The sequence below is a fragment of the Motacilla alba genome, chromosome 7, assembly GCF_015832195.1.
Source record: "Motacilla alba alba isolate MOTALB_02 chromosome 7, Motacilla_alba_V1.0_pri, whole genome shotgun sequence".
NCBI lineage: Eukaryota > Metazoa > Chordata > Aves > Passeriformes > Motacillidae > Motacilla > Motacilla alba.
The window spans coordinates 26434201-26566871 of record NC_052022.1 but is presented as its reverse complement, the minus strand read 5'-3'; the positions used below and the strand labels follow the sequence as shown (position 1 = coordinate 26566871).

The window sequence follows — 132671 nt, the reverse complement described above, 5'->3', positions numbered from 1 at the left end:
TGCTGTGGCAGGGGAGGCTGCTTCCTCCCCACGTCCAGCCTGCCCGTGCCCACCTGGAACAGCAGGACAAGGTAAAAACCTTCCCCTTAGTACAATTCTCCGTGGCTTTGCTCGGTTCAGAGCAAGGAGGTATGGGAAAGGAGGTGCCAAGTTGGGTGAGGCATGCCAAGAGAGAGCTCCTGTGCCCAGAGCCAGGTGTCCCACATGCAGTGCATCAGGGGAGGGGGTGTTTGAACCTTTGTGCCAGTGTCAGGCGCTTTCCTGTGAGACCCCTGTGCTGCCCCTTGTGCTCCTCAGATCAACTGAGGCTTCTCAAGCAGGACTGACGTGGGGCCAAACCCACCCATGGTCTCCCCAGGAGGCAGTTTCAGCTATGGGAGGCATCGGTGCAGGCAGCTCTTGCTCCTGCCTGACAGCACATCCGTGCAAATACTGATACCCATCCATTAGAAGCAGGGGGTATAGTGCTTCTAGACTGTAGTGGTTAAATAAAACAACCAAAGATGTGGAAATAATTTCCAGCGTGTTCTGGACATGTGAAGCTGTCACAGGTATCCACAGTGTAAAAATAGAAATTCAAGTCCTAGGATCTGTACTGTAGCATCCTTTAAAAATGTCATCAAAAACAAATCAAAAGAAGGCAGCTTTGTCTAGACGCTTGTTTCCTAACACCAAATGCCAGGAGTTATTGCGCCTGTACCTTTTTGGAGACTTTCTGGCTGGGGAATGTTCTCTTTGCAGAGGAAATCCTTTTAACTTTCAGCAGTTCAAGACTCTAATTGGGTGAAATAATAGCTTGGCACTCCCCCAAGCAATATGATTTTTATCTTTTTTTGTTGTCTGCAAAAGCCTGACTTGTCCAATCCTATGAGTCACGGAGGGAATGTGGATGTCAGACTGCCCTTGTATGCAGGGATGGGCTCCTGGTGAGACTGGCATGGGGTCCTTGGTCAGTGACCAGTGGGGATCTGAAACATCCTCTACAGAACTGCCCCTTTCTGGCCTCACCTGGGCTGAGGATGTGGTGTTGATGATGTGCACGTTTTTAGGCATCTTCATTCCCATTGAGTTATTCCAAGGGGGTTTTTTGTTGGCTACTGCTCTGGTTTCTTCAGGTGACTCACAATAATTATGGATTCGTGCTTTTTCTTTGCCAAACACTAACTATTCATTAGCTTCAGCTAGCATGTTTAGATGTTTCCAGCTGAGACTTAGATTTTGATGGTTTATTTAGCCCAGAAATAAGCCTGATAGAATAAACACTGGAGCTTTGAACCTCTCAGGCTTTTGTTTCTGTACGGTGGATTAAACAAACTGAGGTACTTAGCACAAGTCTCTTTTCCTTGTTCTGGAAAAAGAAATGACCTCAGGGCACAAAGCAGCAGCTGTGGCTTTCACTGTAAGTACCCTGCCATTCCCTGGGGTCCCTGGGGCTGTGCAACTGCCCACGGTCCTCTGGCACAGCTGTGGACCCTCTGGCCCAGTCCTGTGCTCCAGGTCCAGCGCATGCCAGGAACCACAGCTCAGCCACTTGTGAGGACAAGGTGCTGGTTTGACTTGGAGATGCATCAAGCCAAAAAGTGCAGCAGGAAGCTGTGTGGATTATCTTGGGTCTTGTCTCGGGTCTTGTCTGGCTCACAGAGTTTATCACCAGTCAGTTGAATTCCAACAGGACTGAGCCGGTCCCAACCCCACAGCAGCTCCTCCCTGTGCTCTCAGCAGGGCTTCTGTGGGGCTGCAGGTGCTGGTTTTAGCCTCCAGACTGCAGAGAACCAAAACCACATGTTGTGCAGTGCTGTTTCCCACCTAAACATGTAAAACTCAGCTGCCCCTGGCCTCCCTGCCCTCACACCATCCTCACTGTCCAGCTGGAGACTCCATCCTCCTGTAGTTGTGGATTGGAGCAACAGAGAAAGGGCCATAAGTAAGTGGAGATGTGCAAACCAGGAAACTATGCTGAATAAAATACCTGTGGGACAGGTGAGTGCAAAAGGCTGGGCTGCACAGGATTAGCTTGAGCTAAACTGGAACTAGGATTTCACCTTGAATCCTTGCCTTGCTTGAAGCAAGATGTTCAAGCAGTAAAACCATCATCTATAAGGAAGGGGTGGGCCTCCATGGACCCTCTGTAAAGGTCCTTGTTCTCTTTGTACATCTACAGCACAGACCGAATGCAGAGCCTCACCCATGGATGCAATAGGAGGCTAAATCTGGAAAAACAACCAGGCATCCCAAACAAGCAAACATGACACGAGAGCCTGAGCGCTGTGCTTGGTTTGTGAGCAGCAGGGGCTGCAGGGCTGGCTCTGCTGTTCTTGCTGTACTTCACCTGTCACCTCTCCTGTGGGAGCAGCGTTTGATCATCCTCCTCCAAATCGTGCCAACAAATGCTTCTCCCGCTGCCTCTGAAATACTTACTAGGTGAGTAGCCCCGCAGCTTGTTTGCTAGGTAGGTTTTGTCACTGTGAGCAAAGCAGCCCCTGCTACAGGTGGCCTCACAGCCAGTGTCCCAGCTGCTTGTTCAGGACAGTTTGCAGGCAACGTGTGGTGTGGGTGGACTGTACCAGCTCCTGCCAAGGTCCCTGGCACCCTGCCCCAGCCCTGGCTGCCCCGGGAGGCGCAGAACACGCAAGTGAGTGGGGCGAGGGGGGTTCCTAATGCAGGACATGTGCTGTGCAAGTTTATGTCAGTCTTACCGTGCCCTTCACTTTGCCTTGGGGTATTTTTTTCCTTCTCCTTTTGCCATCTTTGCAGCTTGTTTTCCTTCCTGCATCTGCAAGGCTGCCTTCAACAAAGCCCTGGCAGACAATCTTATCTCGAAGCACAAGCAGTCCTGCTCCTTTCACCAGGGTACGTGCCTGCTCAAACACTTGGCTGGAGCAAGGCCCGGCTGGGGAGCACGGCCCCACACGCAGCCCTGCCTCGGGCACTGCCAGCTCTGGCCCCTGGCAGGGAGGGCAGGAGAGGGGCAGCTGCAGGGGCTGGGCCCTGCACAGGCACTCGGAGAGGCTGGCTCTGCCCGTGCTGTTTCTGAAGTGGAATGCTATTAATTAAATGGGCAGGAGAAATGACTGAGTCTATTTTTTCGCCCTTGGCTTATTCACTTAATTTGAAAGGCTTCCCCCTCCACCCTGAGTTTGCAGGTTTGATATTTTGGTGATCAAAATAGATCTGCTCTGGAGCATCTGTGGGAAAGAGCCTCACACTTACTTTGGGAGAGAAGGCAGGGGAAGGCAGAATTGAGAACAGTCCTTGCTCATGCCTTGCAGCAGATGCTCCTGATAACTAGTGCATCTATGAAACTATGAAAGAAAGTGCAGATACAACAAAATTAATTAAAGAAAAAGAGCTGTTCCTTTTGCCTGACCACGCCTTGCAAACCAGGAAATACTTCCTCTAATGTAGAAACAGGAAGACTGTGCTGTCCTGGCCAGGGTAGTCTGCAAGTCTCAGGTAATTTGCTTTGTTTATGTTGTTGGGGCAGGATGGTGAAGTCAGTGGAGCTACAAGTGAAAGCCTTCATTCCCCAAAGGTTTGTAAAATCTTATTATCTCTTGAAAAATCAGTAGAAAACTGAGTTGCTGGGTGCAGCATTTCATCTGGATCCAACTCTTACTGTGGCCAGTGGCGACCATTCTGTTTGCTTTGAAAGGCACTGGTAAAGGGCCTCAGTCTTACAGGCAAACGCTCAAGACACTTGTTCTGGAGTGAGGGTCAGAGCCCTTGTTCAGAAACCAGGCATCTGTTGTATCAGACTGTTCACCTTTTGTTTCCAAAGTTCAGCTGATGTGCATCATTTTGCCAATAAAAGAGGCTGAGAAGAGCACTTTTATCAAATGCTGTGCCTAAAGCACAAAGCAGGACTTGTCAACATTCCTTTGTACTAAATATCTTCTGATATGCTAGGCTGAGATTTAGTTTTCCTTTGTTGCTGTCTCCAGCCCTTTCTGACTGGCATTTCCTGGAGGCTCCTAACAGCTTCCAGCAACAGGCAGTGAGAGCAGGCACATCTCCTGCTGATCCTGGTGAGGGTTTTGCACAAGGCTCGATTGGATGCCAGTGGTGGTGGATGATCCTCCAACGCCCCGTGGTGCTGCCATGAGTCACAAGTGCAGGTACTGCAGGCACTGGAGCCTGTGACAATGTAACAACACAGTCCAAGTGTACCTGTGCAATCTCTGAAGGTGCAATCTGGGGTATAATCTAAAAGTAACTCCAGGCGTTAAGAAACAAGACTTGTTGTGTCCCACACCATATCATCAATTAAAAAAAAAAAGTGTTTTTTCAGGTAGCAGCCTCCGGGGTTTGGCTGACTCCCGGTACACACATTTGTAGGACCAGTTTATTTTCCTTTGTTTTAGCAGAATGGTTAGAAACTTAGGCTGATAATAGCTGAAATGCTGATTTATTCACATGAGTCTCCAAGCTGTCAGAAATACCAGCTAGCATGAGAGTTGAATAAATCACTGGAGCTCACAACTCTGACAGTTGAACAACTGCTGTTTGCTGAGGTCAAAGCTGCAAAAAAGAGCTTCAAGTGCATTTTTAACCTGAAAAAAAATTTCTGGATGTAGAATAACAGAATCTGTGCTTTCTCTGATTTCTTAATCAAATTTGCTCAACATGCAACTTAAACATCTGGGCTTCCTTTGGCTGTCAGCTGTTGATTGCTATCCCCTCATGATGCTCTGACCTTCAGAAATTGCTGCAATGAACTGTTTTGCCTACCCACAGTCAAGTTTCATGCCTGCAAAAGATGCAGGTCTTTCTTCTCTATTTTTGATTCACATCTCTTGTTTCTGGTCCCTGTGCTGTCAGCTCAATGGCAAAAACCACAGGAAATCCTGCCCTGTGAGGGCAAGCCCCTTGAAACAGCGAGTCCTGCCCTCATCTTCCCCTAATGAATGAATTCAGATGGAGAGAGACAGGGGCCCACAGTGACCCTCGTGGGAGCCTGTACCACCACCCCTGCTCTCTGCTAGGGAAGGGTTTGGGCCAACTTCATACAAGTTTTTAGTTAGACTGTCCTGCCAAGCAAAAAAATGCGTCCTTACTCTGGAAAGGAGTGCTCTGGTGCTGGATCTGACACAGCTCTGCCGTTGCATCATACAGACACATCATCAATGCCCTTCAGCTGGGCCCTGTGAATCATCACAAGATGATGCCTGCAGGAAAGAGAGGCCAGCTTGGTGATGGCTTCTGGCAGCTACTTCTCTAAGATGGACCGCAAAGCCTGTGTGCTCTCTCAGGTGCCATTTATACAGGGAAGACAGTTTTGCTTGTCTTTCAAGGACCACAGTTAAAAGTAGTTTTTTGCTTTATGTAAAGGTGGATTTTTCCCATGAACATGCTTATGAAAGCAAACAAAGAATCCAACATTCTTCCTGGGAGCAACCCCTTTATCCTAAGCCACTTTCCTGATGGGAGGGGGACAACCATGAGGCAAGCCCTGCTGTGCCCACAGGGCCACCTGTGCCACTGTCCCTATGAAGGCTCCCAAGGAAATGGTGGCAGACACTCAAGGCTGTTCCTGTGTGGATGGGACATGCTTCCCATGCACCTGTGGGCTGGAGGAGACTGTCTGGCTCTGCACCTACCCACTGCACCGACTGCCCATCTTTGGTCTTTTTTTCATTTACATGGGGATTAGTCACGCCAGGGCTTCGATGTTGCAACTCTGATGGTGTAATCCTGCCATGTCTTTGGTAATTCAGTGTCTTCTTGAACAAGATGGCAAAGTTTAATGTCTGATGTGAAAAGCAAAAATATCTATAAAGGTGAGTATTCAAGTCCTTCTGGATGAATCAATGTGTCATAAAAAATGAGAATAGAAATGGTGCAGAGGGGATTTTATTTTTTGATCTGTCATTGCAGACCACTTTCAACTGTGAATTTCTTGATAAACATTTAATATTCATCACACAATTCCATTTTGACATGAAATCTTCAGGGATGCATAGTTCAAATACAGCAAAACCCTCATTTCTAAAAGAAAGTTAAACTCTTCCTGGTCCATGTTCTTATTTTAGTCTTTCCAGATTTCTGTAATCTCTTCACAGCAGTTGAGATGCTGCAGAGACCCTGGTTTGCTTTGGCTGGTGATCCGGCAGAACTGGGATGTCACACTGGCAGTGACCCACCGAAGTCCCAGGGGATGAGATGCTGGAGGGTGCCAGTGGGAACTGTGGTCCTTGCAATTTGTGACAAACACCACAGGCAATGAGCTGCCACTGCTGGGGACAGCCCTACCCCTCATCGCAGTCACCCGATGAGAAAAGCACGTCAGGGGTGAGGAGCGGGTTTCTGGCTCTAAGCAAACTGCAAGAGCTCCTGCAAACCTGTGCCTTGGGCCCATCCCCATCAAACAAGGTGTGATTCCCCTTCTGAGGTGGCTCCGTTTGGCCTCTTTAGATTCATGCATCAAAAGCACAGCTAAAACTAAACATCACCTTCACTCAAGCTGCACAGGCTACGAAAAACACAGAATGCTTACTCTGGTTTGTTTTGTGTGGATCATATCCTGCTTTCAGTGAGTTTCTGTTAAACATATTGAACGCAGTTTGGGGGATTTCCCTTCAGCCTTCACAGCATCCTTCATTTCTCCCCCTCTGGGGTCATCCTGCTGCTCTTGCACTATGGGAACATAAGAGTTTTGACCAAGTATTTGTGAAACTCCCTGCACCATAACAAACCTCCTTGAGCTTTGTCAGAGCCTGGACTGATGCTCTGAGCAGGGGAGAACCTGAGGGGTATGCATGAGCACCAAGCCAGCCCAAGGCCTGCTGGGAGGAAGGCGAGAGTCCTGCCAAGCTGAGAGATGCTTTTGAAGGCTGCAGCTTCATCTGATATGATTTCATAAAGCTAACATTTAAGGGTCAGATAATGAGATATCCTGCCTTCAGACATTGCATACACAAGCCCAGCCCACTGCTGAGACAAAAATGGCTTTAAGCCCCATCTATCCATCTATCTGATCCATCTGTTTGCCTTTTGCCAGCTGGCATGAAAGGTTCTTTTATCTAAAACTATTTCCAGCTATTTCTTCTCTCTGAATCTCCAAAGTGTTTGCATGATTTGAAAGAACTATTCCCAGGATCTTTGGCTGCACAGCATTCAAGCTTCAGATTTTACAACAGGTATTTGAGCGCATTCCCTTGCTTTTGTAAGGGCTTTTACAGCAGGTCATCTGTCATGGGAAGGGTGTGTCTCCTACTCCAAATATTCACTTTCTCATGTTATTTTTGATACCTCCTTAGCAATTGCAGGTTGGCAGCATATCACTCCTGGTAAGCCAAGTCCAAAGAATGAGCAGGGAAGTTTGATGTGTGTGATGATCTCCAACTGGAATGGGGAGAGGTTCTGGGAGGTGAGAGATGTCTCATAGTGGCTGCATCTCTTTGGGACTTATTGGGCTCTGGGATTTGAAACTACACAGAGTCCTCCAGGTGTGAAGCCCAGAGCTGCTGCTGAGCTCAGTACTGCCCAGGGAATGGGATAGGGAGAATCCTGTTGCTGTTCTTTTGAGCCTGCTACTGAGACATCGGTATTTTTTTCCCAGATCAGCTATTTTTAAAAGACATTTTTATTGCTGCTCAGCACATGGTGGGCAGCGATGATTGCTACGTTTCCTTATGGCAGTACCCCTGTGCTGTATGTTCAGTTTTTCAGGAGCAGCTTTGATAAGTCCAAGTGGGAGGAACTGTGATGTGGATTGTACCTGACTTGTTTCAGGGAGCTTGAATAACATGTACTTGTCTTCATACCAAACAGCCACAGTTCCCACTTCCCTGGGTAGTAGCCACATAAGGGAGCAAATCCTGAAGACTGGCCTGTCCCTCACTGTGATGCTGGATGGTGGCATAAAGCAGAGAAGTTCAGCTACCTGCTGGAGAAGTGTTTGATGCCAGTCAAAGCAATTGTCTGCCATGTATTTCCAGCCAGCATAAAAAGGAAATCTTTGTTTTGTTGTGCTTTTTTCTTTTCTTTTTCTTTTTTTTTTTTTTTGGGGGGGGGGAGGGGGGTTTGTTTGGTTTGGTTTTTTTTTTCCTAATGTAGCAATTTGTGGCCAAATCACAGGGTCTCGAGGGAGTATTCTTGGTTGAAAAAATTACTTCATTATTTGGCCTAACATAACTTTAAGATAAAAACTTTTATGTAATCACTAATTCACAGTCACAGTTACTTTGGCTTCTCTCATTATCATTCCTAAGTTATTCTTTTCATGCTGGGAGTTGGATTTTCCTGGCACTGCATCTGTTTTCAGCAATGTATACACCACAATTGCTGACAACTAGGAGTTGGATCCCATGTTCCTCGACCCTGGCTGTAGCTTGTTTTTTCTGGCACCACTTTAAAGTCTCCCATCTGCACTTGTCTCCTGATGACCAGTGGCGGTCCTTCAGCTGTGTGAGAAGTGCCTGATGTTATCCTGTTGTTCTCGCACTCCTCCAGACCCGTTTCTCGGCTGGGCCGTGAGCGCAGCCCTCGCCTATTCCTAGATAGAGCCTTATCAGGGCCAGCCATGGCAATGCTCCCATCCCCTTCCAGCCTTCCCCTGTGGCCACCGGAAGGTCCCTTAGCTCTGCGTATTTTAGCATAGCAGAAATGCTGCTCTGCTGCTTCTCTGGTTTTCCAGCCCTCTTTGCTTTTCTGTAGAAATGTCCCCCTGCCTCTATTCAATCCAGGCTCTGTAGGACATCACCTCTGCACCCTTCAGTTGCTGAGAGCCAGAAGGAGAGCTGTGTCTCTTCTTGCCTCTCATCTCCACTGGGCTATTTTTGTTCAAGCCTGGTGCTGGTTGCACTGTATCCAGCTTACTCATAAGATGCCGCTGTTACTCTTAGCAGTCTTTTGAATAAGTACAGCTGTTCTATGCTAGAATTCCTCCTCCCTTGGCTTACCAGAGGTATGACTTTTTAAGGGATGTGTGCTGTTTGGTAACAAGCAGGTGCCCTTGCTCAGCTAGGAGGCTGGGTATTTCTCTGGGCTTACTCTGTAGTTTGATGTGGGCACGGTGTACTTGACAGATTAACAGTGTGTTCATTCCTCCTCCTCTGCTTGTCTGGGTTTGTTTATTTCTGTTATTCCTGTTATATTCAGTTTCATTTGTTATTTTTGGCTTTGTTTTCCAGGCCTCTCTCCTTTGCTTACTTTCGCTCAGGTTAAAGGAATCCTTCTTTGTGCTTTCTTAGTATTTGGAGGGAAAACTGATGAGTGTTTCATGCTTTTCAACCGTGCCTCGCCAGACAGGGCAGGCAGGAGCTTGCACATACATGTTCCTTCCCTGTCCTCATTCAGATGTCAACTGACTTTGATCTTCCTATACCTCCCAGCATGTGTTGAAGCTTTGCTAGGCACTCAGGGTTTCCATTACCTCCACACCACAGCTGACATGATGAAGCAGTTTTCAGCCATCCCTCTTTTTGCTGTCATCCACCGGCCGCCGCCAGGAAAGCGTTACCCCAGGCTGGGAAATTACTGGGAATGACTCCCTCCTGGAGCCCAGCTCCCACCGGCAGCAACACTGGTGGTTAGGCACGTAGGCCTCCCTCAGTCAGGAGGGGAGCAGTGTCCCAGCCTGGCTGCATTTCATGGAAAGCCATTTTTCAGCTGATTTCCTTTCCTGCCTGCCAGTGCCCCACTGGTTTCCATGGTATTCGTGGTTGTGTAGGGGTGGCAATTTCAGTATCCTGGCAGCCTTCCAGGCTGCCTCTCCATAAAACCCTGTATGGTTTCAAACGTGTATGTACATATATATAAGGTTTTTTTCTTATTTTTCCTTCATCCCACAGAGCTGCTGTGTGCTTTTAAGCAGTTAATCTATTCCATCCTTCGCTTATCTCATAGGCACAGTGTGAGGTTGTGCCCGCTCTTGCTGGCAAGTTGCTTTGAGGTTCCTCTGATGAAAGGTTTGCTGTAAAGGCAAAAAGTGATCAGAGCCATGTTACCGCTCTCACTTGCAGGGGCTCATACAGAACATCCTGCTGAAAGAATAACATGGTCCCAATGACCACAAGCTGATTCCTGGAGCTGAACTTAAATGGGCTGGCATCACCATCACTTCCATCCTATCACATAAGGGCTCCCTCCACGTCTTCATCCACTTTTGAGAGCTGCTGTGGTCAATGTTGGTGGGTGTGAGCTCCCAGCCCAGCCACACATCTGCAACAGCAGTGCAGAAAAACATCAGAAAATCTTTCTTGTTACAGAGGAGATTCTGTCAATCCTGTTTTGTTTAAAAAACAAAACCAAAACAATCCAGGGCTTTGCTCTAAGCAATATTTGGAGTGAGCTGAGCACACATCTGGTCTGAGCTTCACGCAGGCTTTCATAATGGTCTCTAGCCATAATAGTCTCATTTTTTGGAAGCGAGTCATTGCTGCTCTTCGGGTTGAATGAACTCTGATCAGGCGTGGACCTCAATGCGTCAGGGTGAAAAAACACCTCACGTCTGGGCTGTGGGAGGCTGGAGGGGCTGGAGAGAGGGGGTGCTGTGCTTGGATATGCACAGAATGGCCTCTGTTACACATAACTTGAGAAGAGTGATTAAATGGAAGCTTTCTTGGCTAAAGATGGCAAGGCTGTGATTTTTGATTTTGGCTGTTGTGGACCCTGTTTCATCCAATAGGATAAAACAATGTTTCATCTGGCAAAACAGGGGAGTACCAGATTGAAGGCCCTCTTTGTTGAGATGGGTTTAATGGCCCTGAATTGAAGGAAGATGGTCCTTGGTCTGCTAAAGGGAAAGGAGCTGTAAACTGCAACATATATTAACTATTTCTATCTGTAGAAACCACAGGAAGAGATAATCCAGTAGTAACAGCTGCCCCTGGAATTATTTGTGCACATGTTTGGCTCCAAAGCTTTTTACCCAGCTGGCTGGAGGTCACAGTGAGTACAGATAAGTATTTGCCAAATGCTAAGGAGAAGACAGGACAAGGTCAGAAGCTCTTCTGGTAGCAAGGCAGAGTATGTTTAGCAAATGCTGCTATCTCCTGAATTGGGGTGAGAGATTTCATCAAAAAATACGCAGGGGAGCTCTGAATACGAGTGGAGGGCAGGAAGAATATGCTTTACAGCTTTTGGTTAAGCCAAGAGAAACTTGAGACTTGCTGTTTCCTTCTGAGTCGAGGACTATCCGCCAGCCTGTCCCAGGGACCTACGCCTGCAGATGAGCATTGTGAAACTTCCAAGCCAGTGTCCCTGTCAGTGTGGCTCATAATAGACATCTGAGTTTAGCACCCTCCTTTCTGTTAAATCAACAAGCATTTTCATTTAAATCCATATTCAAACATAAACCCTCTCCTGTGACATCTTCTTTCTTCCTTTCACTCCTCAGATCCTCTCTCTCCTGCCTTCAACTTCCTCCCTCTTTCTGTTCAACATTTAGCTCAGGGTCATGCTTCTTTTTGCCCTCATTTCACACCCCTTCCACCCTTCTGTTGCTGGGAATGTGAGAGCTTCAGAACTTCTGAGAGCTGAGCTACAAGGATGGTAGTTTTTCCTTTTGCTAAATGCAACTTCTCCGAAGTTGAGGAGATGGTTGAAAGTAAATAAATACAAAAGTGAAACTGGCAAAAATGCTAGAGAGGGGAAACCCTGCTCAGATATTGATTTTACTCAACTCAGAGAGGTAGGAAGCGACTGTGCCTTCCATGTTACCTGCAGGCCCCAGCAAGCAGGACTGATGCTGGTAGCTGGAGTTGGTGTCCTGGCCTGTATCACTTCAAGGAGAGGGCTCCTGATGGATGCTTTGGGGAAGCAGTTAGTTGGGTTCACGTTTCCAAATCAATCCATGAGAAGCAAGCAGGGTGTGCAGAGGTACTGACTCATTTCTCGATCTGAAGGAACCATCTTCTCAGATAAAAATGTCTCAAAATTGTCAGGCAACAGATGTCATGTTACAGGCAGAAGCAGAAGGGATAGAAATCTCCTGTTTGGTTTAGTAAAAGGTAAAATAATTTTACTTTTATCTTCCTCCAGGTGATGTTCCCAGAGCTGGCTGCATGCAGGAGAGGAACGCTGGGCAGGCACACTCAGCAGCACCTTTCTCTGAAGCTATGGATCTGAGAGTGGTCAGCCCTCTGACATTGTCCTTGCAGTGGCAACAAAATCTGAGTTAAAAGGGGCTTCAATTCAACTCTGTTTTTACTCTTTTTCACGCTTGCAAGAGAAGACAAAACCTGAAGAAGCTCTGCTGTTGGGTTCGTAGCTGATGCCTCCTTTCTCATTGCAAAGGGCAACAGTTTTAAGAAGTCTAAGCAAAAGCAGTTCCCTCCACACTGTCATTTAAAATAACAAGGAACAAATGCATGTTGTAGACACCACTTCTGTCCTTTAGATGAATGCCTGGCACTTGTCAAGCTGATGTGAAGTTCAAGGATGGCCAGCAACGAGCACAAACAGAGGTTGCTTCCTCTGGACGTCCACCATGGAAAACTGAGTGCAGGTCTATCAGAGGCTTTCATTTTGAAAGAGGGCATTTTTATTAGCTTCCTGATAGTATTGAGCTGATTGGAGAAATATTTTTAGGTCAAATCCTAATTGTCTGCAAGAAATTAAAGACCAAAAAGGAAAAGGTGGCTTTTGGAAACCAACCTGACTTGCACAGCTAACAATCTTGTGTAATGAGTAATTAAAAAAACACCAACAACTGAAAAGAAAAAAATCCCAACAACACAGAACCAGAAGGCAAAGGAAGGTAACAGTAGCAGGAGAGAGTGTTGGAGATTCCCTGAACTCTGTTCCCAGCCGCCTGTCGTGAGTCTGAGAAGGCTCAGGTAGCTCTCAGGAATGAAACCCTGCAGGTCCGTGGTGATGACATACCCATCTGCTGCAGACCAGAAGATGATTCTGACACAGCTCATTACGTTTCTATTTCTGACTACGTCCATTGCTGGATTTAATGAATAAGTGATGTTTTGAACTGATAAGAACCCTGCAGCAAATTTCCCATTTTATGTTGTGATGAACAAGCCAAGAGATTCAGACAAGCTGTAAAAGGCCTTTAACATATGATTTCAGACTTAATTCAAAGTGGGAGGTGCTTCTCAGAGCTAACTTGAAAGTTTCTCTCACCTCCACCCCCAAAGTGGAGATAAGATTTCCACAGACTAAGCAGTGTTATCTCTAAAACAAGGCAGCAGCTGCTACCAACAGTGTTGGTAGTTCATTATTACAGGGAAATATAATGTATTATGACATGAAAAAATGGTGATTAACTATTTCACTGCTAACCCTTTTAGAAACAAAATATTCCCTTTGTTTATCCCACAGTGTGCATCTTTCTCCTCCTTCTCCTTGCATACCCAAGGCCGACCTGTCCCACACCCACCTGCTTATGTTTCCAGGCTTGATCCTCACACCTTTGATCATGCAATTATGGGCTCCCCATAGGAAACCATTTGCTACACCAAAATCAGGGAATGTGAGGCCAGCACAAAAAAAAAAAAAAGAAGAGAAACACCAAAATAGATCTTTCTGAGGAGTGCCACAAGAGTGGTGCAATTAATTTTTGCATTCAATTTATTAGGAGTCTGTTATCAGAAGGTAAACAAAGCTGCCACAAAACTTCTCTTCTGATTCAGGATGTTGGTGTCAAAGACTGTCATGACTTCATTGCACAGTGTGGTTTACCTTGTAGTAGATTACACAATAGCCTGGTAGAATTAGAAAAACTCAGGTCTGAAAACACTTACAAGTTCATACTCATAAATGTTTTGGAGTTTTTTTCAAAAGCTCAGCAGTAGGTGCTCTTTTCTTTGCCTCAGAGACAAAGAAAAATGAAGTCATAACAGCCCTCAGACAGATTTTTATGAATCTAAAGGCCAAAAGTAATGTCTGGCACAGATTATTTAACTGGACTAAAGGGGAAATTAATTCCCTCTGAGGCAGGGAATTTGATTTACCATTTCCTTAAGGCTTTTGGTAGAACTGGGAGCATGAGAGCCTCGTCTGGTATGTGATGCCACAGGAGCTTTTGCCACTCTCACATCTTGGCAGGACAGGCTGACCATTGTGGATAGGGCTTTTCCTGCCTGTCAGAAAGAACAGAAAGAAACAGATTTTACCCCATAAAGGACTTCTCAGAGATTTCGGTCAAGGCTTGGTGTCCCTCTGTCCCTCCTTTGTAGAATCTGTTTTTCCAAGATAATACCAAGCCTTGGAAGAGGAGCAAAACCCAACAATAATTCAGACAAGATGAAAGTGCTGCTGGTAGTTTGTAAAAAGGCTCTGAAGGAGAGGGTGCCTTTCCCTATTCCCACGGAAACATGTCCATGACTGAGGAAGGTACTTCTGTGTTCCGATTGCTTCTGAAGTTTCCAGAGGTTTCATCGTTTTTCTCTATGCATATGTGCCTGCTTCCCTGTAAGTGTGGTCTTCCCACAGCCATCTTCCCTGCCCTGACTCCAAGGGGACTTATGGGGGTGTGTTAATGCCACTCTGCAGCAGCCAGGATTGGACACTGATGGGAAAATCTACATAAAACAAGGAACCGAACACTTCCAAAGGTAATGATGTCTGTGTGGGATTACTTGTTTGGCTGCACTGGCTGAAGCTGTAGCTGCTAACTCAGCAGACTGTAAGTAGACACTATTGTCTTTTCAGTGAGTTCTGGCTGCAATTCAGGATGTTAATAATATCTAGAGAGCTATAGGAGGCTTGGATCTCATCTATCAGGAACCACCTCTCCCACCACATACAGTTACAGGAGCAAGACTGGGGTGATGATTTTGCTGACAGTTCCCTAGTTTAGCAACGAGTGGCAGGCACTTGTTGGGAAGATCTGTACTGAGTCCATTATTTATTAAGCTATCACTTAGGATCCAGAACGGGTGTATTTATTTGTAGGGAAGTCTGTAAAAATCTTGATGGCAGTTCTAACATATGTTTATACATCAGAGTCAATGCTAGGGGGATGCTTTCTTTTTAAATTAGGAACAAAATATCCCCTAAAAGCAAAATATCTGGACGTGTTGTTATATTCTTTCCCCAACACTTAGAGCAGTGCTGGGAGAACACCCCAGCCAAGCTGACAGGCAGCCAAATATAATTTATGGCTTGTTTTAAACTGATTTGTTGACTTCATGAAAGGCCCTGTCAAAAAGAACAGTCCCCTGAGTCCTAACGATGATAACAGTTACATTGCATCAGCGCTGAAAAACTCTTGGATAACAGTGAACCTACCCTGAGAAATCTTTTTAAAGTGCCTGAACACTGGATTTTCTGAAAAGAAATGAAACTCAAGCTATTGTTTCATAGTTCATTTCAGTTTTCTTCATTCTTTGTTCATATTTTTTTCCACTGATTGGAATACTCTCTTGGTAGCATGAAAATAGTTTCCCTTTTTCCAGTTAATTAAAGATGTGTGTTGTTTAAAGGAGATGGTGCTAACAAGGACATGTTTAATTTCTCTTATGTGCAGTGTTGAATTTGCCAGTGATATCAACATGTTTGTGTCTGCATCAGTCTGAGCCAGAGCGGGACACTCCTGAGCCTCCTATCAGCTGCATTTCTCCTCTCTGTGTCTCACTGAAGCAAAGGGCAACCCCCACGCGCTGTTTGTGCCTGTGCTGTTCAGAGCTCCCTCACCCAAGGGCAAGATCCACGTCCCCTGCTGTATCTGACCCGCGTCTTGGGGAGCTTCCAGCCACCAGACCCTGGCTCCTCTGCCACTGTCCTCCTCATCCTTGCCCCATGACCGTGCTGCTGGGGCAGCCTTGCCTCTGCCTGGCTGGGAGAACAGTGAGCACAGCTGCAAAAGACCATCTGCTTCCTAAGGCCTTTCCTCCTCATATTTTTTAACAGTCTTATCTCCACTAAGTTCAGTAGTGTTGTTTCATTGGTCAGAGTTCTTCCAGGTGGAAATACAGTGCTTCAGTCAGAATATTGGCTTTTAAATCTTGGTAAATTTGACATGTTTTCTCTTGTCTCCCCCCTATCTTTACCTGAACCTGCATCCCAGATGTACTGTCCTGCAGCTCTGCAATTTTTCATTATCCTGACTACTTTTGTGTAGGTCTTGCTGAATATTAGGAGAGTGAAATCCTAGCTTACAGATAAAACAATATCACAGGAAGAATTATAAATATGTTCTTGTCCAAGCACATAACAATGAGTGAGCCTGACTGTGACAGTTTGGATCTCTGGTTTCCTCCCACCACCGTGGGAAAAGGAAGCTGCTTCTGTGCTTAGACAGCAGCGATTGCTTTCTCCATCCGTGTGGGGGTCAGCCCCTCCTGGGCCCTGCCAGCTCCGGGGACACCGGGGTGCCGCAGCTCCTGCTCTGCCGCCTGGCACCGGGGTGTGACCGGCGCGGGGCACAGCTCCACAGCCACACCGGGCCAGGAGGGACCCGGCCCTCGCAGAGAACATCCGCAGGACTCAGGATAGCTTAGGGAAGGAGGGGAAATTCTTGCAAACTGCTGCGATTGCAAGTATGTGAGATTAGTCCAAGGGCCTGAGAGAAAACTCCAGCAAAGCAGATGCACAGCCCCATGCCCTTCAGTAGGGTGTTTTCTTGATTGGGTTTGGGTTTTTTGTGAAACTAAAAGGAAATAATTGTATTAAAAATGACATACCTTTTTCCTTCACTTTAGGAAAACACAGAACAAAATTCAAATCCGTTTTGTGGAGAGAAAAAAGAAAAGTATTCTAAGGCAGGATATATGTTTTTGTACAACTTCTTGTGGAGAAGAACTCCTAGTATTAATTAATGAGGCAAAACTAGAACCATTGAAACAAGTGAGACCTCTGTCATTTACTTCAGGCTGAGCAGGTTTTCATGCACGTCATAAACAATTACAGTAATTTTCTTTTACCATCTAAACAGTGGCAGAACTGTGCAACCCACATGGCAAGGTTCTTGTTTTCTCTGAACAAAGTAGATCTTGCTTCTTTTATTGGTAGGTACAGCTGGGCAGAAGGTGTGTTGCATAGTTTGGGGTCTGTGGAACCAGCAAAGAACATCGGATTTTGGTGCTGCAGAAAAATATTCAGTGTTGGGGTTTTGTTCCTCTCTTGCAGGTAAAATTGTTCTAGCTGTTGAGGGGGGAGAGTTGGTGTTGGTGTTGTTTCTAAAGGTTATTTCTTGACATTCACATTTCACAAATAACAGGAAGGATACTGTGGTTAACGTGTGGTTGCAATTCTGGAAAGCGGCAATACAAATTACAATCTGTGATTCTATATTTTATTGTCTCACCAATATCCATGTTGGATCTGCATAGATTGGAAGTAAAAATATTATAGGAAACTTTAAAAACATTTTATAACTATCAGTGTCAATTCACCTTGACCCTAGGAATGTCGAACTATGGCCCTGGCCAAAGCATCATAATGTTGAAAATCCTAGAAGAATTTATTTACTAATTCTCTTGATGATCAAAGTATCAGATTACATCTATTTCATCCATTATGGCTTGTGAAGAGGAATGGAATTGTGCAGAAAACTTTTATTATCACTAAAATTGTAATTCTGACTTGCAGCTACACCATTTTATGTAGTAGCATTCAGTATTTTGAGGTGTGGAATTGGATTTCTGAACTTGTAGTCCACTCTTGAAACTGGTATAGGAATTTTGGCACAGGGAAGCATTTCCCATAGTCAAACCTTTGGTGATGCCCAGATATGAAGGCGCCTTTGGTGTGCAGGATTTTCTTAAGAACTGTTTTCTATGCAACAGCCAGTAAAACTTGTTTGAAAGAGCCTTGCTAGGCCAGAACGTCAGACACTACGTTCCAGTCACAGGTCTCCCATCAGCTGATGCCCTCAATTTATCTCTTTGGTCCTGTGCAATACAGCAAAGGTTAAAGCGTACAAACAGCTGAGTGGGCTCACTTTATCTTTGTTTTGAAATCATAAATTTTTTTTTAATTTAAGAGGTAAATGGTTTTGCTTGAGCGAGTCATGTGGCTGAAGCCATACGAGCTGAGTGGATTTCAGATTGGACATTCGGAAGAAATTCTTCTAGCGAAAGGGTGATTAGCTATTGGAATGGACTGCCCAGGGAGGTGGTGGAGTCACCGTCCCTGGAGGTGTTTAAGGAAAGACTGGATGGCACTTAGCTGACAGGGTGGTGATTCGATGATCAGGTTGGATTCAATGATCTCAGAGGTCTTTTCCAACCTAACTGATCTGTGTTTCCTTGCCTCGCCCAGGCTCACCGCGGGGGAGCAGCCGGCGGTATGGCCAGCGCTCCTGGGGAGCTCACAGGGACAGAGATAACGGGGGCTTGAACCCGAGGACGAGGCAGAAGCTCCGGGTGTCTGACAGGCAGGCCACCGAGTTCAAACATGACGCAATCTCGGAGACCGCTAAACGTTTTTTTCTTGTTGTTACAGGCGTTTTTTGTGAATCCTGAGCTCACGCCTCCCTGCTGACAGCCTCTCCCACAGACAGCCTGCATGGGGTGGGGGGGCCGTTCGCGGCCTTCCCGGGACGGTCGAGCGGGGCCTTCCCCTTCTCACGGAGCCGCCCCCCGCCCGCAGCTCCAACCCGCGGCGGTGCCCTCGGCCCCGCGCCCCCTCCCTCAGCCGGCGGAGCTCCGCCCGGCGGCCCCGCTCTGCCTACCTGGAGCCACCTCTATGGTGCGGGGCGGAGCCGGGCGGCGGGGGCGGCGCGGCGGGACGGGCGCCCGGGCCGGCGGCTGCAGCGACTCCCCTTTGTGTCTGGAGCCGCCCGTGCTGTTGGGGCGGGCGGGCGAGAGGGGGCGCGGGCGGCGGAGCTTCGGCCCTCGCTCGGCTCCCGCCCGCAGCCGGCGGCGGGCAGGGGAAGGAGGCGGAGCGGCCCCTCGCCGGCGAGCCCGGCGCGGGGGGAGGAAGGCGCTGGTGGCAGCGCGGAGGGGCTGAGCGGAGACCGGCGTGAGGAGGCCGGGCTAGGCTGCCCAGCGCTGTGGAAACTCGGGGCGGGAGGCGGAGGACGGGAAGGGCCTTCGCCCGCGGAGAGCAGCCGGGTGCGCTCGCAGCTGGAGCCGCCGCGGAGAGGCCTCGCCGCCCCGGGCCCCACCTTTGTCGGGGTGGCCGGGGGTGGCGTCGGCGCTGCGGCGGGGGCCGGGGCAGCGCGGAGGAGCCCGCCCGGCGCGGGAGGCAGATGGGCCGGGATGCAGCCGCAGCCCTCGCCGTGAGAGCAGGGGGCCTCGCCGCCGCCTTCCCCGGAGCGTGAGGCAGCGAGGAGGGGCGGCCAGAGGACAGAGACCTTTGCCGGGATGGGACGCGCCGCCGCCGTGAGCCCCTAGCTCGCTCTCCGCGCCCCGGCCAGCCCGCAGGGCCCGCGCTGACTGACACCGCTGTGGGCGCGTCTGGATATGTTCATTTCCCGACCGGGCGCTTTCTTCGATGTCGTGAAGCTGCGTGGGAAATAGCCCGGTTCCCAGCGGGGTCGGGAGCGTGCCGCCGTCCTTCCCGGCGGGGGAGATGCCGCGGGGCTGGGAGGCAGAGCCAGGCGCTTCCCCCGTGTCCGCTGAGCGCTGCCGGCTCCCGAGGCATGAAGGCAGGCGGCTGTAATGGAGTAAGAGCGAAGACGGCTCCTCTCATCTGCCTTTTGCCCTTCCAGACGGGATTGTAAACCGAGAGAGTTAAGGAAGGCTGTGCGAAAGCAGGAGGAATTTCCTCTCTTCGGGGTTTGGCTTTTTTTGGTCTTTTTTTTTTTTTTTTTTTTACCCCCCCTTTTTTTTTTCTCCTGCCGGCTCGAACCGTGGCTTGCCCAGGTATGCCTGCCTCACTGCAGCACCTTGTGCTGGTGCTCCTGCTCTCCAGTGCCACCCTGCTGCTCGGCACTGCGGCTGGTGAGTAGCCACTGGGTGTAACGAACTGGCCATTTTGGCAGCGGGAAGGGGGTGGGGTCCGCTGGCATTTGGGCACATCTGTGCCTCCTTACAAAGTGCTGTGCCTCTATTTCAGCGGCGAAGCCTGATCAAAGTTTTGAAATCCTGATACGTTAAGTGTCTCGGGGAATAAAATCTGCTTTATTGTGTAAATGAACTCGACCTGCACTCAGTAGAATGCTTTGCTTAGATCTGCATCTCTTGTCTAATAACTTACTTCAGTTTTGGAAATATATATAATCTTTTTGTTTTGCATACCTCGCCCTTTGTAAGGTAATGCAGGAATTTTTAATATATATTTTAATCGTCAGCAGAGCTGTGCCTGTTTCGCTGTGGGATCTTCGGGCACAGCCATTTTTAATTTTATCAGCATCGGTGCTTCTCGGGGCCTTACACATGTGCTGTAGTTTTGTAACAGAATTACTGTAATGTGTATTTTTTTTCCCCCTGGAAAGATCTGAAGCAAATATGGGGCTATTTCTTTTGTCACTTGTGATTATAGAACACAAAAAACCACTCTTAAGGAATACTAAAAGGTCTTGAAGGGTACTCTTTTTATAACAAGAAGTTGGAAGCAGAAATGCTAAGAGCATCCTTACTCCTATATTTGGACACACTAGTCCTATTTTAAATTGTCTTCGGAAGCTCAGTGATAGATATGCAGGGTGTTGGAAAAGAGATGTGTGTTGGTCTGGCATCCTTTGCTTTTCTGTCACGGTGACAGATTAACATGTTGGAGCCTTCGAGTGTAACCCAGCTTTGTTAGGCAGGAATACCAATTGTTCTTGCAGTATGCATTTTCCAGCACTTTTGGAAGACTCCTACGACTTTTCTGTCGTTTTACTGATCAGGATCCAATCTGCAGTGCTTGCTTTTCTTCGTGATATTTTGTAATCTTCTGGATATAGTTCATAAGCGAATCTTCAGAGGAAAATTGCTGAATCTTGCTAAGATGACCCAACAAGCTGATGATGGTTTCCATGTTATGTTTCAGTGAGGTCTTAAAATTAATTTGTCGAAGTTGAAGATACTTGGTGTCATTATTAGGAATATCCTGTAAATGACACATGTTTAGGCAGTTTCTACATCTCTGTGACTGGATAGTCCCTGATTTTCTTGCTTCTGCTGACTAAGAGGTCTCTTTCAGGAAGATTCATAAATGAAAAGCTTGATGTTCCCTCTATCATCTTGACCTTTGACTGCCATTATTTTAGATGGATGTCTGCAGCGTCTCTCTGTGGTCGTTTCTGAGGAGTGTTTTTGGTTTATTCCCCCTTTTTTTTTTTTTCCTGGGAGAAGGGACTTCTGAAGGTCAAAAATCTTGGTATTAAAGCACATATGAATCAAGAATGCTCAGCATCTCAACTTTTCTTTTAAATGTATTTTTTTAAAAAGTGTAGCCTTTTTTTTTTTTTGCCTCTGTGAAAACTTCAGTGAGTTGGTAATTTCTGTGCCCTGATGAAGAAGGGTTACTGAAGGAGCAAGTACAGATTTGTACCAGGCCAAGGGCTGGGCAGGTGCTGTAAGAGCCCATTTGCATGGTTTACCCAATTCAATTCTGACCTGGCAACAGCATTCCCAGTATTTCAGTTCTGCCTTGTTAAAAGGGTATTAATGATGCCAGCTTGGTCGGTTGGTTTGTGAATAGGAACCTGTTTTCCCATTGTGATTTATTTCTTAGTTGTGAAATTTTAACAATTCACATTTTAAAAAAAACTTGGTCATAATCCTCTGTAAAAGTAATTACATGGATGATTTGAGCTTTAGTTAAGGAAGCTAATGGCTGATTTTAAGTTTACACTGCATTTCAGAAAAAAATGTCTATACATGGGGAAGCTACACTAATGTGTAATTCTGCCCTTTTATGTTCATGAAAGAGCCAACACTCTTTCTTCTCTTCCCCTCCCCCAAAGTATGAACTGTATGCTCCCATCAGAGGGAAAATGCTGCCTTTGTAGCTTTGAAAACCCTATTAATTCTGTCTTCTGATTAGTGAACAGATACTATATCTCAGCAGTGTATAGAATTGAGTGCCTATAAATGCAAAATCATGACATCAGAGGGAAACTATTTTGATAACAGGTTTTTAAGTTTCTGTCTGGAGGAGAATATCTGGATCTCTCTGGGGAGAGCTCCACAAAGACGTGGGCTTAGTATGGACAGGAAAGGGAAGATAAAACAATGAATGAAGAAGATGACAAAAAATCTTGCCATGGGGTTGTAGATGATAGTTCCACTCATAATCTGGAATATGAATGAAGCAAGAAGGTGATTCTTCCTTCCCCTTTCTAATTGAAGATATAATAAAGAACTAGCTCTAGATGCAGAAATATTTGCTGATTATTAGGAGGAAAATATTACTGGCTTCCTCCATAAAATACAGATCTTGACAGTTATCTGATAAGTCTGCATTTAAATAATGTATTAGTACTTGTAAAGAGAAATGCTTTAGTGAGGACATTTTACTGACAGCAGTCTTGGGTTTAAAAAGCAGGGTTTAAAAAGAGGTTTAAAAATCAGTATTGGACAAAAATGGTTTGCAGCACTTGGTTCTTTATTTTTCAAGTTATTTGAAATACTTATTTCTAAATCTTTTGTTTAGAACTGTGAGTATGTCTTTATATTGTAGAGGATTCTGGTGTGTTAATCATGAGGGTTTGTGCCTGAAGAGGTGGTTGGTGAACCTTTGAGCTGTTCCCCAGTATTGCAAAAGAATTTTGTTTGGGTGTTTGTATGGACCAGATATTAAAGATACAATCTTTCCTCATTTCACTTGCTTACGTTCTCTGATATGCAATACTGAACCACTTTTCTTTCTGCATACATGTCCAGGGTAGACAGCTTTCCACTGTCTAATGTGTAAATTATTTGCAGAAAGTATAAGGTGAAAATTAAAGCAAACAGAATATCCTTTTATCTTTGGGAGTATTTTCATAATTCTGGATCTGTGTGGTTCAACAGGGTTGCAGAAATTAAAGTGTGAAAGGAATTGGATAGAGATTGAATTTTTTTAAATGATAATTTAAATTATTAATTAAAATGAGTGAACTGAAGCATCTTTATCTAATTCTGTCTTGCTCGTTTAAGTTACTTCAGTATCTCAACATAATTTGTCTGAAATGTGAATTGGCTGAAATGAGGAATAATCTCCTTTGGATATTCAACTCAGTTCTTCTAATTCAGTGTTTCAAACCACCAACTGACCCTGTGTATCTTGCATATTAAACAGTGGCGTTTTTTTAAACTTATCTGCGCCCTGAATTCTACTTATTTACTAGAGCTATACCCACTGTTAATGTTTTTTTCAAATGTAACCTAAAAATTCTGTTTATTTTTCTGTTTGTGTCGGGAGTCGTCTCAGAAATCTTAGCCTGGGAAATGGAAGCCAGGCTCTTGGCTTGAGGTGCACACTGGTGTGCCTGAAGCATTACCACAGCACAAGCGCCGCCTGGACACCAGGCTGGGCCTTCATGGGCTGTGTGCTTGTGTAAAGAAACTGTGTAGCTGTGCAAGCCCGGGGTTCTGCACAGAGCTGTTCCCCCCACTGGGAAGAGCCTTTTTTCCATTCGGTAAGTCAGTCTGTATGAGCCTCTGTGATATTTTAACTCAGGTGCTTCCAGTTCCCAAGGAAACTTCAGTACTGGGTACTGAAGTTTGTGTGTGTACCAATGGGCAGTGCTGGCACGGCCTGCGAGGAGATGGAAGATGTGCTCATCTGGTGGCCAAGGAACCCAAATTTCAAGCCCTGAGACATTACACAGATGTGAGTGGTTTTACCGTCAAAGGAGCCATGTACAAAAAGTTGGCTTGATTGTCTGCCTGTCCTTCTCTGATGAAGGCAGACTAACCTCAATTTACCCTGGATAAAGAGAGAAGCACAACTGTATTTCTTAAAATTATTCCTACAGTGAATTTTGTTGAAGTGGTTGTTTTGATGGCATCTCCTTAGCACTTACTACAAATTTCTGTAAAAAGGTATTTGTTGACTTCTACATTGTTCCCCTTCCTTTTTTTATTTCATTAAGTATTTATCATTAGTTTGTATAGTCAGTGGCATTATTTCCTTGGCAGGTACCATTTTCCTCTGCCTTTCTCACTGGAGAGACGAGAAAGTTACATTGGGTTCTTCAGGAATGTTTTATTCCTAACAACAGAGTGCTGGTACTGGAGCTGCATTGTGTTTGGACTCAGCCTGGCTGTGCTATGAATATGTGCTGTCATTTTCTGGGCAGAATATAACTTTATAGCCAGGGCTGTGAGCGGAGTGTAAAGTTTCATTTGGAACAAAATGTTTATGCCCTGAATAAAACAGGCTGGGTGATGATTTAGGTTGGGTAGGACTGGAATCTGTACATAGCTTACAGGCAGTAACTATTAATTTTATTGAGATTTTAGACTTAGTGGAGCTACTCACTGCTTGATTTTGAATTTAAGAATAAGTGAAATATAGGAATTGTTCCCCAGAAGACTAACATTTCAGTATGCAAACTGATTTTCTGCAGTGTGGATTTTATGGTGTTTTGTTTTGTAGCTTTTCTTTGGTTGAGTGTTTTTTACTTGTTTGTGGGTTTTGGTGGTGTAGTGTTTTTTGGTTTTTTTTCCCCTCTTATTTTTTTCTGATGCATAAGTTCACAGAAGCATAAGGATGGAAGTTGTTTCTCTGTTTCCTTCATGGTCTGGTTGTGTAAGTACAGATAATAATGTCTGTCTAACGTCTCTAAAATCTCCAGTGAAGAGGGATTTCACAGCCTGTCTAGGTAGTCTGGCCTGTTACAGTGCTTAATTATCATGTTTTTCATAGTGCAACAGTAGTAGATTTTTTTTTGCCTCTTTTATAATCCAAGATTGTTTAAGATATGCCATAATTAATATGTGGCAATCCACCTGAAAATGTAGCGTAGTGTACACGCACAGGCAATTGCCAGGGAATGCCAGTTTAGATAAGTTCCCGTGTTTAAGCTTAGTGTCTTGACCTTGGCTACAGTAATTTGTGATGAAAACCTTAAGTTGACCCATCAGTATTTTAAAATGCAATTTTGCAGTTTTAAAAAACTTTGAGAACTGTTCTGTTTCCACAATTTCGATTCCTGATAGTGCCTTCCTGACTGGAGATGTCTGTTAATGTGTTAATTGCAGAGCTGGGAGCTGGGCTGAGCAGCTGAGAATCTGATAGGAGAGGTCAGTCAGGGGGTGTGGCGAGCAGGAAGAAAAGCTGGGACGGGAGAGATTTGAAAGGATGAAGGATTGGGTCTGGTTTGCTGTGGGATGAGAACCAAGGCGTCTTAGACAGCCAGACAGAGATAGTGTCTGAACGTTTGTCAGACTTGCTTGGAGAATGAGTGGAATGAACCTTTTGCACTGGGGAGGGAGAGAAAGCATAGTTATAGGTAGCAGTTTGGAAGATCTCTGTTCTTTCTTGTGAGAATGAATGAGACACACAGTCATTCAGATCATGCCTTTACCCTTCTCTTTTTCCCTCAGTCTTGTAAGTTTCGAAACCACAAGCTTTTGGGTGGTGATGGCATTTTGTTTCAAGTCACTGGGATGTGTCAGTTTTGTCAGTTGCCTTGCCGAGTTTGCTTCGAATCGTGTGTTCTGTTTTGAACTGTAAATGTGTCTACCTTTTGCATCTCTCAGTACTCTGTATTCTCTTTTTGGTTTATTCTGTGAGAGAAGGAAGGAAAAATAGGCATTATGGACTCAGAAGACTGACATCTGTGAACCCTTCTGTCTCCACCTCTAACTCCGTAATCTGCTAGCCAATTTCAACCATATGTGAAAGATGAGAAAAGTCTCAAGAGATTAATTTGCTACCATTTTCATGAAAAATTAGGAACGGAATAGAGGAATAGAGGAAAAAGTTCCAATGTAGAGGTTTTTCAAGGGAAAAGAGGAGCATAACTCAGCCCAGGATGTAAGTGTTGGTGCATACACTGCTCTGGACTATGCACAGAGTATTTTTTTCCCTGTTCACTTGGCATGCTGTAGGAGATCTGGAGGAGAATGAGGGATCCCTCTGTGGGAGATGTGGGAGTTGGCTAAGAAGTGTGGGAGAAGTCACATTTCTAGGCAATTAGTTTGCTGCTTGTGGAACAACTGGTGTTTCTGAGACCATGTAGTAGCCAATTTTTTTTGACTGAACTTGCAAAACAATGCCCAAATCTCTTTACTGAATGCCTATCATCCATTTATGAACTTCACAGTGTGTATGAGTAACTTAAATGGCATGCACTGTTTTTCACACTTTCAAAACTGCGTTTAGCTGATTGTCCTGTGTATATTCTGTAGTTCAGATAGCCCACACATCAAACTTCCTTATGATCCACGCATCAAACTTCCTTATGATCTTCTTTTCAACAGTGCTGTAACTCAGGCTTTTCCAGTGGTCCCTTTGAATGCTTTTGCAATGCATATATTTATACTTGCTTCAATCTGTGAAGTTCACGAAAAGTAGTTTTATTATTTGTTTAAGCAGGAGTAATGGGAAGGTATGTACTGTCACCTTCTGGAGTAAGTGGCAGACAATGACATTGGCAGTGGTACAGGGAACCTTGCATTACCTTGCCCACCTGCCACTAACAAGTTAGTACAGAAGCTCTTACTGTTATGTCCAGCCAAATGCTGACATTTATGCTGCTTATTCTACTATCTGTCCTTTGACTGTTCTGACTTGTAAGCAGGATGGGTGTAAGAAAAGATGGGTCAGAGGCTTTTTTGGGTTTTTTTGGTGGTGGTGAGATGGCTGTAAGTATGATCGTAGGTCATGTATGTTAATTGGGCTCCTTAGTTTATACATTGGAGAATGCAGCACCTAATTAATATCAAAGTGCTGGGCGTTGGCAGTGTCATCTCAAGCTCCTCATTCTTGGCATGAAGTGCACTTCCCTCTGCATAAGTCACAAAGGTCAGGTTTACCTGGTGTGAGAAGCTTTAATGTAGTTCAGGGACAAGAACAACTGACTAAACATGATCTACTGCTCTTGATTTTGCCTTATGACACTTCCTCAGTATGGTTTGGTTTCTGTTAAAAATAAAACATTTTATTTCTACAATTAAAGCAGCAGATACTTGATACAACACTCCTAGACCATCCATGTTAAAGAACCTTAATTAGATTTTCCCAAGAATTAAAATTAATCCACAATCCTTTGTTAGACTTCACAAAATTGTATCAGGAAAAATAGTGGGTTGTGATACTATTAAAGCTATTTTCTCTAGTAGTGATTATATTAAATAAATGATCTCACAGCAGTATGCTTAGTTATCCACTGTAAAGAAATGCTTACTTTTGTTAGTGTAGTGGTTCTGTTGTAGTCAGATTGTTGTTGAATGTGCTTGAAAATTAGTCCTTATTTCTGATGCTGTCCTTCAGAGAGAAGTCAGTAAAGCTGATTTCTTTGGGAGGCTTAGTGTTCCTATACCTTCCAAGCTGCGAAAATCTTGGTGTGGACATATTTTTTGCAGAAGATAATGTGCTGTATGCTGTGAATTTTTGTCAGTCTTTTTATTTGTTTAAAACCTAAACACTAGCAAGTGTTTTTCTATATTTATTTGTAGAGGAGGGGCTTAACTGAAAATTAAGATGTTTTAAAATTATGGTCAGTTCTTAAATGTAATTTTTTATTATATTTACCTCTCTGAGATATGTAAAACAAATATAGTAAGGTGAAGAAAACTAAGGTTGTAGTAGGAGAATTGTAGCAGCTGTCTTTTTAGTTAGACGGTGGCACTGCCGTATATATGCAAAGCAGGCACTTAGCCCAAGAAGAAGCTTTCTGTATTAAAATAATTTCAGTTGCAACCAGAGAAGGATAAAAGGAACCCTGTAATGAACTTCGTCTGGATGCCACCACGGTGTCGGTTTCTTATGTTTGCATGTTTGAAGTTCTTTTCCTTTATTTCTGTCTGCGATGGCCCGGGCCGGGGAGCTGCCGCCGGAGCAGCTGCCACCACCGAAATAGCCGGGCGGGCCCGGGCTGTGAGCTGTAACAGGAGCCGGGCCCGCTCCCGCTCCCGGGCTGCGGCAGCCCCGCTCGGCCGAGAAGTGGAAGAACTCGTTCCAGCCCTCTGTGCTATTCTTACTCGGCTCTGCAGGCAGGGATGAATGACTCAGTGAATTTAAATGAGTGAAAAAAGATGTGGAAACAGTAGGATAAATCATTCCTCATGCCCACTGCGGCTTTATTTGGATCTCTGTAAACTTTTTTATATAGAAAATATGCAAATTCTCAGTTCTAATGTGTGTGACATAGATACAGTGAAGATGAAACGTAAAACATACATGTATATATATGAGTGTATGTGTGTCTGTGTGTATCCTTATGTACTCACTATGTTACTAAAATTCTACCAGTATGTTCTACTGCTAAAACCTAATATTTTTAATATTAGCAAATTTACTGTTTGCATGACATTCTTAATTTCCGAAAAGTCCTCATAAATGGCTTATTTTGTGGGATGGGTAAACTTTACACTTATTAATTACATCCAGATTCTATCAGGACCTGTTAAATAATTTCTCTTTTAGTTATGCTAAGATGAATCTGACCTAATTAAATTTTAGTTAACTTTAATCTGTAGTAGTTAATGCTGTTGCAGCAGAACACAATTATTTGGTCACAGTTTTTTTTCTCATTGTTTTAGCCAATAATTTCAAATCTAGTAAATATTTTTGCTCATTTCTTCTATACAGACTTAGAAATATCTAAAGTGGCAAATAGAGAGACTTTGTTGTCTTTTATTGTTTCCTGTCAGAGAAGTAGTACCATTAAGGAAGCTGTCAGCAAATTTAGCTTCCCTTATTTTAAGAAATACTGGAATAGAATGTTTGTGTGCAAAACAAATAACCCCCTAATTATTATTTTACTGATCTGTATGTAGACTGTATAGCTACTGAAAACTGAAGATGTGGCCTTTGGGCACAGGAATACACAGTCTAAATATGACATCACTCAGTAAATTAATTTTAAAAATTGAGAGAAGGGGGGTTGTTTATAGTAAGGAACACTAGTGATACACTAATAATATAATAACTCAAACAACTTTGTGGTTTCACTTGGAGAATGTCAGAATATTTTCTTCTCATTTTGCAATGTGCAGGAGAAATAATCAGTGAGGTCCTAAGACACTTGAATAATAAGCGGTACCATAATATACTGGTGAGAATATTGTGAGCAGGAGTCACTTCACTGAGGAAATCTAGGGGCATTTAAGAGGGAATGTACTGAAAGGGATGTTGCATTGAGTTCTGTTGAGGAATGGAAGAGTTAAATGTGGAAACAACTACTCAGATGTTATGTACTTTGAAGTAGTCATCAAAACAAAGTCTTTCATCTTGAAGAAGCGAAGGTCTGCAAATATTGTGAAGGAAGCAAATATTGCCAAAGTGATATCGTGGCCAGCAACTTGATTTTCTTGACTGGTTTTGGAAGAGTGGGAGAAGGGTTAGCAACAAAAGAGCTGAGCTGAGAATATAATAAGGCATGCAAAACAATAAAGAATGGGCTTTTAATGTGGCATAAACAAAACTAGGAACAGACTTGGTGATCTAATAACGAGGGAAGAAGATAGGTAGAAAAAAAAAACCTCTGCAGTTAATTAAGGTTCTCATTAAACACTGGGAGACCCATTTTGAAGAAGAGTGAATTGTGTGTAGCACCAGGGCAATGTGCATTGTCCTCTCACTCCTGGATGCCCTGTTTCAGAAGGAAGCTTGCACTGGCTAAGTGAGAAAGCATCTGAAATTGCCAGTAAATCCAGAATGTGCCCTAGAATTCTGTCTGAACTGCACTGTGTGTAGCCAGTGCTCATGATAATAACAGCAACAGGTTTTTGTTTGACCTGTAAAGAAACAGATGAAAAGCAAAATTTTAACTTTTAAAGAACATTTAAAAGAAGTTTTTATGTTGCGTATAATGCAAAAATTTACGCAACCTTTTAACAGAGAGCCTGAATAATCCAGAGTTGTACTAACTGAAATAAGAATTTGCTTAAAATCTCAACCTTTTTTATGTATACATCTTTTTGATTATGATTAATCTTCCATAAATTTGTTGTTACATATTCGTGAAAACGAGTGCCTAATTGAAGTGATTGAAAGGCTATGGAGTTTTCCATACAGTATCTATGTTTTAGTGTTGCTTTACTACAGCAAGGTGAGATATGGCTTCTCTTGGGTGCTGGTTTAAAGTATTTGTTGTGCATATGGTATCTTTTCTGCCAAGTTCAAATTGTAAAATGTAGTTAAATCCATAGTTTTCAGACATCAGAATTCAACATACATTTAACGACACTGTTGTATATCACTTCCAGTCTTCCTGCAGTATGTTCATGCATATAATGCAAAAGAAAAAACCAAAGACATCAACAGCCTTTAGACAGGCTTCTAATTGAAGATAAATCAAGATAATTCTACATGCTGAACTTTTTTGCTGTATCAACTAACTTGTCTTTTATATCTTTGCTGAGGGGGAAATGAGCATTTATGTGTATGTTCTCTATTTAAATGGAAATTTAATAAGTCAGTCACTTTTCCCTTTCTGTGCTGATGCGATGCCAGTTCTGAGCCTCTCAGTGTTGCTTTTTTCATGGTTTTGTGTTCATGCTATAAGCTTAAACCCAGAATCACTTTGGGACAATGAAGTCCAGTACAATCATATTCTATTTCTAGATGCTTATTATACAAGATGCTGGTGTAATCCCACAAGCCTTTTTAGTATTCCTGTGTTCTGAATATTTTATTCATTTGTACACATTTATAGGTAGTTCCTTGAACTTGACAGAGGTTTTGGAGATCAGGCATTTTATTGAGACTGCCAGGAAACACAGAGCAGTAAGCCTATTGCAATATCCTGGCTTCCCCAGATAAAACTAGACATCCTGGCTGGATGTTTACCAGTGTTATTACAGGAGAAGGTATTTGTGTCTTGATTCTTTCCTAGATTTGTCCATCCTTCTCCACCCTCAGTTTTGTTATTCTTTTTAGGATGGTTGGAATAAGCACGTCACGAATTTACCTTTGCATTACTGACATGTGCTTTCAACATATAACTGCAGCCGACCGGTTTAAAATGCAGGAATAGCACAAACAAACAGTTATTACATTGAGCTGAAATATTTAATAGCACAGCAGGATGACGTATGCGATGGAATCTGATAGTAAATTCCTTTGTGGCAATGACATAAAGCAGTTTGTTTCAGTGCTTAATTGATAACACTGAAGCTTGCTTAACTTCCCCGAGGTGTGGGAATACGAGGTGCAGAGGTAACTGCATTCCATCAAGTCTCAGTCTAGACAGGCACGAGAGCATCATTCGTCCTGTAGCAAACAAGGCAGGCTAATCACCTTCTTAAAAGTGACCTTGCAGCTGAAGAATGTGCTGTGGTGGGCACAAAGGCAACTGGAGAGCTCAGTGCCATCACCAGCAGCAGCACAGGTCCTGGAGCTGAGGGTCTCACCTGAAGGGATGTGGTCGGAATTGCAGAATGCTGGCTCCTCCTCATTTTGTAGGGGTGGTGGTTTTTGAAATAAATGGTGTAATGAATTGCTGTACAGTTAGTTATGTTTTATTGAAGGAAAAGCTTATTATCTAGTTGAGGTGGGAGGAAGCTTGAAGTGCATTTTATAGCAATAAGCACCAATAGAAACTCAGCTCCCTTTAACTGAAGAGGGACAGAGCGAGCCTTGACTTTTTCAAACAACATTTACAGGAAAAGGGCTTTTTTATTGTATTTTGTTTATGAAATTGGATGGTGTCTACTTCTAAGGCATAGCAAAATTAAGAGGTGTGATGTAGCACAAAGTGAGCCCTGTTAAATATTTCTGCTGGATTTGGTTGCCTTATCTCTACATAGACACTACCAGAATTAGTTGGAGAGGACTTAGAAGTGGAAAAATATGGGAGCTATTGAGGAAAGGGTGAAAAGGTATTTTCAAGTTTTCTTGGTTATGTGAGGACAAACAGTTAATAGCAGATGCCCCTAATGGCACAGGAGGCACAAAGAGTGAGATGCACCATGACAGCTTGAGGATAATTGTTAAGAACTCTTAACAAAGAGATGTAAAGGAAGAGAGTGAGTTCAGATGGAAACTAGTTTGCTAACTGCTGTGCTTTGATTGACTCTGTGCATGTTCCTAACCTGTGGTAAGTGTTAAGACAGCTCTTGGAAAGATGTTGTGAGTATGCAGATGCTGAGTTGCTGTAGGATAAATTAGGTAAATTAACACTCTAGTTTCATATTTTATCTAGCTTTGTGGACATCCTTCCTTCTCCCTTGTCAATAGTTCTGCTTGAGCAGGAGATTGTAATCCTGCAGATTAAGACCCAAGTGGAGTATTTAAAGAATGGAAGATGCAAATGTTCTTAGCAGAGAATGAGCAGTTCTGTAATTTTGTTTTCACTCACAAAATCAAAATTACCTAAAACCAGAGCATTATAAATAAACATGAAGTTAGTAATATAAACCCCTAAACTATCTTTATAGCAACTATCTGACCTTAATTCAGATGCTTTGTGTATAACTATGATGGGTTTTATGAAGTCTTTGCCTAATTTGGTGAAAAAGGGGTAATTTCAAGGCCTTGCAGGGAATAGACTTTGACAGTTGCACACTCTCCTGCTTCTCTCTTCCCCATGGATGTTATATCCTCCAGCTCAGAGGTGGTTCTTTATGTGTGCTTCTTTCTTGATACTATCTCTTCTTAAATTTCACTTACTGCCCTTATTTCAGTTATTGTAGAAAGACATTTTTATTTCCTCTTGAACATTGCTGTTTTATGCATTTCTTCTCTTTAATGAAAAGAAACGAGTTGTATCATGTTACTAAAAAGAGATCTTTGATAAGTGCTCAGATCAACTGGGGTGCATAAAGGAAGTGCAAGAGACTGAAGTTTATTCTTCCCTAGAGGAATGCTTAGCTTCTCTGACTCTTCTGGTATGCTTTCAAAAAGTAAGGCTCCTTTATTTTTCTGCTTTTATTGTCTTGCAGAACACAAACTCTGAGACTCTTCATTGACAGATCCACTGTGGATGTATAATTTGTTCTGGGGAGCTGCTGTTGGGGTGAGATTAGAGGCGGTGTAGGACAGTCATTGCCTACCTAAACTTGGCTCAGTATAGCCCACAAGAGGTGGCTCACCCACTAAACTTCTTTTAAACATGCATGAGCTTGAGTGAGTAATTAAGGAAGTGATTTCAGATATATATTTAAATAAGGCTTTCAGAAGAATCCTAAGAAGCTTCGGTTAAAATCTGGGAAGAGGGGGGCAGTTAAGGTAAAATTGTGTGAAGGGCTGTTTTAGTCCTTGAGGAATATACAGGTTCCATGCCACAGATTTCCAAATTATTTCTCTTATGGTGCATTTTATTGAAAGGTTCCGGGACTTTTGAGAGGCAAGCTAGTAATATAATTTGTTACTGCATAGACAAAAACCAGAATTATTCTCAGCATTGTAAACTCCTGTGTGACAGGGGAAGGAGGGTGTGAGAGTTCAAAAAGAAAATGACCATGCTGTCTTGGAGATCTCTATCTAGTCGTTAGTGTGGTAGCGGATACCTTGCAGTTCTGCTGGATTTATTTTGAAGTTTCATCTTTGTGTTGGAATTGTATTGTGCAAGACTGATGAGATCAGTCTTTGGAAGTCGGCTTAGAACTGCTGTAGCCTTTGCTTGCTCTGCCCTTCCTATCCTTCCGGTTTTTATTCACCAAATGTATACAAATGTGAACACAAATACTGTCTTCGTCTCCAATGTCTCCATCTGAGGACAAAGATAGAGTTCCTTTCTCATGTCCCATACTTGGCATATGGTAGCATTTATCTAGTTCTGTTAAGGACTGCAGAAGACTTGTTATAGCAGTGCTGTCTGTCTCTACAGATTCCTATACTGGAGTTTAATTGTCCCAAGTGCGAATGATCACACCAAGTAGCGGTGCTTGGGCAGCCCATCAGAATCTCTAGTAGTTTGTGTGAGGTCTGCATCCCCTTTTACACTTATTTATACACCAGCAGCTTGAATCTGGATCCCCTGGCTGGCCTCAGGGCCCTACCTAATTCAGGCTTGCTATTTCTGTGTGGAACAGAAATAGATACACTCAAAGGTAAAGTTGCCTGCTGCCCTTCAGGGCAGAAGCTGGTTTGGAAGCAGTATCTGGTTTTTGAACCTATGACAGTATTGAAGGTGGTGCATAGTTGCGAGCTGGAAGCCCTGATACTTTGTAAAAACAGCTGAGAGAAAAGGAAGTGGTAGTTACGGCTCCTGTGTAAGATGAAGAAAGGAAATGGGAGCCTCCCTTAAGTGCAGCCAGTAAGAAGGATAGTTAAAAATAGCTTCTTTTCCCCTCTAAACAATTGTCTAAGTTGCCATAAATCTTGTTTTTTCTTGGGATGTGGAGACGAGTTTCATTCCTTGGGTGCTCTGTTCTGAAACACCAGTTGTATTTTGAGAACTTGCTCTGCGCACATTGATTATTGCAGTGCAGATGTTTAAAAGGAAAAAACAAACACTAAGGCCCAACTGTGATTGTAATGAGCAAAAGCATGACAGTACTTAAAAAATACACACACAGTGGATGGGAGGAGGACCACAGTGAGATCAAGTATCTTGCTGTTGCTCAGTGTGCCACCAGCAAGGAGAACACATACCTGGTTTGCTGCCTTGGAGTGCACTGTCATCCACTTCAGCATCCATTCATTACAATCCCAAACGGATGGATTTTTTGAGGTTTACCATGGTAGAAAGCTGGTTGTGATAGCTTTGTGCTAAGTAAAGCTGCTCTCAGAGAGAAAAGTTATGAAAAGTGGCAGCTTTATTGCAAAACATACAACTATGAGAGATGGCAATTACAAAAGGCAATTTTTGTTTTGGAAGGTTTAGAAATTTATTGCTTTCTCCTCAATGTTAGCTGCACTGTTTTAGTTCTATACAAAAAGTTCAAGAGAGAAAATGCTGTCATTTCAAATATATTTTGGAGTGTTTTACTTTGTGCCTTACCCTATTGCTCTTTGAATTGTGATTAGTTAAACTGATTTTTTATAATAATTCCTCACCACTTCATTTCTTCAACTTGTTTTGCCAAGCAGGCCACAGATTCCAAATATCTATAGTTTTGGATCATCCACTCATGCTCTTTGTCTTTTTTGATTGCGCTGCTTCTGAGATGTTAAATAAAACAGCTAAGAAACAGATGACTAAAGAGGTAGTGTGTACAATTGCCCAACTACTTAAATATATTTTAATGACTCAGCAAAAAGTGTTTATTTGGTAGATACATGGTGGATGTTCCTTATTTTAGATGAAAGTGAATTTCTAATCTTAAGCTGCATCTAAATTAGCAGTTCCAAGTCTCTCTACTCTGACATGCTTTCACTGCTTTTCTTAGAAGCAGCAGGAAACTAGAATGTTCCCTGTGTAACTTTTCTTCCTTGTCTATTGAGAGTGAATCTAGCTGGGGTTTTATATTGCAAGAAAAAACAAATTGTAGAGACCTGAACACATTGCTAGAATTTGATTGCTTTCATTTCTTTTTTTTTCATATTTGTGTATTTCCTTTGGGGTTTTTTCGCTTTTGTTTCTCTCTTCGCCCAGTGTTCTTCAAGTTCTGTTCTCTTCTGCCTGTGTAGGAGAGAAGAGGTAATTTGAGCCTTAGCATTATCCAGTTAGGGTGCTGGAATGCCTTGGTGTCTAATACTAGTACATGCGGAATTATTCTGAGTCCTGCTTTCTCTGTAGATACTAAGGAATTCCTCGACTCAAAGGACATTTAAATGAACAGATGAAACCCTAAGAGTGTTTTTGTTTAACCTTTTCTGAAGCTCTTAATTTTTTACATCTCAAGTAGTAAGTTCAGCATGAGGGAGTCCAGTGGGCTAGTGTCTGAGAATCAATAAAAGCAGATCACATGGATTTATTCGGATATTGCCAGCTTCTCAGTGCAGTTTGGTAAATTTTAAGATACACATACTGTGGTGAAACTTTAATTAGTTTTTAATTAGTTTAATTAGTAGTTGTGGCTATATTTTTCTTGTAATCATTTGACTTCCAATCCCTTCCTATTTGTAACAGCCCTTATTTTTGCTAATGCTGAGCTTTGTAATTTTTCTTAAGGCTTTCTGCGTGTGAGAGAGAGCAAGCTCAGGATGATCGTGGTCTTAATTAAAATTATTGGCTTTGGAATTAGGAGACAACATTTTAAGTCATCTTTAGACAGTTGGAACTCTGAGCATCCAAATTCTAAAATGGACAATGTAGTGTTATTGGATTCTTGAATTAAAATGCTTTAGTTGCCAAACCTTACATTATGACCACATGAAAACCATTATGAAAGTGGACGTGGACACTGAGCTCGTTTCTTTACTGTGGGAGAAACATTCTAACTAGGCACAGATTTCAACCTACATTAATGAAAAGGTACAGTAGAATTAAAAGTATCACAATCTTTTGTGGCACACAGATGAATATGTGGTAGATTATTAGTTAATAGATGGAAAGATAAGACATCTCTAACAGAAAAGGTTATTTCAATGATTTACTACTTGGAAGCACATGAAAATTTAGTGAGGTGCAAGAATGCTGATAACATAATTGGAGATTAACTTTTTTTTCTGTCTTGATTTTCCCCTGAATTTACCCTGAATGGCTGAAGCATCAGGTAGGCACTAGGCCAGTGTGAAGAATGAATCCCCTTCACAAGGGCCACGGAATAAAAATCTGTTTAAGCATGTGGGGAAAAAAACCCATATTTGAGTTAGTCACCAGAAAAGACTGGACAGAGAGGAGCTATTCTTTGCTTAAAGTCTTTGTAGATTTCTTAGTAAATAAACTGAGGAGTAGATTTCTGATGATGACACATGCACACAATTTGTGCATAATTATCTGTCTCTGCCATAATATGAACATGTTCCTTCTTTCAGGATGGGTAATATTCACTTGTAGTATGTAGTCTTGTTGGTACTAAACAGGAATCTGCAGTGAAGCAATTAAAAATACATGGTATCTTACAATTTTTATTAGATGATGTAATTCTCTAAATACTATTGAATACAAATATGCAATCTAGCATCCAGAAACCCCAGTGAGATATTTCTGCTGTAAGGTTATGGAAGAAATTAATTTAAAAAGAGAAAAAAAAAGCCACAAACTCAAAACTTCATATAGTGAAAACACGATGTTATAAAAAGATCTCTTGTTGTATGCTTTGAAGTGAGCAGTTTATTTCCTACTCTTTGCTACAATAATATTTTTCTCCTAAGCACAACATTGTGATCAGAATGGTAGAATAAATGCCAGGGACCTAGAGGGTGAGCAGGGGAAGGGGAAGAATAAAAAGCTGCTTCTACAAAGCAGAGTTGTTCTTTGTTGGAGACCACAAGCATTTCCAGTCTTTCTTTTCTCTGTTGTAGCTGCATCTTCTCTCTGGCTTTTTGGCCTTTTCATTTGGTTTTGACCTCCTTTGCTTTTGTCTGCTTTTCTGAGCAGTGGCACCACTGCTGCTTTTTCCGCTGACCTGTGTTCTGCCTTTTCACTGTTTTCCACACACCAGCTTTCTTCATATTTTTGGGGGTTTTTTTCCTACCTTGTGTGTTTCTCTGGAAAAAGCCAGATTAGAAGACAGGGTCATGCTTTTAGTTCCATCTTTACCAGAGTAGGTGCTTGGCTGCTGGATGAGGAGCTGAAGTTCACCTCAGCTTATTCATAAAGCACCAGATTTCTCCCTGCCTATGGAAGCAGCGTGTGCAACAATCCCGTGACCTAGAGAGACTGCAGAGCACATCCAGTGCTGCTGGTCTGTGAAAAATTGAGTTTCCAAACTAACAACCCCTTCTGAAGTCTTTCAGAGGCCTATAATTTTGGTACTTTGTCAAGAAAATGAGCAATCCTCTCTCTGTTCCCCTTCCACTTCCCCACAAAAAAAAAAAAAAAGCTCGCCGCAAACCAACCAGGAGCCACACCCTTGGTATGAGGCAGCCCGTCTGCCACAGCTTAAATTCAGCTTCTTCCACTTTTAGAATTTGTCAACAAAATACTTTAAAAAGGTATTTTAATGTGGACTTCACAACCTATTTTTTGTAGTCTTACTGCAGTCATGACAACATCATTTTAACAGAGTCTGTTTTTAACTTCTAAGTAGAAGAGTACTTGCTGTATGAAATCGGTGACCTCACTGATAGTTTGGCAAATGTCTTAAGCTGCTGAAAATGGAGTTCTTCTAAGATGTGTCAGATCCTTAATTACAGGCAGAATTCCAGGCTGGCTTATAATAAATGTAATTACTCCCTTCCCTCTCAATTTAAATTAAAAGGAAGTAAATATAAATAATGTCAATCCAACTGTCCCTCAATGCTGTCCTCAATTGGCTGACATTGGAAAGGTGGCTAACAGTGCAATTAGTTTTTAGAAGAGGTCCTAAAACTTGAATTTCAGGTTGTGTGTATGAACATACTGAGATGAAATAATGTGAAGATAAATGAGAACAGGAGTACTTGTTGTGGTGGCCAGTTTAACAAAACCGAATCAAGATAAAAAGCCAATGACAAAACAGACCTAGTGTGTTAAAGTAAATATTTGTAACCTTTTTGACCTGAATTACGACTGTCTTCCACTGTTTTGCAATTTTGATGAAAACTTTCCTTCTGCTTGAATTTGTCTTGTAACATTATTAACAAATTCTAAAAAATATCGATTCAGTACTCAGTAATTTCATGGAGAAATGAAATTTGCATGGAGAAATCTGTAACTGCTAGCAAAATCTTTTGAAGAAGACAGGCAAGCACTCCATTATCTAATGATGGAGAGTTGAAATCACTGCTATTCTGTAGCTTGTCCCCACTCCTGATGCTTCTCAAACAAGCTACCATCTGTGGAGGACAGTATTCTAGTGACTGCGCAAGCTCGTTTTCTGCTCTGTAAGCAGAAGAATGTGTATTCAGGTGAGTGTTTTTAATGGACCTATTCACAAGAGCATAAAACTCCTCAGAGCTGCACATGCTTCAATTTTTACAATCAGGCTCTCAAATAACAAAACCTTGTATCCCAGTGGAGAGAAATTTTTATGTTCTGTCTCTTGGAGAGTCCCAGTGGCATAAACTGTGTGTCTGACAACTAGTTTTATGTACGAAAGATTGTTTTAAAGGCCTTTACAGGAGAAGTGACTGTTTGTCGTGGTCCCTGTTGTGAAGACAGCATTGTAATGGCTGCGCAGGTGAGGGTGTGCAGCTGGCTGGTGTGGATGAGGTACCTTATCACACCCTCCATAGTTTGGAGAGACTGTGTGAGGCAGTATAATATTCTAATGGGGCCAGCAAGAGGTTTGATGTTTCTTAATTGACTCGATACTTTCTTCTATGGCCATGAGATGTGTTGAATCTTAAAAGGAATATGAGAGACTAGCTGAAAGGTAGAGGGGGGAATCGGTATACCGTACCTCCTACTTTTGTGTACACCAGGTGAAGCTAACAGTGGCTATGTTGAAGTAGTTATCCTTCTTGGAGTGAATTTTTCATCCCCATCTTGATGAAACATATTTGGTGGCTCCTGCAGCAAGGAGAGTCCTGCTCCAGGTCTGCCAGGCATTGAAGATGATAGGGACCTGGCTGCTGGGGAATTCTGGTAAGTGCATGCTTTGACACTCATGTTTTAAATTCCCCAGTGTTGCAGTTCCAGTCACTGCTTATGATGAAATCATGTAACCAGTAAATTATTTACAGAGGCAAGGCTGCATTGGCAGAAGTGCCCTCATTGTGAAGTGAAAGCTCCCTAAAGCAATGAAACAATGCAAGTAGAATTGGAGCAGAATTTAAAGGAAGTAAAGATTGTGTGGCAGCCAGTCAGAAGGTCAGATCGGGTTTTCTGAAGTCCTGGCTGGGTTTGTCTCTGTAATCTGATACTGCAGCCCTGGAAGTTTGTAGAGCTTTCTGGTTTTGTTTATAAGGTGACTAGAATGTGTGCTTGGCATAGCATCTTCTGATAAGCTACTATGGCTTTGCTTATCAAGAACCTGTAAGGGATTCACAGATCCTCTTCTCAGGTATTGTTAGGAAGGCTGGGTGGACAAGGTCACTTCAGTTCAAGCTTGTTGAGAAGAGCATGTTGACCATTCTTGGTATGGTAGAAATAGTATATTTAAAACAACAGCAACAAAACTACACTTCATTATCCCACAGGAAACTGTTTTAGAGCTAATATATACCACTGTAAGAAATATTTTTTTTGACTTTTCATGGTTCCTGTTTAAGGTAAGGCTAGATAGTAAATTTTTGAAGAATTCTGAGTAAGTTACCCTTTTATGAATGAATTATCTGTTGTTCTTAATAGTTGCAACTGAGCAGTGTTCATTGAATATACACAGAAGTAGTGCACCATAGCTAGAAGATACTTAAAATCCTTTCAGCTGCAGATAGTCATATGGTGGGATGTACTCTGCATTTCAGTGCTTTGGAAATGTAACCTGTGTTACTGATGGTCTTGGAGCAGGACAAAGTGGAAATTTCAGGACTGGTATGTAAGCTAGGCAGCTGGAAGCAGAAGGTAATAATCACTTGTCATTATTTGATGCAGAATGGTGCTTGCCAGGGTCAGTGCATTGGGATTTGCAAATGGCGCTACAGTATCACCATTCCTACAATTTTTGGTTTAGTGGACAGTTTGTTACCTTGAAAATAGGTAACTCATGACATAATAAGTTACTCTGTTCCAAATTCTACAAAATTCTAGCTGCACTTCTTTTATGTAGATAGTTTTATCAGGAAATAAATTTCTCTGCCTTATCCCTTCCCCTGCCGCCCTTCTCTTCTTTTTCATTTCAGGGTAAACAGAAGTAATTTCTCTGTGGGGATGGTGTTTGATGTGTTTTTGGAGATGATGTATAAATTTGTAACTATGAATATTGAATTTGGGGGTTGCATGGCATTGCTTTTGAAGAAGTGTCTGCAATCAACAGTCATTGAGGTTTGGTGAGTGAGTGCCCTTTGAGGTAGGGAGAGGCAGAGGGGTATCTGGAGTTCTTTGCTTACTTGTGTCCCATTTATCTCATTCTGGCAAGAGCCTTCAGGAACTAGGCAGGAGACTGAGGCTTCTGGAGCTGGTGATTTAGTCATCCTTCTTCAGCAGCAATCCATTAGGAAATCTCTCCTGGCTTCTCTCCTGCTCCTAGCAATGTAGTCCTTCCTCTCCCTTGTACTCATCGGGAACCCCTCATTAAGCAGCTTAAAGTCTCTAACTGGCAGATATTTAAGCAGTGTTTTTGTGGGGCTACTGACCTAGTTTTCTGCCAGGCTGGTGAGTTACTGCAGCTCGTGGGGCTCCTGCTGTGGGTCAGCTCCAACACTTGTTAAATAGTGGGAGTGTGCAGTGCTTTTGTATCCTGCTTTGAAATTTTCAATGTTTCTGGCAATTATTCTGAGAAAGAAATTTAGCTCTGCCTGCTCACTATTTATTCAGGAATTTTGGGCTGTTGGATGGTGAAACACAATCTGTGTATGTACTTAGATTCTGTGAGTGTCTGGGTTTCTTAATAACCCACTTCTATATCCTATTGTAAATCTAAATTTGAAGAGCCTGTGGCACTTCTCTCTGGTGCAGAATGGTCTGTATTTCTTCTTTTGTATTTCTTCTTTTCTTCTATTTCTTCTATCTCTTCTTCTTTCTTCTTTTATTGGAGCAAGGTTTCATAGCTATTACCCTTTATGTATCAGACTGGTAATATAATTCATGTCTGTTGGTGAAGCAGGACTCTTCTGCAGAGGATATGAATGATTGTAACAACATGAAATATTGTAATGTCACAACAACACTTGAAATGTGAAATTTGCTGTAGAATTCTGTAAAAAATACAGTATTTATGTGCTGTACAAAATGGTTTGCAAGGTGTAAGCAGTTAACAGAAATGCTTCATTATGAAAGATCCGGTTGATTAACTAGCAAAGTTCATAAGATACAAATTTTTAAGACTCTGTTGCTGTGTATTTTTCTTCTAATAGCAAATCTTTGAACTTTTTTACCTGCAGATAGATTCACCTGCCTTCCAAGCTGAAAGGCTTGGAAGCTATTTGCCTGCTTATCTTTCCTTATTTTAGTAATCACTTACGTTAACGAGATTGAAAGGATGTTCTGAATTGTCAAACACTTTTTTATCTTCCATTATTATCAAAGTTCATTCTCATAAAACTAATTTAAGGTCATTTTTGTTGTGATACAGTGCAGTTGTCTTGCGTGGTTAACCTGTCTTTATACATCATCTCTCTGTGAAGCACTCCCTCTTCCCAGCGCCTTTGCCTTCTCCTAGAGGAAGACCTGAGATGTTTGCATTGGACAAGTAGTCTTGAATTTCATGAATACTTGTGTGTAAGGAAAGGCAAGTCTGATTATTTGCAACACTTGAAATTCCAAAGTCCACTGGTATTTGTCCAGGAGTGAAGTTACTCAGGGTCAGCACAAAGAAGGAAGTAACAGATTTACTGCTCAGAGATGGTTCAGAAATGTCCGTGTGGAGTAATTATTCACAGGAAGCTGTATGAGAATAGGAAGTCTGAAAAGGCCAGAATTGATGAGTTATAAAATTTGGGGCAAATCCAGGCACCTGTGACTAGCAGCTCATTGCTGATTTTGCTCTTCAGCTTGGGTGATGGTTGCCCAACAATCTGCTTTTGATTTTGGGTATTTCAATGTGGATTTGTTTATTTTTATTTTTTCTTTAAAAATCTGTTTTTAAAAATATAATTGTGGTAAATTTTTCAACTTTTCGCTTGGCTTCTAGAGGTTTCTAGAGGCTTTTTAGAGATGAGTATAAAATGGTTTTCAGGAAGGAAATGACATTGTTAGTAAATAATCCAATTAAATTTTAATGCAGAGAATGTATGGGTGTCTGATTTCTCTGGGACAGAGAAATCGATCATTCGTAGTTACTGAAATAATTAATGTTTTCTCTGTAGTTTATTTAAAGGAATGTTCAGAGAACCTCTTTGCATATTCTATCAAAATATATGCAAATTGACTACCCAGAAGGCCATTCACTGAGCTATCAAAAATGTATGAAAGCACTTCAAAAAAATTGAACCAAGCGGTCCTGAAGTGTTATCAGTAACGTGACAGATTGTTCGCATTTCTCATTTCTTTCCAAGAAATTTGAAATTTCTTCATCAACTGGTACACGTACTTAGTAATAGGTTGCTGGGAAATAGATGGTGTTACATTTTAGCTCCACAGAGGTCAAAGAATGCAGTGCAGTGGCATTAAGTGCTCAAAGGTTTAGTATTTTACTGTTCTTTGTACAATTCTATATTGTTAATTACTCAGTGCAGGACAAGGTTGTAGCTTAAACTTCTGTAAAATTCCCATAAAGGCACCGTGACAAGTCAGTGAATTTAAAAATAATTTCTCCATTATAAAGGTCTTGGTTTTAATTTGTGGATGTGTGGAAGGAATGACACAGTGGAATACTGAAACAATCAGACAACAACAGCAGTTTTCTAACATGCCTCCAGCCAGCATTGATGAGTACAAATTTCTATTTCACTGATACGACCACTGGCTCAAAAATACTGGTTTCTTTGCATTTGTAGAATTGTTAGATGTTTGGTTTGCTGTTGAAGGAAGCAGTGAAGCTTGGGGTGCAGTTCTGTGGTGATTGAAGTTGGTCTGAACCTTTACCTGGCAGGGACTACCTTTGTGGGCTTCCACCCACCTCCAGTATGCACTGGTAGCCAGCTGGCCTTTGCTTCTCTTCCCTGCCAGCCCCAGGGCTTCAGTAAGACCCTTCACAGGGCAGGCTTCTCAGTGCTGACATCCCCCTGCTCCCAGCTTGTTCTGTCCCCAGAGCATCTCCAAACTGGTTCTCCGTGCAGTTCTGTGAGTGCCAGCTCTGTCTCAAGAGAAACAGCAAGTAGTGGAGGGGAAGAGGCAAAATGGTGCTAATCCTACTTCAGTTTGGGTTGAGAAGCAGTGTAATGGCCCCAGGAGAGAAAGAGAGAATTATTCCTGGATTACTGGCTAGCAGAGTTGTCTAGAGTTATTGAGCAGCCGATTAGGAGAAAAATCTGTCTCACCACAATTGGTCCGTGGAGCACAAGAGACCCAGTAGTTCACTACTGGTGTGTAAAAAAAGACATAAAACAATTTAAAACTGCCTTGTCTCAATGAAAATCTTGGCTTAAGTGTTGATATTTTGGGAACTTCTTGCCTGAGGAGGGATAGATTTCTTTTTTTTTTTTCTTCTACTATTCCCTTTGATAGTTTTCTTGATTTATAGGAGATGGAGGCCTGCTTTGGGACTTGACTATATTGTGTTTTTAGTGATCTTTGGAGCAGACCTTTGCTGCCAGGAAAAAGGAACTGAATAACTTGGAGCTGGTTGTGTGTGATACGCCGACTTTTGTTACTGTCTTTTGAATTTCTGCAGTGATTTTTTTTAACCTCTGTTTCTGTCACTGGGTAAATAGCAAGTGGTGAATGCTTAAGTGTTGGGGTTTTTCCTTTTTTTTTTTTTTCCCTTTTGTTTTATTTTAGAGCACTCATTTCTACTTGAGGAGCATTTCTTTGTGGTACTTCCCAGCCCTTATCTTTTGTTTCACGAGGGCCTCCCTAGAATACTTAAATATGCTAATCCCTGGCAGAAGGAGGGTAAAGGCTTTATAAACTTTTTGGGTTTGCGAGCCTTTGGTTATTTAAGATAATGAGAACATGTAAATAATAAGGATATGTAAATGATGTGGATATTTTTGTCTAAAAAGTATACTGTAGAAATAACTGGCTTTTGCGAGATTTCTATAGTGGGAGAGGCTGTAAGAGATGAGAGACATTGAAACAGAAAACTTGCAGAGCTCTGAGGAGCTGTTTCTAGCTCTGCTACTGTATCACATTTGATGTCTTTTAAAATAATATTAAATAATATAAAATAACTGTTAAGTTATAATAATATTAAAATATTTTTTGCTGTTCTGAAAAGCTGCTTGTTTAAATAAATCATCAGTACAATTTTTCGTAAGCTTATACTTGACCTATTTATAATTTAAATATTTCATACTGAAGAGTTGATTATGTCTGGGGTCTTTTTTTTCTTCTCCCATTTCATCTTGCTCTGTTTTGGATTATTTGTGATAGCTGCATTATGGACACAAGCTGTTACTATGGGGTTCTGCATCATGTTTGGATGAGCTGTAAGCACAACGTGGAGAAGAATGTGCAATGTGTATATTGCTTGAGATTTTTAGAAAGTAATGTTCATTTTTGAAGAAAATACAGGACGGATATTGATGTTAGACAGCTCTATGATTTTTAGAGATACTAGCATGAGCAAGAAAAGAAGGACATGAAGACTGTTGATTTTACCACTGTATTTATGATCTATTGCAAACTTGCTAAATACCAGGTTCAAAATCGTATTTTCTTGGGGCATTTCCAACAGAAAATTAACAAATCTTTAATGATAAGCACAAAGTCAAGGATACATTTATGTTCTGCTGAATACTGGTCTCAAATTATAAGCAAAACAAAGACGTTTGTCTTGTATTCATCATAAACGGCTTGGGTTTGCATAAAGTCAGACTTTTCTTGGTGCTTAATTGCTTTTTGTAAAGTAATACTTTATAATGGACTTTTACACAATGGGATAATTAATTTTTTTATGTGACCTGATAAACAAATGGTTTTGGTAGTCCATTATGGACATTTTAAATGTCAGCTTACGTGTCCTAAGGCTATAATTGTCTATTCCAACTCCAGAGAAAGATGTAAATCTCACCAAGATTGAAGGAGGTCATCGCTAGCAAAATGTTTTGTTGCTCTTCTTAATGCAAGCTGTTTCATGCCATTACCTTCCTGAAAAGAATATTGATTAATGACATTAAAGGGTATTGAATTGCATTTAAAATTTTGAATTGCTTAACATCCATATTTGCATTTTAGTTGGGTAAAGCCCATTGTTACTTTTCTATGGAAGTTGTGATTTGATACAGTTGGTTTCTTTCTAAAGACTGTTTGTAGATGTGCAGGACAAAACAGGATGATGAAACGGAGAAATACTAATTTTATATCTGTAGAAGAAAAATTTCTAGAGGTTTTTTTTTCTTTTTTTTTACACAAAATGCTATAATCTCTGACTTAGAGAGCCCTAAACTGCTGCTGCTTAGAAACCAGAAAAGTGTACTGGAAAATATTGTAGGTTTGTGTGTCTGACGTCTGAAACTGGTCAGAATTGGAAATCATCCAAAAAACATATGCAATGTAAGTGTTTGATTTCAAAAGTACTGTACTCTGTTACTGGCACCAAGTGAATGGCTGGAGGGAAACTAATGTAATACCCTAAAACCTTTTCACACCCTGAGCAGTGAGCTTGCTGAAATGCCTTTTAACCAGCAGGATAATCCTTGTAAATGATGTGCCTTTGGTCATTGGGAAAAACCTTTTCTCTCATACTGAAAATAAAGGTCTTCTGATAATTTTGCCCATACATTAAGAATGGTGAAAGGCCAATTTGTGCATTTTCCTGTCTCCTTGTTAAGCATCACGCAGGGGATTTGTGCTGCACACCGCTGGTGGTACAAATAAATCAGAAGTGTGGTTTTCCAAAGCACATAACAGGCTCCTGAAGGAGTATGTGGAAGGTGAATGGCCTTAATCTGAAGCTTCATCCTTACTGTGGTGTGTGTGCTTTGTCACCTTGTTGTCACGTAGGCACTGGTGCCATCCTGCCTGCAGTGGGGGAGGTCCAGTGTCCTCTCAGCTCCTTCCCTCTGCTGCTGCTGATCCTGCTGCTTTTCTGCTTCATTACCCTGATGTGGGCATTGTTGATGCCTTTTCACTCTGTCCTTCAGTCTGATTCAAAGGCTACTTTAGTGTATCTAAAGGAAAAGGTCTTTCACCTCCTTCTCTCTCAAAATATAGCCTACTTAGCAAACACACCGTGGTGTGATTATGGAACCGTGTTCAGCTCCGCTTTTACAAAGATTTAAATGGAATCCAGACTGAAATTTTAGTCCAGTTCGGTGAGAAAATGATAAATGGAGTAACAGGTTTTTCGTGATAGCAGCTTGCTAAATTACAGGTTGCTGAATATTGTTAAGAAGAGCGAACATTTCCATCTCTTCCATCCTGTTAATTATGTAGAATCAGTGTCTCTTCTCAAATATCCTTACATATGAATTCTTATTTTTGCATTTCACAGGCATTCATTTGTACATATTTCATAGTCTGAATTAACAAAGTGAGAGCATGATGCTAGTTGCAATCCTTTGCTTCAATACCATATAGTGCATTTCTAATTAATTTTCAAATTAAGTGATAACTAATACACTAAATAATTATTTAGGCATAAAAATGGTTTTACATTTCATCTGGGTTATGACCAGTGGATATATAATTTGTGATGAATGTGGAAATGGATTGTCATGGCAATGGTAACCCAGCTAGTGCTTTGCCTCTCTTAGGCAGATGGACTTACCTGCTGTCTTCCAGAATCTTTTCTCTTTTACCCTTAATCTTCCTTATCTGTACTTTTTGTTTGCTGTGTGTATTTCCCACACCCTGTGTGTGCTGTTACTACTGTATTTAATTAAATGGTTCTCCTTATCAGAATTACCCAAATGCAGTGCTTTACTGAGCAGCACGCTAGGAAATGCCTGTCGTAGGGAGCAATGTCTCGTTGCCAAGTGTCATCTGGAGAGACCTGCACCCCCTTCTTCCTCTCAGCAGTGGGGAAGCGTTAGGTTTTATCTGTAGCATTTATTACAACTTCACTTTGTGCTCATTAAAGCTCATCCATGTATTTTATTGGGTGCAATCCCAGTTCCTTGTTCAGTGATATACGATCAAGCAGTAACCTTCTCCCGTACCTTTGGGAAAAGCTTCTTCTACTCCGACAACGCTGGCATGGGCAGAGAGAGCTGGTGCTGGTCCTAACCTAGGATGTACTTGATGTGTTCATTAGATACTACAAACAGAATGTCTATGTTGTAAGATTTGCAGAGTAAATACCTTTGCTGAATAGTGTGTATGTAATTTTTATGTTTGAAACAAAAGGCTAGGGCTAAGAACTGCTTTCAGCACAAGATGGTAATGGGAGTAAACTTCCTAAGTGATTTATTTTTGAGCTTGGGCAGTGCTGTCATTGAGCCTGAGGAGATAGGATTCTGTGTTGGTTCACTGCTGGTAATTTCCAAAAGTTATACCATTTTCAGTTGGAACTTGGCTGCCAGTAGGATTTGAATGTGTGTTTTCTTGCAGGGTGTCCCTCCTGTGTGCAAGTGATCTTTTTGAGAGGATGTGTTTTGGGTCTTGTTAGCAAGGATTTGGCTTATACTCTGTAATGTGATAGTCAGTCAAACTCAAATTACAGTTTTAATAATGTTAGCAAATTATTGTAGAGAAAAATGTCATTTCTTTTCAAGTAAATAAACCCCTAAGCCAAACAAGAAAATCCTACTCCATAAATGGGTAAGAGACAGCACTTTCTATGCACAGTTCATTGAATTGTGGCTAATTTTTTTTAAACTTGAAACTTAATGTAGATCCACCGGGAAACAGAGAAACTGCTCTCTATTATATAGTTAGGTTGTATTGTAATATTTTTTGTTTTAAACCAAGCTTGTAGTCAGTCAGAAAAGGAGATAATCTAAAATATAGATATGAACCATAAAAATTATTGTCATTTAAAAAATGTGGAAGTATGAGTAAGCATTACATTCTTGAGCAAATTGAGTTAGTGTTGACACTAATGTGTTACTAAGGTGTTTCCTTAGTTGATACTTGTTTAAAGAATTAATCTCCTTCTGCTTTGTAGAATTTGGTTCCTATTGTAGTTATTTGCCCAGTTAGTGATGCTTAGAAAAGAAATCCGAACTTCTCTACTAATGATTTTTTTCCCTCAAATATAGACTATATAACTGAGTTTCTAGCAATTGAGATTTGAAGAGTTAAGGGTTTCTTTTGCATCAAATGTTAGGTGACTTGAACAGCACTACATGTAAACTTTGTTAATTGTTAGAGGGTATTCGCGCCCGCTTTTCTTGGAGGAGAGTTGAAGTGACATCGGATTAGCTCAGATGAAGTCCGGGCTATGCGATATTCTAGAATGTCTGTTTGTCTCTTTATTTTGGAAGAAAAAGCCCTGCTGTCAGGCGCGGCTTTGCCGCGGTCGCTGTGTGTTTGATGGAGGCTGTTTGTGGCGCTGAGAGGCGTCTGCAGTGCCCGGGACTTGCCAGGACCTCATTAAGCGCAGCTTGGAGCAGAGCCAGGCATTCAGGGCAGGGGAGCCTCAGCGCTTTCTCGCCAGCGAAGAGAGGCAGTTCAGAGAGGGAGGGGAAGAAAGAAAAGACCGCTTCACCCATCAACTGCTGCGTTTTATTGTGCTGAGGGGGTTAGCTGAGTTCTTGGAAATAAACTCCGGGCCGTAACTTTTGCTGGCTCTTGTAAAAGTTGAATGTGGCCCCTCCTGTCCCTGGCCTTTTTCCTTGGCGTTAGTGAGACACAATAGCTCTAACAGGACATTCAAAGGTTTTCCCCTGCTCTTGGTACTGCTCTTGTTCTACACTCGAAATCAAATGGGAAATAATAATGTGTTAAAGACGTAAACATTGCCACCTTAGAAAATACAATCTTGTTTTCACATATCCCATTCTTTGCAATCTGTAAATTATTTATAAAAATTTATTCAAATGCATTTTCTTGAACTGTGAATGATTAAAATAACACTTTCTATAAGGCATAAAACTCTTTTGGCTAATACTAAAAGTATATTCTCTATATCAGTTATGGCAAAAACTTCAGGTAATTTGTAACTTTTCTGAAATACTCAGTAACTGAGGGAACTGTTGTAAGAGATCAAGAAAGAACACATTCTGAGAAGTTCTGCCTGATGGAAGGATTTTCAACTCTGATACCACATTTTTCCTTCTGCATTGAACCTATGATTTTGATGTGGATAAGATTTAAGACTTTCTAAAAACACAGTAGCTCTGAGCAGCACCAATATAAAAAGCTTTTCATTTAAGTGCTCTCCTGCTGAATGTTTTGAACAACTAAGATGAAAAACTGTGCCCTGAGATGTCTGTGCAAAGACAATCCAGAATAATTTAGTGTAGCTGAGCCATTGTAATGTGGATTGCTTTTAACAGTGGATTGGATGTGTGTTACATGGATGTGTCTGGATTTCTCTTCTGTCTTTCTCTTTTACCCAGAAGTGCCCAGAAAGATTGCAGGGGGAGCAGGGGGAAGCATGAAAATGAGTTACAACCTGCTGCCAGCCAGGGATGTCAGCTGTGAGAGGGACTGTTTGCTCGTGTTAGCTGACTTGTTTTGCAAATTTGAAAAAACAACTCTTTCCAGACCTTTTTTTTTTTTTTTTTTTTTAGAAATTACAGTCCCCTCATCAGTTTAATAGTTTATTTAGGAAGATGATGGCATTCTTAGCACAGCTGAGGAAACCTCCACTACCTGGAGAAATAAATGGTGGCTTTTGTTGATGGTTGTACCGGCAAAGCTTATACAGTGCTGTTTTCTGTTTTGAGAACGGAACCTGATAATGAGTCAGAATATTCATAAAACTAACACATGGCCCCTCAGACTCCCCAGGACTTGTGATTTCAGCAAGACCCCTTTGTGGAGATGCGGTAGACAGACTGTCATGCAATTCACTGTTTGGGACCTGTATGTTTAATTTTGTAGACTAGGGAGTATGTCTTGAAGGTATTTGTTACTGTTTTTCAGACACTGGACTTACTTAAGCTTTAGGAAGTGCTTTTGAATGAGATAAATTGTAATAAAGGAGACTGTATGCTGGTGAAACACTGCTGTTTGTACAGCTGCAGGTCAGTTAATGGAGACATAAAGAAGCAGGCCAGGATGGGGATCTGAATAGTCCTGTATTGTGTGAAAACTTAGCAGGGTTGATTATGAGGGAGGGAAGCAGCCTGTCCCATACGGTGGTGTTAATCATTTTCTGGGAGCAGGGCAGTGCAAGGGGCAGTGCTGCTGAGTTGTTACAGTTAGCTTTAAACCAACATTTGTTTTACAATGCAGATAAGTTGTCTGAAAGAAAATGTACTCTTTTTTTTGTTTGCTTTTTCACTGGGATTTAAAATTACTGTAAGGATTGAACAAACTGCTGTTCAGTCAGTGTAGTGGTTGTCTTTTGCTAGTAAATCTTACATGTGTAGAGAGGAGTGATCACTGAGTTGATACACAAGTATTGACATATACTTGGTACTTCAGCCTCAAGGGAGTTCATTTACAGTTTCTCATAAAATACTGATTTAATTTTTAGGGGATGTAGCATCAGAGAGAGGAGGACCTACCAATGGCCATTACTTTCTGTAGATTTCTTTTCCAAGAAATGACAGTTCTGCAAGTATTAAAAACAACACTGTTAAAAGCTAAAAAAATATTGCTGACCAAATGGAAAACTCAGATTTTCCCCCTCACAGCTGGAAAAGATAAGTTGAACATTTACTTTGTTAACAGTACACAGCTATTGATAATAGTGTGTAGGAAAAGTGTAACTGACCACTGCAGCTTATTTGTTTAGTAATGCTAGAGTGGGTGAAGAACAAATGTAAAAATCCTCACGGAAGTATTTGTTGTTAACTTTTCCCCCTCCAAAGCTTGACAATGACATATTTTGAGACAGATGTGAAAGATGTATCTATTTGCAAATTTAAAAGTTGTAGCTTTTCTTGACACGGTCTAAGTAATGCTGGATGTTTTTAGAGCCATACTTTGAGACATGGGAGCTCTACAGCCATAGATCCTCCATGCCATTTTTGTGCTTGAAAGTAGCTGAGATAGTTAGAAGGAAGTAATTCCATTGAAGTTTTACCTTTTTCCCCCACAAAATATGCACAAGTCAGAGGTACTATCTCCTTGAACTTGTTTAGCTCACCAAAAAAAAAAAAGTTTTAAAGATTCTGAATAATTATGAGCGAAACCATTTCTTGTTAAAGTTAAGCAGACAAGTATATGTGGTGTTTTTCTGTGCCTTGATAGTATGCCAGAAATGTGTAATCAAATTTGCATGTCTGGGTTTGCATTTAGTACCTAAAGCTCCATGTATGTAATTTAGAAAGCTTTTTTTTTTGTTAGATAGTTGGTTTAAGAATTTAGAGAACCATTTAAGAAATGTTTCCAGTTGTTTTTGCTGTTGATGGTAGCTTCTCGTCATTGCTTGCAGGTTAGATATTGGTACTACTTGAACTTTTTCTCAGACCTCAACTCTATACATAAGATATCCGTCAGAAATTGTAGACACTCCCTCATTTATGATTTAAAAAATGAAAAATTATTGAAGAAAAGAATTTAAGTTATTACGTACACATTTGTCAAATGACAGTTGTAGCTTGAACCTTTTTATTGTACTTCTCCCACTAGTGACTGTCAGATTCCTCACTGCAGTAGATGGATTTTGTAGGGACTCCAGTTAATTGGCAGCTGAGGTTGTTTTGAGTGTTATGCCCGGGGCTCTAAAAGGGAAGTATAGATACGTGCTTGGTCTACTATTTGTCGAATATGGCCTGCACAATATTAATTAATTTCATGACCCGTATATTTCTTTCCATTATTTATTCTCCTTTCAGCACGGGAATTCGTACTGTCCCTATTTTCCTGCTCTTGAATTCTTTGAGAAGTGTGCCAAGGAAGCACAAATATTTGATGTCTGCTAAGAAATGTTTTTTCTTCCACTCATAAGAACCGAGCCATCTGTCAGCTATAGCAGAAACTTGCAATAAGAGCTATAAGCAGCAGTCTTTGGGGTGTTAACACTTGTTTTCATTTATGTGAATGGGAGGACACAGGCCTGAATCTCCAGGGCCTAACGATGTTACCAGTACAGGACCATATTGCCATTTGGAATGGCCTGCAAGCGCCCTGTAGATGCTGGCATCTGTGCCTGCCCTTAGCAGCGGTGAAATATTCGTCTTTCCTGGCACCACAGTCCTGCCCAGGGCCTTCATTTGGCATAGAAGATACAATAAATATCTCAAGTTCACCTTGCAACTGAGGGGTGACTTCCAAAAAATTGATTGGACCACAGCCTGGCGAATGCCTTGGTAATTATTTTTCAGACTAGGAGCCAAACCAGAGAATCCATCAGAATTTTCTTTAATTCCACATGGTTTTGGCAACGGGAATACAGTGGAGAGCTAGTGCATTCTGATGGTATTCTAATTTTTACGTGAATATTATAATGGCAGTTATAGTTTGCACTGGCACCTGAAAGGACCTTTTGGTTTTTCTTGCTTCCATAACATTGAATTTTATGCAAAACGGTGGAACCAATGAACAAAATACATGATTGTCTGTTATTCACCCCAGATGGCTGCATTAAAAAGATAAGCCCATGGTGCCTTTACTCCTTTACCTCTTTTCCAAAACAACCCTGCATCTGTTTACAGTCTCCATAGGACTTTAAAAAAAATTATTCTTGCTGTTAGTTTTTTCTAAGATTTTGATTCAAGGATGCACAGCCTTTTCTGCAAATTGCATCCAGGTAGTTAGGCAGAATTGGTTTGCAGCAGATGTAATGAAGTGTTACAAAATACCATGGATGCAGCATGGTGAGTCAAAGAGCTGGGCTACCAGAGAAATCTCCTGTAAATGTGGAATTCTGGCTCTGCTGAAATATGTGGCAAAACTGTCTCTGACTTTAATGAGGTCAACCCTTGAGTTGTAAAGGGACTCAAATAAATACCTTGCATAACTCTTTTCTTGTTCTAGTGGCATTTCCTGCAGGCATTTGGGTGCAGATATTGATTGCTTTATTTCTTTTCAGAACTGTGAAAATAGGTGACTTTATCCAAGTCTGTGTGGTCTTTGCAGGAGCAACTTCTGCAGTAGATGTCCCTGCTAGTCTTTGGAGGCTTTGTAGGAGAGAGGCTCCTTAGAAAAGCAAGATAGACATGGCATTTTGTTCCATCTGGAATCTGAGTGTCTTGCATCAAGGAAGTTTCAAGAGCTGCAGTTGCTATAGTGATGCTTGCAGTGATGTTTTTCAATACTTTTCTTTGAGCACATATAAAAAGTAAAGCTTAAGAAAATAAAAAAATTGTCAGCCTCAGATTCATTTAGCTTTAAATGGTGTCTGGAGTGGGATCTTTTAAATCAATTTATGCATGTCAAGAAAACTGTATGAAATTAAAAGAATGTCTGCTCTGTTCATCCTACTGCCAAGTGTAAGTTTTGGATTTTAATAGACAAAACCCTGGATTTTCTAAAGATGCTGCTTTTGTCAGTGTAGGATTAATGTTAGCGTGTGCTTCAGCAGAAGGTGATGGGGGGGCATGTGTGTAGATCCCATAGGATTCAGTTCTTTGTGATGCTTTAAAAACAGACACTGCTGTGAGGAGCGTATGGCCGAGCTTAGGTTAAAACACAGCAAGACACTGCATGTGGCTCTCCTTCCACTTCCTCCCTGTTCCATTGCAGCTGGGCTTGCTTGGGAAGCTGTTTGCTCTGCTGAGAAAGAGCAGAGAGCTCTCTGCAGTGTTTCTCAGCTTCCACCCTGACATGGTATTTGCCTCTTACACTGCCATTTGGCACTTGACCGGAACTTCAGTACCATTTAAGTCAAGTGTAAATGGTTGCATGTGTTTGCTAAAAAAGGTATGGGAGTGAGAAATGTGGATTAGATCTGATGATGGGAAACATTCGGGCCAAATTGGGAGCACCGTGTTTGCCAGAGGTCCTCTGAGAGCTGATGTGCAGGGATTAAGTAGGAGGCACTTTTAAGTAATCTTTTCTCTGGCTGTAAAATCTCTTGTGCCTCCTTTTCTTTCCATTGGAGTGGTTCTGGTGCCACTCACCTCTAGCCAGCATGCTTTCTTTGAACTCTGGAGAAACAAGTATCAACAAGATCTTTACTTTTCTGTCAAATTTGATTGGAAATTGCAAGTGAACAATGTTTTATGATAGGTGGGAGAGGAGGACAGAGTCTGTAATAAAGAACTTCTCTTGTCTTGGCATCTGGTGTCTCTAGGTTATGGAGCAGACACAAGGTTAAGAAAGGGACTCCTTTTTTTGTGGGTAGAAACAAACCAGTGGGGGAATCTCCTCTGCTGTCATTCTTACTGGGGTGCTGTGCCCATCCGCTGGTGGTGCATATCAGCGTGAGCTCCTGCGTGTCAGTTTGTGGGTTTGGCTGGCAGGCTCACCTGGGGTCACCAAGAGACTCTTCCACAGCAGGTACTTGTGCCAGTCAATTTACCAGGGCCCACAAGGGTCTCTGGAATGTCCTCACCTTCCCTCCCTCAAATTCTGGAGTTACATATGTTATCACATAAAATGAGAGAACAAATTGCTTCTCCTGAATAGGGACCTTGATAAGGTAGCAGGCAGCAGGATAGTAACCAGAATGGATTTTATCTTTCTTATTTTAACGTTTTTGATATTTATTTGGATGAAAGCCTGAGTTGGATCCTGTCTCAGTTTATTAATAATCAGAATAAAGACACAGTGAAATGACTCAGGGCAAAAAATACCGAAGTGTGGAGGCCAGGTCACAGGCTGAAGAATGCCAAAGACAGTCACAATGGAGCCATGTGTCGTGTCAACTTAATGCATCTGTTAGTGTGGGGGTTTTGCTGCTGATGCTTTTTTAATGGTTTAAAAAAGAGGAACGAATTTCTTCATTGTGGACTTACATTGTAGTAGGAATTACTATCTGCACAAGCTTGGATGAAATTAGGTGAGAGTGACGGTGACTTGGCAGCTGTTCACAGGAACTGTGCTGTATGTATAGAGTGACCTAGAAAAGGTGTTGTAGTGCTTAGGAGAGAAACTGGCAGCTGCTATCAAATGCATCAGGGGAGGAGCAGGCATGGAAATGATAAGCAGATTGAAAAAAAAATCAGTGGGGACTGAATGTGGTGGGACTTTGAAAGGTAAGGTATAACGAGGTTAAGCATTGAGGGGAGGGAGGAATAGAAGAGAGAGAACTTTACTGCTTCAGGGGTGCAGCAGGGAGGTGGAAAGGTGCGTAATAATGACTTCTGTGGTGGTGTAAAACCTACCTGGAACTTTAAATGTCATGGGACAGATTCTGCACTCGCTGTTTCATTAGGGTTTAAAGTCCAAATACTACTATTACAATGATAGTATTTTATGAGTAAGCTACTCAGTGTGTTCAGAGACTGCTGAAATTCTTTGTACATATCTTGCCTGTGTTTTCAGGTACCAGTTAGTATTTTTGCAAAGCTTGAGAATTGTCTTGTCCTGTTAACGTTTTTCTGTAGTGTTGAAAATACCCTGAAACTTGACTTTCATGTACAGAAAAAAACAATTATTTTTGTTTAGAACTTTATTTACATTTGTCTTTTGCTTCCTTGTTTTGGCTCTTTCTCCAAGAGAGCTTCAGCTGAAAGGAATGGTGTCTTTCTGCTTATTAGGTAGAGAAAGCTCAAACATGACTGACTTAATCCCGCTTTTTTTTTTATCCATGGAATGCTCCTTTTCCTCTGTAACTGGTGGTTACTGGTTTATTGTCAGATGGTAACAGTTGCACATTTCCTTTGTTGGACTTTCCTCACTTTCATTTTCTATTACTCTACAAAGATGACCTGGCCTGGATTTTTGTGTTCACGTTTTTTGTTCTGTTCTCAGAGAAGAGACTTATTTAATTTCAGTTTAGTGTTGATACCTGTGTCATACACCCTTATGGTCCAGTGTTCTCAGAGAGCACTTACAACATACTAATTAGAGGCAGGGGGAAAGGATTAATGAAGCTGAGCATGAGTTCCTTTTATATTTCCTCTGAGATCCAACTGATTCAGTTGTTGGGATCTTCTTCACTTTAATTTCTGTTAGTGTTTTCTGGTCCCTGAATAATACAGTGGCTGGGTAACATTAAACCCCACATCAATCAAATATTTCCTGTTTTTTCATCCTCATTGTCCTCAATGATGTGCAACTGTGATTTAGAAAAAGAAGGTGTAATGGAAAATACAGCTTTTAAAAATAGAGAAGACAAAGGCAGTGGGGATGAACTTGTGTTTAGACCTTCTTAGACACCTTTACTTGGATGAATGGGTAGGGAGGTGGATTTTAAGAGATTTTATGTAAGAGTGAAAAAAGCTTGCAAACCTGAGCGGTTTACCTTTCAGTATTATGGGATAGAGACAGAAGCAAGATCTGGAGAGTAACCATGTTGTAAACAAAGAAGCTGAGGATAAAACTATGATAAGCTGCTTTTCTTTAACTACTCTGCCTTGTTCAGACAGAGCATTTAAAAACTGTGAGTGGCTGTTGTTTCATCTCATCTCCAACACAGGATGTTCAAAGACCTTTAAATCCCCAAAAGGTGAGGGAGAAAAGACAAACTGGAGAAGAAGCAAGTAGGAAAGAATAATCTATTTAATCTAAAAGCTTTCTGGAAAGCTGTGCTTTGAATAACTGGTGCATATTTATACTTCTGTAGTTCCCCCTAGGCAGTCTGTCCTCTTTTGACTGGCTGTGAAATTCTGACTTTGGCTTCCTCTTCTGAGATATAGAAGCCATATCAATAGCTAGATACTGTGATCAGGATGATCCTGTTTTTCTCCCTGTACAGGAATCTTAGTATTTAATATTTAATTGCAAATTACATGGACTAAAACCAGTCTTAGTCAAAGTAAACCATATGCAGCAAAAAGAATGCCATGCCCATGCTTCTGATCGAGATAAACAGCTCTATGCTGAAAACATTCTTTTTTTACCAACTACCTGAGGGACGAAGTAAGTTGGTTACTAGTGTCAGCAGAAAACTAAAGATACTTCCTTTTTTTTTTTTTTTGTAAGCAATGCTGTAAACACATCAGTATCTTTTTAAATATGCTGAGTTCTGCTGCTTTCCTGTTTGGTAGTAGCTCAGTCTCCACTAAGAACAATAATTCTTTCTCACAGCCTTAGGGAGGGAAAAATATTTGGACATAACAAACTGTTAGAGGGCCGTTTAATAGCAAGGACTTTTTTTTTATTGAGGGCCTTGGAAGTTTCTATTTCACAATTTTTTCTACATGCGAACTGAAAAGATACTTGAAAACGTTTTGAAGATAAGCCTGTAACTTACAAATTGTTCCTTTTTTTCTCTTTCCATGATTTTATTCTAGCATGTATAAGGTAATAAGGTCTCATGATAAGATGAATTTTGGCATTGGTTTAGCTTTTAGTGAGTGAGACTGGGGGAGAAGGCTGAAAAGTCAAACCTTCACTGCTTGGCATCCTTAGCTCCGAATGGCAGTGTTTAGTAAGCCTCTAGTTCTTCATTTTGCCAGGTTTTAGTGGAAATGTAGTTTATAACAAGATTTTCAAAAACCTCGTGCAATTCCTATTACATACGTTCCCTTCTTATGTATCATAAATCAAATAACAAGTTACTATCACATTATCCTTCTGTACCTTCTCTCTGGCAACAATGGAGTATTCCTGAAAGCACTTTCCAAGTAAGCTAGCTGTCTGCAGTCTATGATAATCAGCTGTAATGGCACATAGGCAGCTGGTTTGCTAATCCTTTGATTGCAGTATTAGTTTGTCTCAGAGATTCTGAAAACCTGTCTGATCCTGTAAATGTGTTTAGTGAATATTTTAGAATAAATTATATCTTGCCTTAAGACTCTAAAACACATATTCAGGTTATGAGTTGTGTGTTTTCTGGGTTTTTCCCTTTTGTGATACCCAAGTTTATGCTTAAAGGGGGAAAAAAAAAGACATGTCTATCGTAAAACTGCTTAGCAAAATATTGAACTTAAATTCATTTAATACTGGAAGGATTTGTATTTTAATCACCAGAAATTGTCCTTATCTGGCTTATCACCCTGTCAAGTAATTCAGGCTCGGATCAGGATCTCTTATTTACAGAGAGATTGCAAGTAAGTTTTCCTTTATACAAATCTATTAAAAAGAATAGAAAGCCTATTTTGTAGGTATATATTGATTACATAAAATATGCAGTAATCTGTACAACCATGTATTTTTTATAAAAAAGCATGAATAATGCATGTGCAAACATGAGTATTTTTTATGTTACACTTTAATTTTTGTAAATTAGAGCCAGTTTGCTAGGAAATAAGTATATGAGTTAATAAACCTGAACTGAATTTATTTCAAGCTGCTATTTAAATGTTTGTTGCCAGTTATATTGCTTTCTAATGTTTCTAGTTCAAATTAAAGGGAAAAAATTATCAGTTTATAGAATCATAGGATTGTTAATGTTGGAAAAGTCCTCTAAGATTAACAAGTCTAACCATTAACCCAGCACCTCCGTGTTCACTGCTAAACTACGTCGCCAGTCATAAGCGAAAATGTTCCTAGCAGAGGCTAACAAAGTGTTTGATCACAGTTTTGTTTCATAAGACACCAAATCAACTAAGTAATATTTTTTCAATGTCCCTGTAATAAATGTATATAACACTTTGTGGTGTTAAAAGACTAAAGTCCTTTAAAAAAAGTGAAAACAGAGGAAACCACCTCTTTACTGGTAAATTCTGCCATTGTAAAGCCTCTATGCTGTTGCGGTTTTTTGGTTGTCATAATTAGATTTGGCATTGTTCCTTCCTTACTAGCCCCAAATGCCAAGGTGCTGTTTGTGCTTATTTCCTGCCTTTTAAGTAGGTCTGAATCAGAAAAAGTTCAGACTCTCCTGAACTGAAATGCTGATCTTGTCTGTGTCTGTGGTGGAGAGCTGAGTGTGTGGGGGGGAGCCCCCGCAGTCTGGCTCCGCGCTCACCCCTGCAGCAGCTGGTTGGTGGATTAGGCTGGCTTGGGACCTGAAGAACCTGATGTTTTCTGCTCACACTTCTGCTGTGTCTTGAGAGATGTTTTAACGTGTGCTACCTGAGGCATGTGTGCAGGGTGAGGAGTTCAGATGGTCTTTTGAGCATAGCTCTAGCCATCATCCTCAGGTGTGTAATGCAAAATGTTAAGCAAGTTGATCACGGTCCTTTCCTTGAGTGTCTATTTTGGGAGTGCCCTTTTCAATGTTTCCTGTCATTAGCATCAACAGAGATAACGAAAAACAATATTCTTCTGTTTAAATTTCTCTTGAAATGTTTTTTGTTTCCTTGTCCCCAGAAGTGTGTTTCCTTGGTGTGACGTAGTGAACTTCAGTATGTGAAAGCCAGTCCTTGAAACAAGTGTGTTCAGTAACCTGGGCTTGTCTGCATGTACCAACCATGCCCTTTTTAACTGCATACCCTTAGAAATCAGAAGTTAATGAAGAGCTTGTCTTGACTAGACACTGGTTTTTTTTTTCCTGACTATACAAAGTCTGCAAAAGTTTGCCTGTATCATCTTCTTAGCCGATGAAGTTGGTTTTGGTACAATGAGGATTTAAATGGAAAAAGAATAAATGCATAAAGAAAATGTATGAGTTGATTTTAAATAGTGCAGTGCTGTGCCCATAATGTCTAACAATTTAAACACTGTAACATCAAGAAGTACACGAACAGTGACCTCTGTTCAATGGGCTGATAACCCTGAAGTCTAACAGAAGCAAAAGTCAATATTTTCTGGTTTTGACCAGTTCAACAAACACCATAAATACCTTTAGCTGACAATTCTTTCCATTCCTGCTCTCAGTTAAGGAACACAAAGTAGGAGTGTTTGAAGTAAGTCCCAAGTTCCTGTAGCAGCCCACAATCTCTCACAGGTCCTTGATAGTCTGTCCTCTGCGTGAGCTGCCTTTCACCTTGCACTGGCTGCGTTACTGTGCCCAGGGAGCTTTCATGATAACCATGCTCTTGACTCAAGAGAACAATGGTTTGTGGGGTATTCTGTGGCATACTAATAAACAATACTAGTAAATTGTAGTCTTGAAGAAAAAGACTTGAGATGTTTTTGAACCTAAACGTGTATTCTGTGAGGAGTTCTGGAAAGGTGAGAAGCTTCAAACCCTCGTGGAGCATGTCTGGGTGGGAGCTAGTTTTTGCCTTTTGCTGCTCTTGTCATTTTCTTCAGGGTTTAAGATTTCAAAGCCAAATAGATTATGCTTCTGTCTGAGGGCAAAATATGATTGTGATTCTGGAGCTTAATTTCCTTGTAGCTTCAGGTCCAAGAATGTTTGCCAGTTTTTGAATGTTTCAGCATATTCACAGTAGTGTATTCACAGCGTCCTGAAAATGTTTATAGGAAAAATTTTTGTAATATGCTGTAAGACACAGGCTGTGTGGGTTCTGTCTTTTCCTAGATTTTAGGTACTGAAAAGTTCTCCAGAAAGGGTTTCAGTAATATCTGCAGTGGAAATGGCATCCCTGCTAGGTAGAAGAGTGAGTACATTGCGCGTGTTGGGGGATTACCAAGTAGTGGATCTTTTTTAGAGGGAATGTAAAGCAGAGTCTGAAATAAGCAATTTTGCTGTGGGAAGTCTGAGTTTGGGGGATAAATATCACATCATTAGTTTGCTTTACTGTTGCTTTTGCTGCAGAGTTTCCTGTGTTATTCCATGCAAATACTTTACTTTGACAGCCCAGATAAACAAAAGCCAGACGCTCATACCCAGAAAAAAATCCTGAACTCCAGTCTAGGGCAAAGATAAAGAATTCAGGCTTTTTCAGTTCCATGAATAGACACTGGCCACTGGAAAAAATTATGTGTGACTAAGGCAGTGGTGATTTCTATTCTGACATAATTGCTAAACAATAACATGAACTTATTTTTTCTTTGAATGGAGACAGAGTAATTTAGGAAGTGAAAAATATATAACAAAAAATTGGAAAAATGCTAGATCTGTTTAAATCCTGTAATTTAGCCACTCTTTCAGATTAAATGTAGACTGGGATTTTTCAGGGAGACCTTGAGAAGCTGGATGTCTAAAGTCCTGTCGAGTCAGTGAACACCAGCTACTCCCTTTCCTGTGCTTTTCCAGAAATCTGGGTTTAAATGAACTTTAGTACATGTTGGACTAATTCTTGAATAAAGTAGAAGATATACTTAAAGCTGGCTTGCAAAATAGTTCTTGTTGAATTTTTTTTTTTGCTCTACATTGTGAGTCTGTGAGTAGATTCTCTCTGAGGTGGTTCATCTGTATGTAAAGACTTGAATTCCTGTTTGCTCATGGAGTAAAATAAGCAAAAATCATTTCATCTAGAGACAAGACAGTGCAAACCAGTCAGTGTGATTTGCAGCCACAAGGATGCTTTTTGCCATGTGAATCCTCACAGAAAATCATCATCTTCAACTTCATTAATTTTATGGAAGCTCTAAGATATTTTTAAAACAAGCATTTGGAGTTGAGGGTAATTTTTTTATGCTTTGTCCTCCACTAATGTGTTTAAATTAGTAGATTAGATTCTCCCTTAAGTGAATGTTAAACATATTCTATGATTTGACACTTTTATGGTATTTAATGGTTTAATCATGTTTTATGCTAATTAGCTTCTACTTTCGAGTATTTGAGCTTAACAGCTTTTCCAGAAGATTTTTGAATGTGCTTCGACCGTTGCATTCCCATATAGAGCACACTGACTGGATTTTGCTTTAATATGAAATGAAAAGTTTTTGGAAATGACTCTAAATTGAAGTCTGATGACAAAGATGAGTATTTTAAAGCTTAATGAAGTGAATGCTAAAATGCCATGACATTTTACTGTTTTTACAACACCAAGAAACCTGCTGCAGTCTCTTGCTCTAAAGCCTTCAACTATTTCTGAAGTGCCAAGTTGTGAGATAAAATGTCATCAGTCCTGTGTAATCACTGAACTAAGATACTGTTGCAGTTTTTTTTAACATACCAGAGGGGGTTTTTCAGAGTTAGCAGGTGATGTATTTAGGAATTTCATATTGGTCAGATTGATAACCCTTTTCCACTACCTTTTCGTTATGTGCTTTTTGTTTTAATTCTATCTTGTTAAAAATTAGTGGGACTTTAGTAGAGGGGGGGGGAAAAGATGGAAGGAAGAAACCTGCTGAACCAGACAGACTTACACACTTAGGGCATTTGTTTTTGTCGTATATTGGCTGAACCCAGCTATACAACAATGTTAAGGAAAAACCTGAATCACTGTGAGAGGTGGATTGTTTTTCTTGTTTAGTTGTATTCACTGTGGAGGAGATATTGTAAGGTGGAGGAGGTTCTGATTAGTGGCCCATGTAGTCAGAGGTCAACTTGTTATGGCTGTCATGGAGACTTTAGGACACTTGTGTTTAATTCTGCAGTTTGTCCTTCTCTGACCCTGGCCGAGTCAATATCCTCATGATAGATTCAGCTCGAATCTCTTCCCGTATCAGCTGAAAAGTGCTCATCCTCTTCGTGTAAAGCAGTATTAACTGTTCAAATTCACTTGACATTCTTGAATTTTGACCCAAAACACAGGTGTTGCTAGCTTTCTTGCCACCATGGATAAAACTTTGCAGCTGTGGTAATGTCTGGTTCACATGAAGTTTGCACAGCAAGGTGGTCTGGTGGTCCTCAGAAACATTTAGAAAGTTGTAGAAATAAGGCAGTGACATGGTTTATTGGCAGTAAACTCAGGTATTTTTTCATAAAATCTGGCAGCGTTTGGGAACGACATAATTCGTCAGCTGCTAGCAATAAATCTCTGCCATCCTGGTTCTTTGCTGCGTGGCTTCTCTTGCATAAGCTGGGTTCTTCTAAGGCAACATTTTCTTTTTAAGTAAATTGGGTAAAAGGAGAACAAGGCCTTCAGTACAGAATTTGAGTTGACAATTTACTTTTTGGCCTCTCGATACATGGCTATTTACATTACTTCCAATTAGTGAAATTGCTGGTATGGTGGATGCATCTGGTCAGAGGTGTACAATACTAATGTAAGGTTGCAAGGGGGGCACGTGTTGGTGGCCAGGAGGCAGCGAGGTTGTGCCAGGAGGGGCAGCTGGTCCCAGAGGAAGCCACGGACTGTGTACCAAAGCGGTCTGAGACAGCAGTGCCTGAGTGGAGAGCAAAATGTGAACCTTTTGCACAGCATGACTCAATACAGTTGCCACATGATCTGGCTCTGTTGCACTTATTTAGTGGTAGCAGACCACTGGTTCTTCAGAATGAAGCTGAAACACCAAAATACCTGAGGACTGTCAAAGAAAACTAAACAGGAAAAGGCTCCACTGGTGTCTCCAGTGTCTGCTGCTGGTAGCCTTGATCAGCCCACAACACAGTGTTAGAAAGTGAGCGAGGAAAGAAAACAGATTTCAAATTTACTTGCTTGCTTGAAGGCTAGATTGAGAAGGAAAGACCATGTATATCCATGTACAGAAAAAAGACACTTGAATTTTCTAGTCTGTTTTGAGGGCAAAGGACCTTGTAGTAAACATAAGTTATTTTGTCATCTGCATGTGCAGTCAATCACTTTGAAATGGGTATCAGTACAAGCATTCATTTTCGTTTTGGCACTAGTTCTCAATCAAAGCCTGGCTCTGTGTAATTGCCAGCATTTGAAACTGTGATGTTAGTCAGCAAAAGCAGACAAAACCAAAATAATTTTCATCAACGAAGGCTAAAGACATGCAGTGTACTGTGAACAGATTATTCCAGATTTTAACACCAAGTATAAACTGTAAAGGGTTTCTTGTCAAAATATATTTTACAGTATATCTTGAGGTATATATTATGTCCTGTAAAATAGTTAATGATTATGATGGTTTTTATTTCCCCTCTTTTTCTTAGGAGGAGTGGAAAACATGTCAGTTCACCACAGATGTAAATTTCTGAAGCATTTTTCTTTACTTTCCTGCCTCCTTCCTACAAGTTCTGCTATATTCTCTTGTACAGATTTCTATTATTTCATCTTCATGTCTTTAAAATGTTAGCCCAGTGGTTGTGTAAAGCAATAGACTGTGCAACCTGCCTGACCAAACATTCCCAGGCTTTGTGTTGCACTGTGCTGCTCCTGGCCTCCTGCTCAGAAAGTCTCCAGGCCATTTCAAGTTGGTTTAGACCTTCATGTCCTCGTGCCTAATCCTTAGGCAGACAACTGATTTCTTTTTCTGACCAGTGGGTGCAGAGCCCTGCTGTTCAGTTGGTCAAACATGCTACAAAGCAGAATGCTGAAAGTATAAATATGTGGAAGATTACCAGTAGTTTAGCTTTTTTTCCTCCCACTCTGAGTTGGTATTGAGGGTGGTCTGTCTGGAGAAGCACGACTTCCTTCAAAAGACATCTGCTTATGATATATTTTAATATAAGTGGATACACATTTAGAAATATTTGTAATTAAAGACTCTGAGGAGAAAAAGATAAAAAAAGCAACCGAATATGTGCTAAGTGATGATTTCTTCAAGATTTTATTTCTCTGTACATCACACGAGAATTCAGCTATCAGTATTTGAAAAGATATACTCAGAGGAGCTTCCTGGTGTATACCTTCCTTAGAATAGCATGTCTTCATGATGCAGACTATCTCATAACCCTGTCTCAAGGGCAATGATGTTTCCCCCTATTGTGTAAATAAAAGAGCTCCACAGAAAGCTGACAGAGCCAAAATAAAACAGGTTTTGTGTCTATGGTTGTTCTGATGAAAATCTCACTAATTGAAAGGATAAGTTACAGAAAAAATGTCGATCTTTGAAAACAAATCTGTTGCAGCCTACTGAGATTTCCAGTTGAATGTGTGGTGGCCTGTATTTAAAGAAATTCCATCACAGGCAAACACGCTCAGAAACATTTTTCTTTAAGTCATCACCTTTATGGACTTAAAGGCAGTTGGTGTAATTACCAACAAGGTACCCCTGTGTGTGGTCCGTGATGCCAGCAGGTCTGTTCTTGTAGATTGCGTGCAGGTTTGTCTTCAGACTGTTCTCACATTCTTTTGTTTGTCACTGTTGAGTCACAAAATGTTTTGCCTGGCATTAATCATAAAGTGGCAAGTGTCTTATTTATCTTTAATCCAAATGATTAGACCATGGAGTAGCATTCGAGTAACATTTGAGTCTTTTTTTGTTGTTCCTTTCCCCCTGGCTTCGCACTTGATATGAATTCTGTGTACTACATTGAATAGAAGCAAGGTCAGGAAGCATCAGTTAAGTACTAATGGAAGCGACTTCCGATGCTATTAATGAAAATATGACTCATGTTCTAAGGATTTGCAGTTGGATTGCTGTAACTTTTGGTATTTCTCTTTCATTGTTTTCAGTAGTTGTTTTCCTAGAACACGCAGTGATCGTGAAAGAATTACTATATTAAAAACAACAGCGACGTATTCGTTTGTTTAAACTCCTCCTGGTATGGATGAGTGGTGTGTTAGTCGCATACAGCATTTCTGTCATAGTAGATGCACTTGGAATTTTCTTCTGATCTTTTTCTGTTCAGAAATATCTTTAGTGGGGGAAAAAAGCAAATACCCAGATAGTAAACATCTCAGGGTGTTTTCATAGTGAACAGACAGAATTCACTTATCAGTGTGAATCAGTTCTCTGTTTCTGAGCAGCTATATAGCATTTTTTCCGTGATAACGTTCAGATTTTTTTGTGTTGACAGTAGAATTGACTAATTCTAAGATGGTGAATCACATAAAAACCTGAGGTATATGCTAGAAGGAAATTCCTGAAGCCCTGGTCCTCTTTTTTGGGGCTGTATAGTGGCATGGGGGTGAACTCTATGCCCCCAGACCACTGCGACAGTAAGCATGAGCCACAGGATGGACTTGGGAAACAGTGGGCAATTCCCAGCTCCTTTGTGATTCCAGGAAAGTAATTTATCATAGTCTGTTTACCCATTCTTGGAAAATGACAGTAATTCAAGTAAAGTGTGTTACAAGTGTTTGTGGTGATCAAATTCACCAATAGTAGCAGCCAAGCAGGAAAGCTGAGAACATCCACTGTTTCTTAGATGACTGCTTGGAGCACCCATATTCAATTCGAATGCCACTCACATTTGTTTCTGAAATTGTGTATAAAGGTGTATTTTTGTATACATAGTGGTGTAAAATGGGCTGGAGAGCAGCAAAACTCATTTTGAGGTTTGGGTTTTTTTCTAGTTTATGAGAGGGAGTTGAAGAGCTTGCCAGTCTCTTGTTGGTTTTTGCCTCAGTAGAACTTCTGGCAATAGTGCCTTCCCTTCTTGTCTTTTTTAGAAATCTCTGCAGGATGAGAGAACAGAAGCTTGAGTTAATTTTATTATTTCTATTGAATTATTTTGACGTAGTTTGTCTGGTATGCAAATACAAGAGAAATTGAAAATTGACATTTCATAATTTGTTGTTTAAGTTTTACTTTTTGTCCTCTTCAGTGTCATCCTATCTCTTGCTTCTACAGTTTCTGCAGTAGCCAGTTTTTCAGTGATGTATGACACATAGGCATTCAGGTGCCATTTACTTATTTTAAAATCTCTCATGAAATTTCATTAAAGGGTTAATTAGAAAATATCTGAATGTGTAATGAGTTCAATGTGATGAACAGAGTTGACTATGAAATTACCTTATAAAGGTAAATTTGGGGTTTTAAAGGATGGCTTTCAGCCATGCAGCAGATATCCTGTGAAACCTATGCTGCCACTTTGGTGCTAGGTCTTGGTTGTGTTTGTGTGCTGGGACATTTCATGTCTGGGCAGATGCACTGTATAGCTTGATCTGTAGTTGGCTTCTGCAGGTGCTGATTTGAGGATACACTGCTGGTGCATCTTGGGTCTGTGAAATCTGTAAGGAAAAGGGCACTGTACAGTGAACTGCTCATGGCTCCCTAATATCTGTTGAGCACACATCTGCAGGGACTTTGCCCTTCATGTTTCTGATAGGTAGCAAATGAGCTGGATGTATCAAATTGAGTGGTTCAGCAGCCTCAGTCTTCACAGGCTAAGTTAGTTATTTTAATTGCTCATGTTGTTTAATGAGATCTTAACAGTAAGGTATTTCCTTGGGTCTATTTGGATCTATTTGAACTGAAGACAAACAAGAGAATCTAGTAGTTCTAGTCTTACCCTACCATCTTGCCTGCCTTGGAGACAAAAAGAGCAAGTAGCCCAGCTGAGAAACAATTTTTGTGTCTTGTTTGCTTGCATTGGAGACATGCAAGAATTGCAGAATGGTTGAGGTTGAGAGGAACCTCTGAAGGTCATCTGGTCCAACTCCTTGCTGAGGCAGGGTCACCTAGAGCCAGCTGCCTGCGACTATATCTAGACAGTTTTCAAGTGTCTCCAAGCATGGAGGAGCAGCTTTGGAATTGTTTCCAGCTGAGCTGCTACAGAGTGTGTCAGTGGCTGCCCTCCAGCATTGCAGGTGCTCAGCTCCCAAGGGGCGAGGAGATGTGTTTCAGCTCTGAATGCACCCTGCTGGCTTCCTTGATGACTGAAATCTGACAAACAACGTCATCCGTGTGGAACATGTGGAAATCCAAATGAGCAATGGTATTTTACCTAGAAGAGTAAGGTTTCTGTTCAAATAGGTCAGCTTTTCAAGAGGCACTCCAGCACTTTTGTGTGGTTTTTGTAGTAGTATTTTGTAGTACTTCTTTTGGGTAAGGCTTAAGGCATACAAGCATACTCACCTAGGCTAGAGGCTGCTTTGAAAACCCGACCTAAAAGTATTCCAGTACTAAAAGTTTTTAAATCTGACTAGTTTCCACTGCCTGGAAGAAAGAAATCCCAGAGCAGGAATGTACTGAAATCACAAGCAGTAACTGAAGCAGCTCATCTACTCTGTTGTTCTGCAAGATGGTTTCTGTACATCTGAATGCCCTACCCAATTTTCTTCGGCATTACAACTTCAACAATGAACATACAGAGGCCATAGAGGAAAATAAAGTAGCTTTTGTTCCATGTCCCCTGTTCTCCAGATGTTCCATGCCATCAGGGAAGGGGCAGGGGTCAGCAGAGAATTGCAGTGGGTACTGCTCCCACAGGGGCTGTGCTTCTCCGAGTTATAATCGAAGCAGGAATGTGCAGTGATCAGCATGAAAACTCTACTTGTTGGATGAGTAACCTTTATTTTTTTTGTTGGAAAAGTTTCCCACTGAGATCATCTGACATTAAATTGTGTCAAGTTCACTCGTATTTTTATTACTTTGCAAGAAGATTGATAGGCACTCAGGTTGCTAGCTCTGTGTTGTGTTTGCTCATGCTTGCCCCATCCTCCCCTCTGCAGGTATTCTTAGAGGGCAATGCAGTCTTTTTAAATCAGAAAAGCCTTTGGTAGTTACTTTTATTTTCTGTAGTACTTGTATGGTTGGACAGCATCTAGCATGACTCTTAACAACTTCTCTTTTTTTGAGTATCTTCTCATATTCTTACCTCTCAACCTTGATCCTGGGAGTTTTATAGAAAGATTAAGTGATCTGAAAAGTCAGCAATTAAAGCTGTCTCAGTCGATGGTGCACAGACACGATGCATGTCATTATTTTTTGTCTGAGTCCAAGGCAAACTCAAAAGGTTTTGGTTTGTTTTGGTCTTTTTTTCTTCTTCTACTAGTTCATGGGTTCAAAGATTTTTTTTTTTTAACATATTGAGGTATTATTCAAGTAGACTTTCCTGGAATTACTTTTCTTTTTAAATAAGGAAACCAGATTTGTGTGACTGTTTCATAAATTCTGTTCTTTTAAATCAATTTTTACACAAAGGCAAGTTATGAAAGGGCTTATCTTGTAGCAATTTGAGCATTTTGTAAACAACCAGATCTTGGATGGCCTTAGCCCCACTCAGCTATCATATGCAAGAGGTTTTAAAACCTTCCTACTGTCCCTCAGAGCAGATGTGTCCTATTGCACAAGGCTGTATACTTTTGTCCCATTGTGTCTTGAAAATTGTAATTCTGTGATAGTTTTTTTTTCCTTTGACTTTTCAAAAAGTGAGTCAGATGCAGTTCCCTTACGGCGGTGGGGTGCTGTCCTTTCATTCGTTGTTTCTTGGCCAGTCCCATGTCACGGAGCAGAGAATGCAGGACAGATGCTTCACGCCTGGCATACTCAGCTGTTCTGAGAATAAAACTACAGCGTGCAACTGGCAAGTTCTGCTGGAGGCAGCATGTGCTGGCTGTTCATGTGTGACTTTTTGTACTCAGTAACTTGACTAACTCTGCTCAGAGAGATTTAAAAAAAAATCGGATGTGAAATTTAGGCGACTGACTTTCTGACCAGAGTTCAGAGAGGTGGGTGAGCAGCATGAACTGCCAGCCAGGTTCTTGGAGTGTGGGGAGCTGCAAATGATTGAATTACACTGGCTTAAGAAGTTTTTCTCTCCTCAGCTGAGAGTTTTGCCCCCACTGAGCTGACACACAGCTCAACTGATCACACACGCTCTACCAGACCAGTAGAAAAATCAGCTAAGTTGTGCTGTTTTAATTACTGCTGCCACACAGTAAACTGGGAAACACTGACAGAATGCTGGCCTGAATAGTGCAGCAATATGTAGTTGTCTCAGCATAAAAGAATCACAAATTTTGACTCCTAATGAATAGTAACAGCCTTAAAAGTGAGACACGTGTATCCAAGTCTCTTGGTTTTTCTTACCCAGTCACCCCAGCTGTGACACAGTGAAGCAGTGTTCTTGCAGTAAGTCTGCCTTGCTGAAATATGGCTTCTTTGGGGCCAGTGCTGAAGAATGATCAAAGAAATAAACCATCTGTGAGAAGACACTTTATACAGTACCTTTAATAATTTACAATTACATATGCTATAATTTTACTTTAAGTTCAAAATCTGTTTTACCCAAAAGACCAATCTACTTCGTCTTGCATCTTTTTGCTGCCAATGCTTTGATGGGAGTTAAAGAGCTGGATGAAATCTAGTTCTTGAAAAATGTACTACAAATTCTTACTGTGATTGGATATTTGCTGAGCTGTACTTCTGAATAGTATCTAAGTGCCTTGTAGTTACACATCTAGCTTTTTTTGAATGTATCTTTTCAGAAGACTGTAATCATCTCTTTATTAAAGTTAATATTTTATGCATGGAATCACTGATTAAAATTATTTTTCTTTCTTTTGCTAAAGCTACACAGAGTGAGGAGCGGCTGTGTGCGTTTAAAGACCCATATCAGCAGGACCATGGAATCAGTGAGAGCCGAATCTCCCAGGAGAATGGCACCATTTTGTGCATGAAAGGTAGCACCTGCTATGGACTTTGGGAAAAAACACGAGAAGGAGACATACATCTTGTAAAACAAGGTATGTAACTGTTGCGTTTTAGCGCAGTAGTTTTGTTACTTACTTCACTTCTTTGTGATCTTGCCAGCTCATACAAAGCTGCACAGCTGCAGAACTAGACTTCTTGCATATTGTCGAAATGCATAATTTTAAACTTCCCATTTAACTATTTTAAATGTGAACAGAAAGTTTGTTTGAAATGAATGACTTCTAAAAGAGACCAAAGACATCAATGTACAGTTGAAAGAAGCATTCAACTGTTTTGTTACATAGGATGTCCAGAGGAAGATGGCTTTCTTGAATTTCAGTATATGTATTGGTGTAATGATAAATTTAACAGTAAGTGTCTTATTAAGTAAAAAGTGTACATTCATATTGATTGGATGTTTGTTTACAAAGGAAATCGCAGCTATAGTTCAGATATCAATACTGTAATTCAGTGCTGTTCTGTGGGGAGAATGAAGGTAGGAGGTGTGGAGGGCCTTGCAGTTTCTGGAGACATGTTTTGATTATGATTCTCATAATCAAGGGATTCTTCTCTTTTTTATTTGGATGCAAGTTAATGTAGTATAATGCTGAATGAAAATGCAACTAGTATTTACAAATAGCCTGTGGAGTTGTAGTCCATGATTCCTGTTTGATCTGGCAATCTGCTGAAGGGAGCAGCTTGACTCCTCACCCCTGCCCCACTGCTGCCTCTTTCCCTTCCAGGTATTTGTGGATAAATGACATTTAACTGCTGTTGACCATGCTTGGGAATGAACAGTTGCTGCAGGGACAAAGGACCTGGTATGAACCAGGCAATAAGTTGTGGTCCTGTAGAAAAGTTCAATGATGCTGACAATGAGGAAGGGCAGAATTTTGAAAATTATGCAAGAAGCACCAAGCTGTAGATGCAGTCTTGTGGCCTAAGGAAGGGATTAGGTCACAATTCATTTAGCCTGTGGACCAGAAAATGGTGATATGGTCTGTGGTATCAGAGAAATGAGGAATAGCAGATTTCTGCTTAGAAGGCTCAGAAATTCAGGTTTTGTCATAGTAAGGCAACAGCTGGACATTTGCCTTCATCCCTGCACACATTTTCTTCTGCTTGGCTAGGGGAAGTTCTAAAAGAAATTCTTCATGTTTTGGTTTAAAAGATGGTAGTAAAGTCAAACAAGCAAATTATGATAACTGTTTTCACCCCACACTGTAATGTTTAATCAGGTAACGTATGGATTTCTGTAGGTGTGTTTATCCAGTCAGTAGAATTAATTTTATGCTTACTTGAAAAAAAAAAAAAATCATTTGCTTCCTTTTGCAGGTTGCTGGTCTCATATAGGAGACCCACAGGAGTGTCACTTTGAAGAGTGTATAGTTACAACCACCCCTTCCTTGATTCAGAATGGAACATACCGCTTCTGCTGCTGTAGTACCGACCTGTGCAATGTCAACTTCACCGAGAACTTCCCACCTCCTGACCCTACTGATACAACACCTTACAGTAAGTCAGATGTTTATGTTTCTGTCCTTTCACGGTATAAAGATTTTAGGGAAAGAGCCTTCTTTTTGTGCTACTGCTAAATGTGAAACCTGTGACCTTTCTGTGTCAGAGATGGCAAACGGAGCAGAGCTTTCCCTTAGGAAGTTGGTCGCACTCATATTCCACATTGCTCCACAAAGAACGAGCTAAATGCTTACAAGAGGATTGTTTGTATTGGCAACTGCTGAACACAGATTATATTTCTCAAAATAGTGTCTAATCTTGTGTCTTTGGATATTTGGATGCTCAACCTCATAAGCCTGTGGAGGTATTCAGAAGATTCATGACTTCTGTTGAGAAGAGGCCAGTGGTTTCATTAACACTATGGTACCTTTGGAAAGTGTGGCCTGTCTGTTCAGTCATGAATCACAGGGAGTTTTGACTGCTAGAACCGGTCTTGTATCAGAAGTTCTCTCCAACAGGCTCTGAAATTGGACTTTTTCTTTTGCATATCTCTGGTAAGGGCTAACTTTGGCATAATGTTCAAAGAACACTAGTTTGAGCAATGTAATTTTCTTTTCAGTTATTTTTTATCAAATCAGCCTAACGTACAGATCCAAATCAAGGGATCAGACCCCTTAACCTGGTATGACAGAAGCAAGATCCTAATTAGCAGGTACACTGTTACATTATGTTCCAAAAGTTAAGAGCCTGTAAAGAAGCTGAGTTTGTGGCCTAATCTAAACATTTGGATAGCCTTTTCTGATTAAGAATTGTGAAAGGGAAGTTGAATAAAGTTAAGTATGTACATGGAGGCACAGCTGTTCTGTATGTCAAGAGTTCTTTATCAGTGGAAAGTATTTTGTGAAATGAAGGTGTATAATTGGATAGCATGTACAGCTGTAGAATGCAAAATGAATGGCTTGTGTTTAGGAATGATAGTATTTGAATTGACTTGAGTGTGAAGATGCTGATACTTATCAGTGGTGCTTTCAAAAATGGCTGTAGGGTCTAGTATTTGTAAGGATGTTGAATCAAAATGAGGGTTTGGTTTGGCATGCTAAAAACCAGTGGTCTTTAACTTGGAAAGTGTGTACAGTATGAATGGGTAAAGAACGTTGGTAAAACATGCTGCCTTTTGGTTGACAGTACTGTTTGTAGAACCTGTAAACAATCACCGTTTGGAGTCGGTGTCATTGTGTGGTGCAGAGCAAACTCTGCTTGGCTTTGGCAAGAGTCATCAGATTGGGCTCCCCAAATGTAACTGGAGTTAGTGTTGTGCAGGGAAATTAGACAGGAGGAAAAACAGGTGTAAAGGTAATTCCTTGTCGCTTTCTGTCCCCCCAAAACAGGAAGACCAGGATCTTAGAAAGTGACTTGTGCTTGTTCTTCTCAAAGGATAAAAATTACAAGCTGAATTAATTCAGTTGTTGAGCAATATGATAGTCAACTAATTTTAAATGGAATTTTTGATACCGGAAAATCTATCTTGACTTGCAAAGTAGGGGGGAGATGGATTCAATCTGTAATATAGTCCTTAATTCACCCAGCTGTAATTGAGTGCTGCAACGTACATTTCTACTGACTCAAACTGTTTTGTGTTATTGTGTCACCTTCCATTTTCATAATAGGCAAATTTGGCTTTAGGCATAAGCACAAGCAAAGTAGGTTGCTTCAGAGCACAGTTGTCTGTCTGCTTTGACTGGGTTGAGAGATGGAGATGGGCCATTCCAGCAGCAAGGATGGCCTCATTTGCCACTCTGGTGTTTTATTTGTGAAGCTTGACCATTGCTGCATCTGACAGGGATGGGGCTGCTCCTGGCTGTTCATATCCAGCACTCTGGTAGCACTCTGGAGGTACAGGATACTTGAGAAAGCTGCAGGGGTGAAAAAGCAGGGAGGCTGCAGCACACAGACCCCTGCAATGTTACTGACCCACATTCCAAGTGGTGGAGTGTTCATGGTCTCTCAGCTCCTTCCAGAACCCATTTTGGTGCTGTAAGATTATATTTTGGCACGTTGAGTACAGAATTCTTACTTTGGCAAGGTTGAGTTTTTATAGAATGGTTGGGAAGCTGTGTATTAGCTACTGGATACCTCTCTTGGGCACTCTTCCAGCCTTTCTGTTACAGTTGACAGAATGCTGTAAGGACGTTAGCAAGGTTAGCTGCACAGGCTGTGGCAATCTGTGTTACCATGCCTTTTAGATTATTAATTTGAACAGGTCACAGTCACATGGGAAATCTTCTGCAGAAGGTTATTTCACTCTAGCCTGTGAACTGTAAGAGCATTATTTTTCATCTGTGTTTTTGATAAATAAAGTTCTTGAATGGCCCAAAGTAAGGTATGAGACCTCCTAGAACTGTACTTATAATCCTGGAAATGTCGAAGTGGAGGTGACTGGTGTCCAATTATGTGAAGCCTGAATTCATACAGTTATGAATTTAGCCAGCAGTTAAATAAGTAAATGTTTTTTTCATTTCCAATAAAATAATACAAAATAAAAACTTCCTGGAATGGCAAGCAGAAATTCAGCTATAGTTTAAAAACTAATGGAACCTGAAGACCTTGCTGATGACCCTAATCAATTTAAAGCTTTATTTTTAAGGAAAATTGCAGTTGTTCTTTTAAAGATATTTCCTTGCAGCTATATGAGGGATCTGTGGAAACAGCAGACTACTGTTAGGCCCTTGAGCTAAATCCACCCAGAAAAATAATGGAATAAAACAATTACTGTATACAATGTTTTGGTTGCCATTTTTCTATGATACTTAACAGTGGTGTGTTGAAAGATACAGCTAGACCATAAATGATTCAAGGAGACAAAATTAAGATCTTAATACATGTTAGATATATCGAATTATCAGTGTCGTAACATAGCAATTAGAAAAATTAAGTGTAACATTTAAGATAACGTCAATGTTTTTAGGATGTCAAAACATTTATCTCGCAACTGTATCTGTGTAGAACAGAACAGCTTGTTGTTTTTTTAAATTTATGTTTGATTAGAGTATAAATACATGTAATCCAACCTGTCCTGTAACAAAATTCTTATAAAAATGAAATATAGGATTGAGGACAAACAGGTTCTTGAAGCCTGAAATTTAATCCTTACTGCTTCCTAATGTGCAGCTGGTAATTTAAAACAATCATACATCTGAGTAGTCATAATATTCATCTCTTCTATCTTAAAGATAATCCAGGCAGATTTGAGTAGCTGTTGGTTGCTAATCCCTCCAGCTAGAATTTTGCAAATACTGCAGGATGGGTGATAGTCTGGAAGCCGCAGTCTGGAGGTATTAAAAAGGCAGAGATGAAGAGAGCTGTTTCCTGATGCCAGGAGAAGTAGTGGTTGGACAATGGTGTCTGTTTCTGATTTCAAGATTTGCCTGTGGAATTTGGAGCTGCTCAAATGCAGATGTTGAGAAGCAACCACTCATCCTCTATCTTTAACTTGCACTTTTGCAAGAAAAGGGAAAGATGTACTTTCTTCTTCTGTCATAAATCTCTCATGGGTAGATCTACTGTTCTTCCATCTTCTATTTTCAGCCAGTATACTCATATACCCCTTAACCCTATTTGAAAGGGGCCAACTGTGGCTTCCTGGGTCAGTGTGTTGAGATGTGTTTACTTTGTTGGCCTTGTCAAATATTTAGTTTGACATGCTAAATATCTGCCTGTTACGACTACAGAATACTTCCTAAATTCTGGGACTGTTTTGAAGACAAATTTATTAGTTCTTCAATCATTCATAATAGCCAGTTAAAGAGAAATTAAGTAGCTAAAGGCTTAAATGATCTCTCTTGTTGGTCACAGATATATTGCTGTAATGAAACATTCACGTTAAAATAACATCAAGATGAAAGAGCAATTTTTAATTATTTTTTTCCCTCAAGGCTGCTTCCTGGTGCTGCAAATAAATTCATGTAGCAGCAACTGAGTGTTAAGAATGTATTTTTCTATGACAGGTGATGTATTTGTGTGATATGTGGAAAAAATCCCTGGCAGCAACAGTTGAGCATTACTGGTACATGTGGTTGAATATTATGTAGGGTTTTCATCTCATAACAGCAAAGGGTGACTGCAATTTTTGGAGGATTTAGGAAACCTCTTTTAAATAAGAGCACTGAGTTGTGGACAGAAAGAGACCGCTTCATGAAGTCAGGAAAGTTATTCTTCACTCTGAAACACTGATAACAGGCTTATCTTTCCAGTGTAACATTCTTGCCTCTCTTTGCCAGCCTTCTTGCTATGTATATGAAATAGGTATGTAAAAGACTGTCTTGAAGTGCTCATGGAATTGTGTGGAAACTTTGACAAAAGCTACCATTAAAAAAAAGAAGTAGTTACTAATGTATGTGGCTGGGACAGGTTAATTATGGCAGTAATGAGACAATTTTCATTTAACTATTGTTTTTGAGAGGCAGCAGTTAGACTCATGTAGCTGTGGGCACGTGGCCCAATCTAACTCCCACTGAAGCTGAATTAGATCGTGTCAGGCTAATTTTGGAAAGTTGTAACCCTGCTCACTCTCAGTTGTCTTGAACTGCTTTTTCTGGAGAACAGCATCCGATATTAATTTATAATTGAAATGCATTTACTCCAGCTGGGTTGCAGCACCTGAGCAGCTCAGTTCGTAGCTGATGTTTAAGCTGGTCTGTAATTTCTGATCTGCCTAATCTGAAAAGCCACTCTGTAAATAAACTTTTTCCTTCACGTGCATTATTCTTTTTGTTTTCAGGCGGTTTAGATGTAAAGAGGAAATTACAAACCTTTGCAAGGTGGCAGATCTCAGGTTTTAAAAGATGAAGGTGGGAGTGATCTACACGAGGATTAAAACTTGTACCCTTGAAATGATTTGGATCAGTGAGGCAGCTCTTCCTTCAGTGAGGAGACGAGGCATTCTATGTTGTTAATGCACCTTCACTATGTTATAAGGCAGGGGAGGAAATACAATGACAGTAATTAAGGGCCTAAATATCTCCTAAAAAAAGAAATTTACTTTGAGACAGTTAAGCATTTGATGCAAGAGGATGGTACTGTGCCTCTGAGGAAGTTGCTTTAGGGTGCTGTAGAAAATGAAGTTGCTGAACTGCTGAAGGACATACAGGTGAATGTGCATGGAGATTTCTTAGTACGTGACTCTCTTAAGAGATTGTGTGTGGAGCAGCTGATGGAGGAGGAAAATGAAATGTAGGGCTTTTTTTTAACAATTTCTTAATATACTGGCTTCATTATGAAATACTTGGATTTTTAGCCAGCTGTTAACAAATGTCTATTTTTCCTGAACCTTCAGTTGCCTTTCTGTCTAAAATTTAGTGCTTAGTGGGGTGTTTTTTGCTGTTTATTTGGTTACAGGAAATTAATTAACTGCTGAGGGGGCTGTGACACTGGGTACACACTGCTACAAATGCTTAGTGATAAGATTTTGGAAACGTGGGCTAATTAAGTCTATGTCTTGTGTCGTTGCAACTGAGGGAAAAGCGATGGTGTTGTGGATTAGGGTAGGGGAGAAAGAGTAGAAGTGAAAGTTTTTGCAGGAAGCACAGTATTAAAGCAATTGCTACAGTAGGTTGTTTAGAAATTCAAGTGAAAGCCTGAACTTCTGTAGAACCAGTGCAATATTTTGCAAGTCTCTCAAGATAGCTGGTAATGCTTGTCGAGTAACTTCAGTTTCCCATTAAAAGCAGAATCTCTTTAGGATTGTTGGTAGCAGCACTTAACTGTTCTAACTTCTAAGACATCATAGTCTCCTGAGATTAAATTTGAATCTTTACTGAATTTAAAAGTAAAGCTTTGATGTGAAATTGGAGTCTTGCATATGAAATGTTAGCTGTGAAGGCAAAACATATTTAGGCAGAAAACTGTATGTGTAAATTTTTTCTCTTACAGAGACATTTAATCAGGAAGATGAAACTGAAATGTTTTACTTGCACTGACATTGAAATGTTTTGGAAATGTTTTTAAATTTCTGCTATGCACCAAACCCACAAAATGCTGAAAACCGTGTTAAAAGAGCAAACATGTTTGTTTGAAAAAGCAGAAACATTTCAAATATTATTTTTACAAAAAACACCAATACCCCAAAACCCAGACAGTCTTTTTTTTTTTTTCCTTTTACAAGTATGTTCCTTACTGCTTTGTCAGACTCCTGTTGGAGCACACTTGATGGGAAGGGTAACTGCAGGAATTAGTAGTGCATTGTGACCTGGAGGACCAAGAGCAAGAATCTTCAGCAAAGTTCTCTTAAAAATATGCTGGAATCTAAAAAGGGCTTTTTTTGGATGTGAGGTGGGATTTTTTTCTGTATCTTGGCATTGCAATATAGTGTTTTTGTGAAGTGCTAGAGCTGTATTTGTGCTTTGTTTCAGAGGACTAAATACATTTTTCTTGAGTCCTTAGAGATTTCAATTCCTTACGTACTTGTGAGCATAACTTCTAGCTTATTCATTTGATAAAATTGTCTCATCTGCCTCTTGTAGTAAGTAGCTTGCTTGTTTCTAGTACTCCACAGCAAATATTTTATTCATATTTAAGATTTAAAATTAAGAAAGGAAACACAATTTTTTGGTAATGTAATCAGTGGTTTTGCCATCTTCAGTAATAGTGAAAACGTGCATTTTAAGTTAATGAATATCTGTAAATAAGTGATTCACAGTCTTGTATCATGTGCAGTTCCTGAGGCACTAATTTGCATCTCAGCTGGAAGTTACTTGCTTATGTTTTATGCACTTCTAAGAGTTTAAAGATCTGCAAATATCTTTGGGTAATACAAATATAGTAAAGATACTCTTTCCATTTACTGGGAATGCTGTGTACTGCCAGACTTTTATGTTGTTGTATATACATTCAGTGTTATCATTACCTGATACCTTTTGTGACAGTGTGAGGGCTTATTGTGAATGCCTTACAGACACAAGGTAAAAGTAGATAAGGCTCCTAAGAATGATACTCTTGCACTAGTGGAAAGCTGGACTGTAAATAATAAGGGTAGCAGATAAGGAATTGTTTCGCCTCAAGGCAAAGTGGAGAATAGACAAAGGTGCTATACTTTTTATGTCTTTATTCACATGCTGCAATATGCAGTGTAATACATGTATGCAATATCATCATTATTCTAAACAAACCCTACACTGCTACTTCATACAAATAATTTGAGAAATAGGTAGGAGCTCTCTGGGAGGCAGATTGACATATCAGTGCTCTGTTGGGTGGCATAGATCGACAGGCTTTCCAATGGTGATAGGCTTCAGTAACTATTCCTCAGATATTTTAAAGCTGGGTGCTGTAAGTTTTAATATTTCAGTGGGAGTTAAGACTACCCCTCTGTGGAAGCATTTCTCCTTTAAAGACTTGTGAATTTTGTTTAGGTAACTCTGCTCAACAAAGCATACTCACTGAATTAGCCAAGATAGTGTACATTGAAGTCATTGCCAAACAAAATGGAAACACTGTTTATGTTTTGTGGATGTTCTGCTTGTCTGTGTCCCTGTGCTTTTTCAAATGTTTATTTTCACGTTGGCTGTGTTGATCTCCTGCTTTCCCTGTCTTGTCACGCTAAAGGCTCCTTGCACTGAGCTGGAATGGCAGAAATGGCTGTGCACGGGCTGCTCTGTGGCTCCAGCTCCTGACAGAGGGCATTAGCTTCAAAGTGCTGCTGTTGTATCTTCCTGGGCAGCCTGGAGCTGCTGGGCTTGCTGTGAACGCTGTTTCTCATAACCCCCTTTGCCCTGCCATGTTTACCCGCAGAGCATTCCTCCAGATTTTTAGCATGGCTCTGCTCTGGTTTTCTTGAACAATTTTACAATGAATGGAGTTAAGATTAAAAGGCACAAGAGCTCTGTGAAGTTTGATTATTAAAGCACTGCTAGGTGTTGCCAGCTACTACTAATAAATTCCTATTCTGTGCCCAGCACAGTAATAGTCTTTGTCCTCAGACTAATGGCATAGTAAGAGGCAGACTTGGGACTGGAGCTGTTAAGTGCAAAACAGAGGATCACTTATAAATATTGGGTTATTTGGTGTTCAGTGCTATTAGGTTCATCTGTGTAGAGCAGTGTTTAGATCATGGGAAACCTTTCATGTCTTTTTCTTGCTCCTTAATTAGACATTTTCAGCAAGCCTCACTTGTTTCAGTACTATGTGCTAGTTTGCTGACAAAAATCTGATTCTCTGTCATGGTTTTGGAATAGATACAATTTATAAAGAAAGCTTTAGGTTCTTGGCATTTGACTAACTCTTAGAATAACCTGTTAGCCCAGCTGCTTTTCAGTCTTACCTGAGTTGCAGCTATAGCTCAGCATAATGCCTTAGAGGAGACTGAAAGTCCAGACAGACAAAACATGTTTGCCCTTCAAAGTTGGTCATTTATCATGTTTTCTTATTGAGCCGTTTTTGATTTTTTTTTTCCTTTATCTGAAAAATAATGTGGTCCAGAAAATCTAATACATTACTTAACATTGATTACTGGCTCCTCTCCTTATGATATAGCATTCAGTGTATCTTCAGAGAGGGTGCTATCTGGAGGCTTTCAATCTGGCACGATCCTAGGAGCTCTAGGTAAATAAAGCATTTGGTTTTTAACAGCGTGATGTTGTTTCTAAGGACACTTGAATTACTTTTAAACAAAAGAGCTGGAGTTATGTAGGTTAGCTGCCAGGTGACTCCTTAGAGCAGGGGCTGGTGCAGAGCAGGCTGTGGGTGGAGATGGCAGCATTGCCCCCAAGCCAGGGAGCAGAGGCTGCAGGCAGCCCTGTGCTGGGTTGGATCTGGCTTGCAGGTGCTGCAGCCAGAGCCCGACCTTGAGACTGAGCTCTCTTTGTAAATATGCACTAAGAGACTCTTCTTTGTGTGATTTGATTTCTTTCGCAACTGTGCTGGTGGACCATCTTCTGTTGGGAGTATAAAAAGGGTTAGGAGCTATAATTGATAGAAGCTATGGATTGTCTCTTTCCCTTCATCCTTTCATCATATCACACCAAATCTTTGCATGTGGATGGATACTGGGGGATCAGTGTTTTAAATTAGTTTTCCTTACAAGGAAAGGCTCATATCCTCCTTATTAAAAGAGTGAATGGCAAATCAGCTAAGTGCCTCAAGTGTTTGGATTGTGAACGTGTGACTAACTCTGGAATTCTGAATGTGAAGTTTCGTAACTGGGCATCTAGCTCCTGACAAATGTCATCCTGGCTATAGATATCTCCATTATTTCTGAAGAACTGAAATGTCAGGGTTGTTTTGAAGTTTCCTGAGGTGATCTGTTGGCTTTCTGGCTAACAGAACACACATGCTTGAAAAACAGAGTTCATGGAGCATCCAGGTGAGCCAGAACAACCCAGGAAGCATCGCATCAGTGTGCTCCTGGTCATGTACCCTGATTATACACCAATTGCAGGCTTTTTCAAAGCTGGAATAACTCCTGTTGTTGCTGTCCAAATGGAAGATGATGTCACTATATTCACTAGTGTCCTATGAATGTAATTGTACTTAAACAGGGATTCAAGTTGATACCCAAGTCTGTTTACATTTGTGTTGGTTGTATAATGAAGAAAGCTTACTGTGGCTAATAGGTCAGACTAGGGTGTGGTTGTTCCTGGAAAAGTTATAAGGAGACCTAAATGAAATTACAAAGAATAGAGTTCCTCAATCCATAGCTACTTTTGTATACCCATACTGAGTATTTCTTTGTGTCTTTTTATTTTATCTTGGTGTTTTGTAGTGTTACTTTTCTTAGTCGTGTTGCAGTTTTGTTTTCTTTCTCTGATAGGTTTGGGAATGTTCCTTCCTTCCTTATGTATTGAATTAGCTGTTGCTGATGTATCCTATCCACTATTATTATTTTTGCTGGTTTGTATTTAATAAATAAAATGAATGGTGAGGTGTTGCTATGGACACTAATACATAAGCATTAGAGTTGGGACACCAAGTGTTGTGTCTATTTTTGTGTGTGACAGAGACCTTTTCTCCCTTGTTGCAATTCTCATTAGGACTGAATTTTGTGGTAGGAGATCTGATTTTTCATCAGCTGTTAGAGGTCTGCAGATTTTTTTTGTTGCATTTTAGCTTCCATGTTTTCAGTATCAGAATGGGTATTGATCTTTAAAAAAACCAAACATCAGATTTATTTAGATAGTCCATACATTTCTTTCTCAGAATACCTGGTTTGTTTATCAGTGTTTTATTTTTGGAATACTAAGATGTTTTGTTCTGTAACACATTTCTTAATTTGAAAGAAATCAATATATATAATTAGCCTTAAAATATAACTTACTGAGTTTCACCCTGGTTCAGTTTGTGTAGTATACTACCATGCAGAATCAATTAATGGAAAAACATTTGCTGTATAGATATGTCTGGGGGGGAGTTAGGAATTCAGTCTTTAAGGGCAAGGAATGTACTGAAAGAGAGAAGTGTGAAGATTTTCCATTACCTGTGCATTTTTTTTTAATTGTGCTTTAGCTTTTTTCTCCTATTTTGAAGTAGAAAGGTTTGTAATTTTCTGAGAGATGTGAGGAAGGACTTCTTTTTCTAAGATATTAATATCAAGTTGTAGTGAGATAGAAGTTTATGATCCAGTTCTTTTAAATTCCTTTGAGATTCCAGTGAGGTGGACTCAAATGTTTAATCACTACGATTTTATGCATTTATTTGAAAGGTTGAGCCTACAAAATACTGCATATATGTTTCTTGGCATTATTATTTCCTGAAGGCTTCTGGAGTACCTGTGAATGATATTATACATTTTTACTTTGGCCTGGATTTTTGCCTTCCCTCTGCCTGGTGGCATGAGGCTCATTTAGAATCTGCTTGTAGGCCTGTAAGTATTTTCTGAGACTAGCAAAAAATTCCTTGTTTCAGACATTCATATTGACTTAAAGCTATATATAGTTGGAGCAAGGGTGTAAGGTATCCTTGTATCCTGTGTGAAAACACTTCTCACTTTCATAATGCTAGAACAGGAAATACAAGTGTTGGAGCTGTAGCAGTGAAGATGATTTTTTCCCCTTATGCCAAATAAAAATATTTCTTTTTCTCTTATTTCTTTTTCTCTTTGAGTTGTGGTTCAGTGCCCTGTCTGTGGATTTGTTCCCAAGCTGATGTGTCTGTCTGAAGGAATACACTGCTGATATGTGCTCTAAACAGCTGAACCAACTGTATAGAGCCACTGTGCTCATTTTTGCTTGGTTGTAGCTCTGTTTCTCCTATTAAAGCATTAACCTGCTCTAAAAGTAGTGATGCATGTAGAAATAGAGCTTTAAACCCCTATAAATTAGTACTAGTGTAATAAAACAGAAGCACAGTTTTTATATATGTATTCCTTTGACCTGGGGTTTTTTTCTCTTTAAGAAAACTAAAACCAATATAATACACACATAAAAACTTCAAAAAGAAGCAAAACCCAAATCCACCCCTGCTCCCCAATAGAAAAACAAGACAAAATAACCCCCAAGCATGGAGAATATACCCACATTCACACCACATGAACTCCTGACAGGGTAGACATTCAAACTGCAGCAAATACAAATTGGTTCTATTCAAGCTGTGGTTCTGTTTTTCTCCATTTCTGTTCTCTGAGGATGTAATTGCAGTGACTAAGGCAAAATGGATGATGCTGAGCCACAGTGAATTGCACTGAGCAGTGTTCTTCCTTTGGATGCAGGTCCAGACACTGCTGTTTCACAGTGTCGTGGGAAAGCAGAGAGAACTTGGTGAAAACTTACTGCAAATTAAGGCAGGGAAAGCCAGAGAAATCAGTGACAGATGAACATGTAGAAAATAAATTTAACTGTTTTTTTGAGAAGGTTTTTAATGAGTCTGAAGAGTAACTTGAGTTTCTCTGTCAAGAGTAACTTGAGTTTCAGCAGGGTCAGCAGACCCATCCTGCCCTTGTTACCTGCAGGTGAGGCTGGGCTGTGCCCTCCACCGTGGGTTCGGGTGAGAAGAGCCCTGCTCACCCCTGTGTGAGACACTCCCAGCTGCAGAGCCATTCGTGGCCTCTCTGGAGCAAACTGAAGCTGGGTGTGGGTGAAATGAGTCCAGACTGCAGCCAGGAGCATTGCACACCTCTGAGCGCTGTGCCAGGCACTCTGGGGGTGCTGTCCCCAGGCCCTGGCAGCCGTGCTCGGGCTGGCACAGGGACACAGAGCCCAGGGAGGTGTAGGCTGTCCCTGGCCAGCTTTGGAGGGTTAAATAGGAGATTTCTGTCTGGCACGAAGAGAATACTTAGTGAATAAGAGCAGTGGGAGGGAGCACATCAGGGAAAAGGTTTGAAACTAGTTTGAGATTTCAGTGTATAGCTCAGGTGTGCTAGCATTACTTTTCCCTTTTTTTCTGCACTTGAATGTTATTTTCAGGAAGGTTAGTTGGTTTGGGGTTTTTGGGGAGGGTTTTTGTTTGTTTTGTGTGGTTTTGTTTTTATTATTTCAATTAAAACTGAAAATGGCAAGCTCTTTCATGGAGGGGAAAATTTTCCTAATAGTCTTGAAATGTTAGATACCTGTGATGAAGACAATAATAATTAAATATTGCTAAGGGAAGGGAAACTCATAATTTGTGAATCCTTGATTTCACTAGATATTTCAGAATAGACCAAATGAAATAAGATACTAAAGATATTGGTCTGAGCAGGTTCTCCCAACTCTGCTGAGCTTGATCCTACACTGAGCTGGTGTGTAATATTATAGTGTGTAGTAGACTACGCAGAGCAGGGAGAGGAGGTGAGCACAGTCCTACATTTAAGAAGACTCTGGCTGTGTGGTCACGGAGCCATGATTGCTGTGGAACAGAAGCTTCCTGTTGTATGAGGGGACACAGCACTAAGTATTTGATTACCTAAGATCATGTGTCACCTGAGTGTTCATCACGGACATGTTCATTTGATGCCTGCACACTTACATGCGAGTTGGTAGGTAGACATAAGCAAGTAAATTTAAAGCTTTTTCTAGTTTTTTCTACCCCTATAAGAATTGAAATTACCACTTTTTAGGACTTTATAGTGCTTAAGCCAAACCTGATGAGTAGCTTAGCACATCTGATGCCAGAAGCATGCCATGAATTCCTTGCACTGTCTTTGTAATCATTGTAATGGGTTATGTCTTAGTCCCAAAAGTGCTGTTGGCACAATGCCAGCCTGTGCTATGATAGAGCCCTTGAAATAAGATCGGAAGGCAGGCTTTCCCATTCTTTCTAGATGGTTATGGAATGAAACAGTTACCAGTTAAGTGCAGGTTTTTCTAAAAAGCAAATATGTTCTTGCAAATGCCATCAGCTTCCACCTGTAATGGAGCTATCTTTTGTTTGTTTGGTAGAAATGTGGTCAAGTACTTGACCACTTCATACATTTTTGCAGTGAACTGGGCTCCTGACAGACCTTTCCAGGTGTTGAAACCTTTCAGGAAATGGCAGCTTAGAAAGAAAAATAGATAGTGCGTTATGTAAGCATCATGGAACTCACAGAAAACTTGGATTTCCTTTTTTAAAGGATAGATTGGGAACCAGAACTCTTGTCCAAAACAATAATAAGATAATATCTGCTCAGAGGCATAACTGGTGTGATTACCTGTGAGTTGTTAGAAGGAATAAGCAAGGAAAAAAAAGGAAAAAAAACCCCAACTACGAAACCATAGCTAAGGCTGAAAGCAGGGAGTTGATTTGCAATCATAAATCCTCACTTTTGTACTGGCTCTGTATTTTCACTTTGAGGAAGCCTATAGAGTTGCATATACCTAAATCTAGACTAGTGATTGAGGCTGTCTTAAATTTCAAGTGACCAAACAAGGACGTGTTAAAAGTGTCTTCAATGAAGTGTAGAAATGCTTTGATGGTGACCAGTTGGGAAGCAGAAGAACCATTTGAACCTTGCCTGTGACTGCAGATATTTTGTGATGTGTTAAAGTGGGAACACCTGTCAGAAAGGAGTCTGTCTCAAGTTTAATTTTGGTTTTTTTTGTTTTGCAAAAAAAGATTTCTACTTGCTTAATGGGACTTGAGGTTTTTGCCTTTCATTTAATAGGATTTCATGGTACGGTCAGGATTTGAGTAAATTAGATTGACAGAAGACTTCTTTATATTCATTTTTGTAAAGGCTCCTTTTTCCATTCTAATTTCTACAGTATCTGTGTAAATAAGTGTCTTGTGAAGGAACCCCTTTTAGACTTACAGTTTAATTGTACAGCATCATTAAAACAGCTGAAACCAGTACTCAAGGCTGTGACTAGTTCAAGGATTCATTTAAGAAAGTTTTTATTACATGGAAAATATGTTTAAAGTAGGAGAATTACAGAAGCCATATCATTCAATATGTTTTATTTAGTCTGTGAAATGCATCTAGCAATCATGCAGATTCCAACATCGTTCACGAGTCATTTCCATAGGATTATGAAATGTCTCCTCATGACCTATTCAGATTTGTGTTGAAATATTTATTCCTGGTTTGAAACAAGTTTGTTACTGTAGGGCAGACAGAACATGTTATACAAGTGAAGTCAGCTGTAACACGAATTGATAGCTTTGATGCCAGCCTTTGTACTTGATGGATGTATATTTATTTTGGCAGGGATGTTGCCTTAGATATGGTCCTTCCTCCCCTGCCATGCTCTCCCCGTTGGCTCCTGCAGCTCAGCAGAGCCGTGGTTGTGCAGCACAGCTGTCGGGCACTGCTGGGCTGGAACAGCACCTGGGAGTAGGAGGCAAGGGATGCCTGAGCTGGCACTTGTGCTGCAAGAGCTGAACATCAAACGATGTCTGTATTTCATCTGAAATCAAGTACTTAGATCTGTAGAGGGATTTTGCATAAGTGCAAACTAAGGATTGCTATTTATCATTATTGCCTTTTTCATCTTCATGCTATTTTAAAGTAATCAGAATAACCTTTGAAGTTAGGGGAGGTACTGTTTTTCCCATTATATAACTAGCTAACATAAAGCACTAAGAAGCAAAGTAACCTACCTAAGATCAGGCTGTTCTGTGTCAGAGCCAGAAACACAGTCTAAGTTTCTCTTTGTTTTATATCTCAAGTTCTGGAAATATTTTCTTTCCTTTAGGAAAAGAAAATGCATTTACACATATCTAAGGTGCGCTTGTGTGCCCTCATACAAGACCATATCTAAGTTTTCTGTTTGAAGAAGGTCACTCCAGCTGGTGCCTTGGAAACAGAAGCTGTGTGGCGAGGAGACTATTGATTTTGCTGGGGTCCTCAGGAGGTTAAAACCTTTCTCCTCCCTGGGCCTCTCACTGTGTCAGCCCCTGCCCTGCCGAGCGCTGGCCCTGCCACTGCCTCCTCCTCACGGGCTTGTCAGGTTCACGCAGCCTTTCTGTCCTTTATTTCCTTCTGCTTGAGGATGTCCCCAAATAGCTGCATCTCATATCTGTGAAGTATCTTTGAGAAAGAGGTTCTTCCTGCCCGGAAACCATCTGAATCTCCATTTAAGTAAGGACAGTAGAGGGAAATAGCCCTTGCTTAGGCCTCTCAGCTGGGAAGGAGAGGTGGCTTTCAGCAGGAACCAGGAGAGGTTCAGCTGCTCTGGCACCTTTCTCTGCTCACTGGCATGGACACGGGGCGAGCAGTGTCCTCAGGGATGGCCTGTGCTGGGTGGGACCAAGTGAGGAACAGGCCTGAGACTCTGAGACATTGATGCAGACTGAGCGAGACTGCCAAGGGTCCTGGGGAAGAGAAGGGGAGATGCTGTTCACAGCGTTCTTCAGGCACCCTGGAGCAAGAGAGGAGGGAGAATTCTGTCTGGTCCCAACTTTCTGCTTCATCACACAGCTCCTCCTAATAACCATTTCATCTGGGACATACCTGGTAAGATCAACCAGTATGACGTTAGAGCATAGAGAAATGTAATGATTATTTTCATCTTAAAATTATGGCAGATTTCTAAAATGTTTTTGAAGTCCTAGAAAAAGCATTTGCTAAAGTTAGAAATTATATGGCCAGGTAGAGAAGATGATTGGGGAAAATAAGCGAGTGAGTAGCTAGGATTAATGGGAAAACAGGACATGTACATTCATGTTACATTCTCCTTCTAAACCATGATAGCAAGAGCTAGAGCAGATGTGTACCTTTTGGCAAAATACAGGCATTGTCTGAATTTGTATTGACCAGACAAACACAGTCTTTTACTAACTGTGGATGTTTCTAAAATATCAAACAGGTTTAACTCACAACTCTGTGGTGTCAGCCTTCAAATTTAAATTCGCAAAACCTGTTATGTACAAGAATATACGCTCTACAGAGTTGTAGTAGAGGTATAGAAAGATGTTCTTGAGTTAAAGAGAGTAGGAGAAGTTAAGTTTTAGTGCTAAAGTACTTGCTACACTTGAGGATTACACTTGAGGATTACAATATTAAGCTGATTTAGGGTATTACACCTGGAATACTAGGACATAAACCAAACGTATAAGGAAAGATTTCGTCAGAACTCGTTCTTACCCTGTTTGTATTGATCTTGGGCTTCTACTTGAAATAGGTTGGTTGCCTAAAATTGTTCTATAATTCAGATTTCATTGCATGCTTAGGAAATGTTTCGGAATAAACACCCTGTACAATTATGACCTTTAAATCACTTCATTCTTCATTGCCTGGTGCTAAGGTTGACAAGAAAAAAGAACTATTGCCGAAAGTCAGTGAGAGGCGTGCAGCTCTGCCGACAGGACAGGAGTGCTCCGTGTTCCTGCCCACGCGGGAGCAGCGCCGCATCTCTGTGCCGTGCTGGGAACAGAGGCACTGCCGCTCCTTCAGGTGTGCCCGGCAGGAACCTGCTGGGACAGGCCCCAACATCCCACACTGCCTGGGCTTGGCTCGCCTTCCCTCCGAGGAGAGGGCTGGCAAAGGGGGGGCCCGGGCTTCTGTAGGAGCTGGGGGAGCGTGACTGACTGGTAGGCAGCATTCCTGGGCTTCAGCACTCTTGAAGACATGAAAAATGCAGCACAAGGGATGTGAGCTGCCTTTTCTGAAGGATCTGAGGGGTTGGTTGTTTGCTCATCCGTATAAAAACAGGCGTTTCGGTGTTTTGATGTAATTTTTTGGGCTCTATTTTTGGTGCCTGGGAACATTACAGACATGGAATATGTGGCTATTGAGCCTGTTGGAATTAAAATAACTTCAAATATCTTTAAAGAGGCTTTCTGAAGCACTCATTTTGTTCCATTGCAGCACATGTAGTTTTTGATCCAGTGCATTACAGTGCACTCTTCCAGTGCTGGAAGAGTGCCATATGTTAGAGCTGGTGTTGCCAGTTGGTTTGATAAGCGGGAAGTCCTGTTGGTCCAAGATGAATATAAGAGGATAATGTAAATGTTGTTTTCAGCCTTTTTATTAAAAAAAAAAAAGTTTTTCTGACTTTTGTTTCAATATGGAAGATGACCCCAGTATGTTGTTAAGTGCTCAAATTAGCTTTCCATTTAGCTTGAAGGTAGGGTTGAGGTGTACTCAAAACCAGTTTGACTATAGAAGCAAGATACTTCTTTTATCTCTCTAGTAATCAAATATTTATTGGTATATAGGGAACTTCAGAAAGAATAACCTAAATTTAGTTTTGTGTTAGGATTGCTATTTATTTTACATACATCATGATTGTAAGGTTCTGTTCAGTAGTGTTAGAAATTATACTGAAGATGCCTGAACTCCCAGAAGAAAAGGCAGGAAGAGAAGTTTTGTTGGGTTTTGATGAACTCATTAATTTTTTCTGCACACATGTGACAAGCTGCTAATTCACCTCTCTGTATCTAGTCATCAAAGAAAGAGCACTCAGGGATTTTATAACCCACTCTCCTGCCAAAGACATTACCACTCTTGCTTCATTTTTGAGTTTGATATATCAAGGCAATCTTCAGCATTCAAAATGAATAAAAAAGACCAATCTGAACACCCTGGCCTGGCTCCAAATTGGGTGCTTGGTGGCATCGGTGACACCAAGAGAAGGACAGAGGAGGGGAGTTCTGTTCTGTTGAAGTCTCTGGGGCTGCCTGGCTGCAGGGACAGTGAGGGAGTCCTCCTTTTAGAGACAAAGCTTACATCCAAATTGCATTTTCCAGCAGCAGATTTTTGAAGAGAGATCTGCTCACTGAAACTCTGCCACCATGGATGACTGACTTCCTGCTATAGCAGGATTCCTCTGAAGCACATGATGGGAAATAAATTTTACAGCCCAAGCTGTATGATGTTTTGAGGCATTCACTGAGGAGGCAGATGGATCTGTGATGCATGAGTGCCAGGTTTTGATGTTACTGCAAGTCTCATGAGAGACTGGTGCTTTCTGACATCCAGGTTCCACACATGTGATTATGTGAGATGTGCATTAAAATGTGATTATGTGAGAAGTGCATTAAAATTTTAGCTCTCCCGATGTGGAGGAAAATATGAAAAGATGTGTCATGAAGGGCACCTTATAACAATACGTATATAAAATTTTATATAAAAAGTTAAAATCAGTCAAATATGATGATGCTGAGTGCAAAGTGGAAACATATTTGTGACTGTTTAAATCTTTTCTTCAAACACTGTAATGATTGGAAGCAAGTGCAAATTATCTGTTTCATCTAAGCCAATAGACTACAAACCAGAGACTTGCTGTTAAGTCCAGGGAAAACATCCATTTTCAGTTATGAAAGAAAACTGCCTTAGGGTTATGGATTGGCAGGATTGTTCTGTTAAAGAATGTTGCACCATCTCCCACAAAAAAATACAGTTCCCATTGTGTTTTCCATCTGCGTGTGCACTGTGCTCTGTCCTCTTCCATAGAAGTTATATTGCTAACTTCATTGTGCCTTCAAGTGCCTCCAAAATTTTATGTGAAAGACTAGTTCCTTACCTTAACTTTGGTTTAAGTATTGAAGATGGTCATGTTGATAACATTTTGTAGTCCTACTACCAAATTTGGACATGGATCTTAATTTTATTAATAATTTGTCAAATGCTTACAGAAAGATGCAACCTTACCTCTTATACATGGGTTCATAAAACAGAATTAGGGTAATACTTATTTTAAAACATGCACCTATAAAAGCTTAGGTGAATAGCAGAAGTTGTTAGGAAATGCTGTTTTTTCCTTTCATCGTTCTCAGCTATACATAGATTTAATAGAAAATTTGGAACAGCTCCTGCTGGAGTTTATTGTAAATGTCTGTAGACCATATTTTAAAGGGATTCCAACCTTGTAACTCCAACTTATCTAAAAATATGGGTTTAAAAACTTTTAATTAAATCAGTGTAGATGGGACTCTTGTTTTCATTATATGATAATCTGACCTATGTCCCTGGTATCTAAAAGGCTACTAACATATTTTTTTGTTAAAATTCTGTACTTTTTTTTTCCCTTACATGTTTTGTTCCCTGCACCGAATGAATTTAGGATTTACAGAAAACAATTTGTGTTGTTTTGACATAGTGCTTATATCAGAGGCTTTCTTGTCATTTGCTCTAATGTGGTGAAGACTGTACTCTCCTGCTGCTGGACAGTGGATCAGGAATGAAGCAATGATCACTTGGTCAGAAAGAAATGTTGATTACTGTCCAGAAGGGAGGAGAGGAAAAAAGACCTTATGAAGTGTTTTGGTTTGGTTGGAATGTGCTGCTAGAATGCAGTAAGGGATGCATTTTTTACTGGTTGTGGAGAATTCCAGGGACATGCTTGATACAAGCTTTGTGTAGACAAAACAGATAAACAGATTATAATTGAGGCCTGTGGGCCCTTGGAAAAAATTGCTAATTGTATGTTTTTTCAAAGGATCAAGATCTTATCAATGTCATGAAAATTGTGCAGGGCTACTGTGAAAAGAAATGTGACTTTAAAAGCAAGTTGAATTAAATATACTTGAAAGGCCTCTTTCTGATCTGCAGAGCACATTTGCAGTTATCTGCAGCTGAAGGCCACATTGCCCCCCCTGCAGCCTTCCATCTCGCGCTGTGCTGGTGACAGAACCAAAAGCTTGCCCTCTTCCTTCTGATCTCATCCTTGCTATCACTGAGATTCCTTAATGGAAGAGCAACTTCTGCACCAGATTGGCTATGAACATATTGAATCTATCACATCAAAGAAATAGTTGTAGGATGGCGTGAAGACTCTGCTTCTTTTTAAAGTGATCTGTATGGGCAGATCTTTTGAATCCCTGTGTAATTTTACTGACTTTGATCAGAGTCCATACAGCTGTAGTTGTTCTGAACAATCAGATGTTAATATTGGGCTGTGAAGGTTAAAGGATGGTGTTTTCCTTATTTGTTAAGACTAATGTTGCCACTTATGTGTGATATGGCAAATTAAATAAATGTTAATATTTTGGTACCGATCGGCTTTATCGATCACTTTCGATACATAGCTACCAGATATTCTGTGGGAACACAGGTAATTACTTTTAAAACTGGTTTTGATTATATAGAATAATTGTGTGTTTGTCTGAAATGTTTTTATACAATGCTTCTCTAAACTTAAATACACACATATATTTTCTAGAATTATTTACTAGTGTGTGGCAGATACACAGCTGTGAGTCATTTACATGAAGAGCAGGCAGATTTCTGAAAACGGAATGAAAAGCTTTAATAGCAATATAGAGATCTGGTGGAAATTTATGTGCAAATGTCCTTCATTATCACCACCATGTAAATATATAGCATTGAAACAGCATTCCAAAGCCCAAGGTTTCATATTTAGATATTAGAAGGAAACTATGTCATTGCTTGCACAGTTTTCAAGGCCTTATCCTTTTGTGTATTTGTGTTGGGATACAGCCTGTAATTAAACAATCTAATTTTCCCCCTTGGGATTCCTAGTTTTTCCACTTGTTTAAACACTTAGTGCCTCTTCTCATGGCTGTCTTTAGATGTCTCATCATAATAGTGACCTCTCTGATGTCCCAGGGAGCTCTCTGGCCATTGCAGTGTAGCACCTTTGGTGCAGGGTTTGAGAGAAGATTCCTGAACAGCTTTCAGAAATCTTCTGAAGCTGCCGTGGGGAAGAGACTATCCTTCCTTCTCATTTCCCATTCCATTTGCTTCTTATCCTCTCATTTCAGTAATAGTACTGGGGAAACAGTGTGTTGAATGGTGAAGTAGGAAATACAAGAACTCTGCCTGGGTTCCTCACAGTTCATCATCCAGGCTGGATTATTTCACCTCCAAGAGCACAGAGGTGAGGTGGGTGCTTGACCTGATGCCGAGGCATTGGCAGTGGTGGGTTAGTTGGTGCTTTTTCCAGAGCAGCCTCCTGTCTGCAGGTCTCACAGTATTTGCTGGAGGGGAAGGGTGATAGAAGAATGGTGCTTTCTGGCTCCCAGGAAGGAGTTCTGTATGTCTGCAGACTCATTTGCCATTGGCTCTTGTTACCTGGCTTTGTCTCAGTTTTCTCTCATTTCTCACAACTTTCTTTGGTCATAGGATAAATGCTAATTTTGAATTATGGAAACAGGAAGTCTACAAAAGAGGCTTTAATTTTTGACAGTTAAATTAGAGAGAAATAAAAATTTTTTTCAAGCATAGGCACAGATTGGAATCCTTTTGCATTAATTAATATCACAAGCTTATGTTTTATAGTGGAAAAGTTACTTTGAAGAAAAAACATTGTTCCTGGTGCCATTAGCATTTGCAGTATTCTTCATTGTATGGCATTCCTGGGGAAGGTTAGGAAGGCAGCAGTTTGACAGCTTCCATGTGTGGCAGTATGGAAGCTTAATCCAAAACCCTCCATTCATCAAAGATAGTGTATGAGTGCTTGGAAACTGTTAGGGCAGTACTGTCTGAGAAAAGGGAGAGAAATGCTTCATGTGGTAGAAGTGCCTGCAGGGAGTGTCCCAAGTGCAGGGCTGGGTTCAGCCAGATGACTCACTTCTAACTGAATACTGGAAGCATTCCTCTTCATGCTTCGCTCTGAAATACATTCCCAATTATTTGTGTGTACCTTCTCCATACACAGGAGCTGTTGTACTCGAGTTTTTGGAACCTGAAAATAAGCCCTTTATTGATGATGAGGTCAGGACGCTTCTGGGAATGGTGGCTTGTTGGTTACCAGCTGCTCCCCAGCCAGAAGGAGGTTGTCCTTCTGTTTTAATGAGTTGTGCTTTGTTTCTTTTTCTTACTTAAAAAAAAAAAAAAAATTACACTGTCTGCTGTGATATTTCTTTGTGATGGGATTGGTAGACTATAAGAATTACTGGCAAAATGTTTCAAGACAGAAGTGTGTACATGCTGGGTGTCTTCCTCATGGCATCTTTGCACTGCTGCTTGTAGGGTCAGTAGATCTGTGAGCAGTGCTCCCCTTCCCATTCAAGTGGGATAAGAAATTGGCTTTTCAGGTTGTTTGGGACTTACAGCAGTTTCTGTTGGTTTCACTTTTTTGTGGTGGCTCATTTGGTGTAGATCAGGGAGCCTAAGTTGAAGTTGGAAATAAAAGCCTCACTTACAAATAGCAGTGAAACAAGCACCTTCATTGGCCTTCCTTTCAGTTACAGTAACATAAATAGGAGAAAGCTCTGACAAGATCTTCTGTGTACAACTGTAGGTAGAATTTAGCTCAGCATCCAACTCCTTAATCATTGGATTTTCTAGAGTCTGCAGCTAATTCTGCTCTTTATAGCATTGGGTTTTTTATGCAATACATTGGTTTGGGAATAATACTGAGATACCAGCACTCCCAGTCTGAGATTTGAAAACAGTGATATTTGTCACTATGTACCCAAATATTGGTAATGATTCCAAAAATTCAAATGAGATTATTGAGTCTTTGTTAGACATGTTTAAAATCAGTTTGTACAATGACATGATGAAGAAATACTGAAGCTGTAGGGCCTGTGTCTGGTTCTGTAAATAAACTTGAAAAGCAGAATCCACTGATTTGAGGGAGGGGTTGTCAACGGCTGAAGACCAACCAAGTGTTAGTTCAGAAGAATGTAATATCAAATCATAGCTTTCATAATGAATGTCCTAATCACGATGAGTCATGGTTGTTTTTACCCAGACCATAAGTTCATGGACAAAAGCACGAAAAGAAACTTCTATACTTGTGCATTTTACATCCTTATTTTAAAAGCGCCTTGCTTAAAGGTTAGTGATTACTTTTATTGACCTGCACTGATGTGTCTTTTGGTGAGTTAGTTAAAATATATCTCCAAATAATACCAAGAGAAATATGACTCTTGTGCATATGTATATAAAAAATTTGAATGAATTACTTAGAAGTATATAAAAGAGCAAATGTGAACCTCTTCATATGTCTCGAGAGGTCCTTTATGGTTCTTAGCTAGGCATTTAAAGGTGAGTATGGTGTAAAAGACTAAAGATGAAATATATCCAGAGAAAGATTAATAAAATCAGTGAGTTCATAAAAGTTCTGTTAAGTTTTGGAAGGTTTTGCAACTGAGTTGATAATTGACACATCCTTTTTATTCTATTTAAGAAAGATTGATAATCTGACAACATCCAAAGTAATTGTTTTACAAAGCAGATAGAGGGTTGATAGAAATTATACTTCTGGGGGGAGGGAGGGGTTGGAGCTGTCTGGGCCTTTTGTCATTGCGGGGTTTTTGTGCTTTCCTTTTAGTGTAGATTTACAAGCAAAAGATAGTGAAGTTGTCCTTGCTGGGAAGTGACTGACTGTCACACACAGCATTTTGCTCACTCATGCTGTTTTGAGCTGCATGTTATCACTCCATTGAGATGCTCACTTACCCTTACTAAGAAATTTGTATTTATTCTTAAATTTATTAATATTGCTCATCACCCTGACAGTAGTAACTTGCACTGTTATTTGGCTGTTGGAATGTTGACAGTTTTATTTTTAAATATTTTTAAGAATTGAAAATTAATTCAAGATATGCCAATCTAGAATTCTTATTAAATAACTCGGCTTGAAAAAAAAAATGGAAACATTCTTTCCTCTGGAAGGCCAGGGAGGTCTGTGAGTTGACCCAGTGGCTGCACAGCTACCCACTAAACAGAAGAAGGCTGCAGAGGGGATGGTCCGTCAAGGGAGGAGAGAGAAACAATCCTTTTCTCTGTGTGTTTTTCAGCTGCTGATGGGAGCAAAATGCTATCTTGAGATTTTCTGGTATCTCTTCAGCCTGCAGAATGTCAACATTCACAGGCTTCTGAGGGGAGTGTGCCAAGGCAGCCAGAGCTGTGGAAGAACGTGTTGTTCAGGATGCCCTTACTGCAAAATCCCATTCCAGGGTAGAGGAGGGCCCTCCTGATGGAGGAATGTTGTTAAGCCTTTGATTATACAGAAAACTAAAGAAGAGCAATCAAACTTGGGCATCAGATATCATTTGGCAGACCATGGGGGAAATGATTGCTGGTTATTTGGCAATGGGAAGGTAGCAAATGGCTGTGCTGTTGTTGTGCAGTCAAGGAAAATACAGCTGGGATTATAACCAAAGGGTCAGTCTCTCAAAACCTGCTACTCCTTAGAAGGTGCTAGGCACCGTCTTGAACTGATGCAAAACCCGCCACATGTCATATATACTTTAAAAGATAACCCAATAAAATGTAAATTTCATTCATAAAATATGAAAGTCAAAACTACCATTTCCCTGCCAGCAGTTACTCATCTGCTTGCACTAGTGTCATGTTTCATAGAGCTTTGTATAATGTAACAGTTTCCTTTATGATGTTGTGCCTTTCAATATATATGTATGCCTATGTTTTGAATTCATAATTTAGATGGCAGTTGTGATGTTTATCTTTTAATCTCCTCACTGTGGAAGTCACAGCTCATATTCCACATTAGTGTTCTATGGCAAAAACTTATTTTCATAGTGAAAGTTATTTTACCAAAATCAGTAGCGATGATATTTCTTTTGACAGAACAAATTTAAATTTGATGGTATTGTGATTTATCACAAGCTCTATTTTATTTAAGGGGAGTATCAGATATGAGCTGCGTGTTGGTTTTGATAGGTGATTTTTCACATACTTCTGTCACAGCTGAAATTCTCTCTGGCATTCTATTTTACCAGCTTTTCATTTTTTCCCCTTACCGTTGTGGTTATGTAAAAAGGACAGTTGTTGTCTTTTAAATTTGCTTTTCCTTCTTACGTGGTTCTCTTGTGTATGTTCATACACAGAATATGAAGTAGTGAATCATGCTGAATTTCTTTTAAATGCAATTCAAGAAAAGTGAATTTGTCAGTTTATTCAGCTGGTATAGATTGAGATAAATTGTATTTCAGTCTCACCTAAAAGTTTATTCAATGTTTAAGTCTTGTGTGCATTTTATATTTTGTGGTTTTAGCATAGTTAGGTCTCATTACAATCTTTTAAGGAGTACTTTTTGCAGTATGTAAGACATGTTTAAACATAGTTCCCAAACTTGGTTTTGAAGCCAAAGTAAATGAGGTCTTGTAGCGCCACATTCCAGTGATTCTGACACAGAAGAGTATCTACACTAATAATTTTTTTGTATTAAAGTGGCTGGGTTTTTATATGCCTGCAAGAAGCAAGACTGGACTCTGACATGGAGGAACATTTCAAGGCACTAACAAATGTTTTCAGGAAATCTTTTTTCCTCTCTGGGAAAATAAAAAACTCAACCAAGAAAACCTGAAAAATCAAGATAATCATTTTGACAAAAAGTCAAATGATATTTTACAACAGACTCAATGAAACTAGTTTCCTTTAATTTTGTTTAGTGTTTTATTTTTGTTTCAGGTTTCCTGCTCCAGTCTGTAGAGATACTTCTGTCTTTTTCTGTATTAAGAATTATGCCAAAAAATTATCTGAATGAACTTACACAAATCAAAACCTCAAAGTATTTTGAAATATTTGCTTAAGTGGACTTATGTATGCTTTAGGTATTTGAGTGAATGTGAAGCATTCAATTTTCATCATATTTGCAGGCCAGTTTGCAAACTCGTGAGATTTTTGTCCTGGGAAAAACAGCAAAAGAACCTTGTAAAGGTGACAAACCTGATTCATACCAGGAAAGTGGATTGAGGCACAGATAACAGATGAGGCCTGCATCAGCTTGGCCTTGTATGGCTGTGCTGAACTTTGCCAGACAGAAGGAAGAATCACTTTCTGCTGTCAGTGCCTCTCGCTGCAGGGCAAGGCAAGCCTGGGAAAAGCTGCTGATGAATGTGTGCCCAGCTAGTTTTGAGCTGGCTCTTCTACCATCCCTAGATTTTGAGGGGGAAAGGATGTGGGATGTTTGACAATCCAGAGTACATTTTTCTTCTCATTGTTGTAATAACAATTACACGTTTTATAGTGTTGATTCTTTCAAATTTACAATTCAAGAGTCCTCATCTTGTTTGCTTTCAGATTCTTCTCATTCTTTTCATCGAGATGAGACCATCGTTATTGCCCTGGCATCTGTGTCTGTACTGGCTGTTCTGATAGCTGCTCTGTTCTTTGGATACAGGATGCTTGCAGGTAGGGCTTGACGATATTTTTGGCTTTGTTATTTTCCGTTGTTTATTTGGCTATTGCTCAAAGTTATACTTGGGTCTTCTGTTCTCCCCAGTCCCTATTATATGCTTTCACATAATGCTGCTCCCCTTTCCCCTCTCTGACATTTTATGGTGATATCCCTTTTATAACAGTTTGGAGAGAGTTATGACTTCTCTAAGCTGGCCTTTTGGGACCCATTTTTCTTCTACAAATCCTCTGCTCAGCACAGTTTAAGTGAGGTGGTGAACATGCTTTATGGTTATTGCCAGTGACTTCGAATTATCAAAATAGTTGTGTAGCAGGTATCTGTAGTTTGTAGCTTATCAGCACCTTCACTGCTCATTTTGCTGACTTTGAGAAGATTTTACAAGACTCCTTTTTACTTATTTCATCCTTGCCTACAATATGTAATTCTGCCAGGTCCCAGGTAAGTTGCATTTTTTTCACTTGGAGCATATCCAGAAAGGAAACTGGCTGATTTCCTCCTCACCCTCTTCCCCAGGAGACCGTAAACAAGGTTTGCACAGTATGAACATGATGGAGGCAGCAACATCAGAGCCCTCATTGGATCTGGATAATCTAAAGTTGTTAGAGGTAAATATTCAACTCAGTTATTAATCTTCATTTTTATTCAATATAATGCTTGTGGTCATATCCCAGGCATAGTTACAGAAATGAATGTATCAGTGCTCCTGTAATATTTTCTTCTAAATCACAGCTTCAAGAAGAAATTAAAATAAAAAAGGGGTTACTGCAGGTACATTTTGTCTAATTTTGTTAGTAATATTGTTGGCATTAGAACATGTTTTACCTTGAGAACAAAAAAAGAAACACTGGGAGGTAGTGGGGAAAATTAGAAGGTGATATATTTCAGCATTGCATCAAAAGATCCATCTGTTTTGCTTGACACTGCTTGCTTTTAATAGAGTGTCCTATGTAGGAATTTGAAATTCTTTAGTAACACTCTTGGAAAATAGAATATACTGCAGATAGGGCAGTTTATTTCAGTAGTGGTGCATTTCTGTGTAGTCATTCTTCCATGTGGGGCACAATCTAGCTCCATGGCAACTAGAGGCCAACCAGAACCTTCTGCTCAGCTTGGTGTTAGATGTATCATCATAAAACTGCAAAATGTTATGCTTCCAGTTGGTATGCTTGATGGAACATATGGAATTTTTAAAACCTTTTAGCCTGGAAAAAAATGAGTAGAATGACTGAGATGCAGAGTGGTGCTTTTCTTCTTTTCCCAGTAGAAACCCCACCTAGAGATGCAGACTGTCGTGTGAGTTGCTCTAATGGTGACAGCGCTGATCAGCAAAGAACCTCGGGTGTCTTCTGACACCAAAAAAGTACTTGAGGCAGAGTTTAGGAGAGTCTAACAATGCGTATTGTAGAAGTGTGCAAAGCCCCAGATGAAAGCACTTGTACTGATAATGCAGTTTTAGAGTAAGCGGTGACTTTCTCCAAGTCTGAACTTGGTAGAGAGAAAGGCTAGGGTGTCTTCTCTCCTGCTTCTTGTATCCTAAGGAGATGACCCCTTGCCTCCCGTCACAGGGTGCTGTAGGACAAATGTTTTAACCTGTGCTTGCCTTTGGACAGCTCTGTGGGTAAATTACATTCCACATTCATACCTTGAACTGACTTGCTGCTGCTTTGCAACCCAGCGATATCAAAGGACTGAGAAACAGAAAATCTCTCCATTAAATGATACTTTATTTATTTTTGAAAGCTTTCCTGTAAGACAATTTAAAAATCTTTAGAAACATTACTTTTGTTATCCCTTCTGTTTTCTCTTCCTCCTCTATTTGTAACTATTTAAAAAGTAAAAAAAAAAAGGCTCAGGAAATCCTTACAGTTTCATGTATGGGTCTTCCTGAAAGTTATTTTAAATAGGTGCTTAAATTCTTACGTAGTTGGAATTTTTTGAGCTTTAGAAATTAGATCTCTTCCTGAAGATGGTCCTGCATTTTGGTTTAGAGTAGAGATTGCTTCTTTCTTCTGCAGTTACTATGGAGATGTGAAAGGCCATTCTTGAAGACTGAGTAACATAGTGGGGGCTAGAATACATATTCACAGGTAGTCAGGAATTAATTACTTCCTTCTGTTAAAATCTGTTTACCTCTTCTGACATCTATTTTGCACTACAAATGCATATTTTGTTACTACTAACCTGAAAGATACAGCTTATAAACTGTCCTAAACCCAAAATGTTTCCCTTAAAGTATGTGATTTCTGGAGTGAAATGAAATTCATCACTTAAAAGCTATAAATCTTTAGTAGGCAAAAGTTGTAAGAAAATTAGCAGCACAAAACACTTGTGTTTTATTGATTGTGTATATAAAAGTACTGAATAGATTATTTATGATACATGTGCTGGATATTCAGACTATAAATCAATGTAGTAAAGCCTATGTTGGCTTGTGCTGAGGTTTCTAACTCCAAAATAGCCTCTATGAAACCATTCTAATTCTGGTTTTCATTACAAAATACTTGCTATCTTCACTGTATTATACTATAAGTCAGGATAAAAGTTGGCATACAATTCTTGTAGAGTGAAAACTCGGGTTTTGTCTTCATCTATTGTTTTGTGAGTTAATAATTTCTATTTTTTGCAGTTGATTGGCCGGGGCCGATACGGAGCAGTGTATAAAGGTTCTCTAGATGAACGTCCAGTTGCTGTGAAAGTGTTTTCTTTTGCTAATCGTCAGAACTTTGTCAATGAGAGGAACATTTACAGGATTCCACTGATGGAACACGAGAACATCGCCCGCTTCATTGTGGGGGATGAGAGATTCACTGCAGACGGCCGGATGGAATATTTGTTGGTGATGGAGTATTACCCCAATGTAAGTGCTTCAAAGAAATCAGTTGGGTTGGTTAAGAATCCTAAGAATAGCCACATGAAAAGGATGTACTTCAGGTTTTCGTGGTGCTTCTTGCACAGTAATGTAAAAATAATCCATATTAATGACAGTTTTAATGGATCTTATTGTGGGTTACTGTAATACCTTTTTAGACTTCCTGGTTAGTGCTACCAAATGTAGTCTTACAAATTCCTAGCTCTGGAGTATTTACTCTTGGTTTTGGTTCAAGGTTTTTTTGTCAACTTTGTCCTTATTCAGTGACAGAATTTGAGGAGTTGTTTTTACTTAAAAGTAAGCTAATAAATTTAAAACTTCTTCTTATTAAGACATTATCTCTGTCTTATGACATCGCTCAATAGCTGTAAATAGTGGGGTTTTTTACAGTGAAATGTAGTAGATTGTTGTCAAACTAGTTTATGGTACTATAAATCATGGGGCCTTTTTATCCTGTTATCTTCTTTAAAGCTTTCTGTGGCATATACTGATGATACAGGACATGTCTTAAGAAGGCAGCCTTACTTTCCAGAGCCATATCTTCAAATCTCCTCAGCTAACTGAAGGCCTGTATTTCTCAAATTCATGGATTAGGGTACTTCATGTTCTGTGTGTGTACACACATATATAGAAACAGAAACATTTAAAAAATACACAGTATAAATGTGAATACCTTTCCTGAAAAATCATAAAATGTATGTGAGGGATAAATGTATGAAAATGCAAAAAATGGTGTCACAGTTTGCCTGTGTATGAGAAAGAACCTTAGTTATTCAATTAAATAATTTTCTTTAACAAGCTTTTTAGTCTTAAGTAAGCAAACTCGTATTTCCTGCAGGGTGTGAGGGGGATGGCTGAAGCCTGATCTATTATGGAGGCAATAGGATAACAGCTGCTTGTTTGAGTAGCAAAAAGGAGCAGAGCAGTGCTACATATCAGTAATGATGGCCTGTCTTAGGGTGTTTTAAGCTCTGTGTATATGCTTGTATTGCAAGTGAAATGCACCCATGTAAATACATACCTTAAACATAGGTGTGTATTTACACACTTATGCCCTATATACAAACTTAAGGCAACAAAGCACAAATATACAAAGAGTGTCTTAACTGAAACTTCTAAGTGAGAACACACTTGATCATGTCAGCTTGTAAGACAGGCAGCTAAGAAGAGATTGCAGAAACTGGGAGTGACCATGAAAAAGGTCAGTTGTGCCCATACCAGATGGACAGTGGCAAAGCATGTGATTCTGACAATACTAGAATATTTTCATGTAATAAAATGAAAGTTAAGTTAAATCAAGTGAGTATTCTGCTTCTGGGAGGGCACAGCAAAACTGTCTTCACAGGTGATCTGGTTTTGCTGTTTTCTTGAAGGAAAGGATTTTCAGTTGAAATATAATTTGATTGAAAATTGTGTCTTGTTGCTTATGTAAATAGGCTCTGTTAATGACCTGATTAAATGTACAGCTGAAGCTTATGACTTCATATTAGCAGATTCCTTCCCAATGTGGTATTAAGAACAGCAAGATTAGTCTAAAATCAATCCACTGGTTGTTTGGAAGTCATTGGAAAAAGTGCACAGCAGGTGTAATTAATGCACAGTGTGATCTGTATTTTAGTGAGCAGATGTTCTGTTGTATGTGGAGTTAACAGCAGAAAAGGAAGCCTGCTGTGGCAGCCCTGCTAGAAGGGAATTCCAGTCTTCAAACTGGAACCATAAATCTGATTTCAATAAGGACTAACCAATACAAGATGTGCAGATGAAATATTTCCCATCCAAAACATCATTCTCCCTCATAATACTTTCCTTCCTGAAAATAAGAGCACACAAACCAGGGCATTTTTACACAGAAAATTGTTCTTGGTGTTACTTGGTGAAAGCAAGACAGATAGGTTTGACCCAGGTTGTGTTTTTATCTGAACTTGCCTTCAGACCAAAGGAAATAGGCAAGTAAAAGGAATGGTATGTGTATTTATCAATCAACACGCTGTTCTGATGGCACTCTGAGGTGTAGTAGGTCAGTGAGGGAGTCGGGTTGAGGCATGATGTAGTAGGAAACACGTAATAGCTGCAGAATTATTACCCCAGTAGTCAGACACTCTTGTGCCTTTAGAACAACAGAAAAATTGTTCTAAAACACAATTAGAATCTCTGATTGTTAAAAATATCACTTGTATCAAAAGTTATAGTCAGAACAAATATCCCAAATTTAACGTGTAACTCATGACTCTGGCAAGATAGCCTTAAATACAAATATATCTCTAAATCTTGGCTAAAACTTTTCCGGGTTATCATTTTAATTTCACTAAAAGCATAAAATCACAGCCTTCAGTTAGCTCAAAAAACGCCTGGTGGTGGGCAGGCTCTGCAGCAGAAAGATCTTGAAGCTAGTTGAATACAGTGAATATTTCCCAGTCACCTCATGACAGCAGTCCTGTGGCCTCCATTAGAATGGGTTGGAATCTCAATGCACTAAGCCAAGAAAAAAAACTAAGCTGAATATAAGAGGGCTTATATTTCTTAAAAAGCTGTAAAAATAAGGAAAAATGTGAAATTCCTGTTAGAAATTAGTTAGGCAGATTACTTGCACTTTATTCTGGAGGATTTAGTTTGTTTAAGTGTATAGTCATTGGGCACTGTGCATCCAAGGTGTCACAGTTTGCAGTGTCTGGCTCTTGTTTTCGATAACAGTCTGTTTCTAGAATATCTCAACATCATAATGGACACACTTCCTCTTGGTTTTCTTAGAGATTTCATGACAAATCACTAGAAGATCCCCCATTTTACACATCTAACTTCACTTTCAAGAAAAGGGGAACATGACATCCTTTTTTTCCATGTTTCTTCCGTGCATGTGGACTTGCTCCTCTTTGGAATTGCCTTTGGGGTGTTTTTGTTTTGATACATAAATAGATTATAGCAAGACCTGGGAGAGACGTTGACTATTCTGTAAGTGATAATGGTCTAAAGCCCACTTTTTAGAAACCCAGGCTGTTATGTCAGCAGTTACCTTTATTCTGTTCTACAACAAGGCTTTTGTAATTAATATAATTTTTTCCTAGAGGCAATCCCTGTCATTCTGTGATAAAATTCATATTCCACTTTAGAGAAACGAAATGGCAGCACTGGAGTTTAATGAAACTTCAGTCAAATATTGTGTTTTAAAACATGTGGGTAAACACATAAGCGGTTGCAGCTGTGGATGAAACTGAGTCTCCAAAAGATTTTGAGTTATTCTACTGGACAATGATTTTAATCTGTGTTTTTTGTTTTGTCTTTTTCTGGGGATCTTTGTAGGGTTCTTTGTGCAAATATTTGAGTCTCCACACAAGTGACTGGGTGAGCTCCTGTCGTTTGGCTCACTCGATAACTCGGGGCTTGGCGTACCTGCACACAGAGCTGCCTCGAGGAGGTAAGGCCGGGAAGGGATGCAAAGATCTCCGTATATTCTTATTTCTTATCAGGTAGTAGGGTCCAGCTTTTCTTTTATCCTACTGCGAGTAGGAATCGATGAATGCAAATAGAGATTGCTCAGAACTTCTGTTCCCTCCTTTGGAACAGTGCTGTGGGCTCTGTGGCCCTTGTGTGACAGCCCTGAGTCCCCGGTGGGAGAGGCAGGAGGAGGCAGAGCTGTGCAGTGCTGCTGTATCATGGCAACAGATTACTGAAGAGCTGAAGCACTGCTGCCTCTCTGGCAGAGGGTAAACAGATGAGGTGTTGTCTGTTTTTGCAGATCAGAAACAAATCACCAAAGCGATTTTTAGTTTGTGTGTGAGCTGTATACTATCAAATAAAATCTTCTAACCCCACTGTAGTTTTATTTATCACGTCTCTGGATTTTTGTTTGAGAATTTGGACCTAGTCTTTGCTGTGTGCAAACAACATTGCTGGACTTCTGGTATTTTAATATATTAGAGTCCTGGCAGTGACAATGCATTGATTGGGATCTTTCTATCTCTGTGTGCATGCTTCACCCAGTATTTCAGCAGCTGAAGTATCATAATTATAAAGTAGATATTCTGAGATCTGTGATATATCAGGCTGCAGAATATGGCCTGGCTGTTAGGGTTTTGACAGTAAATAAAAGGCTGGTTTCATTATACCTACATTAAGGTGCTAATGTTTGGATTAAAATTTCAAACTGTATTTCTCAAATGTTAAGCATGAGCACTAGCAAAGAATGACAACTAAAGATGCTAATAAGAGTGCTGAGAATACCCAAATCAGTATTCCTGTGTGCCATTGAAACTGCAGCTATCGTCTTAACTTCATAATTTTGAGATGTGCAGACAGGTGTGTCCATTAGCAACCAGAAAATGTGTAAGCTTTCCATCATAAAGGAGAGACAGCCACAGTCTGTGAATGCTGGGAAGGAACACATGGAGTAGAATAAATTCCACTGTAATAGGAGTACTGCTGGCTGCTTTACTTACAAAATAAATAAAAACTAGGAAGAGCTGAGATTATTCTTTGGAAATGGTCAGATCCCTTGCAAGGTGAACATGTTCAGGCTCTCTGGAATAATATTGTCTGCATACCTTCTGAATAAGTGCCAATGATAATTCCAGTTGTAATGTAAGTAATTGGTGCTGCATTTGACACAGGATTGTGGAAGTGACAGAGAGGATTTGGAATGGCTGTTCGGGCTGTGGCAGCAGGTCTGTGTTTAAGGGTACAATGTCTCCACTGCCAAAGTCGTGCTCAAATATCCCTTGGGAATAGGACTGTTGGTGAACATTAGAACTGTGTGTGGCAGTAGCCTAATATATCGGATAGATACAGGGAAATTCTGGATGCTAGTCAGTTTTCTCCAGATAGCTTCCTCTGGAGCTCATTGTAAAGAAGCAAAACCATTACCTTTCTAAAAAATAAGTTGATTCTCTTTTCATAATAGCTGAGCAGACATAATGAGGTTCTCTCATTTTACCAAACAGTAGAATTGCTCAGACAGTAACAAGCGCTTCCTTGTGTCCAAACAGACCATTACAAACCTGCAATATCCCACCGTGACTTGAACAGCCGCAATGTGCTGGTGAAGAATGATGGCACATGTGTCATCAGTGATTTTGGGCTCTCCATGAAGTTAACTGGGAACAGGCTGGTACGACCGGGCGAGGAAGACAATGCAGCCATTAGTGAGGTGAGTACAAATGGCTGGAGGAATGTTCAGGTGGTACAATTTCCGTAATGGGGAATGACTGCCTTATGGGTGAGTTTTCCTCCACAGGAGGAAACTGCTTTTATTCTCAGAATACTCACCACAAACCTGGCATTTTGAAAGGCAATAGATTGGCAGACTGAAGTTCCTGTGTGCGATATGAGAAGACACAAGGGAAGTTTGGTTGCCATGTTCTCTGTGATTATGTGGTAAAGGTCCCTTCGGTTTTGTACTGCCAATGCTAACTGAAGACCAAACATTCTTTGTTTTTGTTTTTAATTTTTGGTTTTGGTGTTAATTTTTCTGAAATGGTGACATGCCACATTCTGCATCTCCTGCTTGACATCTAATACAGGCTACTGAAATACAGTGGGACTGTTTTAAATAAAGAGTGCCTAATAGTTCAGTGTAGTTGTTATCTGTGCTTTTACAGAAAAACTTCATATGTTATTCAAAGAAGATGCTACACAGTGCTAATCACCCTCCCTTAGAAAGCAATTGCTAAATTGAAAATACCTAGTGCAGGAGAGCTCCATCTAGATCTTCCCATACTGAACAAAGAAACAGGGAAACCACTGGTTAAAATGCAGGGATGTGGAATAGTCCTTTGACAAAATACTGTCCTACAAGTACTGATGAATAAGTGCTCTAATCTAACACATGTTCTAGTGAAAATGAATAGGTGTCTTCCAAGACTGTTAATAGTCTTTGACTGTGGAAGTTGTAGGGTGGAACCTTGCTGACAGTCCAGGAATAGAGAACAAGTTTCCTATTTAGGTGGATCCTCTTCCGTTATGATACATACCTTGGTGTTTAACGGAGTAACTTGGAAAAATAAACACTTCAGCTGTATCATATTTCATTTGAGAACATTAAGTAAGGGACAAAATAATTGTGTTTTGGTACATACAAAACAGTGACGAAGTAGGGGAGGGGTTTTGTTATGACTAGCCTGGTAATAATCTAGAAACTGAGGGCATTGATTAGGAACGAGCTGTGTTTTCCTTAACTGTGGAGAATACCACGCAGAATAGGGCTCTAAAAAACTTAACTGAATTTGGGAATTCCTTCCTGATGTGAAGCTTTGATGTGATGTTTGCCCAGGTCGGTACGATCCGCTATATGGCCCCAGAAGTGCTTGAAGGAGCAGTGAACTTGAGGGACTGTGAATCTGCTTTGAAACAAGTAGATATGTATGCTCTGGGCCTGATCTACTGGGAGATATTCATGAGATGTACAGACCTCTTCCCAGGTAAGGAAAAGAACCGCAGAAAAGCGGAACAATAGGAAGTAGTACCAGCAACCAAAGGTACTCCTGAGCCCGAGCTTTTGAGAGTGGAGAAGGGAAGCAGTTCCCTCAATGGCTTCTGCCATTGACTCGGTGCCATCTAGCGTTCGAGGTGGTGCTTGTCAGGACGGTGCATCAGGGGGCGAGCTGTGCTTCCTGCCGAAAGGCTCGCTGTGACCTGTTCAGGCGGTTTGCAGGCCTCCCGCTGGCTGCCATTTGAGCATTATTGTTGTTGTTGTTGTTGTTATTATTGCCCAGAGTTTAAAAACGCTGAGACTTAAGCTGATGGCAAAGGCAGTGTTTCCAGTTCTGAGAACTTATAGAAGTGCTTGAAGTGTCTTCCAGAATTTTCACCATGAAAAAATGCTATGACTTAATGTAGCCTTTAGTCGCTTGTACTTTTATTTATGATAGGACATTGAAAATTCAGGAAAATCCTCCCTACCTGTAACATAACTGAAAAGGAAGTAGACTTAAAATTTACGCCTGAGATTGTGCCAGATCCACCATCTTGTGCCCAAGCTGCAGCATATAGAATGAATCTTAAATGCAGCATTCTCTCTACAGTCAAATAGCTGTACTTTGTGTGCAGAGGCTTGTAATCTTGCTGGGCTTCCTCCCAAATCAAGTACATGAACATGATCAGTCAGTGGCATTTCACAGAAAATCAGTGTCATCTTCAGGCTCCAAGACATTCCAAATGTGCCACTGAACCAGCAAAGTCTCAGGATGCTATCCTTTGAAAGCTTGCTGAACAGCACTTAATTCATTTGCAGTTAATTCAGCTTTTTTTGGAAGTTTGACTTTGGGGAAAGTGGGGAATATCTCGATAGACAGCAACTTTGATAATGCCTTTCATCAACTGAAAGCCTTTGCTCTGCCTTTTAATCTGTGATTGATTTTTTTCCTTTCTTTCTTTTGCTAACAGGGGAATCTGTGCCAGAGTACCAGATGGCTTTCCAGACTGAAGTCGGAAACCATCCCACTTTTGAAGATATGCAAGTCTTGGTGTCTAGAGAGAAGCAAAGACCAAAATTCCCTGAAGCATGGAAGGAGAACAGCCTGGTGAGAGAGAATATTTTCAAAGAAACAGTGATTTAACCAGCTTTAGGGTGTGCTCATTTCTTAAAAGCAATTTTTTAGGTTTTGGGGTTTTTTTTCCTCTTTGTTAGTATTTAAGGATTGAAAGCTGTTTCTGCATAGACTTCTTAAATACCGAATTCAGTTTTTGAAAGTTTTTGACATGAAAGCCAGATTTCTTTTAAGGAAAAGTACTATTATTGTTGTTGTTGCGTGCTGCAGTGTACTGTACCAAAGATAACCTGTTACATTACTTTTAGACATTGTCTGTATTGTTGTGCATGAAGTGCCCATGTGTTCTCTGTGTGCTAAATGAGAAACACAAAGCCATTTTTTGCCTTTTGACATCTTATAAACTAATAAAACTCAACTAGGATACCAACTAAAATAGTTGGCAAAAACATCAATATACTCTTCCAGAGCTAAAATTGGTAAACATTGTAATACACTTTTTTGAACTTGTATAGACCTCAGGATTTGCAGAGGCAAAAGCTTCTAGAAATAATTTCGTTTTATCTACATAAAAGATTTTATACGGCTTCATTTGATCTGCATTTTTTTTTTTTTCAAGACTATAAACATTATCATGTTGCTTGTTGTTTTGAGTGAGTGTAGCTATGGCTTAGAACCTTGCTGCTGTGGGCCAACAAGTTGGAGCAAGTCAGCTGAACTCTGGTGAGAGTGTGTTCACCTTCATCTGCAGCAAAGCTCAGGCAATGTCAATCCCCTTGGCTTAGAGGGGGCTGTTTGTCTTTTATTTGCATTGCAGAGTGCAATGCAAACAGTGACTGGGTTCCATCTGATACAAGGTAGCACAGCTTAATTGCCAGTGTGAAAATGGCGAGTTTGACTGTTATTTAGGAAGATACTTCTTGTTATTCCCATGTTGAAATGATGCCCTTCAATCTCCAGAGGCTTTGGTGGTTGATAATTTTGCAGCTACTGTGCAGACCAGGAGGAGCCCAAGGCCTCAGCTGGTGCTGGTACTTGTAAATAGGTAGGAAGCTGCTTTCAGAGGGGAGCATAGCTTGCAGTGGTACTCTGCAGTAAAACATGTAACCCAGCTGAGAGCTTCCAAGAGAGGTGCTTTTATTACATGCTTTTGGCCACCCAGTGGCCAAAGAAAAAAGAGAAATCAGGGAAAAAAGAGAAATCAGGGCCCAAAGTATATAGGAAATCAAACAACAGCTGTTTTAACTGTAGCCATGTTGGCAAATGCAGCGTTGGAAGAACCAAGCTTGACAGCTGTTTTTGAAGACAGTTAAAACTGAAACAGTTCAAGGTTTGTTTTGTTTTGCAGACTGCCATTTTAAATGTTAATTATGTTCTAGCAAGCTGATAGACTCCAGCATTATTAGATTATCCCCATATTCAAAATGCCTAGCACATTCATTGTGGTGTTACTAATTTTTTTTCTGTATAATCAAAAGTGGTGATGATAACTCCAGCTCTTAGAATTGGTCTACACCATTGCTTTAAGAGAAAAGAAGAATAATCACAGGGGTCAAACAACTTTCTCCACCCTATGCCAGTCTAGGATAATATCTGAATGAGCTCTCTAGGGCAGATAGTGTAGAAAATTAAGCTCCAGATAACCTCACTCTGGACCCACATCCTAACCTCCTGTATCTAATGCATGGGATAAAAGACTTGTTTGCATTATTTGAAGCTCTGCTATTATGTTGGGTTATAACACCTTCATGCAAATTGATCTCTGAAACAAATGCACTTTTCCTTTTCATTTGAGAAATACAAATGAAAAATAATGCTTTATCTTTTCATCACATAATTAAGGTACTCAAAAGATGTGGAATCCTCATTTGTGATTACCTATGCAGTCTTAGTCTGCTTCTGGAAGCATCTATGTTACATTACAGACCTTGATTAGCAGTATTGTTTTTCATAGTATAAAGCAACAACCTGAGCACAGGATGTACATAAAATAATTAAAAAGCTTTAAACTGTGTTGAGATGTTACTATATTCTTGTCTCACTTGCCAGAGTGGGGCCATGCTTGACTTCAGAGGTCAGCATTGAAGGATATTAACAGAAAAATAGAATAATGCACATTTCTGGTCCCTTGTATCTTTTTGATGGTGCTAGTACTCATAAATAGTGCATTTTAGCATAGTTGTCTTTCAACCTGAAACTAATAGAAAACACATAATTGTGGTAGATGTGATGCTGAAGAACTCCAGTGGTGATAATTGTCTGTACACTCACTACTGTGTCCTTTAATGATCCTTAACACATCAAAAGGAAAGGATCTGCTACAAGACAGACAGTATCAAATTAAACACTGGTTGAATTTGCTGCTGATGAAACCTGTAGAGAGAGTCTTACAAATAGGAAAAGTAGGAGATTTAGGGTGTCCACTGACTTAGTCTAAATGGTGACAAAATCAAGTCCTAAAAGCTGAATGAAGGTATTTTATTGTGGGAGAGAAAATGGATCCTGTACCCTGTCTTGTCCGTGTCCATGAGGGTGTTTCTAGACTCATGTCCCTCAGCTAAGGGGAGGGTATTGGCTTATCCCCTGTGTGATCTGCTGTGGGAAGGGAGATGAAAGGTTTGCTTGTGGGGGAGCTCGTCCCCACCTGTGCAGCCAGAGCTGCATCACCAAGCAGCAGTGATTGCCAGCTGCAAGCCGTGCCAGGAGCTCTCTCTGTGGGCGAGGAGCTCTTGGCTCATACCCGGAGCTGGTCCTGGCTTCCACTGCCAGAAGGGCACAAGGCAGCTCTGGCACAGAGACAGTCAGCAGGACTCACTGAATGCCTTAGTGCCCAGCTGGGACTCTGCACAGTCCTCAGTGCTGGAGAGGTTAAAGCTGGGCTGTAGATGTGAGCTGTGCTGGCAGACCAGATCCTCTCCATGGCCACAGACTGGCAGCAGGGGCCTGTAAATGTCTGCCTGGCTTTTGTACTCCAGATAGAGTGGAAACAGAAGTGTTCAGTGCTCGTAATTTCAGTTCTTTCCTCTCCAGTTCCCTGAGCATATGGCAGCACGTTTTGGAGGTCTTGAGCTCTAATCCTGACTTGTACAGTTCATCCCACATTGTGATGCCAGGAACATGCATGTGTTTCTGTTTCTCCACCTGTAAAACAAATGTAACAAAAATCTCCTCCCATGGTGCAGACAAATTCATTGATACTTGGGAGACATTTGGATGTCACTGTGGTAAACAGGAAGACAAGGATGATGAAGTGAGCACAGCTGTTACTTGCATACAGTGCAGGGGAGCAAGGCAGTGACCATTAGCAGAACTGTGAGAATAACCATGGCAGCATTTCCAGAGTATCAGCAGTCCTTCGTGCACAGCTCTCATAAGGCAAGGAGAGTGAGCAGAGCATGCATCCATCAGAGGGCTGGCTGAAGGTTGTATGGACATTGGAATGTAGCTTTTCCTAAGTGTCTTCCCAGCTGATGTGTGTGTGTGAGGTGTGATAATATTAAATTGTACACTGCTAGTATTAGGTTAAATTAGCTTTGAATGAAATTGTGTATCTTCTGTTTCTCTCTTTCACCAGCTTGTGACTGTTTTCAGGCATACAGAATGCTGCCATAAAACAGTAAATTAGAAGCATAGTATAAAGGTAAAATAACTTAAAGGGGTTTTGTCTCCTGGCAGGCTGTGAGGTCACTTAAAGAAACAATTGAAGACTGTTGGGATCAAGATGCAGAAGCTCGACTAACAGCACAGTGTGCTGAGGAGAGAATGGCAGAGCTCATGATGATTTGGGAGAGAAATAAATCAGTTAGTCCAACAGTCAATCCTATGTCAACTGCCATGCAAAATGAGAGGTAAGAAGAGAACACATTTGGGTTTAGTCAGCAGGAAATGCCCAATGCAGCGCTCGGCTCACTCCAGGACAGAAGCTACAGCTTGCTGCACCCGTTGAGTGATGTGTGTTACGTGACCTAGTCTGCATATAGGTATTGCATGACATAATCCCAGTTGCTTGTGTTCTTAAGATCTCCTGTGTGTCCCCAGAATTCAGGCTCCTTTTATGTATACAACTGTATTTCTCACAGAGGGGCCTTTTAAACTGAGCTTAGGCAAACTGTCTCAGCAGGCTTGTCATGATGTAAAGTGACAAAGTGAGACAAGTGACAAGTTAAGTACACTTGCTAAATGATGCATCAAACTTCTGTTTAAAGTGTTCTGCTAAACACAGTGAATTTGCAGTCAGTATGAGTTCAGGAAATTGTCAAGTGTCAAACCTGTAGTTTTTCACTTAATAAACTGCAGGGCCATTCTTTAAGTCATCGTTATTCTGACCTCAGCAAGAGAAGTGCTGCATGTTCTCTGCTTATGTATGATCCAGGGGGAATGAGAATTTGCAGAACTGACTTTAGTGCTTTATAGTATACTCTAGAAATCCAGATTTGAGAGAAGAATAATGTTGCTGTATTTGACAGTGTTTATTGTCATGAAAAAATATTATGTTCAAATCACAGAATACCTGAATTGTCAAAATAGTTGAGTTTTCATGGGTTAGGACCTTGTGGCATTTTCCCAGAATCGCTTTCTTGATTTAGTTTGTTGGGTTTTTGTTGACTTTCTTCAGCATCACTTCCCTGCATCTAGAACAGAAACTTAGCTAACAGCTAAATCTGGACAAACAGCATATTGGACAAATAGAAGATTACTGCTCTTTCAGGAAATAACATCCATGATGAAATTTTGCCCTAGTAAAACCAATTTTCTTATCCCCAGCACTTTTCACGGAAGTTACTGAAATACCTCAGTTTGTACTGTATCTATCCTTAGTTTATGCATGAAAATAAACAGAAAGACACTCAGCTTTCTTAAATGAGAGGCATTAAAGTATGAGGTGATTTTTACATATATGATCTTAAATACCTCTTATTTTTTCTTAAAGGAATCTGTCGCATCATAGACGTGTATCAAAGATAAGGCCATTTCCAGATTATTCTTCCTCTTCCTACATTGAAGATTCAATCCACCACACTGACAGCATAGTAAAGAACATTTCTTCTGAACATTCAATGTCCACTACACCATTGACTTCAGGGGAGAAGAATAGAAATTCCATTAACTACGAGCGGCAGCAAGCACAAGCTCGCATCCCTAGTCCCGAGACAAGTGTCACCAGCTTGTCCACCACCAATACAACTGGCCTCACCCCCAGCACTGGCATGACCACCATATCCGAAATGCCTTACTCGGATGAAACAAACTTACACACTACAAATGTCATGCAGCCGGGTGGGCCCACCCCTGTTTGTCTGCAGCTAACAGAGGAGGACTTGGAGACAAATAAATTAGATCCAAAAGAAGTGGATAAGAACCTGAAAGAAAGCTCTGATGAAAATCTGATGGAACATTCACTTAAGCAGTTTAGTGGGCCAGATCCACTGAGCAGCACTAGTTCCAGCTTGCTTTATCCACTGATAAAACTTGCAGTAGAGGTGACGGGGCAACAGGACTTCACACAAGCTACCAACGGTCAGGCGTGTTTGATTCCAGACGTTCCATCTGCTCAGGTCTATCCTCTACCCAAGCAACAGAACCTTCCGAAGAGGCCTACTAGCCTCCCTCTAAACACCAAAAATTCAACAAAGGAGCCACGGTTAAAATTCGGTGGCAAGCACAAATCAAACTTGAAGCAAGTGGAAACGGGCGTTGCCAAGATGAACACTATCAATGCTGCGGAGCCTCACGTCGTGACGGTTACCATGAACGGAGTGGCCGGGAGGAGCCACGGCATAAACTCTCATGCTGGCACCACCCCGTACGCCAACGGCACGGTGCCCTCTGGCCAGACCAGCGGCTCGGTAGCGCAGAGGGCCCAGGAAATGCTTCAGAACCAGTTCAGTGGGGAGGACAGTCGGCTGAATATCAACTCCAGTCCCGACGAGCACGAGCCCTTGCTGAGGCGGGAGCAGCAGGTTGGCCACGATGAAGGTGTTCTGGACCGCCTGGTGGACAGGAGGGAGCGACCGCTGGATACCGGCCGAACGAACGCCAACAACAACAACAGTAATCCCAGCAATCCGTGTCCAGACGCAGCTGCAGCCGGTGTCCAGAGTGTAGTGAGAAATCCTGGGCACACCCAGACCAGAAGAGCACAGAGGCCTAATTCGCTGGATCTGTCAGCCACAAGTAGTTTGGATAGCAGTAGTATGCAGTGTAAGTGCCTGCAGGGCTGAACAGTTTCCCTGACACCTTTCTACCTAATAACTGCTCAAATAGAAATTATTTCTGTCTCCTGTTTCTCCTCAAAGCATACTCATTAAATCCCATATAAATGTAATTTCCCTCAGCTCGGTTTCAGTCTTTTTGATAAAGTCCTGTCTCCATCGTTTCCCATATATTAGATCACTATCATCCTTCCACATATACAGAATAAATCTGTCTCTTTCTAACCCATCCACTCTGTCTCTAGGTTAACTTTCATTATTCCTTGCAAGGCTCCTGCCTTTGGTAGCTGCAAAGCGTATTGAAAAAGTGTCCTTTTTTTCCTGCAGGAGAACCTTGCACCTTTTTTTTTCCTTACTTTTCCTCATTCTTGCAAGAGTAGCTGTCTCTAAGATGCATTGATTAAATTAATGTATTACAGTAACCACTTATATGCTTCATGATTTTAAAGCAATTGACTTTACTGTATTAGCCCAGCCTAAATGGAGGGTCAGGCATTTTCTATTTTGCTGTCCTAGCTCCAACAATTAGAGCACTTCTTCATCACTTTGCCATGTACATAAAAATTAATCCAAGTCATTAGAGAAGGAATTGATTTTAATAGTTTATTTCAGAATAACCTCCTTGAGAGTTTTATGGCCAGAGGTCTAAGAGGTTACAATGGGGCTCTCCTTTTTGCAGTAAGAATGTAATCCTGTAGTTATAGTTAAATTAGGTACATCCTCTGGATTTGAGCCTGTTTGAGCTATTGGAAAAGACCTCCTGGTGTGCGTTTTAAAGAAGATATATTTCCAGTAGTCACAGTAGTCTTGAAAGGTGCATGCAAATCTCATGACTGTGTTTAGGAAGAAGCTGTGGTATTAGTGGAGTAAACTGGGATGCCAGGCATCTTTGGAAATTAAAGGTTTAAAACCAAACAAGAACATGTCTTTCAAGAGATGCAGTTGAATACTCAGCAATGGAATGTTTAAGCCTTCCTTTTAAGTAGGAGACCTTAATTTTTGTCTGAACATGTTGATGTGAGTTGAAATCTTACCAAGATAAAGAAAAAATACTATTGCAGTGACTTTCTTTAATTGAAATTTAAGTTACAAGAAGGGGTTGTGCTAAGTTTTTTTAACAATCAAATTTTGACTGCTGAAGTTTTATCATAGTTAAAGTTGGTTTTGCCAGTTTTACAACCCAGCATTCCAAATCCTGACTTAATATCTTAACAGAGAATGGATTGTTTCCTTTTCAGGTGAAATGCTTTGCCAGGTGGAGTAGGATTAGGGGACCCAACATTGCATTATTTAAGTTTCAGCCTTTGGTGTCCTGTAGTAGCAATGTTCTTTGGTACCTCCCATTACAGGTAATATAAGATACTATGATTGCAAAAGCCCCTCAAATGTCAAATGCTGATTTTCCTGTTTGATGCCAGTGTGCATTCCAGGTAACACAAATTATTTCACTGAACCAATTTCTGACAGAGAACAGAATCTAAGCCCTTGTTTTAGTGGCAGCTGTTGTAGTTGATTCACCTGTCATGCCTCTGCCACGCGGTTGCTTCTGTGTTTGTAGATTTTGTTCTTTTTTTTTCTGTTTCACATAAGTAACATCCCTGGACTCCAGTCTAATCTCACCTTCCTCATAATACTATTTTCTGCTCTGTTTTCTTGTTTTGGTTTGGTTTTTTCCCTCCAGTAGGTGACTCGTCACAGGACGGCAAATCAGGCTCAGGAGAGAAGATCAAGAAACGTGTGAAAACTCCGTACTCGCTCAAGCGGTGGCGTCCATCCACGTGGGTCATCTCCACGGAGCCGCTGCACTGCGAGGTCAACAACAACGGCAGTGAGCAGGCAGTGCCCCCCAAATCCAGCACTGCTGTGTACCTTGCAGAGGGGGGCACTGCCACCACCATGGTCTCTAAGGACGCAGGGGTGAACTGCCTGTGAAGTGCTTCAAAAGCCAACCTTTGTTTTGCATTATTTGAAACAAACGTGCAGAAGACATTTTCAAAAACTGCTTTCTCCTCCTGTCAGCAACCCCTACCAAGGACTCGCTTTAAATAGATTTCAGCTATGCAGAAAATTTTTAGCTTATGCTTCCATATTTTTTTATTTTGTTTTATTTTTTGAACGTTTTTGCACTTTTATTTAGTATCGCTAAAGTTAAGTCTGTCTGTTTTGACCACGGAATATATATATGTGTATCAAAGATGTGGTCTCAAAATATTTTTTTAAAAAAAAGTAACAAAAAAAAGTATTGCTGATAATCAGTTTGGACCAGTTTCTTAAGGTCACTAAGAACATAAGCAGACTATAAGACAGGTTTGACTGCAGTGGTGTCTTGTAACCATGTTTTGATTTCTGTGCACAAGCTAGTCTGTATATTTCTATGTTACAAAGTGTATTCTCTTTTGAACCCTTTATTTTCCTTGTGTCATGTTGAAATGTGCAATAGTCTATAGCTCACAGTAGGCTTTATTGAAAAGTGTGTTTCTAAAACTGCCACATGTTCCCATTTTTGTATTTGTTAATTTTTCCTTGACAGTTGAGCAGTCAGCCGGTCATGTCAGTGAACTTTGCACATCGTAGCTAGCTTGAAGCAGCTGCCAATATCACATTGTGCTCAGAGGTGACAATGCATGAATTTCCCCAACTTGAAAGGGCTTTAAAAAAGGAACAAAAAAAAAAAAAAAATCTGAGCTCCGTACCTTTCTTTTGATCCTCCCTAATCAAAATGTGTTTCCTTTATAGTAGTAGATGCCGGCCTGTGAAGTTGAGTAACAAAATGTTGAACAAATGTAAGGAGACAGTGTCAGCCATTTTGTCCATTTTATTTTGTGTGCAGTTTCGCCCCCTGTATTTATGTAAAACCTTATTTAGATCACTAATGATGTACATTGAAAAATACGTTTTATTCAGAAATATGAATAATTGTCATACTTAAAAGCTTGAGTGAAGATAGGTTGTGAACGTGTTTTGTTTACACAGAGAAAAAAAGCATCGATCTTACTTGGCACAAAACAGTTTTGTGATGAGTCACAAGTCTTTCCTGATTTACCTCCTTACAGGCAGTATGGGGTAAAAATGAGCCCGATTACTTATGCAGGTAGGTGCATCCTAATTGAATGTTGTTGCCAAGTTGAGTTGGAACTCGTCCTCCCTTCAGAGTTCTTAGAGGCCCTCATTCATCTTGTTAAAGATTATTGCATGCTTTTAAAAATCATGGGTGTTTGTGGGGGAGGGTTGGGAATTTTTTCCCCCTCTGCTTAGTCCCTTCTTTCAGTTTGTATGCACATTGATTTTAGCTGTCAGTGAATATGAATGTAATATGTATTGAGATCAATTGTTTCTTCACTATCTCAAGCAAACCCTTCCTTTTTGTTTTTTGGAATGGTTGGTTTTACTGTCTACTGAAAGAAAATAATTTTCTTATTAGTTAGAACCTCCTTCTACCTAAGAATTAGCCTTCCACCTGAGAAGCGTTCTTTCCAATTGAAAACACTTCAGTAAAAACTATTTGAATCTAAAAAGATGTAACACATCAGTCTTTGGTAACAAGCAAACGTTTATCACTTCATCTGAAAACTGGTGATGTTCAAAGAAAGAAAATCAATTCAGTCAGCCTGCCAGACTCCTGTGGCAGGATACTGGCAGCAAACAATTGCCTCCCCCAGCCTGTCTCCTTTCAGCTGACTGAAGCAGATGCTCTCTGCTTTTAAGCTCATTTGTTGCCTTGCCGTTTTACCATTTTTCCCCCGAGGTAAACTCTGCCAGCCCCGTTCTTCTCTATCTGTTGATACAGCTATTCTAATACATGCCTTGCTTACATCTGATTCTTGCTGTTCCCCAAATTCCTTGCTTGTTCTTGATTGCTATGATTTTCTCTTGTAAAGCTTCTTAACATTTCTTGGATTCTCCTAGATATCTCCAAGAGATAGCACTATAAATGCAGACTTTGAGTGAGTGTAGTTGTAGAAATACAAGCCACGAGGCACATTTTGAGCTCCCTATGTTCTTTAAGCACCAGTTCAAATAGTACCTCTTGTCTCTGAGGCATAATTATGCTTTCCCCCTGTATAATAGAGTTATATCACCCCTTTTTAAAAACACAGCCTTCTTCTGGTTTGACTTTTAATTCACTCTCTGGCTTCCCATCTGCTGCAGTCTCACGTCCCAGATGTTGAAAACCTGCCAGTTGCTCAGCTGGGTTTCAAGACCTGAATCAGAATTTCTGGCATTCTCTTCCTATTGCTCACTGGGCTCTCTTCTCCTCTGGCCTCCTGTGATCTCCGTTTGGAGTGCGTGGTGGTGGTTTTTGGTGAGCACTGATCGTGGTGTTGAGGATTCTTCACTCCTATCCCAATGACTTTTCTTTGCCTTGCATGCATCATCCATCAGCATTTCAGAATGTGGGCTGAAAACAATATTTAGGACTCTTACTAAGTCAGACTACTCTGGGGAGAGAAAAATTACTTTCTCTGGCTGCTGCTTCTTTCTGCTGAGACAGAATTGCACCAGTCTTTTAGCCTTTCTTTGCAGGCCATGCCTTTGTAAGAAATCCAACTTTTTTGTGATCAATGCAATCAAAACTGCTTTAACACCAGATGAAGATGTTGTTCTGCAGTTTTCCTTCAACAACATTCTTAAACAATACTTTTTTTCTTTCCTTTGTCTATTTCTGTTACTTGCTGGAGGGCCTTTGGAATTAATTATAATTAGTAGCAAGATTGGCTGTGCAATCTACAATGGATAAATATAATTTGTAACACGATAGAAAAATGTACTTTACCAGGAAATATCCTTTAGATTAAACAGATAAAATCTATTATTTTGAAAGGTCAGTCAAAGCAAACTCTAAAGTAGGTGCCAAAACACTGTAATTCTGCACAGCTAGATTAAATCAGATTAGAAGTTTGGTTTTAATGTTTAATTTAGTAATGCCATTTTTTTAGTCACACCACATAATCCAGTGTCCATAGAATACTATCTCTGTAAATTAAATGACACTGAATTTTCGTGCTGCAGGAAATCATCCTTAACCAAACAATACATGTAAGAGGGAGAATTCTACAAAACAAACACAGGGATAGTTGGTATTGTACAATAAACAAGGAAAACAAATGTGATTTATTTCCTTGTGAGTTAAGATTTTGCTTATTTGATTTTCAAAAAAAAAGGAAAGTTATGAAAGTTGATTATTTTCTATCAATTTCTCGTGTATATTGCAGACCAGATAAATACAGGAAAATTCAAATAGAATGGTAGTGTAAATGCCCATTAATTGTGCCACTGTCAAATAGGCAATAGTAGAATATTTGTTAAGTAATTTATAATGGAGAATTCAAGTAAAATGATAGAGGAAACAGTTTTGATGTTTCTATAAGACAAAATCCAACATCTTGCTGGGTATAGAAAATGGTTTGCTAGCAGAAGGCAGGAGAGTCGATTAGGTTAATGCATTGTCTCTTGTTCTGTTTCCTGTAGTAGAGATACCAACATAACGTGGTTTTTAGACTGTGAATTCTAACCCTTTGAACACACATGCCCCATAGTCTTCTACATTTGGTATTTACAGGTCAGATTATCTGCAACACTTCCCTGAATTTGCTTATAATGTTTTACAGCTTGATATGCTAGCCAATTAGTACTACCAAGGCCTTTCTTGAAACTCCAAGATGCACTTACATTGCACAGCTAAAGTAAAGGTATTCCTAATTTAAAAGAAAACCATCTGATAGTATCATAATTAGAATGTTTTCAGAAACAACATTTCCCTTCTTGTTTTGCTTTCTTGGTGCCTCTCGTTTGTCTCTAGTTTTTGCATAGAAAATTACCTAATTTTCAAATGCAACACATTTTGATTTTTTTTCAGTGCACTGGGCACAAAACAATGCAAAATAGATGCTGGCAATTTTCAGGAAACAAGCAACAAAAAACTCCCACCTCACAAATATGTTCAGAAAGTTCACATCCTCCTATCTGTCAGCTTTCTCTAAAAGAAATCCTGGCTGCCTCAGAGAGGAGAATAAAGAAGTTCTTTAATTGTATGGAATTAATTACTGGCCCCAAACTTAATAGTAATGAATACTTACTTAAAAATGTATGTGTATACATTGTATATGCCCTAGTTCCAGTGTTCAGTACATTTTGCTGTAATGATACTCCATTTTTAAATGTTAAAGAATAGCCACTAATATAACATTACTGTGTTGATGTTCAGATTATAATTTTCTTTAATGAAAAATACAAAAGTTCATAACCATTCTTCTATTGAAATGTTACTGTGGACATTTCTTGCCTAATTAGGGTGAATTTTAAAATTGACATATTTAGTCTATACATTAGAAATTAATTATGCTGTAATTTTTACTTGTATAGAAATGATGGCTGGTCCCATTTGCTGAAATAGGCTGGGTTTAAGCCATAAAAATAATAATTGCCAAGCACAGTAGTATATAAATGACCTGATGTCTAATTGGAAGATTTGTAGCAGCTCATCACAGTAAATTGAAATTGGATTGATCAGTGTTTGAAAGATCACACACTGAACAACTTAATATTTTGCATAAATTGGGATTATTTGAACTTTTCTGTCTGGTCTCCCAGTACCCATTTTAACAGGTAACTATATTAACCTTCTTTCTAAAATGTGCTTACTAATTTTTGTTCAACCTCAAGCCTTTCTTCAGTGAAAAAACTATACATATTGCAGTGAAGCCAGATATATATATTTTTATGTAAACTCTGTGTGTATTTAGATGCATATGTATGTTGTGTGTAAGTTCCAGGATTAAATTCTGTGAGTTACAGCATCATTTGGTAGCACTGGTAGAAAGTATAATGGGGGGGGGGGAGGGGGGGGGTTCATATGCCATTTTAAAATTGTCTGTAGTGCATCACAGTAAAGCTGGGATCAGACTGTGACACATAGTCCAGCACTTCAGGATCTCCCGTGACTGACTTGTCACTGATTATTTGGGTGGAATGAATTTATGAGTGAGAGAAAGATAGAAAGCTGGGAATGCGCATGACAAGCTTTATCTGAAGCTGAGTAATTTAAGATACTTTTCTCAAAGATCAAAAAATAACCCAAAACACTTAAAACATGATAATTTTTACAAGGCTTTTTTATGTAGTAGCTATAGTTATATGTGTGGTTGCCATTTAAACATAGTATTTTAGTCCATTAAATCCAATTACATTTTAGACTTCTATATTGTCATATGAAACTGTAGCTATAGAAACACATCCCTATTGATCTCACCCATCCCCCAGGTTGGTTCAGTTTTGACACGAAAGAGTAACAAATCAGATTTCTCCTTTGGGGTTTCTTCTGTACTGAGTAAAATTGGAAGCAGAACTTCCATTTCTGCAAGAACAGCATGGTGCTCCTGCAAACCCACATGGATGTTATGTTCAGCACCTGTGTTCTGAGGGAATGGGCACCTCAAGGGCTCGTGGCTGAGCCCAGTGCTCTTGGAATGCAGCAGGAGTGTGCCTTTGGTAGCGGGCAGAGGAGGGGTGGCTTCTGCTGCCTGTGGTGGCAAACGTTTCTGGGGAGGACTAGCCCTGGGAAAGCTGATGTGGAGTGTGGGACTGCAGGGCAGCCCTGGCTCCTGAGCCTTGCTGGATGTTGCTGATGGGGGATTCAGGCTGTGGAGCTGGGTCAGCACAGGGCAGCTGTGGCTTTGTGAAGAAGTGGAACTGCACTGGGGGAGTGGGAGTGGAAGGGTTCAAGATAAATCCTCATTTACACCAAGGCCCTTTAATGTTGATCTGGGCTCCATGCAGGTCTGTGTTAGCAGTGCATTATTAACACAAGTTACTTCTTATGGCCATTTCTGTTTATTTCACTGTGGTTTAATATACACATGTGCATAATAAGCAGGAACTAGTTGGAGTTATGCTAATTCATAGCGTAATCATCAGCTATTTTTCAAAGCCTATTGCTGTTTTCATCAGCAATTGTTTGAATTTGCAAGTCGTTCAGTTGGTTAACTTCAATGCATACACCATGCTTCCACAGCACAGGAAGGAAGGATTTCTTCCCAGTCCTTACAGGCTTCTGCAGATGTATCACTGGAGTGTGTCCATTGGGGCACAGCATCTTGCCTGGTAACTATTTCAAAGCAGAAATAATTAGCCTTTATAACTTTCTAGTTCCAAGGTCTCCCAAACCTCCACTTTTGTAGCCCGTTCACTTGTTTTTAAGACAGAAAACATGTGTGAGGTTTATTTCTAGAGCACTTGATTCACTTTCTTTTTTGTGCTTCAGAACTGTATCATGAAGTTTCACACTTCAGTCTTTATTCAGAAAATAGTTAATGTTTCTGGTCTTTGTAGTTTGTAAGAAGTCACAAGAACAAACAGGCAAGTCCAAGTTATAGCTGACTCATTTGTCACTTTTGAATTTCCTGATTGGTGACTCTTCTCTCTTTCACACTGTTGAAACGTATTTAAAATGGTTTTTATGTATATGTTTCTTGTCTGCTTTTTGTCTCTAGAGGAAAGCGTGGTCTATTCACATTTATATAAGCTGGAATAATGTTTTACAATCGCTGTTGATTATTTCCCCCCCAAATGCAGTATAAGAGGAAAATAAACATGGCAAGAATTAATTTCTTGGGTTTGGTCTTCTGTAAAGGCTGAAGTAAGATGTGAAACTGCCATTTTCCTTATGAAAGACTGTAAAGAGAGCATTACTTTCTGAGCGAGCTTTTCTGGGGGAAGAGGGGGAGAAATCCTAGAATATGGAGTCTCATCAAAACCCTTTTGTTAACGGGTATTTTTGGTTTTCCTCTCGAACGACTGAGGAAATATCATGTATGAATTTATAAATAATTGCTTTCAGTTATTTCTTTTGTATAAGCTGCGCAGTACCCTTGCTATGCTGTATAAGTTGTGTTTCATGGAACAGTGTGAGTATGAAATAAAAAGCTAATTTTTGGTTTTTAATCATCTGTGGATGCCACTATGAAAGCTGACATTGTTAAAGCCACTACAGAGTTTTCTATGAATACTTGTAAGAATTGCTTTGTTATATATAAACCTAAATAAAGAGATTGTATTGATACAGAGACATTGGATAAGAACATTTAAAAGGCTATTCTTTAGGCCTGAGAGAAAAGGCTTGCTGTAAAAATGGTGCATTATTCCATTTATTAAAGATCATATTAATGACAAAAAAGGCATGTTTTTTTGTTGGTGGTTCATATTGTTATTGGCCACGAGTATTAACATGTTCCAGGAATGAGAAGAAGAGGAAACCCCCCCCTTGCAGCTGCGTGGGTTGGGTTGGTTGGTTTGTTGACTGGAGGATAAGGAATTCCTTGATTACTAAGGGCTCAATAGGATTTCCAGGCACCTTTGGCATGACCAGGTTCCACCCTCCTTGTTCCCAGGTGGTCCCGTGCATTAGGAATCTGGGGCTTGCCCTTGCTGGGGCAGTGCAGTGCCTCTGCTCTCCTCTGCCCCCTTTCTCACTGGCCAGCCACGTCAGGTGCTTGTGTTGGAGCTGAACACGGTTTTGCAGACATTTCAGAGCAGCAGGCCTCTTGTCACACTTTGTCTGCTTGCTAAATGTAAATGCAGAAAAACAGAAAAAGGAAACAGGAGAAAGAGGTATTAATGCTTTTCTCCTTCTGTTTTGGTTGGCACTTGGGGGAGAGCACAGGATCGATGGCAGCCAGGCGTGTGGAGGAGCACAGCAAGCTCTGCAGTTGGGATGGGAATTAAAAGAGCAACCCCTTACCCTTCCCACACAAACTATTGCACTTTCCCCTCCCCATGAAGAGACAATATCCTGCCATTCTTAAAAGCAGAAGCTTTCTCAGCCCAGAGCTACTGTCCTATCCAACAGAACTGAAAAAGATGGGATAAGTTATAGTAGAAGGATGCTGCAAATTTCCACTGACGGACACTTTTCCACTATACACAGATTGGTGGCATCCATCCTGCAGCTTGGATGTTGTTTTATCTCTCCTCCTCAATTATTGTTAATTTATTTTTCTCTATCCACAGTGATGATTTTTGCAAGCAAATAAGTGATGCAAGTCTCTGGCCAAAGAACTAACTCAAAAGTTCAAAGAAAGAAGGGAGACAGAATGAGGAGCTTCATTTCTTGCAGTCATAAATAAGGAGGAAACAACAAACTGAGGCAAGTAGTGTATGGTTGAGTATCTGCCTGTATGGCAAATCATCTCAGCCCCACAAGTGAGCCTAGAAACCTTTGGCTGCAGGAAAGGACCATGGCAGGCCTTGCTTGCCCTGGAAGCAGGAAGCACGCTGGGAGTGGAGGCCAGCGTAACAAAAGTAGCTGTGTCCCCAAAAGCAATTCTCACTTTTGGCTTGGCTGACAGTAAGAGCAGCCAAGTCCTGCCCTGCCCCAGCAGGTGTGGCTGAGCCTTATCCTTAGGGCATCTGAGAAGCCTGACTCAGCCCTGCAGGAGCAGAGTGTGAATGGTGAATTTTACTGATAGATTTTTCTTTGGGTGCATGAGCTACTCAGACTAAAGAAAGTCTCCTCATGGTTTCCCTATGTGACCTCATACACTCACCTCTGCCAGCTCTCCCCTGCAGAAATAACCACTTTTATTTGCTTTTGGTTTGCTAATAGGAATTGAAAGTAAAACAACAATAATTATATTCCCCTTTGTTCCAGAGCAGTGATGCAGCTGCAGAACGTACTTTGTGGAACACAGCCATGTCAGTCTTTCATTTGTTTCCATTCAGGGGTTTTTTTCCCTATTTGCTTCTTGCTAATTCTGATGTTATGGAAATTCTCCACGTGCGGGAGATTATACACATCTGCTCACTGCCATGACCCAAAACACATTATATTGGATAAGAAGGTTAATTTTCCACAGGCAGGAAAACTCTACTATACCAAAATATTTGTATAAATTCAGCCTTTCACGTTAACGTGAAACATTGTCATTCTCCATCCAGGGAAGAGTTGAAATGTTTTGATTCCTGGAATTTAAACGGCACACTTGGGTATTCTGCTTTTATGTCAGGGGATCTTCTTTCAGCTCTCAGTACCACAGGGAAAGTCTGTGAGAAATCCACAAATGGTGATCTGAGCTGAAGTCATGCTTTGGGGATCACTGATGCCTCTTTTACAAAGACAACAAATGAGGCTGCCTGAGGACAGCTGGTCTGTGGGAGGTGATTAAGGAAAGCGAGTCTGTATTTACTATGCAGTGTCTGAGCAAATGGCATTTCTAGACAGGGCTCACATGAGCACTGGAAAAATATTAAGGATGCAAATATTGAGAAATGTTGGAAACAACTGATCCAGGTTGTTTCAATTCACAGGACAGGAGCTTTCCAGCACCCTCTATCATGGTCCATCAAGTCCTTTTGAGAACAAGGACATACAGTCAGTAGAGAGCAGGCAGGTGGCTTGGGCAGATAATGGACAAAAGCCAGTGGGCAGCACCTCAAGTACACGAGGTGGATCTGAGGAAGGAGAAAGCATGAAGGGAGGCTAGGGAGACTTGTTTCAGGCATCAGCAACACTGTAGAACTCAGCATTTGTCTTTGGCCCAATTTCTTTGTTGTTGCTGCCAAGTGCTAACAGGAAAGGATAGTGCAGGGCGTTGTGATAAAGAGGGTACAGAGGTTGTACAGCTCGTTTTACCCGTGCCACTTAGTGTAACAGGCCTGCAAGCAGCTCCTAGGAAAGGTACAGGCCTGTTTGCTTTCCCCTGTCACCTCTTGCAGCCTTTGTTTGGGAGAAGTCCATGCCACAAGCTATCAGATTTCCTAATCAGAATGACTAGAAATACAGCTTTCTTAAGGCACTTTTGTGCACAAGGGACTGTGTGCATGGGGAGTGAGACTGGCTTGTGCTCTGTTCCTGGTTTTGTTCCTGACAGTCTGTGTGCTTTGCAGTGACTGGTATTTTGCCAGTCTGCTGTAATATTGAAATCACACCTGTTTTCTCAATCTCCTTCCCTTTCTTTCCCTTTGTCCCACTCCCTCTTTCCTCTTTTTGGAAAGGTAATAATTGATCCCTGCAGATATGTTGTAAAGAGTAACTTCTAGCACCTCCAGGTCTCTGGATTGGTTAAAAAATCAGATGTGGCACAAGTCACTGTGGCAGGGTATAGGTCTGACTAGCCCAGGAGGTAGGTGTTGCTGATGCACACGTCAGCTGTACTGGTGCAGCCAACGTGTGTATGGGCGACCAGAGAATTTCCTGCAGGATTGATCCCTGCTGAGGTGGAAACACTTTATTGGGAACCTGTACTTTTTTGGCATTCCAAGAATTTTCTTGCAGGACCAACAACAATTCTGAATCAGGCCTCAGAAGTGGCTGGCTTAAAATCACTATTAAGCAGGCTAACTTTATTTATTGTTTGCTTCTGGAAGACCAGAATGCAACTAAATCATGTGCTTGAGCTTCACCCTGTGATCATGAGGGATGGAAATGTGCTTTTAAGGCACAGACAAGCAGAAGTTCCCATTTATTTACGTAAGCTGTGAACGGAGACTGAGAGTGACACGGGAAGTATCAGCCAGGCAGAAGCGAGCGGCAGTGTCAAGAAGACTTGATCTGTGCACTGTGTTAACCCCAGCTCAGCAGCCAGCCACAGGAAGGGCTCACAGGTTCTGTGGCAAACCAACAGCCTTGGGAATCCTACCCCTGTCCTGGGGTGAGGTGCAGGAGGCAGGCACAGGAACTGGACTCTGCTGGGGAAGCGGGGGAGGGAAGCAGGAGGAAGGGCAGAGTTGTTTCAGGATGAGCCCCTGGTGGGATGCCAGCTGGAAGAGCTGTGGCTCCGTGCTGGCGTATGGCAGAGCTGAGAACAGCTCTTGCAGGCTGAGCTCTTGCTCAGCGTGCAACCACGAGGCAGGCGCCCCTCCTTGGGGGAGGTGGGACAGCCCAGCACAGCTCGGGGTGGGCCTCGAGGAGAAGAGACACCCTGCAGGCTCACCATGATGAAGCACCAGCTTAGCCGTGCCAGCCACAACTGCTGGAGATGTCTGCCTGCTCCTGCTGAGCAGAATCAGCCTGACACCTTGTCTGAGCACTTGGCTGTGAACAGCAGCAGAGTTGGGGCTTTGCCCACCTGTGCTTTCTTCCTCTCCAAGATGACATTCTCTCTCTCAGGGATGGCTCTCCGGCTCTCCTGGAGGCACTCAGGCTGAATGGGAGATGCAGTGCATGAGGACAGGATGGTACCACAGAGACAAATTGATGTCTGGTTCAGATGTGACCAAACAAGTTAAAAGCTCCCCTGCCGCCCATGGCTGAGTGCAAGGGAGGATTCAGAACTCTGCTTGATCCATTCTTTCCCAGTAAGTGTTTTCCCAAATTGGAGAATCACATGCTCATGCTTCATCACACGCTCTGCTCAAGTTAATTAGTTTAACTACAGAGCTAGTATATGTCTGTGGAGAGAGAAGAAAAATCATTTTGTCACTGCCTCTCAGTGCATGAATAAACCATGCCAACATGCTTTTCACCAACTCATTACCTTTTCTAAATGTTATATGAACAAGTAGAAGCAAAAGAAGATTTTAAGCCTGAATCAGAAAGAGTGAACTCTCTTCTCTGCTCTCTTTGAGTGTCTGTAGTTACATGCCTATTCATTACTTACACAGGATGTTTATCATCCTACAACATGGTCATGAAACCTACAGTATTGAAATACTGTCACTTACCAAATTAATTTATAGTGTCAACATTCGAAACAAATATTTTACAGTGTGTAATTCCATTGTCCTCACAGTACAGAAATTGTGCTGGTGCCTTGCCAGAGCAATCAGTGTTTAATGTTTGTAAATGAAGAATTTCCTTCTGTAATCATGCTTTTCCTGCTGCTCATTCTCTTCCCTCATCCCCATCCGAGAACAGTTGCAGGCCCCATCACTGAAGAAAGGGAGAGTCCGGTTGCTCCTTCAGCAGCTGGACACTCACCACAGGGTTATTGCTTAGTGTTGCTGCTGACTTTTAACACATGCTCAGAAAACAGGTCTGTATGCATGGAAAAACATGTCACATGTAGGTGAGCTTGGCACTGGCTTCTAAAGAAATTAACCTTGTGCTTCTCCCAGGTAATTATGTGCGCCAGGAATGTGCAATGGGAGCATCTCCCAGGCCTGCATCTAAGTGTTGCATTGAGAACTGAGTTTCTTTGTCAAAAATGTGTTATCTGAATGCCAGTGAGGCACTGAAGCCTCTGAATGCTATTTCTGTGACAACTTTTCTTAAAGATTGTACCTTATAAAATGTGACAGAAGTGCATTCTGCATTTTTCTTATTGCTGGGAGTTTGATTTATGTCCAAGGTCCCATCTGTTGTTTTCTATTGTTTTAATCTTAATACCTTATTTCAATCTGTTTGCCTTCTCAAATCCCCACAGATATTCTGGAATATTAACCAGGCTCTTACAGGTTTTGCGTGAAGCAAATTTTATTATATTTGTCCTATTTTTTAAATGTCTTTTTCTCCAGTTGATGTTCAACACCCACATAAACAAGCAAAACAAACTCACTCTGCAGGAGAGAGATGAGAAATGCGATGAAATATCCTGAGGCATAATCCAATGTTTAGATTAGACTCCCAGAATCCTTAGTCTTTCAACCTTCAATATTGCTTACATTAACTGTAGGTTAAAAAAACCCCAACAATTTCAGGCAGTAGATTGCTCCTCTACCTGTGCTGCTTTGCATTTATTTAATTTTGGCATAAGACAATAGCATATTTGAAGCTGCTTGAAGTACAGTCATTTTCTGTAAGGTTTACTATTATTACTATTATTTTAACAGAACACTTTTTCATGTGTATTATTATGAGCAGTGAGCAGTACTACTGACATGCTTTCAGTCTGTAGTACCAGAAAACTCCCTAAGTATTATCTGTTTTATTAGCTGTACAGTGGGATTCGGGCCTCTCAGCTTAGTTAAACCTCTTTGACCCTTGTTTCTCTGCTTTTCATTTGGTGTTAGCAGTTGAACAGTTCCCTGACTTGTTTACATCCCTGCTTTCAGCAGGTTCCAGATTTGTTCATGCAGCCCTGTGTGTTTGATCAGTCTGCCCTTGAGGGCATTCAATATGCTTCAGCCTTTGGATTGATTTGTTTGTATCTGCAGCATTTACCACAGGCCGTATTTTAAGAAAGAGCCAACAGCTTGCCCACAGGGCCGGCTGCCATACCTAGGCTTCCTCTCCCAGCACTGAGTACAGAGCAGCACATTTTGGCAGGACTCTTGGATGGGTGCTGAGGGCCTTCAAGCCAGTGGGATGTGGGAGGGCTTACCACCTCCTGGGGTGGCACTGCAGCCTGGTGTGTGAGCACAGCACTATCTGCTGAGCTCCCAGGGCCAGTGGGTTGATAAAAATTCCAGGCAGGGAGGAGCTGGAGACACAGAGATGGGCCCTGTGTAGGTGGGGTCACATATGACTCCAGGGCATTTGGAGTCACTGAAGTAACTGTGGTCACCAAAAGGCAGATGCACATGCTGCTGATAGAAGGCTCACAGCCTCTGCGGTGATGAGGAGTTTCATTCCTGTTTTTTGGATCACTGTTGGTGCCATTACATTAGGTGTTGTGGCCAGAGTTAGAGTGTCATGGATTTGAAGAAACCCCGGCCTAGAGGTTCCACATGAAACCGTATGAAATGTGATGCTCAGAGGTGGCCTGGACAGCATTTGGCAAAGTGTGCAGGCACAAAGGAAGGTGACAGCTGAAAAAAACTCAGAGCCTGAGAGGTGTGAGTTGCAAGGAGAGTCTGGGGGAACTGAATCCAAGTTATTTGGGGCTGGGGTTTTGTTTTGAGGGCTTGGGTTATTTTATAACTGAAAACGAGTTTCAAAACTATTTTCAAGTTCATAATCCTGCTTTAGTTCTTTCCATTATTTCCATAAGGTGTAGGAGTAGGATCCTGTTGTAACACATTTGTTACAGTTTAAACAAATGAACGTAAGAAGTACACGGTGTTTGAGTAGGTCTGAGTACATGACTTTACATGTCGAGCTCTCACGTCTGCTGCGCGCAAAGAACACAACTGATGATGAGCAGTGCACATAAATGCTTTGCTTTATATTCTCACAGCTACTCTGTGGAGCAGAGTCATCTCTGCAGTGTGACAATAATGTGGGAACTACTATCTATAATTGTAACAGGTGTCTTCTGCAATCAAAGTCGTGACTTGGCTCCATAGCATGCAGCGTGAAAATAAATATGAATCAGTACCTGTCACTTTGGCCTCTTCAAATCAGTAACAGGAATAAGAATGCATGCAGAATATTTTGTGCCTTAGAAGTATCTTTATGGCACACTGCTTACAAGTACTGGGAAATACTGCTTCCCAATATTTCTGATGAGCGTAAACTGGGATGAAAGTCTGCTGCACAGCTGTACAGGCGCTGGGAGTGGGTGCTCTCACAGAGGGAAGAACTGTGTCTTCTGCTCTTGACGGAAAATTGCAGCAAAGAAGTGAAACAAGTGCTGCATAAATTAACCTTTTTAGGATAACTGCACTGTTCTGGGCTGCTGTTGTGGTTTAACCTGTCAGGCAGCTGACAGGTTAACCCCACACAGCTGCTCTCTCACTTGCTCTTTCCCAGTGGCTGGGGGAAGTGAACTGAGGGGGGAAAAAAAAGAAAATTTGTGGGTTGAGATACAGTTCAACAGGGCATATGATGATGATAATAGATGTTAATATAATAGATATTACACACACATATATATATATATAATGTAGATAACAATAATAGAAGAGTGCAGAAAGCAAGTGATGCAGACTGCAGTTGCCCAGCCAGTCCCTGAGCAGCAGCCCCCAGGCAGCTTTCCCCCTCAGTCGCATGCTGAGCTTGCTGCTGTGTGGTGCAGAACATCCCTCTGGCCCACTGGGGTCAGCTGTCCTGCCTGTGTCTCCACAGATTCTTGTGCCCCCCAGCCTCCTTGCTGGTGGGACTGGGTGAGAAGCTGAAAAGTCCACGTTTCCCCTGGTGCTTTCTGCCAGCAGCTCCAGGTAGGGCTGTTCTCTAGATGTGGTGCTTTACTAGTTGGTGAAAACATAGCTGGTTTTTGTTGATTACACCCCTTGGGTTCTGACAATGCCATCTTGCCATTTAGTCCCTAAAAACTTGTTCTCCTTGTCTCTTGACCTTGCTTTGTGTTATGGCAAAACTGGCTTTCAGAAGGATTCAGACTATTTTCTTACCTTTCTCAAAAGTTTATTTTGCTGTGCTGCCCCACAGATGAGTCACAGAAACTATGAAGGACAAAGCAGCAGACAGGTTCCATTTATTTCTCTGGACGTGCTGGGTGCTGGTTTTCTACCTCCTGGGTGTTTACCTGTGGAGAGCTTTAAAGCTGAGGTTCTCTTTTTCAATATGTACATGGAGTCACTGAGGGAATTACAAGATCCCTTCATCCCCAACGACAGCAGTACACAGCTTATACTGTTCTCTGCCTCTCAGCCATTCCCAGTGAGGGGAACACTGTCTCCCAGATATTCATTAATTATGGGTAATCTGGGATTTTGATGCCT

The 132671-nt window shown here is 40.7% G+C and overlaps 1 protein-coding gene across 3 annotated transcripts; it reads left to right on the top strand.

Annotated features, from left to right (window-relative positions):
* Window positions 1-19518: 19518 nt before the first annotated feature.
* Window positions 19519-124350, top strand: BMPR2 (bone morphogenetic protein receptor type 2). 3 transcript variants are annotated; one of them, XM_038143640.1, is made up of 14 exons: window positions 19519-19784; window positions 70639-70812; window positions 72095-72274; window positions 98502-98612; window positions 99133-99224; window positions 101246-101476; window positions 104786-104900; window positions 106468-106628; window positions 107751-107898; window positions 108863-108999; window positions 112642-112814; window positions 113897-115167; window positions 116860-117002; window positions 117060-124350. In XM_038143640.1, exons 1-14 carry the CDS (start codon window positions 19709-19711, stop codon window positions 117108-117110), a joined length of 3063 nt encoding a protein of 1020 aa, XP_037999568.1. In that variant the 5' UTR covers window positions 19519-19708; the 3' UTR covers window positions 117111-124350. The 3 variants fall into 3 exon arrangements, with proteins under 3 accessions (XP_037999568.1, XP_037999567.1, XP_037999566.1); XM_038143639.1 differs by having other exon boundaries at window positions 116860-117006; window positions 117064-124350; XM_038143638.1 differs by having other exon boundaries at window positions 116860-124350.
* The last annotated feature ends 8321 nt before the right edge of the window (window positions 124351-132671 follow it).

What these genes read in the sequence shown, in the direction of transcription:
- BMPR2 (XM_038143638.1), top strand. Translation starts at nt 19,709, where the DNA reads ATGCCTGCCTCACTGCAGCACCTTGTGCTGGTGCTCCTGCTCTCCAGT. An exon ending in ATAATCTAAAGTTGTTAGAG is followed by an intron (nt 99,225 to 101,245) that starts GTAAATATTCAA and finishes TATTTTTTGCAG; the next exon opens with TTGATTGGCCGGGGCCGATA. An exon ending in ACAATGCAGCCATTAGTGAG is followed by an intron (nt 106,629 to 107,750) that starts GTGAGTACAAAT and finishes ATGTTTGCCCAG; the next exon opens with GTCGGTACGATCCGCTATAT.